The sequence below is a fragment of the Hypanus sabinus genome, chromosome 2 (genome assembly GCF_030144855.1).
Source record: "Hypanus sabinus isolate sHypSab1 chromosome 2, sHypSab1.hap1, whole genome shotgun sequence".
Classification (NCBI taxonomy): Eukaryota; Metazoa; Chordata; class Chondrichthyes; order Myliobatiformes; family Dasyatidae; genus Hypanus; species Hypanus sabinus.
The window spans coordinates 120,804,514-120,948,692 of record NC_082707.1 but is presented as its reverse complement, the minus strand read 5'-3'; the positions used below and the strand labels follow the sequence as shown (position 1 = coordinate 120,948,692).

Sequence of the window (144,179 nt, the reverse complement as noted above, 5' to 3'; positions counted from 1 at the left end):
TTGTCAGATAGTACATACCAAACCACACATTATTTCTGCTGAAACACATCCATGCATTGGCTAGACTTTATTATTCCAACGCTTTTGTGACCTGTTTCCCTTGTCCTCCCCTCTATAAATCTGAGGCTATTCTAATTTCATCTGCATCAACCCCTTCACAATGGCTTTGCTCCAGCCTCAGGCTAAGCAATGGCTCAACTCTCTTACACAATCACACCCTTCTGACGTCTGTAGTCCATTCTAGCCTATAACAGACTTGCCTTTGCTAGGACTAATATAACTTTCCCTGTCTATCTCTCTCACAGGAAGGCAGGAAAGTTACTGTATATCAGTCCCAGAAAAGATGACGAAGGTGGTGTTTGTCACCCTGGCCTTCATCGGTGAGGACGCTGTTTGGAAGAGTTGGGATGTTATGTTGCAGTTGTGCAAAATGTTGGTGAGACCACATTTGGATAATTGTGTACAGTTTTGTCTGTCCTGTGATAGGAAAGACATCAGAGAATGCAGAGAAGATTTATGAGGATGTTGCCAGAACTCAAGGCTTGAGTTGAAGGGAGAGCCTGGGCAAGCTGGGACTTGATTCATTGGCATCTGAGAGATTAAGTGGATTCCTTATCAAGGTGTATAAGACCACAAGGAGCATTGATGGGTGAATGCACTGTCTTATTCCCAGAGATGGGAATCTAAAACCAGAGGGTATAGCTATAAGATGCCAGCTGAAGGTTTAAAAAGGACCTGCGGAGCAACTTTCGAGAGTGGTGGGTGTATGGATTGAGCTCCAGAGGGGGTGGTTGAGGAAAGTCCAGTAACAAAAATTAAAAAGACATTTGGTTAAGTATGTGGATAGGACAGGTTAGAGGAATCCTTGCAACGGGTGTGGAAACACCAACGGCCTAAAACAGAAAACCTGCAGGGAATAGTGGATGAGTAAAGCACTCCCCCCCCACCACCATTAAGCATATCTGCACCAGGCGTTGTCGCAGGGGACAGCGTCTGCCGTTGGCAACCCCTAACACCTAGGTCAAGCCCTCTTCTCGCTGCTGTCGTTGGGAAGAAAGCTCAGGAGCCTCAGGACTCACACCGCCAGGTTCTGGAATAGTTACTACCCCTCAAACATCAGGCTGCTGAACCAAAGGGGATAACTTCACTTGCTCCATCACCAAAGTGCTCCCACAACATATGGACTCACTTTCAAGGACTCTTCATCTCATAATTATTATTATTTCTTTCTTTTGTATTTGTGCAGTTTGTTGTCTTTTGTGCATTGGTTGTATGCCCAGCTGGCGTGGTCTTTCTTTGATTCGATTATTCTATTCTGCATTATGCCTGCAAAGAAAGTGAACCTTGAGGTTGTATAGGCTCACACATATGTACTTTGATAATAATTTTACCCTGAAGGACACATGCACATGGGATCAGTTCGGTAGATACTGTGGTGGGCATGAGTGAGCTGAACTTGTTTCTATGCTGTTTGCCAGGGCTTCAAGTTATCCAAAATGGATGACGGAAGGTGACAATTGAAGATCCTTCTGAGGGTGTGTTATTAAGTTGGTGAACTGTACACTAGCTCAGACACTCACACATGGCTAGGGTTTGACCTGGTCCCCAGCCAGCGGGGGACGGTGGTGGACTCAGGGACATCATTGAGTCTTAGGTGTCAGATGACACTGGCCACCCAAGTTCTGCTTGGCTGGTACTAACTCTGAGCTCTGGGGACTTCTCCACGGCAGCAAGCAAAGCACAAGCACTGGCCGGTTTTCTAAGTATACTGACCACAGTCGCAGGGAACTGTAGGAATCTGCCTCAGGCGTGAGTGGGAACATGTGGCAAGATGTGTCCAATGTGTCTTGCATCCAACGAGTGACCACCTTCCTCGAGGCATCTGACCACAGTTATACAGGGCTGCACCTGGAGGGCTGTATGCAACCCTCATCTCCATAGCCAGAAAAACATCATATACCTGCAGAAGACAAAGGGCTGCACAATGGGACAGCTAGTAAAGCTGCTCTCTCACTACTTCAGCAACCTGGCTTCCGGTTGTCTGTGCAGAGTTTGCACATTCTTCCTGTGACAGCTGAGTTTCCTCCAGGTGCTCTGGGTTCTTCCCGTTTCCCAATGATACATAGGTTGGTTGGGTAATTAGCCCCAGAGCATAGCTGCGTGGTAAATTTGGGGGCAATTCATCCGAAGAGAGAACGACAAAAAGGGGATTAATGTAGGAGTAGTGTAAATGGGTGTTAGCTGGTCATCATGAACTTGACAAGCTGAAAGCTCTGTCTCTATGTTGTCAGACTTGATGACTTTCCATAATTCATCTGATTTGCTCCACGATAGTGCATTTGTCTTACAGGGAGAGACCGAGTATAATCAACCTCTATTCTCTCGTACTTCAAAGAATGAGAGTTGATCTAATTGAACCATACAGAACCCTGTTCCTTTTCCCCAACCCCTCCCCACCTTGCATTTCTGTCCAAGGTCTGACATTACATGGATGTCCCTATCAATTACTTCTTTCAGGCACAACGGTTAAGGAGGTTTTCAGTGAAGAGCCACCAAGCCTCCACAACAGCCAAAGCAAAGTTCAAAAGATGGGATGTCGATGTGCTCTCTCTAAACAGGCCCATCAATAGAGCTCTAGCTGAACGTTAAGAACTGGGCTCCAGGCAAATCAGTACAGACTTCTCTTCAACTGTTACTCCGTAATAGCTTAAAATACTGGGGACCCAAATAGTTAACCACAAATTAAGTTATGAATTGCTGACCTCTTCTTATAATGTTAGCACAATTTTTTAAATGTCACAGCAGACTGACGAGTTCATCTACTGAGGATATATGGATGACACTAAGGAATAATAAAGGTACAACCACACTAATGGGATTATATTATCGATCACTCAATAGTCAGTGATATTTAGAGGAGCAAATTTATAGAGAGATCACAGACTGTTGCAAGAAACATAAGGTTATGAGAGTAGATGATTTCAGCTTTCCACTTATTAACTGGAACTCCCCATGATGTAAAAGGGTTGGATGAGACAGAGTTTGTCAAATAGTTTCAAGGAAGTTTCCTTATTCAATATACTGTACAGAGGTCCCAACTAGAGAAGGTACAATACTGGATCTCCTATTAGGGAACGAGACAGAAAGGTGACAAAAGTGCGTGTAGAAGGGAAACACTTTAGATCCAGTGATCATAATTCCATTAGTTTCTAGATAATTATGGAGAAGGATAGGTTTGGTTCTCCAAATAGATTCTAAATTGGAGAAAGGCCAATTTTGGTGGCATCAGAATGTATCTGGCAAGTGTAGATTGCGGTAGATTATTTTCTGGCAATGGTATGCTTGGTAAGCGGGAGACTTTCAAAAATGAAATCTTGAGAGTACAGAGTTTGTATGTCCCTGTCAGAATAAAAGGCAAGGCTTACAGGTTTAAGGAACCTTGGTTTCTGAGAGATATTGAGACCTGGTTAAGAAGGAGAAGGTGGTGCTTAGCAGATATCAACAAAAGGAACAAATAAGTACTTGAGCAGCGTAAGAAATGAAAGAGAATATTTAGAGGGATATCAGGAGAGCTAGGCTAAAAGAAAACATGAGGTTGTTCTAGCAAACAAGGTGAAGGATAACCCCAAGGGTTTCTACAGATATTTTAAGAGCAAAAAGATAGCAAGGTACAAAATTGGTTGCACTTGAAAATCAGCAGGGTCATCTATGCATGGAGCCAAAAAAGCTGGGAGAGATTTTAAGTGTATTTTTCTGCATCTGTATTTACTAGGGAGACAAATACAAAGCCCATATCAGTGAAGCAAAATAGCTTTGAGGTCATTGACTGTATACAGATTATATAGAGGAGGAGGTACTTGGTGTCTTGAGATAATTTTAAGGTGGATAAATTCCCAGGGCCTGAAAAAGTGTTCCCTCAGAGATTTCAGGGTCCACTAGCAGAGAATGTAAAACATTCTTAGTCATGAGTGAGGTGCTGGAGGATTGGAGGATAACTAAGGTTGTTCCAATGTTATAGGCTGGTGAGTCTGATGTCAGTAGTGGGTAAACTGTTGGAAGGTGTTCTAAGGGACCAGATATACAAGTGTTTGAATAGACAAGGCCTGATTAGGGATAGTCAACATGCTACGTCATGCCTAACCAAACTTTTGAGTTTTTCGAGGAAGTTACCAGGAAAGTTGATGAAGACAGTGGATGTTGTCTACATGGACCTTAGCAAAGTATTTGACAAGGTCCCACGTGGGAGGTTGGCCAAGAAGATTCAGTCACTTGGTATTCAGGATGAGGTAATAAATTAGATTCAACATTGGCTTTGCAGAAGAAGCCAGAGAACAGTAGAAAATGGTTGTATTGCTGATTGGAAGCCTGCGAGTAGTGTGCTGTAGGGATCCAGTCTGAGTCTGTAGTTGTTTGTCATCTACATCAGCAATCTGGATGACAATGTGGTAAACTAGATCAGCATATTTGCAGATGACACCAAGATTGGGGGTGAAGTGGACAATGAGGAAGATTACCAGAGCTTGCAGCGGGATCTGGACCAACTGGAAAAATGGGCTGAAAATCAGCAGAATGGAACTTAATGCAGACAAATCTGAACGTGCACTTGAGAGGACAAGCCAGGGTAAGACCTACTCAGTGAACAGAAGGGCTCTGAGTGCGGTAGAACAAAGGAAGCTGGGAATACAGATCCATAATCCCTTGAAAGTGGCATCGCAGGTAGATAGCTGTAAAGAGAGCTTTTAGCACATTGGCCTTCATAAATTAAAATATTGAGTACAGGAGCTAGGATATTATGTTGAGGTCGAACAAGACATTAGTCTAATTTGGAGTATTGTGTGCAGTTGTGGTCATCCTACCTACAGTGAAGATATGGATAAGACTGAAAGAATTCTGAGAAAATTTACAAAGATGTCGCTGAGACTTGACAATCTGAGTTCTAGGGAAAGTTTGGATAGGTTAGGACTCAGTTCCCTGGAGCAAAGGAGAATGAGGGGAGATTTGATACAGCTATACAAAATTATGAGGGGTATGGGTCGAATAAATGCAAGCAGCCTTTTTCCACTGCGGTTGGGTGAGACTAGAACAAGAGGTCTTGGTTCAAGCACAAAAGTTGAAATATTAAAGAAGAACCTGAGGGGCAATTTCTTCACTCAGAAGGTGGTGAGAGTGTGGAATGAGTAGGAGTGGTGGATGAGGGTTGGGTTTTAACAGTTAAGAGAAGTCTGGATAGGCCCATCGATGGTACAAGTATGGAGGGATATAATCTAGATGCAAGTTGATGTGACTAGGCAAGAACTAAATGGACTGAAGGGCCTGTTTCTATGTTGTAGTTCTCTGTGACTCAATGACATGTTGCCACTTGTATAATATTTAAGTTTATTTCATAGAGTCATAGAAAAGAATAGCACAGAAATAGACCCTTCAGCCCATCTAGTCTATGTCGAGCCTTTGAATTTGCCAACTCACATCAACCTGCACCAGGACCATAGACCTCCAAAGACCTACCTTCCATGTACCTATCCAAACTTCTCTTAAACGCTGAAATCAAGCTTGCTTGTACCACTTGTATTGGCAGCTTGTTCCACATTCTCACAACCCTCTGAGTGAAGAAGTTTCCCTTCATATTCCCCTTAAACTTTTTCAACTTCTGCCCTTATCCCATGGCTCTAGTTATAGTCCCATCCAACCTCAGTGGAAAAAGCCTGCTTGCATTTACCCTATCTACACCCCTCAGTTTTGTATACCTCTATCAAATTAGGCCTCGTCAATATCTTATACAACTTCAACATAACATCCTGTACTCAATACTTTGATCTACGAAGGCCAACATGCCAGAAGATTTCTTTCTGACCCTACCCACCTGTGATAGTTTCAATGAGCTATGGACCTGATCCCTTTGCTTGACCACACTCCTCAGTGACCTACCACTCACTGTGTAAGACTGATTGGTCCTACCGAACTGCAACATCTCACACTTGTCTGCATTAACTTCTGTCAATTAAATTGATTGGTCTAAGCACTGTATTTTTCTCCAACATGTTAACGTAAGAAGATTCAAAGGCAGCAATTTTAAGGAGCTGAGCCACAACCAGGTCTCAGCATACACATTGTAATATCGCTCCACTTGGGATTCACAATCCTGGAGTAATGATCCAGAGAGCAAGAAGTAAAGAAAGTTGTTCATTAATTAAGTAAATCTGAAATACAGAACTGTATGATTATGGTTGATAGTGAATCTATCAGACAGGTTAAGGAATGGAAATCTTCTGACCATTGCTTGCCCAGATAACTTTTCATTTCAGACTCGCAGTAATGTGGCTGACTCTTAATTGGCCGGTGAAATGACCCAGCAAGCGATCAGTTGGTGGGCAAAAGGAAGGGGGTAATAAATACTGGGCTTTCTGGTGATGCAGCAATTAAAACAATGTGTCTGTGTTTGCACACATAGCATGGCATTGAGCTGCCTTCCACCTGTATCACAGCCTGTGACAGGGAACTGCATTGTCCCTGTGTCTTGCTGCATGGCGTAAGAGACAGAGATTTGAAACACAATTGTTTTACATTTACATACTTGCTCATTATTATACAATTCAAAGGTTCCAGGTTTGGTGAAAAGTGGTTTCAAGAATCTACTTCTGAGTCCTTGCTGTTTGGTGTCTTTCACAGACATTGCATTATGCAACTGTAATTAGATATGCTCAATCATTGTTATATTTCACATTGATTTAATTAAGTCAGAATCTTAGAGCAATGCTCCCACAACTTTCAAAGGCACTTCATCTCATGTTCTCAATCTTTATTGCTTACTTATTAATTATTATCATTATTATTATTTCTTCTTTTTGTATTTGTGGAGTTTGTTGCCTTCTGTGCTCAGGACAAATCCCCTTGTTGGGCGATCTTTCATTGATACCATTATGGTTATTACTCTATAGATCTACTGAGTATGCCCACAAGAAAATGAATCTCTGGGTTGTATATGGTGACGTACATGTACATTAATAATAAATTTACTTTGAATTTTGAACATGAAAATAAGTCCTTGGTCCCACTGAGTCTGCTTTGACTATTAAGAACAAAGAAGAGAAAATCTGCAGATTTGGAAATCCAAGCAACACACAAAATGCAGGAGGAACTCAGCAGGCCAGGCAGCTTCTATGGAAAAGAGTACAGTCAACGTTTCGGACTGAGGCCCTTCAGCAGGACTGGAGAAAAATAGATGACTTAAAAGGTGGGGGAAGGGGAGAGAGAAACAACAGCTGAGAGCTGAAACTGGGAGGGGGAGGGGTGAAGTAAAGAGCTGGGAGGTTGATTGGTAAAAGAGATGCAGGGCTGGAGAAGAGAGAATCTAATAGGAGAGGACAGAAGGTCATGGGAAAAAGTAAAGGGGGAGGAGCACCAGAGGGAGGCGATGGGAAGGCAAGGAGATAAGGTGAGGGAGGAAAAAGGGGGTCGGGAATGATGAAGGGGGAGGGTTATTACCAGGTTCGAGAAACTGATGTTCATGCCATCAGGTTGGAGGCTACCCAGGCAGAACATAAGGTGTTGTTCCTCCAAGCCGAGTGTGGCCTCATCGCGATATCAGAGGAGGCCATGGGTTGACATATCGGAATGGGAATGGGAAGTGGAATTAAAATGGGTGGCCATTGGGTGATCGCGCTTTTTCTGGTGGACAGAATGTAGGTGCTCGGTGCAAAGCGGTCTCCGAATCTCTGTCAGGTCTCACCGATGTACAGAAGGCCACACTGGGTGCACTGGGCACAGTATATGACCCCAACAGACTCATCAGTGAAGTGTCGCCGCACCTGGAAGGACTGTTTGGGGCCCTGAATGGTAGTGAGGGAGGAGGTGTAGCACTTGTTCCACTTGCACGGATAAGTCCCAGGAGGGAGATCAGTGGGGAGGGAGGAATAGACAAGTGAGTCATGTAGGGAGCAATCCCTGCAGAGAAAAGAAAGTGAGGGGTGGGGGAAGATGTACTTGTTGGGGGGATCCCGTTGAAGATGGCAGAATTTCCAGAGAATTATGTGCTGGACATGGAGGCTGATGGGGTGACAAGAGGACAAGAGGAACCCTATCCCTGGTAGGGTGGCCTGTAATATCACTGCACCCTTCCAGGGATGTGATATTAAATCTACTCCTCATCTTTTTTTTCCTCCAGTCCTGCTGAAGGGTCTCAGCCAAAATGTCAAATGTACTCTTTTCCATAGACGCGGCCTGGCCTGCTGAGTTCCTCCAGCATTTTGTGTCTGATTATTAAGCACCTATTTTCACTTTAGCCCACTTTATTTCCCCTCTAGATTCAAAGGTTCAAAGTACATTTATTATCAAAGAATGTATAAAATTATATAACCTTGAGATTTGTCTGCTTACAGGCAGTCACAAAGCAAAAAACCTGAAAGAACCCAATTAAGAAAAGAAAGGGCACCCCCAGTTTGCAGAGAAAGAGAGAAAAAAAATCACAAATCATGCAAACAATAGAAGCAAGCAACAACAACTGCATTCTGAAACCAAATGGAATCCAAATCCCTGGAGCAGCCCGGAGTAGGCCCAAAGCCCCAGTCTCAGTTCATCATACTTGTGAGGCAAATGGCTGCAAAACTCACAAGCACAAAGCACAGCAGCCGTGCAATCTCACAGCCTCAGCGCTGCAGGGAGAGGAGTAAATCACCTACTACTTTATCTATATGTTATGGGGAGTCCACTGTGCCTAACCTACCCTTCAACCACATGTCTTTAGAGCGTGAGAGGAAGCAGGAGCATGCACAGGTCACTGAGGGAACGTACAGACTCCTCGTAGATAGCACCTGAGGACAAGATTGAACCTGGGGTCACCAGCACTGTGAGCCTGCAGCACTTTTAGTGGAGTCCGTGTGCCAGCCATGATGTAATGGTCTGCTCAGGTTTATAAAGAATTATGGCAATACCTTCCTTACTATTTCTCCACTCTTTGCCCTATTACACTCTTGTTCCCATGAAGAACGAGGTCCTCACAGGAGTCTCCTATTCCTACTGACAGTGCGTCACCACTGAAGGTCTGGCAAGATCATAATCCTAAATCTGGAACCCATTGCCAGCCTACATTTTCCGCTGGCTACCTGTTGTTCCTTCTGGCAGTCTATGAGCCATACTAACTCTGTAATATATACCCACTAACTCCATATGTAGTAATGCATATCAACTAATTCTATAGGTAGTAATATACAGTATATATGTGACAGCTGCTGTCTTCCAAGTCCGCAGGGTCAAAGTGCTTTAGAGGGGTCACCTTGGATCACTGTTTTGACCTTTGGCGTATACTAGTTTGATTGATCCTACAAAGGGCTGAGATTACAGGTACATGCACTTGGCAGGCTTAAAGAAAATAGATAAACTTGTTAAAAGATGAAATGGAGTCTCCACCTTTTTTATATGTTCAGATATAACAGATAGGGCTGCAGTTTGTATGTTCAGTGTGGATCCAAAAGGCAGTGTCTAGACATCAATATCTGACCTCACTGCGCAAAGCAGGACGAGACAAATTACTGTAGTACATTTTGCTCCCATACAATAGGGTTAACACTGATCACTGAGAAAGCAGTGAGATTTTCCCAAAGTCTTATGCCAAAGAAAATAATTCAGTTTGTTTTCCATGTTGTAAGAAGCTAGCTGGGCCATTTCTATTTTCACTTGCTCTCTCTGTATGCAAGTTGCCTTTTGCAATATTTACTCGACCCGGCTCTCCTACTGAACGTAGCATTCTCTCAGCATGTAGTTGAAAAACACTTGGATCATATATTTGATTAATTTTGAACTAATAAAACAATTTAAAGTTCAAGTTTCAGACTATGATGATGAATTGGCTGGCACGGTAGCGTAGTGGTTAGCATAACACTATTGCAGCACTCGTGACCCGGGTTCAATTCTGGCCACTGGCTGTAAAGAGTTTGTACATTCTCCCCGTGACCTCTTGTGTTTCCTCCGGATGCTCCACTTTCCTCCCACATTCCAAGGCGTCTGAGCTAGAAGATTAATCAGCCACATGGGTGTAATTAGGCTGCACGGACCTGGTGGGCCATAAGGGTCTATTACCACAGTACAGGTGTCCTCCCTCCCTTTACAAAGGTAGAGCGTTCCTATGAAACCTTTCTTAAGCCAAAATGGCGCGAAGCGAAGAACCATTAATTTATATGGGAAACATTTTCATAAAAGCGAAAATCCTCTTTGTAATGTGAAAACTGGCTACTAATGTAGGTCTTTTGTAAAAGCGAAGTGACGTAAAGCGGACATTTGTAAAGCAAGGGACATCTGTGTGTCTTCAAAACTAAACTAAATTTAAACTAAACTAAATAAGCATATTAGTTGAAATTTACTCAGTGCTACATCATTAGGTACCTCCTGTACCTAGTAAAGTGGCCACAGAGTGTATGCCCATGGTCTTCTGCCGCTGTAGCCTCTTCAATGTTTGATGTGTGTCCGTTTAAAGATGTTCTTCTGCACACCACTGTTTTAACACGTGTTTATTTGAGTTATTGTTGCCTTCTTATCAGCTTGAACCAGCCTGGCCATTCTCCTCTGACCTCTCTCATTGACAGTGTTTACACCCACAAAACTGCTGCTTGCTGGATGTTTTGTTATTTGCACCATTCTCAGTAAACTCTGGACCAGGAGCTCCAAACCTGAGATACACAGACCCCTCGTTTAATGATAAGGCTCCATGGTGTAAAGATGTTTGGGAACCGCTCCTCCTGAGACTGTCTTGTATGAAGATCCCAGGAAATCAGCAGTTTTTGAGATACTCAAACCACCCCGTCTGGCACCAACAATCATTCCATGATCAAAGTCACTTGGATCACGTTTCTTCCCCATTCTGATGTTTGATCTGAACAAATGAACCTCTTGACCATGCCCATGTCCTTTTATGCATCAAGTTGCTGCCAGGTGACTGGCTGATTAGATATTTGCATTAACAAACAGGTGTACACCAAATAAATTGGTCTCTGAGTGACCATGACCTTGTCGTTGGGTTTGGAAGCTTGTACACCTCAATGACCGGGAGAGTTAGTTGGCTGGAGTCAGGGCTTTATGTTTTGGCTCTTGGTAGGGTCACCCATGCCAAACAGGTCAATGTGTAGAGGCTAGGCTAAGAGTGGTCCATCAGACCTCCAGATTCAGGGGTTCAGCTCAGGACTAACAACCTGACTGGTAAAACAAAATTGTTACAGAAACAGCACTGAAAAATCCTTCTACATCTGCGCGTGATGGTATTCCTGAGTCTCCACCTGGGACTTGCATGACCGACAGTAGTGAAAACTGAGTTACTGACATGCTGAAGAAAGCCCTGGACACCACCAGAGATGGAGGACCTTCAATGCTGCCCTTAACGGGCAGTCGAGAGTGTACATTTACTGATTTAGTGCCTCTCATCATTCAGAGAGACCAACTAATGTATCCCAAGCTGTAAACAGTGAACAATGAAGCATGCTACATCATTCACTGTGCTGGTTATAATTAATAGTCTAAAGGAAGTGGGCCTTGCAATGGAAACTATCCAAATGCAACAGGAAGAAAAGAACTTGTTGAAGTCATGATGCACCTCAATGATGAAGGTTGGGCCCTGTGGCCTACTGAGGGACTGCTCCTAAAGGAGGAAGGCTTGTTCTTCACTGAATTCAGGAGACTTGCGTTCAAGCTTCTTCCACACTTGTGGAATCATACGGCACAGAAATGGGTCCTTTCAGCTGCCCCTATTCATGCCATCCTATCAACACTAATTCCATTTACCTTCATCAGTCCTGTATCCCTTTTTATCTTTTCCATCCCTGTGTAAACACTTTTAAATATTACAACTGTAATCTGCAAATTCAATGTATAAAATAAACCTGTCCCTTTCTAGGCTAAAAAGATAATAAAGGAATAGATTGCCAAAGCAGTGAGCTGTGGGTAGAGATGATCTATAATGTGGGGGCAGATATAAACAGTTTCAGTGACTTACAGGATGCGGGGTTGAAATCCTGATATAAAATGAACAGGAAACCAAAACTTTGCAAGATCTCTATTTGTTCATCTATTTAACTTATTTGTTCATTCAGAATTTGTAGATACTTCTGACAAGACTAGAATCCAGTGCTAAGGTTCCTCAAAACTGCACAGCTGGAACAAAATCATAACATTGCCACAGACGGGTGCAGAGGCCAAGTCATTGAGTATATTTAAAGCAGAGGTTGATAGGTTCTTAATTAGTAAGGGCATCAGAAGTTATAGGGGGACTACGAGAGAATGGGGCTTGAGAGGAATAATAAATCTCCCATGATCAAACAGCAGAACAGACTGAACAGGCTGAATGGCTTAATTCTGTTCCTTTGTCTCATTGTCTTCTGGATTCACCCAATGTGAGAACTTGATCCCAGTGACACAAAGGAATAGCAATATATCCCAAACCAGTGGAGGCGGAGATGTTCCCATGGCCTAGGCACCCCGTCTGTTTGAATGGCAGATTTGGCAGTGGTGTAGAAGGCTTTGCACATTGCTGTAAACTGCACATACAGCTTCTGTTATCTAGCATGATCTAACCCTCGCTGCAGCTTCCAGTCCTCTCAGTATCAGGTACACCTCAACATGCTCTTGCTTTCTCAATGAACGAGGATTGACTTGAAGGTAATAGAACATCAAATATTATCGTACAGTACAGGCCCTTCATCTCCTGATGTTGTGCCAACCGATTCTAAAATCATTCTATCCCTTCTATCCCACATAACCCTGCATTTCTATCATCCATGTGCCTATTTAAGAGCACCTTAAATGTCCCTAAATATCTGCCTCTACACACACACCACTCTTTGTGTAAAAAAAAATTCCCCCTAACGTTCACCCTAATACTTTCCTCCAATCACCTTAAAATTATGCCCCCATATATGAGCCATTTCGGCTCTGGGGGAGAAAAAAGTCTGCGCACCTGATCAATGCCTCTCCTCATCTTGTACACCTCTTTCAAGTTTCCTTTCATTCTCCTTCGCTCCAAAAAGAAAAGCCCTAGCTCACTCAGCCTATTCTCAAAAGACATGCCCTCTAATCTAGGCTGCATCCTGGTAAATCTCCTCTGCACCTTTTCTAAAGCGTCAACATGCTTCCTGTAATGAAGTGACCAGAACTGAACACAATATTCCAAGTGTGGTCTAACCAGGGTTTTAAAGAGCTGCAACATTATCTCACGGCTCTTGAACTCAGTCCCCCGACTAATGAAGGCCAACACACTATACGCCTTCTTAACAACCCTATCAATTTGCGTGGCAACTTTGAGGGATTTATGGACATGGGCACCAAGATTCCTCTGTTCCTCCACATTGCTATAAACCCTGCAATTAACCCTAGATTCTACCTTCAAATTTGACCTTCCAAAGTGAACCACTTCATATTTTTCCAGGTTGAACTCCATCGGCCACTTCTCAGCCCAGCTCTGAATCCTGTCAATGTCCTGTTATAACTTACGGTAACCTTCTACACTATCTACAACTCTGCCAACCTGTTTCATCTGCAAACTTACTGACCCACCATTCCACTTCCTCATCCAAGTTATTTATGCACAAAAAGTGCAAAATCACCAACAGCGGTCCCAGAACAGATCCCTGGAGAACACCACTAGGGACGGACTTTGGGCAGAGTACTCTCCATTACAACAGCCCTGAGTGTACTCTGGGCAAGTCAATTCAGTATCCACAAAGCCAAGTTTCACTAGATTCCGTGCCTCCTGACTTCCTGAATGAGCCTACCATGGGGAATCTTATCAAAAGCCTTACAAAAACCCATATACACCACATTCATTGTTCTACCTTCATCAAAGTGCTTTGTTGCATCCTCGAGGAATTCAGTCAGGTTTGTGAGACATGCCATGCCTCTCGCAAAGCAATCCTGACTATCCACAATCATACTATGATTAGATGGAGCAGGGTTAGATTATAGTGGAATGCAGACAAACAGTTGCTAATGCTGTAAGGATTCTCAGTCCACCTGCTTTAAACAGTAGTGGTAGCTATGCAAATAAAAAGGGTGTTTCTATCAGCTCTTCAGTATCTCGGCGTTCTGCCAGATGCTTATGTCAGGGATTTTGCAAGCTCAGCTGGGCTGAGCACACTCTTGCTGTGGCCAGCCCCAATGCCTGGGTCAAACCTCTCTGATATGTCTGGTTTTATTCCTATTATCTTTCTACCAGCTACAATAATCAACATCAAATTCAGCCGACCTGGATCAGAACTAAGATTATTAATTTCCTGTATTAAAAATGTGCACAAGTTTGCAGCTACAAATGATACTACAAGTTTTTTTTTCAAAAGTGTTGCTTCCTCAGAAATATTTTTCAGACCACTTAAAGCTGAGCACAAATATAATTTCAGACTAGTTGTATTGCATAGGAACTTGGAGAAACAAGAAATTAATTTTTATTGAATATAATGCATTGAATTGCACAATTGTGCTGTCACTTTGCAAAAGTTCAACTAAGCTAAAAATGTTTTGTTGATGATTTTCATTTGTACTCAGTGTCTGAGGCTTCTCGCTTCAGTCTCTAACAATAATCAGCCAGCATCGATGGATTCCAGTTACCCTGATACTGTTTCTCCATGACCGTGCACTTCATGATTTTGTAGGCTTCAAGCATGTTGTCAACCAGCTGCACATTGTTTGGTGCTCTGTAGTTGCCAAAAAAGTTTTAAACAACATCTTTGAATGCCTGCTACGCGATTTTCTGTGGCCCCACTAGACTTGCTTCGAATTGCCTGTCATTGATGACCTGTTCAATTTGTGGTCCAACAAAAATGCCTTAATCTTGGCATCAGTTATTTTGACTTGAATTACGAATCGAAACAACATATTTAGGCAATTCCAAAAATGTTTTAGAAGTTTGACAGTTCATCCCTCGTGCCTCCCAATTTTCATCTATTATACTTGGTTCTTCCTTCCCTATCTGTATATAATGCACTGAGTTAAGTGAAAAGGGATTGAGTTCCCCATTCAGTGAAGAGCAGGATTGCATAGTAAAGGTAAGCAGGATTCTGTACTTCAGTGACTGTGTATCACTAGGTGTGTATGAACATGGTTGCATTCCTCACTGAGTGGTCAGCAGGATTATTGTCTTCAGTCAAAAGAAAATTTTGTCTTGCCTGACAGAATAGAGTTCTTTTCTGAGTGATAGTGAGCACGAGTGAGTTCCTTGCCACGTAGGGGTAAGTTTCTCACTGAAGAGTTTTGTTCTTCACTGAATGATGGTGAGGATATCAGTCCATAATCAGTAAAAATATTCCCTGATATGCTGACAGGATACCTCTTAGAGTTTTACGGAGTTACATGTATTCTTCCTCCCACTACGGTACCACCATGTCTGCACCCTGTGGAAAACAAGTGTGTGAATGAAAAAGTCATAGATGCTGCAATTATAATGAAACTTGAAGAAGCAAACACTGGAAATACTCAGTCGTTAGGCAGTATCTGCAGAAAGAGAAATAGTTAATGTTCCTCGATTCTTCATTGTAACTGGGAAAGGTAGAAAACAAGTTTGTCTTCAGTAAGTGGGAACATAGTGGGGGAATGGATAACATTAATGTTTAGTGAGAAACTGTTGAGTATTTCCTTTGTTCAGCCGCCCATCCTCAGTCTATTTTTTTTATTTTCCTTTCCCAATTTGACAAAGGGTTCAGGATAAATTTGTGATGGAGGAGTTTGATATGTTGGGTGAAACTACGACTATGTTGAGCTGATTGCTTGACTAAATGGTAGGACAGCTTGGTGGAGCAGACTCGATGGGCTGAATGGTCTAATTCTACTCCTATCTTTTATGATCTTAAGTGTCCAGTTGTTTGCACCTTCTTTCATGATCTATATAAAGAACTGGCAACAACTTACAGATAGCAATCTAACAAGAAGCCTAGTTAGTGAGAGACCATAATCACTGGTTCCCTGGCCCCCACCGCCTTATTTTCACCATGGATGTCCAGTCCCTATATACCTCCATCCCCCACCCGGACGGTCTCAAAGCTTTTTACTTCTTTTTGGATTCCAGACCTAACCAATTCCCCTCTACCACCACTCTCCTCCATCTAGCGGAATTAGTTCTTACTCTCAATAATTTCTCCTTTGGCTCCTCCCACTTCCTCCAAACCAAGGGTGTAGCCATGGGCACCTGTATGGGTCTGAGCTATGCCTGCCTTTTTGTTGGCTTTGTGGAACAGTCCATGTTCCAAATCTATACGGGTATCGGTCCCCCTCTTTTCCTTTGCTACATCAACGACTGCATTGGTGCTGCCTCCTGCATGCATACTGAGCTTGTCAACTTCATTAACTTTGCCTCCAACTTTCACCCTGCCCTCAAATTTACCCGGTCCATTTCCGACACCTCCCTCCCCTTTCTTGATCTTTCTGTCTCCATCTCTGGAGACGGCTTATCTACTGATATCTACTATAAGCCTGCAGACTCTCACAGCTACCTGGACTATTCCTCTTCCCACCCTGTCTCTTGCAAAAATGCTATCCGCTTCTCACAATTCCTCCGTCTCTGCCGCATCTGCTCTCAGGATGAAGCTTTTCATTCCAGGACGAAGGAGATGTCTTCCTTTTTTAAACAAAGGGGTTTCCCTTCTTCCACCATCAACTCTGCTCTCAAATGCATCTCTCCCATTTCCCGCATATCTGCCCTCAGCCCATCCACACGCCACCCAACTAGGGATGAGGTTCCCCTTGTCCTCATCTACCACCCCACCAGACTGCAGGTCCAACATATAATTTTCCATAACTTCCGCCACCTCCAACGGGATCCCACTACCGAGCACATCTTTCCCTCCCCACCTCTTTCTGCTTTCCGCAGGGATTGCTCCCTACGCGATTCCCTTGTCCACTCGTCCCCCCCATCCCTTCCCGCTGATCTCCCTCCTGGCACTTATCCTTGTAAGCAGAATAAGTGTTACACCTGCCCTTATACTTCCTCCCTCACCACCATTCAGGGCCCCAGACAGTCCTTCCAGGTGAGGCGACACTTCACCTGTGAGTCGGCTGGTGTGGTATACTGCGTCCGGTGTTCCTGGTGTGGCCTTTTATATATTGGTGAGACAAGACGCAGACTGGGAGACCGTTTCGCTGAACACCTACGCTCTGTCCGCCAGAGAAAGCAGGATCTCCCAGTGGCCACACGTTTTAATTCCATGTCCCATTCCCATTCTGATATGTCTATCCATGGCCTCCTCTACTGTCAAAATGAATCCAAACTCAGGTTGGAGGAACAACACCTTATATACCGGCTGGGCAGCCTCCAACCTGATGGCATGAACATTGACTTCTCTAACTTCCGTTAATGCCCCTCCTCCCCTTCTTACCCCATCCCTGACATATTTAGTTGTTTGTTTTTTTTCTCTCTCTCTCTCTGCCCATCACTCTGCCTGTTCTCCATCTCCCTCTGGTGCTCCCCCCAACTTTCTTTCTCCTGAGGCCTCCCGTCTCATGATCCTTTCCCTTCTCCAGCTCTGTATCACTTTCGCCAATCACCTTTCCAGCTCTTAGCTTCATTCCACCCCCCTCCAGTCTTCTATCATTTCGCGTTTCCCCCTCCCCCCGCTACTTTCAAATCTCTTACTATCTTTCCTTTCAGTTAGTCCTGACGAAGGGTCTCGGCCCGAAACGTCGACAGCGCTTCTCCTTATAGATGCTGCCTGGCCTACTGTGTTCCACCAGCATTTTGTGTGTTGTTGTTTGAATTTCCAGCATCTGCAGATTTCCTCGTGTTTGCACCATAATCACTGTCAACTTTGTGGGCTTGTAATGAGAACATAGATAAAAGCAAGCCATTCTGTACATCATGCCATTTGTTGAATTTTGGAATGGACCAATACAGCTTCATCTTGCTTTCCGTCGCAATCAATGGAACTTGGCACACTGGGGTCAGTAGAAAATATTGTAGGACATAACTGCATCCAGACATGAGAAAAATACTGATGACCTGCTCAAAGCTCCCAACAATGACTGGTACTTCAATCAGTAAAAGAAATTAAAGATTTTGCTTTCTGCCAATGTGGTCTGGGCAAATAAGAGTTCACATTGTAACATCCACCAACCATCAGGCTCTTGAACAAAAGGGGATAACTACACTCATTCTAGTTCTGGTGTCCCCACAACTGATGGTCTCACTTTAAGGACCTTACTTGTTACTTTATACTCTTTATTTATTGCTCTGTGTTTATATTTGCATTTGCACAGTTTGTTGTTCATTGATCCTGTTTACAGTGACTGATCTATAGATTTGCTAAGTATGCCCGCAGAAAAAGAATCTCAGGGTTCTATGTGGTGACGTGTATGTACTCTAATAATAAATTTTACTTTGAACTTCCTCACAGCAAGACCTCACAATCAAAGGTCAGCAAAGGCTTGTGATGAAGCTCAGGGTATCCCTTGACCTGGTCCACTGCCACACTGCCTTTCTTCTTTAAAGGACAAAGAAATAAACCTCGAGTTTGTAGATCATACAGCCAATCCAGCCAGAATGTTGAAGATATACCACCATTTTGCACTAAGCAAGCTTGCACCATGTGACTAAAAACTAAATAGTGATGCTTGGTGAGGAGCAAGAAGAATGTTCTAACTCTTCTTTGATATACAGCATGGGATATTTTATCTACCTGACAGGGCAGGCAGATTCTTAGATTAAAATCTGATCCAAAAAGATGCTGCTTTCTACATTGCAACGTCTCCTCAGTTTAAGATTTGGAATTTTCTAAGTGGTTACATTGGAAATCAATTTTAACAAGTGGCATATGACCAGAGGCATCAATAGGAAAACCATCAAACCAAGCTGTGTTTTAGCCTGAAGTCAATTTTTTTAATTAATAATTTTTTAAAGTTTATTACATCTGTTGACAGAGAAGTCAATATGTATTGCTGCCTTTCACTCTAAATACTACTACATTCAGAAGATAGAAATTGCACAGGTTCTAGTCACACAGAAAACTCAGTAACCTTGACTCCTAATGTTGTCCTAATTGGTTTTTAGCATATTACAGAAACTTTGTAATGACAGTATAGGTTGTACAATAAATCACAAAGCAATCATTTAAGCCACAGAAAATTACATACCAGCGCGGTGGCATTACATTAAGTGTATCCTGGACAGTTATTTCTTGGCAAATGTTGTGATTGTGTCAACACTTATTCTCACTTGTCCAGCTACATGTTAGATTTTCTTTCAGAGTATCTCTCTTTAAGTAATTCTCTCTTCTTAGCTTTTACTCCAACTTCCTGCTTCAACTTTAATACCCATTCCCTCTACTTCTTCATTCTGTCTATCTCATTCTTTCCTTCTCTATCCCCCCTCCCAGTTTGTTATTACATCTCTTTTTCCTAGCCCCCATTTTTATTTTCATTCTAATCTTTTCAAATTTCTCCCTCTTGCCCACAAATAGTCCCAGTCTCTTTCCCAGGATAGTAAAACCCAAAACTAGAGGGCATAGGTTTAAAGTGACAGAAGAAAGAGTTAAAGGGGACATGAGGGCATTTTTCCCCACTCACAAAGGGAGGTGGGCATATTGAACACTGCCAGAGAAAGTGGTAGAGGTGGGTACAATTGTGACGCTTAGAAAGCACTTAACAGGTTCATAGCTAGGAAGGCTTTAAAAGGTCCAGGTAAACTGGAGTAGCTCAGTAAGGTAACTTGGCTGGCATAAACGAGTTGGGCCAAAGTGCCTGTTTGTCATGCTCTATGAGGGAACGAAAAAGTGATGGAGGAGGTCGCAATGGGGAGTGAGACATGTAATGATGATCTAGAGGGCGATTTGGCACTCAGGAAACCAGGGAGACCAAGTGTTTATTAGCCTTTGCCAAATTTAATAGCAGGATGCATGCGATAAATTTAGATTTTCTTTCCCATTCGCAGTCTTTCTGATTGGAAGGTCTGCCTGAGATTGGTAAAGGCAAAGACTCTGGACAAGTGTAAGGAACATCTGGACAAACATCTGAATAGCCAAGGCATTACAGGCTGTGGATCAAGTGCTGGTAAATGGAATTAGTATAGATTGGGACTTGATGGGTGTAATAGATTGAGAAACTAGCTGGACAAGATGTGTAAAGGAGGAAGGGAAACCTAGAGTCTGGGAGACATCATTTGGGGAAAAAGAGAAAGGAGAATGCAACGAAAGATATCGTTATGGGAAGGGACATGGATCCATGGAGAACATGAGATTACTCTGGGAATTTGACCTTTTAGGCACAAACAAAACCATTAAGGTGTGTATCTCAAGCAGTAGTAAATCAAGGCAACGAGACTTGCTGTGTTGTCTAGAAGACATTTTGCCACTCATCCAAGAGGAATTCCTCAGTTCCAATCCATGGTGAGTAGTTTTCCAGTTAATAAACTTCTCATTATCTCTGCGACTCTTAACAACCCTCATGTGATTGCTATACCTTTAAACAACTCACAGAGTTTATATGCCAGAAACAGGGAACGTGAACAACAAAATGAGACAGGGAAGTTATGGTAGGGTACAGGAACCATGGTGTACAAAGGCTGTAATAAATCTAGTCAAGAAGAAAAGAAAAGCTTACAAAAGGTTCAGAGAGCTAGGTAATGTTAGAGATCTAGAAGATTAAAAGGCTAACAGGAAGGAGCTTAAAAAGGAAATTAGGAGAGCCAGAAGGGGCCATGAGAAGGCTTGGCAGGCAGGATTAAGGAAAACCCCAAGGCATTCTACAAGTATGTGAAGAGCAAGAGGATAAGACGTGAAAGAATAGGACCAATCAAGTGTGATAGTGGGAAAGTGTGTGTGGAACCAGAGTGAATAGCAGAGGTACTTAATGAATACTTCAGTATTCACTATGGAAAAGGATCTTGGTGATTGTAGTGCTGATTTGCAGCAGACTGAAAAGCTTGAGTATGTAGATATTAAGAGGATGTGCTGGAGCTTTTGGAAAGCATCAACTTGAATAAGTCACTGGGACCGAATGAGATGTATCCCAGGCTTCTGTGGGAGGCAAGAGAGAAGATTGCTGAGCCTCTAGCTATGATCTTTGGATCATCAATGAGGATGGGAGAGGTTCCAGAGGATTGGAGGGTTGCAGATATTGTTCCTTTATTCAAGAAAGGGAGTAGAGATAGCCCAGGAAATTGTAGACCAGTGAGTCTTACTTCAGTGATTGGTAAGTTGATGGAGAAGATCCTGAGAGGCAGGATTTATGAACATTTGGAGAGATATAATATGATTAGGAGTAGTCAGCATGATTTTGTCAAGGGCAGGTCGTGCCTTACGAGCCTGATTGAATTTTTTGAGGATGTGACTAAACACATTAAATGTCAGAGCAGTAGATGTCGTGTATATGGATTTCAGCAAGGCATTTGATAAGGTACCCCACGCAAGGCTTATTGAGAAAGTAAGAAGGCATGGGATCCAAGGGGACATTGCTTTGTGGATCCAGAACTGGCTTGCTCACAGAAGGCAAAAAGTGGTTGTAGACGGGTCATATTCTGCATGGAGGTCGGTGAACAGTGGTGTACCTCAGGGATCTGTTCTGGGATCCCTCCTCTTTGTGATTTTTATAAATGACCTAGATGAGGAAGTGGAGGGATGGATTAGTAGGTTTGCTGATGACACAAAGGTTGGGGGTGTTGTGGATAGTGTAGAGGACTGTCAAAGGTTACAGCAGGGCATTGATAGGATGCAAAACTGGGCTGAGAGTGGCAGATGGTTCAACCCAGGTAAGTGTGAAGTGGTTCATTTTGATAGGTCAAATGTGATGTCAGAATATAATATTAATGGTAAGACTCTTGGCAGTGTGAAGGATCAGAGGGATCTTGGGGCCTGAGTCCATAGGACACTCAAAGCAGCTGCGCAGGTTGACTCAGGTTAAGAAGGCGTATTGGTCTTCATTAATCGTGGAATTGAATTTAGGAGCTGGGAGACAATGTTGCATTTATATAAGACCCTGGTCAGACCCCACTTGGAGTACTGTGCTCAGTCCTGGTCGCCTCACTACAGAAAGGATGTGGAAACCGTAGAAAGGGTGCAGAGGAGATTCACAAGGATGTTGCCTGGATTGAGGAGCATGGCTTATGAGAACAGGTCGAGTGAACTTGGCCTTTTCTCCTTGGAGTGACGATGGATGAGAGGTGACCTGACTGAGGTGTACAAGATGATGAGAGGCATTGATCGTGCGGATAGTCAGAGGCTTTTTCCCAGAGCTGAAATGGTTGCCACAAGAGGACACAGGTTTAAGGTGCTGAGGAGTAGGTACAGAGGAGATGTCAGGGTTAATTTTTTTTACACAGAGAGTGGTGAGTGCATGGAATGGGCTGCTGGCAACAGTGGTGGAGACGGATACGATAGGGTCTTTTAAGAGACCTTTGGATAGGTACGTGGGGCTTAGAAAAATAGAGGGCTATGTGTAAGCCTAGTAATTTCTAAGGTAGGGACATGTTCGGCACAACTTTGTGGGCCGAAGGGCCTGTATTGTGCTGTAGGTTTTCTATTTTCTAAAACTACCCACCATGGATCAGAATGCTTGATATATAATTACCTGATGACTGGGAACCTTCAGAGACGCATTGAGGAGGGGAGGAGGGAGGGAGGGAGGGAGGGGTGTGGGTGCAATTGAGTTGATCACAGGTGAGGTTAATAAGTACAGTACCTTGATCTTTTCTTCTTGTGGCACAGACACTGGAAAAAAATGAACACCTTCCATGGATCAGCCCACTTTCATTTTTTGTGTTAAACTTGGAGATTAAACATCTTGGCAGATAGTTTAAAATGGGAATAATCCAGGATTGGATAGGATACAAAAAAAGTGATGTCGTCAGAACTGGAAGGATGAGAGGCTAGGTAGGTTGGGAATTTTCCCCTCACTGCAGCTCAGGAGTGACGATATGTGGTTTATAAAATCGTGCGGAGTACAGACAAGTTGAATAACCAGAGTGTTTTCCCTAGGGTCATCCAAAACTAGAAGACAGAGGATTAAAGTGAGAGAGGAAAGGTGTGAAAGAGTTCCGAAGGGCAAGTTTTTCTGCACAGAGGATGGTGCTGATATAAAATGAGCTGCCAGAGGTGGTGATCAAAAGACATTTGGACCCAGTAGGCCAAAGGACCACTTTATGTGCTGTATGATTCTCAGCCTCCTCACCAAAACTGTTTCTGGAGGGAGGTTAAAATTACTCCAGGCACACTTTATAATTTCAGTAAAGCTCTGGTGGAGTTTGTACAGTAATGCCCTCCACAGAACTATTTCTGGGAGCCAGGTACCTGAGTTGGGCATGCACATTAGATGGGTTACAAGGCATGGCCATCCCAATGAGTCATACACATGGAGAAGGCAGCAGCTGCATCTATACATCCCCAGGGAAACCCAGTACATTCCTACCCGGGAACCTTGGTGCCAAAGGCTGAATTGCATATTCAGGAGAAGCAGTCTTTCAATTATGGTGGAAGAAAGTGATGCCTCTTTTTCAAAAAAAAGCTAAACTGTATTACTTGCTAAAATAATTCCATCATAAAGACAGAAAAGTACAGAAAATATTTAGCAGGTGAAGAAAATCTGAAGGGAGAGAAATGATAGAGATAGACTCCTGAATTTACTAAAAGCACAAGTGAAGCATGACAACATAAAGATCTGGTCAGGGTATTATCAAAGAAACTAAGGTATTTTACTATTAACAGACTGTTTTGTCCCTCAACTATGAATAACTTGTTCACAATCTGCGCATCAGTCTACCTTCAAAAACGACTGATTTAGTAGAGGTGGTTCAAGGATGATTCTTGAATTTATTTACTTATTTAGAGATCCAGCATGGAAAAGACCCTCCCAGCAAAGTCCCCAAAAACCCACCGATTTAATCCTATTCAGATTGTTGGACAATTTACAATGACCAATTAACCTACTAACTGGTATGTCTTTGGACTGTGGGAGGAAACCCTCACGCACGCTGGAAGAAACGTAGAAACGTGTTTAGAGAGGATGCTAGAATTGAATTCCAATGCCCTCAGCTGTGCAAACCATTACAGTGCCACGGCAGTGAAATTCACTGAACAGAACACCTGATTAAAATGGGGAGATGTGTAAATGATATGTATTCAATTTAAACTGAAAGCTCAGCACATAAGGAACAAACACAACTTAAATATAAATAAATAATACAGATAGTGAAAGTAGTAAGAGCTTTTCCCAGTTTGTGCAATCAATATCCCAATGTATAATCTATTTAAAATAGCCTCAGGAATACTTGGTTAAGAATGGCATTAAAGGTTAATAGAACAAATCTTAGCAGTATTTGTTCTTTGGAATATGATGATCTATGCACTGCTGGACATGTTAAGGATACAGATAAGAGGTACCATTTGTAGAAAAACAAACAGTAACTCCTGTATATTATTCTTTCATGACCTGAAAATATCTAAGGGTCAACCAACAAATTTATTTCAAAATGAATTCCATTTATAATTCTTCACAAAGCACATTAACTAATTACCGTAGGATTAGTTTCTGGATGAATATTGGATAAAACAATGGGGAAGACACCACTGTTTTCCAGCTAGGATGGTTTGTGTCCAGCTGAGAGAGCCTTCACTTCAGTACTTACTGCTGTCCTACCTGCATTTAGCAGCCACCCATTTGCACCAGATAGTCATTTCTTCAAATTCCAGTACAAAAATTCTCACAGTAGTGCATAATTACAATTATCACTGAACCAATTAACCAACCTGTACCTAATCACAATTACCAGTGAACCAATTATTGCTTAGTTGTTGCTATAAACTCACTGTAGGGTTGATATTTTGTATTTTAATCATTACAGATAGAGTAAGACCATGTTTCTCTCAATTCAACTCATTAACTCCCTCCTGCCTGAAGTAAGACCTGGACCCACTGCAATTTACCTCAATGTAGCTGAGGTAGGACCTGGTCCCAAGACATGAACATCCCTTAAGAACAGAGATGAAGAGGAATTTCTTTAACCAGAGGGTGGTGAATCTGTGAAGTTAACGCCACAGATGGCTGTGGAGACTAAGTTATTGGGTATATTTAAAGCTGAAGTTGATAGGTTCTTGATTAGGAAGGGCAGCAAAGTTTAAGGGGAGAAGGCAGGAGACCGGGTTGAAAGGGATAATAAATCTCCCATGATGGAATAGCCGATTGGCCTGATACTGTTGCAATGGCTTCTGGGCTAGTTTATCTACTGCAGCAACAGGTCTGTGTTGGACACAATCTCACTGACTCTCCTCTCTGATGTGAAGTGCCTAGTAAACAACAAAATGTGTCAAGCTGCTGTTTATCAACTAAAGCTCAGCATTAATCCCATCATGCCCTCATGAGCCATCGCTAAGCTTCTAAACCTGGTTGTCTATATCTCCCTCTGCAATGGCTTTGTGATTGGGAGACTACAGCTGGTGTGGATTGGTGATAACATCTCCTCCTCACTGACAATCAACACAGGCGTACCTCAGAGATGAATACTTAGCCCACTGCTCTACTATCTCTACACTTATGTCTGTCTAGTTAAGCACAGCTCAAACACCATCTATAAGTTAATAGATAATTGGTAAAATCTCAGATGACAATGAGGAGGCATACAGCAGTGAGTCAGATCAGTTAGTTGAGTGGTGTCGCAATAATAACCACACACTCAGCATCAACGAGGACAAGGAATTGACTCTGGACTTCAGGATGGGAATGCTGGGAGAACACATACAGTTCTCTTTGAGGGTTTAGCGGTGGAAAGGACGATCCTGGGTGTTAACATCTCAGAGGACCTAATACAGGTGCAACACGTCGATGCAATCACAAAGAAGGCACACCACTTTGTGAGGAGTTTGAGGAGATTTGGTAAGTCACCAAAGACTCCTGCAAATCTCTACAGATATATGGTGGAGATTGCTTTACTGCCTGGCACAGAGGCTCCCATGCACAGGATTGCCAGTGGTTGCAGAGCTTTCATAGACTCAGCCAACCCTCCCCATCACTGAGGACACCTTCCAGAAGCTGGCATTCAGCAACAGGGACCCTCACCATCTGGGACATAATATCTTCCTTTTCCCACCACTGGGGAGGAGGCACAGGAGCCCGAAGACCCACACTCAAAGATTCAGAAACAGCTTTTTTCTGCTTCTGCCACTAGATTTCTGTATGGTCCATGAACATTAACTAATTATTCCTTTTATTGGCACTATTTATTTCTGGTTTATAGTAAATTTCCGTGTACTATAGGGCTGTTACAAAACAACAAATTTCACCTTATATAAAACAGTCATAAATAAACCTGATATTCTCTCAAAATGCGTCAATACCACTCATTCTTCCAATTTAAACAATGCATCCATGAGGTGTTTGAGAGGCTGGTATCGAGAATCCAGCCCACCAGAGACGGCTGGACGGACGCTAGATCGTGGGAGTTAGCAGTCTTCGGACATAAAAGCATCTGTTGATGTCTGACCCATGCGTCAATGCACTTCCCACTGGAAATACACGCCTTGTCCCAGAAATGCATGGTAAAATGGCGAAGTCCTCTGCAACCCCATCCCCAGCGAAATCCTACCACAAGCGGACCAGCTGTCAAAACTCTTCAACAGTTTGGAATGTCTGAGAATCTCTCTGACCTGCACGTATACTGAAAATTATTCGTACTCCTAAGTAATAAATGTTTCGAAAGGATTGTATTTTTATAAAGTTAAAAATGTCTTAAGTCGATTTCCTACAGAAATTACTTTATAACAAACAATTAAATATTTTAAGTTAACTCGGCATTTAAAAAAAATTATACGAAAAGTTTAGATAGTCGCTCAGTCCGTGCTGTGTAAAATAGGGCAGATCAGAAGTCAGATTTTCCCGCCAGCTCCTCTGTGAAACTTGCCGGAAACCGACACTCCCTCGCTTCACTCCACCATCCATTCCCAGCCGGAGTGACCTCACGGAGGGCCTCTCAGAAACGGACCGATTTCCTTGAGTCGCTCACAGAGCTGATTTGGTTTGTTAAATTGACCTTCCTTGCAAAAGGTGTGTTGTCACTGGTTTGACATTGTACCGGAAAGATTGTACTGCCGACAGTGCGGTGCTCCCTCAGTCCTGCATGAGACTGTCAGTCCAGGAGATGTGCTGAGGTAGTCAGGGCATGGTCAAGGAAAAACCACTGCTTGGTCAGTATTGCAATACTGGGTCGTCTCTGGCTACGCGAATACTGAGGCGGTCAGAGAAATTGTTGGAGAGATTGGGGTGGATGCAGTCAGTATCATCGTGGCTGCTTCAGGAATGAGGAACCAGGTTGTTACCAAGGGGCTAAAAATGGAGGAATACGGGTCTGGAGGGTTGCAGAGGAGAAGGAGATCAGGTCATTGAAGCGATTAAAGAGTGAAGTCGGCGAGATGGAAGTAAGATGCTATGGAGGAACGGCAAGGTGTTCAATTCAGGGTCAACTGGAAGGGGTTTAGCCCCTGTGACGGGAGTATGTTCATGGGATGCCGCGGTGTACCCATTCACTCCAGGGGTTCGGTACGTCAAACCAGTTCAGCTTGCATTACCGGACCACGTTTCCAGCCAGCGTGTTTTGTTTATTTGGGGGGGGGGGGGTAATAAGGGCCAAACCGTCATGTGCCACTTTTATCATGGTGATATCACGTACAAGTGACCTGATTATGCGAGGTGCGTCCCAAAGTGCCAAAACATGCGAAAGCCCCGTCTTGGCTTTTGTTACGTTTCTGCCCACTCTTCTGCTTACGTTTGCAGACGTTAACGTGAACAAATGTTTGCCCCGCGCAGCAAACAATGCACACTGGATAAAACAGGTGGAGACTGGTTCGCGCATTCACTGCATGTTCGGGTGGAAAGAGGGACAATCCGCTTTTTGGCCGTCTCCGGCAGTGGCGCAGTACTGCAAACAAACAGGCGAAGGGGTTGGGATGACTCGTCTAGCAGTTGAATGAAAGTGATGCTCTGTAAACAATCGCAAAGACCCTTCTAGGTAGAAGACTCTATTTTTTATTGTGAAGTAACGCTGTGCGTTTCCGGAGCCTTCCTATTTCTAACATCACTTTGATTTTACTTTTGTTTTCATTTTATTTTTAATCTCTAGGTCCTTGGCCGTTCCGATAAGGGACGTGTGGACGTGTGCGTGATTTGCAGAATGTTGCATTCCAGTTCGCGGCGGAGTCACGTTCCCGGAAGCGGAGCATGACATGTTTTTTTCGTCGATTGCCATTAAACTCCTCCAGCATCTGGAGTTAACGTCGTTGAAGGGGCGGGAGAGAAAGAATGCTCTCAAAATTGAACTGCGTAGTGCGCCGCGTCTCAGTTGTTTGTAAACTTCGATTCAAGGTATAGTTTCCAATCAAAGTGATCTATTTTCAGCTGATATCACCCATCCTCTTTCTGGAAGGGCAAAATGCGAAAGAAGTTAAAAGTCTAATCGGCCTGTCTTAATTCGATTGCTATACTCTCTTAAGTGGGAAGCTAATATTTATAAATGTTATCCGTGAACGATCGTTCCTCCCTAACTAACCAAAGAGGAAAGACCTGCCGTCTTCAATTCCTTTGGAAACAGATTGAGTATGTTGAAAGCCGATTCTTGAATATGATCGATCATTGCAATTGGGAAGCGATCCGACCGATATAGTGTATGCTGTCGGAGCTTACATTCATTCCAGGAAGAAGGGTAAGCTTTTAACTGGGGGCGGGGGTGGGACGAAGGTTAGCTGTCTTTGCAGACCTTGGCCGAATCCCCCACGCATTCATCGTGGGGTGCACTTTTCTGCGCACACCCCGTCCTCTCCCGAGTGTCTCCGCCTCCTTCATTATTTATCCATTACCGCGGACCATATGGCAACCGTTACTTTTACTTTTGTTATGCAAATTTAATTTTTCTTTTGCGCACGTAATATTACCCACCAAAAAAAAACAACATGGCGCAGGGGAAGCCGGAGCTAGGCTGAAAAGTTGCTGCCTATATTTTTTTCTGGGGGAGGGGGGAAGAAATAAAACGAGCATGCACACATAACACGGCGCTGGTTGGTGCGCGAGAAGCCCAGGTAAGTGTCAGGCTGTCAGTCACCGACTTGTCCGGGGATCTGGGCTCGGCGCGCGGTGCGCGGCGCGGACCGGACCTGCGAGGCTCGCGCTGCTACCATTACATGCACTGGCCTTAAAAAAAACACTTTTAAGTAGGTACCATATCCGCCACTCAGCGCGGGTGCAATGCAAGGAGGGGAGTTAACCTCACCTACAAAGTTCCCGGTTATTTTAAAGGCGAGAAAGGCAATTTTTAAGGGGGGGGGGAATGGGTGATGGAGAGTGATTGACGGGCCGCGGCAGTTGGCTCCAGGCTCAGGCCGGCTGGGTATCCCGGGAGCCCCGTGTTTACCTCAGGAGCGGCGGCCGCCACCGCAGTTGCCTTCGCAGGCCGGGAGGCGGACGCCTGCGGCTGGAGGCCGGCCCGCCGTCCGCTGTAGGAGTCCCAGCCCGGCACCGGAGGCCGGGGCTGCGGAAGGACAGCGAGACCGTTCCCTCTCACCCGCGGTGGCCGTGACCCCCGCCATCTTCTGAAACCCGGGGTAGAAGGAAGTGATAGGCTGAGGAGGGAAGGGAGATGAGGTAAAATAGTGGGGAGAAAACTCGGTGGAATGGAGATGAGACAATGAGCGATAGTTGGGACTGAGAGGCAGAAGGGGATATTGAAAAATCCAGAGAGAAATTAGGGAAGTGGCGCTCAGAAGGCAGGGAGGAGAGGATGTGAATTGGGAAGGAGTTATAGAAATAAATAAGACAATAATGAAGGGGAAGTGTTCGAAAGGTTGTATTGACTTTAAAGAAGTAGGAGAAGGATGAGGTGGAATTGCAGGTTACCAAAAAGAAATAGATGGGTAGCATAGTGAAGAAAACAAAAAAATTCATGAGCAACTTGAGGGAATTTCTGGAGAAAAGAGGGTATGAGTGCATGAGAGAGTGAGGGAAAGAAGGCATCCAGTACAATGGAGATTGTACTCAATACATTATAGAGCAGAGAAAACCAAAGTGCTCTAAAGGGATTGAAAAGGAAGAAGGGAATATGAGTAAAAAGGTGAGGGCGAATTGAGGGGAGAATATGTTGAATATGACAGAACAGGGGTGGAATACTATTGGAGAAAGGGGGAAGTGAATAAAGGAGAAGTGGAATTTGAAAATCAAGAGGTGATGAGAGGATGGAGTAAAGGAGAGGGTTAAGAGAAGAAAAATGAGTGATTTGGAGGTTGAAGGAAGAAAGTTGAAACCAAAGAGAAAGGGCAAGAGATTAAATGCTTGGAGCTAGTAAATGTAGGAGAGCTACAGTCAGGAAGATGGAATGAGAAGTGGAGTAGAGTAAGCTGGGAGAGATGATACAAAGTGTAAAGGGATTGGGGAATTAAAAAAATAGCAATAGGCTCAGAATAATTCAAAAATATCTGGAATACAAAAGGTACCAATTGGGGGAAGAAGTCCAATCTAGCCTAATTCTATTGTAATTGCCCAATATGTCACAACTCCTCAATTGCACATCCAAGTACTTTTTAAATAAAGGTAGAGAGGTTTTTGCCATCTCCTTTGTATGCAGTAGGTCCCAGACTCTTAACTGCTCTCTGGGTGGAGATTTACAAAAATCCTCTGTTTAAGCCACTTATAACTTTATATGCCTTATTGAAGTGTTCACTAAATTTCCACTTTTCTAAAGAGAACAATTATGGTTTATCCAATCTGTCCTTGTAGCTACCATTGTTGAGTCTTAGCAATCTCTTTGAACATTTTCCAGCACAATTACACCTTCCTTGTAATGAGATGAACTCTTTGCAGTGCTTGCTGTAACCTAATAATTCTAGAAACATAGAAAACCACACAATACAGGCCCTTCAGCCCAGAATGCAGTGCCAAACATGTACTTACTTTAGAAATTACCTAGGGTTACCCATAGCCCTCTACTTTTCTAAGCTCCAGGTGCCTATCCAAGTGTCTCTTAAAAGACCCTATTGTATCCGTTTCCAACCACTGTGACCAGCAGCCCATTCAACACACTCACCACTCTCTGCATATATAAAATAACTTACATCTGACATCTCTTCTGCACTGACTTCTAAGCACCTTAAAACAGTTCTCTCATGTTAGCCATTTCAGCCCTGGGGGAAAAAGCCTCTGACTATCCACATGATCAATGCCTCTCGTCATCTTCTACACCTCTATCAGGTCACCTCTCATCCTATGTCACTCCAAGGAATAAAGGCCTTGGTTCACTCAACCTATTCTCATAAGGCATGCTCACCAATCCAGGCAACATCCTTGTAAATCTCCTCTGCACCTTTTCTATAGTTTACACATCCTTCTTGTAGTGAGGTGACCAGAACTGAGCTCAGCACTCCCAAGTGGGGTCTGACCAGGGTCCTATATGATTTTAGTCTTCTGGTCAGCTAATAAAACCTCCTTCTTGACTTGTCTAACTTCCTTTAATGTGTTATACACTCAACCTGGTATCCAACCATTTATTGAATGCTTTGCCTTCCTTCTGTGGATTAAATTCTATTTTCCATCTTTCTGCCAACTGACCAAATCACCTTTATCTTTCATATTCACTGTCAGACACAACAGCTTTCTAGTATGTGGGCTTTACTGGCAGAGAGCAGTTTTGCATGTTTGCTTCCAAACAGATTTGCTGGACCATTTCTATGGGTCTGGAGTTGCACAGAAGCAATATAAAAATGGTTGACTGATTTCAGTTTATTAACTAAATCCACAGCTTCTGGAATGTGATTTGCAGTCTGGTCTGTGGATCGATAGACCACCCTCCGCCCCCCCCCCCCCCCCCGCCCCCGCCCTGGCAACTTAATCACTGCCGCCACCATACTTGTTCGAATCTACTGGAGTGGAATTGAAAGGGGAAAGGGAAATATAAGATCTAGTGAGATGGAAGGTAGATGAAGAAATGGAGTGGGCAGAAATAAACCAATTTGGGACTAGGGTTGCAGAAAAGGGAAAATGAAAGGAGCTAAGATGTGTGTGAGCCATTGATGGGAAGATGATCATTTGACTGTTTATTTAGTCAAAGACTTAAGTTGTAAATTTCCTTTTTTAATCCTCTAAATCTGTAAAGTTGCTTCAACGTGGATTATATGGAGCGGTACGGTAAATTGAGGGAGGGGTATTTAGTTCTAGGAGAGGATATTATGGTGGTAAAGAGGAAGGTTCCATGATGACAGGAATATAAGGGACAAAAATAATGTTGAAAAGACCTGGAGTATACAAGTATTTACTTGACCTAATTTGATGAAGCTGCAAGATTGTTGGGTGGAAATCAGAAGGGGATCGGGGATTGGAGAAGAGCATTTTTCTTTCTCCCATGTTTCTTGTAATTGGAAGCAAAGAAAGTTAATAGTATCTGAGGTGCTGAAACCAGGTCTAGCAGTGGCAAATCAAAGTGATAGCCTAATGCATATATTTACTGTTGCGATTATTGGCTTTGAGAAGATAGGCAATAGACTCTGTCACTTGATGTGGGTGGGAACATTAAAAAAGCAAGATGGGGTTGTTAGAGCCATGCTATAACTAAAAGATTTAAATGAGGAGTATGTTTATGCAAATTAAACTATTATGCATGTTTTGAGTGATTTTTAAGCTTGAAGCAGTGCGGAGGGTGAATTTTAAATACATTTGGAGAGGGAGCAACTTCTTCAGAGTTTAAAAAAATTAGTCGTGTGTAGAAGAGTGACTATCTAGTAAACAGGATTTGAATGGAATTTGTGGGTGTTTTAACAATCTGGCAATGTTGTAAATTTAAAAGGGACAGATATTTTTGAAGCCCAGAATATTGAAGGTAATGTTATGGAAGACCAGCAGCCGGGGAATTCAGCAGAACAATATAGGAAACCTGAGGATAGCAGAGAAATTAAAGTAGTGATGGAGAGGCACAAAAGTGGAAAGTGTACCATTTTGTTTTGCAGGCCTACTTTGCCATTCATTTGTGCATTGAAACTTCCTTCTATTTATTTGTTTTGGTTTTGCAAACCTTACTACGCATAGTTAGGGAAAAAAATCTACAATTTCCGTTCTGAAAATTCCATTTAATGTGAGTTAGTGGAGTGCAGGGTGAAAGACATCTTCTGGAATTGAGGGGGAAATATGAGTGAAGGAATGGTGTTCACTGCGAACTGTGAAGGCTTTTTAAAAAGTGAGCGTATTTCCTGTATTATAGAACAGGTGTAGGCGAGTAACAGGGAGGACTTCAGTAAAAATGATAGCTGAGAATGTTTAAAGCAGGAGGAATAATGACTATATGTGATAGTTTAAAATGCATTCAAGGTGCCCCAAGGGTTTGAAAGGAGAAACATATTCAATGGAGTTCCATAGTGGAATGCAATGGACTTCAATTTAAAATTATTTTAAATTTATCAGAATGTTTAGGGTGAGGAAGAAGGAAGATGTGCCTTTCTGTAAAAGGGTGGCAGAATCCAATTTGTAGCGTAGCAGTTAGAGTATCACCAGTGACCTGGATTCAATTTGCATACGTTATCTGTAAAGAGTTTGTATGTTCTTCCCGTAACCATGTGAGTTTCCAAAGATGTACGGGTTAGTAGGTTAATTGGTCACACAGGTGTAATTGAGAGGCATTGGTTTGTTGAACCAGAAGGATCCATTACTATGCTGTATCTCTAAGTAGTATCATGTAAACTGTCCACTGCTTTTTAATCATTTGCTCAGCTGGACATTGTGTGAAAGTAGCTCCAGTTTGAGCTGAAATTGTATAATGAACAAGTCAGTTTTAACATAACAGGAAGCTGAGAATTTGTTTTTTCTAGAAGTGGTGTTAACCTGTTCTCTACTTCCATACTTGCTGCTAGAAATCCTGAGATTAAACCACTTTGTGTGTATTTGGTGGCCTGGGACTGACTTTTCAAATCTCAGGTAATTAACATGAATGGAATCATGAATAAGGGCAGTGATTTAACCAGCATCTTTTAGAAAAGTGTGGGATCTGTAGCCTGAATCAGAAGAGAGCTGCTGCAGGATGTTTAATTTGCTTGAAGTGGTTTCTTATTCGGTACCAATGACAGGCTGACATTTTGAAGTAGTAGTAGTCTGGTGTACTGTGTGTTGGGGAAGATGATGTGATTCTGAGTTGGTTTCAGTGAGATCCTAATGTTAAAATGCTTTCCAAAAAAATGGGGTAAGCACTTTAATGCTCAGTGATGTGCAGCTCATCTAATATTTTAACTCTCCCATAATCAAAGCAATAAGGTTCATAGTTCACAAGATTTTAGGGTTGTGTGTATTGTGTAATCACTTGTGAATTACACTTTGTGAATTCTGTAAGATCATCCTTTTAATGTTTTTTCTTGCCTTAGATGCATGACCCATCACTTCAAGTATTGATCCATCTTTGGGGGTTTTTACTACTTTAATTTCATGTTGTCATCCTAGTGATAAAGAATGTTACAGTCTGATTCGATCTTTCCTCGGAAGAGTGGGCCCAGAGTTGTGATCAATTACAAAAAAAACTATATACAGTAATAAACCTTCAAAAGATCTGAATTGTTGACTGTTTTTCTTCCCTCAGATGCAGCCTGTCATGCTAAGTACTTCTAGCATTTTCTGTCTTGTTTCGATTTACCGCATCTGCAATTTTTATTTACACTTTTAATTCACATTTAGGTGATCAGGATTGCCAAATAACTAGCAGATTATTGGAGGTTTACTATAATTGACCTTGTTCCTAAGCCTGTAGCACATCAGGCCAATTGTGAGGCTTCACATATCTCAGCTTCCTCTTAACGCATACTGGATGAGAATGAAAACTAAAAGAAGATTGTAGACCATCTATAAATGTTCCACTGCACTTCCCTTGTGTAATCTGTGACAATTTGTAAACTTTATTGATCAGGACAAGACATTAATTGTGAGTGTTAAAGGTCAGTAATCAAGATAATATCAGTTGAAATTTTGGAAGTTGATAAGGGAGAATAAATTTGAAATGGACTGCTGCCACTTTATTTAGCATTGTAGGAGATTAGAATTAAGCACTGATTTCAGTTTAACTTGAATATTTGGCAGTAGATATTTTTACTGTGCACCTGTGAGGATTGCAGTGAGTGCCATGTTGCTGTTTGCTCCAAGTTTGCTGGATTTCCAGAACCATTGTCAGGCATTGTATTTGTTTGCATTTTACCCTTGTGTAGAATCTGCAGGATGTTTGTAGAATAGACAAAATGAATAATTTCCCCCAAGTGTAAAGCATATCCTGAAGCCTGTATAATCAGTTATAATCAATTAAAATCATTTGCAAAAGATACTGAAATCAAAATGTCCCTACAACAACTTCAACATGATTGCCTAGGGGCAAATGCTTAATGTTGTCTATCAGTCTGTTCTGTAATACTTGGTGCTATTTTACAATGAATAAATGTTTTTACATGCTACTGCTACAGAACAAAATAGAGATGATTAAAAGGAGACATTAGTTTTGAAGATGTCATCCACGTGCTGATGATGTGACCAACTTAATCATGGAATTCATTAGAAATTATGATGTGCTTGTTGAAAAATCAGTGGAAGGTACAACAAATAACAATCTGTTCCATTAGTGTGTGGAAGTTACAACCTAGAATCAGACCAGTTTTGTTGTCATCCTCTGGGACAATGTTTCTAATTGCACATCCCCTTTCTTCTTTTGTCCAATTACCTCCATTTCTGTTGGTCACATATAAATTATAAATACCAGTTTCATTTCAACTTTGATCACTTAATTCTGTTTTGTGTGAAGCCACAAAATTTCATGGTTAAACAAATGTGTTTCTCTTGCGATGAAACGAGAAAATTTTAAGAACTGAAATGTTTGTTTTTGTAGTGGGAAATAGAGGATATCTGAAAATACCATGCATCTGTGGAAAAAAGTAATGAAGGTTTGTGCTAAAAATTAAGATACAAAAGGTCTTCTGTTACTCCAATGTTTTTTGTTTGGAAATTGGGCTATCCAAATGAACAACTAAACTACTGTAGTTCAGGTGTCCATAAGAATGAGACTTGCTGTAGTGAGTAATAGGTCCTGATAAAGCATTTCTCCTTCAGCAAGATCACCGAAAGTAGACTAATGGCTCTTTCACTTGTTTTGTGCTATGCTGTCCTGCTCACATAATAATGGATGTTCTTGGAACATAATCAATGGGATGTTTTGTGTTTTTGGAATATCCTGAGGATGTGATTAGGGGTTTGCAAATGTAAGTTTAATTTTATGGCCCAACATGTTCTTTGCACCTTTTCTGATACAAAGTGAGTAAGATGAGGCAGGTTTCAGGTTTTGTCATTCAGCCAATTTCTGCTACCCTGTTGCTAAAATTTATTTTGACCCACCATCATAGAGATGCCAGAAGAACAAAATCAGTTGATTGACTCCAGTGACTTTTTTTTGGATGAAGTTATTGAAGTTTTGTCAAAGACTTCTATCCAACTTACTTTTACTCAACTGTCTCAGTCTTTTGCTTCAGCTGTGAGCTGAATTGGTTCTCATGAACACATGGTGATGCTGCAAGTATATCAGTTGAATAATCTGTTGGTGGCAGTTGTTTTTGTCTCAAAACATTGAATTGAATAATAACACTGCAAGATGTTTTTCTTGGCTGAATTCAAATTAAAAGGTTGTAAATTGAGAGAGGTATATTATATTACACAGTTTCAGGACAAAAACCATTTAAATAAGATACAGGAGAGTTGTTGGCACCAGTGGTGTGTACTCTAGAATGGTTTACACCTTCAAGACAGGAGAGCTGTTGAGCTGAGTTTAGAGATTTAAGTGTATTCTCAGATTCCAGCTGATTAATTATTTATACTTTATAAAGATATATGTACTGTAGTGATGTGTTGCTATGCATGCCATTATCCCTGCTAATTTAATTAATACAACATTATCCCACTTATTTTAGCTGACTGCTTATTTTTGTACTGAGAGTTTGTTGTGCTTTTACTTTGATTGGAGTTTGAGCAAGTTTTTAAGGATGGTTTGCAGCCTGATTCATATTGTGTGGATTTGATATCAGGTGAACTAAAGAGATTTACAAAGTTAATATGATGAATTATTCTTGAAGTGGTTGTCTATCTGGAGTTTAACTGTTATGCAGCACCATGCTATTGAGTGCATAGCTGCTAGGTGATGCATTACAGATTATGTTCTAAAGTACAAATATGTATGAGAGAGATGCTGAAAGTTTGATTTTTTTTGGAAAAAAGGTTGTCACATGTTTTGTTTTTAGTTATTGTTGCAACTTTCTGGTGACTTTTATGGTAATAGTTAGCTGTGAATTTTGCAGTTCATGTCATCTGGAGTTTATTTAGAGGTTGCTCAGAGTGCTAAAATAATACATTCCGGTTTATGTTATGGTTTGTGTTCAGTAAACACTAGATAGGTGTGTTGATTGCCATTCAAAGTTGACCTTTTTTGTCCTGACAAGCTGTCTTCCTGGCGAGGACAGAAAATATGTCAGATTCTGTTGCATCTATCTCAACTTTAAAACCCTTAACAATCAATGAAATATTTCGCTGTTTGGGATGATGGTATTCTACTTCACTGCAAATCTGTATGAGGCAAGAGTGCTACCTTCTGGGGTTTTCGAATGGCCAGACGGAGACAAGGCTAAAGTGAGAGGTGTATTGCCTGGTAAGCAATTCTTACTTACAGAATTTGTCCTGTTCTTTGAGATGTTATAAATTGTAGTCATTTTCTTTAAAACCTACTTTGTTTCCTTAAAAGAAACATGTAGGCATAGAGGGTGTCCCCGGATTACGAACGTCTGACTTACGAGCAACTGGTACTTGCAAGCAGCCTGTCATAAAGCCTATTATATTAAAAATTCATCAGCTCGAGGAAGGAGAACACCATCCACCATTTTAAGTCGGATCACGTTGCCGTTAATACTGTTGATTGTGTAACTTTGTATTTGGCTTAAATTTTTCTTAGCAAGATTCACCCTGACCTCCTTTTCCAGTCAGCACCGCCCCCACTTGTCCTATTTAATCTGTCTCAGTGTGGGAGGACTTCAGGACCCGGGGGAGTTCGGGACCCGCCACCCGTGGCTGCCGCTGAATCCTTAGTGTTTCTGTTCCGTTGACGGAAAACAATCACGATTGAAAATAAAGTGGAAATAATAAAGCAATTGGAAAGAGGTGAAAGGCCATCGGTCATTGGAACAGCATTAGGCTACAGTCAGTCAACGATTGGAACAATTTTAAAGGATAAAGTAAGAATAATGGAGCATGCGAAAGGCCCTGCCCCGATGAAAGCTACAATTATTACTAAGCAACGCAGTGGTTTAATTATTGAAATACATACGTTTCTGAAGTGTTATATGCATAGAAAGGAAAAATATATACTTTCTACTAAGACAAATGTTTGACTGACTGACACTAAGTAATACCAGATGTACCTGTTCCGAATTACATAGAACATAGAAATCTACAGCACATTACAGGCCCTTCGGCCCACAATGTTGTGTATGTACAAATCCGACTTAAAGACGGACTCGGGAATGGAACTCGTTCGTAACCCGGGAACACACTATAGTTTTAAAAACTATAGTTGTATTAGGATAACTAGAATTCCTGTCCAACCATTATTTGAGAGATGAGCTCTGTGATTGGTCTATGTAAAACTCCTTGTAGACTTGTAGCCGGTTAGTTTCTTTCTTAGTTTGAGTAGTGATCAAATTGGCATGATTGATGTACTGTTGTTTTGGTGTGGAAGCATTACATATACTTTGAAGTACTGAAAGTTTAAATCACAAGGTTTAAATTTTTCTTTTATTTTAGATACCTTACAGATGAGTGCATAAAGGAGAAACTTGAAGTTTTCTAGTACAAAGCTGATTGTTTTTCTTAGCTGAGTACATGTTTGCTTTCCCTTCAATGCTATGGCCATCCCCAGCTGGCAAGAACAGAAGAGAAACCCGTTCCTCAGGGTTTCATCCGTCAGTACTGCATTGTAATTGATTTCTAGGCATTATCTTAGCAGTGGTGGGAGTGAGGGAGGATCTGGTGGAACATGAAGCCACCTCCGGTAGCTTCATTATGATCAAGAACTGAGGTACCATAATCATATACCTGATGCTTGGTTTTCAAGCATACATGTGGGTTTGGTACTTTTATTTCCATTCTTGATTGCCATTTCACAGAGCAACTTACGGTGACATTTCAGATGGTAGCTAAGAGATGTGGACCTCAAGTTGTATATGTGCCATACTGGATTAAATATATATATATCTGTGTGTATATGCGGAGAGCAAGCTTGTAAATCTGTCGGGAGCTAAGCACGTTGGGAATGGTGAAGAACCACGGGAGAGGTGGGACAGGTGGCAGAGAAGGAGTGCCAGGGGCAAGGGGTGGTGTTGGTACAGACACACCCAGTCCTGAGACACCAGGCAAGGGCATTCAATTCCAAACAATTGGTTTGGAATTACAGAATGTCTGTCCCGTCCTTCTCACTCCCTCCCCTCTCCCTTCCCTTTTTCCCAACTATGATTCCCCTCTCCCTGCCCCCTTCCCACTCTTAGTCCACAACAGAGACCCATATCAGAATCACGTGCCATGAATTTTGTCTTACAGCAGTAGTACAGTGCAATACATATAAAATATATTTGTGTGTAAGAATTTTGTACAGTCTTGTATTTCCTTCCTTAAGGAAGGACATCAGTGGATCAAATAGGATTTTTTGACGGTCCAATAATTTTATTGTCACAATTGAAACAACAGATTTCAAAAAGTACCAGGATTTGTTGTTGAGGAACCTCGACATACAGTTCTGTGAATATGGTTTAGAAATTGGGATTAGACTGGGTGGCATTTCACAAACCTGTTGTAAAAATCCTCTGATTCTCTTGCTAATATTAAATACTAGATCCAGTAGAGGCTGTGAGACCAGCAGCAACTCAACTGCTGTCTGAAGATCTGTGCCCTACAACTTAACTGTTCTGACATACCTAAACACTGACACCAATCTGTCAATGTGTAACGTTTGCCCTGATGCATCCTGTCCACAAAAGATGCAAAAATCCAATCCATCTTATTACCACCTATTTGATTTATTCTTATTCGTCAGCAAACTGGTAGCACTGTCAACGACACTCTCTTCATTTGGGCACATCTCCCCATTAACTAGCTCAGTTGGGTTTTTACCAGAAATACTCAGTTCCAGATCCCATCACACCCTTGGTCCAAAAGGAGATTTCTTGAAGGTAGGTGAATGTGCCTGCTCTGAACATCAAGGCAGCATTTGTCAGAGTAGCATTAACATGCCCTGGTAAACTGAAATCAGTGGGCATCAAAGAAAATAATGCTCCCTCTAAGGGAAGGTGGTTAGAATTGTTGGGGGTCAAGACATGATTGCAGGGCTGCTCAGGATAGTGTTCTAAATCCATATAAATCCAGAGCTACTTCATCAGTAACTTTCCTTCCACCACTGAATCTAAGGTAAGGATATTCAGTGATTTGCACATTGATCAAGTTGTAACCCATCCTGTAATGTTTTAACATTCTTCCGGGGTTGATAAATGTCAGTAAGCATTTCTGTTATATGATCATCCCAGCATAGGAGAGTTTAACCTCTATCCTTGATGTTGAATATCCTGGGGTGGTTGCCATGATCTCAAAGCCCAACGGATCAATGGCAAATTCAGTGACCATAAGAACATGTCAGAGGCTGTGTATCATGCCTGAGTGACTCAACTCCTGACATCTTATGAGCATCCCACAATTTACAAGACACATCAGGATATAAATAGAAGCAGAATCAGATTTAATATTGTTTGCATATGTCATGAAATTTGTTAACTTTCCAGCAGTAGTACAATGAAATACTGATAAATATAGAGAAAAATGTTGTTGCATTTAGGATATATATGTCTATTAAGTAGTTAAAATAAGTCATGCAAAAAAACCCAGGAATAAATGATGCCATTTAAAACTCAGATGATAGAGGGGAAGAAGCTGTTCCTGAATCACGGAGTGTGTGCCTTCAGGCTTCTGTACCTTCTTCCCGATGGTAACAGTGTGAAGAGGGCATGTCCTTGGTGGTGGGGCTCCTTAATGATGTATGCTGCCTTCCTAAGGCACTGCTCCTTGAAAATGTTTTAGATACTGCGAGGCTGGTATGCATGATGGATCTGACTAATTTTACAAGTTTTTGCAACTTGATCTTGTGCATCAGCCCTCCCTACATCAGACAGTGAGGGAGCCAGTTGGAATACTCCTCATGGTACATTTGTAGAGGTTTCTGAGTGTTTTATTTGACAAACCAAATCTCAAACTCCTAATGAAATATAGCCAGTGTCTTGCCTTTATAGCTGCATCAATACGTTCTGTCTAGATTAGGTTCTCAGAGATATTGACACCCAGGAACTTGAAATTGCTCACTCTCTCCACTTCTGATCCTTCTATGAGGATTGGTTTGTGTTCCTTCATTTTGCCCTTCCTGAATTCTACAGCCAGTTCTTTGGTTTTGCTGACGATGAATGCAAGTTTGTTGCTGCAACACCACTCAACTAACTGGTGTATCTTGCTCCTGTGCACCCTTTCGTTATCATCTGAAATTCTGCCAACAGTAGTATCATCAGCAAATTTGTAGATAGCATTTGAGCTATGCCTAGCCACACAGTCATGGGTGTAGAGAGAGTAGAGCAGCGGGCTAAGCATAAAACCCTATGATACACTGCCGTTGATTGTCAGCAAGGTGAAGATGTTACTTCTGATCTGCACAGATTATGGTCTTCCGGTTATGAAGTTGAGGATCCAGTTGCAGAAGAAGGTACAGAGGCTTAGCTTCTGTGGCTTTTTGATCAGGAATACTCTGCATTTGCCTTGATGTGTATCACTTCATCAGTTCGAAAGAAGTTCATTGCCAACCAGGACAAAGCCTGCTTGCTTGTCATCCTTAACAGTCATTCCATCCTCCAGTTGTGCACAGTGGCTGCTGCATTTGCCATTTCAGTTGCTTGCTCAGGATATTACAATAACTTGCAACCTCTACTTTCAAGATTGATGTGCACAGTGGGTATATAGGAACACTACCTCCTGCAGGTTTCCATCGATGTCGCACATCAAACTGACTTGGAACTGTGTTGCTGGTGCTTCAGTATGGATTCCAAATCCTTAAACTCCTTCCGCAATGGTACTGTAGGAACACGTTGACAGAAAGAACTGCAGATGCTCAAGGTGACAGCTCACTGCCATCTTCTCAGTGGCACTTAAAGACTGTAGTTAAATGCTAATCTTGCCAGTGATATCTCGAACTCAGAAGAATAAATGGATTAAAAGAATTTACTTTGCTTTCTGTAAACTGATGTAAAATTCCCCAGATGCTTTAAGTGGGGTAAATGTATGTTTGCATCACAAATGCAACAGCAATATATGAGAGGTGTGAAAAATCAAAATAAAATGGCAAGTACTGAAAATATTCAGCAGGTTACTCAGTATCTGTGGAGTAAGAAAGGAGTTAATGTTTTGCATCTATTATCTTCATAATAGCCTACAGACAACATTAAAAATTATCTAAATGTTATTGCAGTTTGAAAGAGACACTAAAGGTTGCAGATGCTTGAATGTGGAGCAACAAAAAAGCTGCTGGAGGAGCTCAGTGGGTTCAACAACATCTGTGGGAGAAAAGGAATTGTTAAAAGTTTTAGGTCAAAACTCTGCATAGTTTATCCGAAGCGTTGATAATTCTTTTCCTCCCACAGTTACTGTTCAACCCGCTGAGTTCCTCCAGCAGTTTATTTGTTGCTGTAATTTGTGGGAGCATGCTTTTGCAAAGTTTTTGTTCCAAAACCACAATTTGATATTAAGCACTTTGGCTAACTCAAGGTCAGGAATCCCTGAACAAGTTCATCTTGTGTTCACTCTCACACAGGCACTGTCTCTTAGCTATTCTCCTTTTATTGCTCTCCATTCCTTCTATATTGGTAACTTTCATTCATTCTTGTTCTTTCTCATTATTTTCATGATTTCAGTTTGAGGTGCCAAAACATTTTGAGATTTTCTTTCTCATCAGTTTCTATAGTCAGTAAAAGAGAGATAGCAAGAGATTGCATGGAGGACTAGTCATCACCGTCCAAGTTCTATACCAGGTGTGGGTTAATTTGAGTATACTGAAATACTTGGAGAGTAGTGCATGAAAGAGTTAGTTCTTAAATAGGTAGTGAGAAGGTATTTGGGAGCACAGATTCCAGTTGTTGTTGATTTATCATTGAGACATTAATATCAGCTACAAAGTTAACAAACTGTATAGAATCTCAGTTTCTAAACATGTCTGCTTTATAAGTTGTGTGACTTGCCTGAATCCTTACTGGTTGGGTATTTCCTAGTTTCTGTGTGGTCCTCATGACCTGATGTAAGGTGGTCTGTTCCTAAAGGATGTGGGCTAGGTAAGTTAAAGCCACATTAGATGGGAGACTCCCTGGAGATGAGGTCATGTGATGTGGGGTGAGCTCATGCAAATACAGGCCAGCTCTGAATGGGGAGTTTGTGTGAGATCCAGTCTTTTTTCATGACCTTTCTTGCGTCTGTTCAGAGAGACTACTCTTTCTAAGTGGACCATGACATGCATATCCCTGCTTGTAAGACTGCCTAGGTTTTGTATAGCGTGACAAAGATGATCTGAATATTTAAGTAAACTTGTTTGGTGCATCTCTTTTATTTAATTCTTGAGTCTGCCTGACCTGATCGTAAAGTATGATTGTACAGATTGTCAATTTGAAGTGACACTGAAGACCATAATAATCCTTGGCTGAAATACTGTTACTAGCTATTTAAAATGAATTATTTTACAAAGGTAATTAACACACATTTTCCAAAGCATATCTGTGTCACTGTATTAAATGACGAGGTCAAGAAGATGAGGCATTGAGGAAGAGAGAAATGGCCTGGTTTCTGTGATTTGGCTTCAGTGCAGTTTCATTGTCATCTGTCACATAATTACTCAAACTGCACTCGTTTGCTACTCAGCATTCCTGAGATGGATTTTAATTAAAGCATAATAATTATGAACCAAACATTTATTCTGTTTGTCAAGCTGACTGGCTAACAAGTTCACTAATGGTGAATAGCAATGTATTGTCATCACATTGCTGCTCAGTTTATCATTATTGGGGAATGCTTTTTGTTAAGTCAAATAAATAGGAATCTGAATGGAATATGGTTGAAGCTGTAAGTCTGTTTGTTGACATATTATGAATGCTTCTCTAGCATGTGAGATAGTTTCATAGAAAATTATACTTTTTTCCCAGGGAGGGAATCATTTAGTGCCTTTAACAAACTTGGGACATTCCAACCCACTGCAAGTGGGTCAATTCTTTTCATAGTGTAGAAAATTACAGTAACTTTGCACACAGCAATGGTATGTTGGTTGAGAAATAAATATTGGCCAATGAACAGGTAGGTATCTTTTTTCCAGCTCAGAATAGAAAGTAGACCATTTAGCCTCTTGTGCTAGGGAAAAAGAGGCCCAATAATTTGTTGCTTGAATTATTCTATATCAAATTTTATAAGATTGCTGTTATAAAATACTTGCTGAGTGTGCTGAAAGGCAAGCTTGGATGATCTATTCAAATCTTAGGCCCCTAGGGCCAGGCATACAATTAAGAGGAATGTTACCTGAGGCAAAACAGAGAACTCCTAATGAGTAGGTTCTTCGTTTCCTTGAATATACATCATAGTCAGTTAACGCATTAGCAAAAACATAGTTTTTTCTTGAACCACAGTCCAGAAACCTGTGTTGTATTCTGACTTCATTTGCAGTTTTGCCTTGGGAGCAAAGCAAAGTGAGGGGAATTAATTACTTTAGGTTTTGACCTTGAGGCTAATTTGTTCAACGTGCACGAAATTGCTGTTATTGGAACTTCACAAGAAGTGCTTGAGAAATGAAATGAAAGGAGTGGACCAGGTTAGGAGTTAAATGTCTCAATGATACTCAATTTTGTGAGTAATATTTAATAGGGGGGGGGGATTTCCCTTGTTTGTTATAAAGGAGCTGTAGTTGAAAGTACAGCGGAAACTAGAAGTGCTTAAGTTATTTAAGTAGCGGGACAGATTAATAACTAAACATGTTTCAATAATGAGATGTATACATAAATGATGGTTTCTGAGTAGCTCTCTATGTTTTACATTTGGATCACAGTGTGAGGATCCAAAAAAGACAAAATACACAAGTATGTGAAAAATTATTAAAGAAAACTAGACTTGGTAATGAAAACATTGAAAGTACTAATGATTGTAAAACCTAATCTCATTCACTAAAATCTACTGTCCTTCTGCATGGCTTGTGTGTTATTCCATCAGAATATTCAGCACCCCCCCCCCACCCCCCCCCCCCCATGCTTATTCCACTGTGCATAATATCTTGGCAGATCTTTTACCTCAGTGCCAGTTTGCTGTACTAATCCCCCAGCCCACAATTCCCTTAACATCTAAACACTTATTGATCTGTACCTATATATTTGTTAATTGGGCCTCTCCCACAGTCATGAGATTTACAAAGATATATTACTGTTTGAGTAATCTAATTTCGTTTCATCTGTCTTTGTTTTAGAGTCATAGATAATAAAACATGGAAACAGGCCCTTTGGCCCAACTCATTCCTGTTAACTAATTTGCCTAATTCAGCAAGTCCAATTGACCCTCATTTGGCTCATATCTCTCTAAATCTTTTCTGTCAAGGTGCCCTTTAAACATCATAATTGTGCCTGGCTCCACCATTTCCTCGGGTAACTCATTCTCTGTGCGAGAAGAGTTTCCCCCCTTAAGTCTATTTTAACTACTCACCCTACTTTAAACATCTACCTTCAAACATTTGTTTCTCCTACCGTAAGGAGAACAGTGTGGCTGTTTGTCTTATTGACTTTATAAACCTCTAACACAACCTTTCAGTCTCCTATGCTCCAGGGGGGAAAAAGTCCCAAGTCCCAGTCTCTCCTTAAAATTTCAACTCTTCAGTCCCAGTAATGTACTCCTATCTCTTTGTACACTCTCTGCAGTTTGATGACATGCTTTCTATAGCATGGTGACCAGCCACCCTGATGCATCAGACATCCCAAAATATGTAGTTGGTTGGTTAACTGATCTCTAATTTGGTAGAATTCTGTTGGAAGTTGATGGGAATGCGGAATAAATGTTTAGGATTTGTATAAAATAGTGTAGGATGAGTTAAATGGATGCCTGATAGTTGGCAGGAACTTGGTTGGTTTAGCTGTGCTGTATGATGCCATGGACCTTAGATTTTCAAAATTTCCTGGCAATCAAAGTGTTTTCTGAAGTCTGGTGAAAAAGAGGCAAAATTGGCAGGTTAGATGAATAATATTAAGTACAAGAAAGTGATTGGACTTTTTGAGGATTCAGGAAGGTTTTGTCTGACAGCAAAGCTGATGTTGCAGTTCTGTAATTTAAAATACTAATAAGGCATTGGTTGATCAATTAATTTAGTAATGCTAGTGGTTCCCAGAATTGGGGCTGGAAGCACTAATATGGAAGTGTTTAAAAACTGCTTAGGAATAGTCAGTGCAGTGCAAGGTTAATTTTTATAAAAGGTTTTTATGTTGACCTGCTTATTGTGGCTTCAACCATTGTTAGTCATGTCATTAGCATCCAGACAGCATTTGAAATTAGGATTAAATTTTCTGGATTACTCAATTTTAATCAGGTGTGTCGTGGGTTGTGGGTGGAGAGATGTGGAAAAAATTGCCTTGCACATCCTCGTACCCAAATGTTTAATATCCCATAAAGTATTTTTGAAATGTAGTCACTGTAGTATTAAATGAAATGCTCATCACCCTTTAATGCCTTCTTGAGGGAGCAGAGAGACCTATCATCTTGATGGAAAGTGCAGTAGCGTAATTTACCGCATCAAAATGACATGTTAGATTACACTAAGCCTTTTGTAGAGCACTACAGCACAGATGTAGGCTCTTAGGCCGATCTAGTCCACACCGAAATACAGGTGGCCCCCGTTTTTTGAACTTTCGCTTTATGATAGCTCGCTGTTGTGAAAGACCTACATTAGTACCTGTTTTCGCTAACCAAAGAGGATTTTCGCTTTTACGAAAAAAAGCTTTATACATGTGTATACCCCAAGAAAGACTACCATGACCGTGAAGCCTTGTGCGTGCACAAGTTATGTGCGCACGCGTGTACATGCCTATTTTTTTCTCTCCAATCAATTTCAGCTCACTGTCTTCCCGATTTTGACAAGTGAAACTACACCATACATAAAATATTTCTACTTTATATAGGCTGTATAGTTATCATATCATTCCTGCTTTTACTATATGTTAGTGTTATTTTGGGTCTTGTGTGTTTATTTGGTTTGATTTAGTAGGTTATTTTTTGGATCCAGGAACGCTCAAAATTTTTTTCCCATATAAATTATGGTAGTTGCTTCTTCGCTTTATGACATTTCGGCTTACAAACGGTTTCATAGGAATGCTGTACCGTCGGTAAGCAGGGGAAACCTGTAATATTCTATCTAACCTGCACCCGGACCATAGCCTTCCATACCCCTCCCATCATGTACCTATCCAAATTTCTCTTAAATGTAATCGAACTTGCTGGTTGCTCATTCCACACTCTGACTGAAGAAGTTCCTCCTCATGTTCAGCTTAAACATTTCACCTTTCACCCTTAACTCATGACCTCTAGTTCTGGTCTCATCCAGTCTCAAAGGGAAAAAGCCTGCTTACATTTACCCTATCTAAACCCCATATGATTTTGTCTGCCGCTATCAAATCTACCCTCATTCTTCTCCACTTCAGGGAATAAAGTCCTAACCTATTCAGCCTTTCCCTGTAACTCAGTGCTTCAAGTCCCAGCAACATCCTTGAAATTTTTCTCTGTACTCTTTCAATCTTATTGACTATTTTCCTGTAGGTAAATGACCAGAACTGGACATAATAGTCCAAATTAAGCCTCACTAATGTCTTGTGCAACTTCAGCATCTCAACTCCTGTACTCAGGACTTTCATTTGTGAATGCCAATATGTGAAAGCTTTCAAGGAATTATCGAGTTGTATTCCCAAATCCCTCTGTTTTATCTCACACAGCAGTGCCCTACCATTCACTGAGTAAGTACTACCCTGGTCTGTCCTCCAAAGTGCAACACCTCACACTTGTCTGCATTAATTTCTTTCTGCTATTTTTCAACCCATTTTCTCAGCTGGTCCAAAGCCCACTTCAAACTTTGACAGCCTTCTTTGCTGTCTACTGCATCATGCCTTCATCTTGGAATCAACTGCAAATTTGCTGATACAATTTACCACAGTATCATCCAGATCATTCTATTCAGAGAGGCTTCAAGCACTCTTTGGCTTCTCCCACAAAGACAATGTCTAATCCAATTTACTATCTCTGAAACTTTTTGACTAATCTCCCATGTGGGACCTTGTTAAAGTTCCATTGCCTTTGCTTCATCAACTTTCCTGATAACTTCCTCAAAAACTAAGATTGGTTATACATAAATACTTAACTAGATGTTTGACTGGGAATGATATCTGTGAATCTTAGTGAGACAAGGGAAAATATTAGTGCTGCTCAGATTGTGTTGTTTTAAGATAAGAAAATATGTAGAATATTATAAGACAGAAATATGCCACTGATATCAAGTTCATATCCCATAACTCCCAAGTTTTTCCCCAATAGTCCTTTATACTTGAAGTTTTTTTTTTAAAAAATACACTCTGATTCAACAAATTTTCAATACCATACTGCATTAAAGTTGTTCTTATTGATGTGAACTATATTGCAAGGAGCGACCATTCCAGAATTATTTCACCAGCTGTAAGATATTTGGGAACATCCTAAAGTTGTAAAAGGCTTCTCAATGCTTCATTGTCTAGAATTTCTTATCAGAATCAGGTTTATTATCACCGGCCTGTGATGTGAAATTTGTTGACTTAGCAACAGTAGTTCAATGCAATACATAAGCCTAGCAGAGAGAGAAAAAAATAATAATAAATAAATAAGCAAGTCAATTACAAATATTGAATAGATTTTTAAAGATGTGCAAAAACAGAAATGCTGTATATTTTTGTAAAAAAAGTGAGTTAGTATCCAAAGATTCAATGTCCATTTAGGAATTGGATGGCAGAGGGAAAGAAGCTGTTCCTGAATAGCCACACTGTCATGTATATGTAGAGAGTAGAGCAGTGGGCTAAGCACACACCCCTGAGGTGCACCAGTGTCAGGTCATTTCTTAAACTCCTGCACAAAAGTATGACTTCTCCTTTACAATTATTATTCCTCATCCCTAGTTAAATAATTCTGTGGAAAGCTTTGCGTAAGTAGTTTCAGATTTAAGATTTTGGACTTCCCTTAGTATGACTTGCATCAGAGAGACTCTAAAGAACTTTGCCATTGGATATGAAACTAGTTGGGCAAAGTTCTAAGAGTGTACCTAACATGGAAGGTAAAGCTTGAAAGTTTTTAATAGCTGTGACTTATATTGCTGATCCTCATACTAAACAATGTCTGACTGTTTGGCCCAGTGGCTTCCGTTTACTATGAATGCCCATTAGTCACCTACACAGCAATTCCTGAAGTTAAGAGTGTAGAATGGAGTTAAAGGTATCTTGAAATAGGGATGAACAGTGTGCCAAGTTGAAACCTTTATTGGTTACATCCTAAAATAGTTTATTAAACTGGAATACCAGGGTGCAAATTAATCCATTTCATGGTCCCTTTAACTTGCAATCTATTGAAATTTCTCCACTTCTCACATAATTTTCATCACTTCATTATCAGCAGGTCTTTGGCTGCATAGGCATTGAATTCTGAATTATTTTAAACCTGTCCCTCTCTCTCTTCCAATTCTCTCCATAAAACTTGCCAAAACCTGACCAAAGTTTACATTGCTAACCAAAGCTTCCTGTAACTTGGTGTCTTATTTTAGTTGCTAACTTCATTGACAACTCTTTCACAAATTTAAAAGACTTAAAGAAGTGCATATTGTAATATGGTTCCAGTATCTAAATAAAAGATTCATTTTCTTCTGTGGGAAAAGAAACAGTTGAAGATGTTTCATTGGAACTGAAAAGTAGACTAGACCTTGTAAAGCAGCAGGGAAGGGAAGGAGGTCTCTAAGAGGGTGAAACCTAGTTAGTTAGTTAGTTAGTTAGTGAGTGAGCAGGTAGTGACAACATAGACAAAAGGACATGGAAGAATGTGGAAGTTGCAAAATGCAGAGTAGGAGGGTATGCCTGGCAGGTCAGGCTAGGGCTGTCGGGCACACCCAGAAAGAGAGAAAGCAGCAGGAGGAAACCTGTGTTAGTATATAACTAATACAGAAATACCAAGTTACCTGAAGTTGTAGAGTTCCACCATTGAGCCAGATGATTATAATGTGCCCAGACAGAAGATTCCTTCATTTTCAAGTAAGCTTGACCAGAATGACATCTTCATAATGTGCAGTGTGCTCCAGAAAACTAATGAAATACAAGTATTTAGACTGGAAGTATTTACTCTTGTCTAATATATTTTTTAAAAATTTGTTTGGCAGAGAGCTTTTTATTTTAATCATTGTTGTAGGCTACTTGGCAGCACTTCCTGCAGGCATCTCAATCAGTAAAGAACATTAAAAATGGGCTGCTCTGATAAATATTGAAAAGTGAGTAGCACTCTTATTTCTGTTGAAAGTTTATGGGTGTTCATTGCACTTGAGCTGGAGTTAAAGTGTACATTCAGAGCAGATTAAGGTGGGGGGGGGGGCTGCTGTTGGAGAAGCCATGTTTCTGAGGAGATGTCAAACTAAACATTTCATCCTCTTTCCACACTCACAAAAGACTTCACAGCACATTTCAAAGGGGTCAGGACAAATACTCAGTGTCCTGATCAATACTTCTCACAACACAATATATGCAATACCTGGAGAAGCCATTCCTTGTCACAAATAAGCACATTCCTTTCATTTAAACAAGTTCTTCATTAGCTGTAATTCATATGGGGATATGAGGCAACTGCTGAGATTTGTGTTGGATCCACCAGCTCTACCTCAAAACGTAGAGGATATGCTTCATGTGCAGTCAGATGGGTATTTTATAGGATGGTGATTCCTTCCACTGTTTACAGTGGTGTTCCATGTGCTTCCAATTCCCAGGAGTCAGTAGAGTGTTGTACTTTCAAGGACATTTTGAAAACATTCTTGAATCTTCTGTTCATTGAGTAATCTTTCCATGACACATTTGAATAGAATAGAAAGACTGCTTCAGGAGTGTGGTGTTCTCTGTCCATCTGAATGACATAGCTTGCTCAATAAACTGGGGGAAGACGCCAACCTTGATTGACTTCTGCCTCAAGTAGTTTGTTTAAGTTTATAGAGGCAGGTTTTCTTTATTTTTTGAGATACAGCATGGAATAGGCCCTTCCGGCCCTTGGTGCTGCACCACCCAGCAACCCCAAATTTAACCCTAATCAAGGAACAATTTATAACAATCATTTAACTTATCAACTGGTACATCTTTGGACTTTGGGAGGAAACCGGGACATCCAGACGAAACCCACGCATGATAGGGAAAATGTACAAACTCCTTACAAACAGCAGTGGGGTTACTGGAATTCTTCCAGCACTTTAGGATCCCTTCTGTGGTTAGTCCAACATCTGGAAGTATTGAGGAGAGCAAGGTCATTGCTGCCTGATAGAGAAGTTTGATATGAGATTTGAGTCCTATATCTTGGAATATGCTTGGTCAGCCAAAGACTATGTTGATGTACATAAAGGTGATGGTGTGTTTCATCCACGGATGTCTTGAAAAGTGGTGGATATGAGAAGTGGACCATGTTTTTCAGGGTCTCACCATGAACTTGAAGGTGGTATTGTACAATGATGGTGGTGCAGATTGGTTGTAGATCGTTGATTTTTGAGTGTAAGGGCTGTTATCCTTTTTATGTTTAATGAATGAGTCAAAGTTAACTTGGAGCACCCAAATGTGGGTATCATTTGCTGCTGTTGCTACCAAGTGTGAGGTAACCATGGTTCTAGAATGGAGACTACATGGGTTCAACATCTTATTTGCTCTGCTCTATTGGAAATCTTGTTGAGGTGTAACATTGCAGAAAGAAAGATTGAATCTTGCATGACTGCACCAAGATGATCTCTGTGGATCAGATTAGTTAGGTTAATGGATACAATGTTATCATTAAGTAAATGAATGAATTTCTGCAAGCAGCAGAATTTGAGGGTACTTTTCAGTCCTTTTGGGTTGCCAAAGTTAAAGATTTGGTAAATGTCAAAATAGGCATGTTACATCTCCTGGAGTTGTTCAGAGGTGAAAATCCTGTCTGCTGTGTGTCTATAGGATAAAATCCACACTGTAATTCCAGCAGTTATGCACTGGCCACTGGGCAGAGCTTTAACATCTTGCTGTTAAAGAATACACTTATAACTGGAGTGTCAGCTTGACAAGGTCAATACTCTGGAGCCAATTCCAAATAAGAGAGTATGTAAGTTACAGAGAAATATTACTCACTTTTCTATGCATAGTTGTATGTTCCATATTTTCCCAATAAATGCATGCAAAAAGACTCAGTATTACTTGGGCAGATATTAAATCCTGAACCAATATTGTTTTTCAAAAGAAACCACTCCAGGGACTATTTTACTAACCTTGTTATGGCAGTTGGAGAGTACCAATGTTTCTTGGTGTCACTTTCATGCTCCAAAGTACCCTCAAAAAATTTTTAATTATGTGCAACTATGCACTAATCAAAGCAAGATCTTGCTGTGATTTGAATGTGTCCTTGCACAGTTTGTTCTAAACTACCTCCAATTTCAAATGAAGCTTAGAGACGCGAGAGACTGCTGATGCTGGAATCTGAAGCATTAAAAGAGGGTCAGGCAGCGCTGTCTGTTTCTCTACACATGCTGGTTAGATAGCTGAAATCTTCTGTCTAATTTTGGGTACCTTACTGCTGGAAGAATGTCAATACTTTTGAAAAGATGCAGGGGAAACTTAACTGATTAATAAATGAGTTGTTATTTGGCAAAACTTTTTTTTAACAAAAGCAATGATTGTTCTCTCAAGTTTAACTGCTTGATGTTGAAGAATGAGGGATCTTGAGATGATAGCTCATGGAAGATAAATGTTGTGGCTTAAAAACCGAGTAAGTATTGAGTTATGCTCATTGGCAAAACATATTCTGAGTAGTTAAAAAGTGTAGTTTCATAAAGCAAGCTGATGTGATCTGGGAAAGACTGCCTGAAAGAATGTGATGTAAATGGGTTAAATAGAAATTTTCAAAAGGATTTGCATTTGATTCTAAAATAACTGGGAGTCAAGGCCAGGAATTGGATAGCAAAGGGGAGTGGATGGTCTTCTATACTGCTCAGTTTTATAATTCAGGAGTGCAGTGTTTGTTTTAAAACACTTGGGTTGTAGTTGGCAAGGTGGCTTTAATGATTGTGTTTGGTAGAAAATCAGTGCTAACATAAATTGTGTAAGGTAGCGCAAAAAAAATCACAGGCATGTGGCTTTGGAAGCCTTTTTTGAAGCTTTGACCATGTGGTTGTCATCATTGTTCATTTTCTGTCTATTACAAACTCGTTGAGAGCATTTCAACTCCAAGTGTTATCTATGTATACATATACAGACACTTGCACTCACGCACACACACAGACATGCACAAAACTTGTGATGTGCAGTTTCCAGATAGCATTTATAGTTAACTATCCCTTTTGGATGAGATAGGGATGGGGACAGGGTAGGAGGAGAGACCACTGTTCAGCTCACTGTGGCTGTACTTTGTGGGATCAGTGGTGTAGTGGTTAGGTTTCTGAACCAGTGATTTGGGGCAACAGATTAATAATAAAGAAAAATTTGAGGCACATAATGAAAGATACTGGTTTACTCTGCCCCAGAGTCTGTTCCCCATTCATTCAGTTTTCGTATGAGTGATTTGTATTTTAACTTCACCTGCCTGCCTTGGTTCTATAGCTCTAATAAAATAATTGTTTTGATCAATTTTGAATATTTTTCTGTAAAATAACCCCCCACCTATACCCTTCTGTGCGCAAAGTGTGTCTTGAGTATCCACTGAGAAACATTCCTTTAACTTGTATTATTTGTCTTGTTTCTGGGCTCTCCCCACCCCCTCCTCCATGAGGGAATTACAATTTCTCTCCATCCATTTTACCAAATCCTTTAATCATATAAAAACACCCTAAATTAGGTCACGCCTAACAAGTTTCATGTTGTTTTTCATGTTGTTTGGGAAGCAGTTATGTAAACTGCTCAGCTAAAGAATATGCCATAAATTAGACGTGTTCCCTAGTTATTCACACTGTCAATTAAGGGGATTTGCTGCTAGTTTATAGTATTGATACAGCTTACTTCCTCTTTGTAAGGAATATTTAAAACTTTGCACTTTATAAAAATAGTCCATTTTTTTCCCCCCTTAATGGTTTTGGTGAGTTGGTGATCTTTAATGATGTCTACCCAGCATTCATTTGAAGCCCCAGCCCCAGGCAAGCATCTATTACATCAGATATCACCAATTCTGTGGGGACTACCAGCAATCAGTTCAGCTCATGATTTAAAGTAAATTCTGTGTGTCTCCTGCTTGCCTTCACTGATTGTTGTTCAGAGGTGTGTGGTCTGTTTTCAATGAGTAAATCTGGTTAACGAAACCTTCCCAGTTATTAATCCATTGGATTGTATTTTTCTTTCTCCTTTATCTTTATCTACCTCCTTGATTGTTCCTTGTCTGTGCCCCACTATTACATCCCCCTCAAAGTGTTTAAGGTGGTTTATTTGAAGTTATTGCTAATATTGAGTGAGACATGATATCTCTTGTGCAATACACAGAATTCTGGAGGAACTCAGCGAGTCAGGCAGCATCTGTGGCGGGGAGTAAGCAGTCAGCATTTTGGGCTGAGACTTCCATCAGGACTGAAAAGAAATAGGGCAGAAGCCAGAAAAAGGATGTAGGAGGAATGAAAGAAGTACTAGCAGGTGATAGGTGAGGCAAAAGTGAGTGTGTTGGGGGGGGGGGGAATGAAGTAAGAAGCTAGGAGGGGATAAGCAGAAAAAGTAAAGGACTGAAGAAGGAATCTGATAGGAGAAGAGGGTAGACCATGGAAGAAGGGGAAGGAGGAGGGAAACCTGAAGGAAATAATGGGCAAGTGAGTAGAAGAGAAGGGGTGAAGAGGGTAATCAGAATAGGGAATGATAAAAGAGAGAAGAGAATAGAAATTACCAGAAGTTGGAGAAATTAATGTTTATGCCATCAGGTTGGAAGATGAAATATGAGGTGTTGTTCCTCTAATCTGAGTTTGGCCTTATTCTGGCAGTAAAGGAGACTGTTGATGGATGTGTCAAAATGGAATGTGAAGTCAATTTGAAATGGGGATCCTCCAGGAGATCCCATTTTTGCAGTTGAATGAGCCAAAATGTGTGATGAAGTGGTCCCCCTATCTACCGCGGGTCTGACCAATGTAGAGGAGGCTGTTCTGGGAGCACAGTCGGTGACCCTGAAAGCCTCACAAGTGAAATGTTGCTGCACCTGGAAGAACTGTTTGGGACCCTGAATGGTGGTGAAGGAGGTTGTATAGGTCAGGTATAGCATTTGTCACGATTGTAGGGATCATTGCCAGGAGGGAGATCAGTGGACAAAGGAGTCACATAGAGAGCAATCACTACAGGATCTGAGATATCTTGTGTCCATTCATAAACTTCATTTTTCAGTTTGTACAACAGTATTAACTACGTTGTATATCAATAAGTTTGGTACTGTGGTTCCAGAGATGGTGGGTTGTATTCCTACCATGGCTTCAGTTGTTTAAGGAAATTCAAAGGGCTGCCATTAGTAAATGTGTATATGTCTTAGATTTTTTTTGTAAAATCCTGTCTGCCTAAAAGAAGCATCCTGATCTGGCCTCACAAGGATCGTGGCTTTGCTGACTCTTAACTGTCACTAAGTTGCCAAGGAAACCATTCAGTCATATGAAGCTGTGAAGATGGGCCATAAATAACAGGCAATCTCAATAATGCTCATGCTATAGAATTGAATTATAACACTGGTGAAAGCAATTAACTTTGAAGTTAGAGATCTGGGAGGGGTGTAGAAATATTTCAATTAAGTACCAATTTGTTATTGTTCCTAACTCCCAGTTTCGAGTGACACATGTTACTGAAATCAGATGAGAGCTTATTTTATAGTGACCTACTCCAAACAGCTTTGTGAAGCTTTGGCTTAAAGATCCATGGCCCTCTCTAACACTCTGAGCCTTGCACATTTTGACAACCAAGGGTGAACGTAGTCCTTCAGGCAAGTCTGCAAAGCACATGTGACTTGTCTCATCTTATCACAATTTAAGCTGAAATCACTTTGCAGGAAATCCAGATAATTTTGGAGCCAAGCTTCACTTCAGCAAGGTTTCATATATGCCATTCACTGACTGCTATGTTTTAGGAAGAATAGTGAGTGTGATGTAAAGTAATTTCTCTGAATTGCTGGTCTGTGTGAGTAACTTGCACCCTTGTGATTTTTTTTAATATGCCCTATTTTTATATTGCACATTCCCCCACCCTAAAATAATGTCTCTGATGGCCCCCTTTTTAACAGAGTTTCCAGTAGTCCATTTCCTTTCAGCAGCCCCTCACCCAAGTTTACCTAAGTCAAGGCACTTTCCACTAAGCAGAAGCAGAGTTTATTTACTTAAGTAGACTAGAGCACTGTGCAGCCTTGATGAGGGGTGGGTATTGCTGTCTGGTAGGACTGATTTAAAACTGTTAAGATTCTTTCTGGTGCTGATACATGAGCATGGTGTCTCGGTGCGTTGGTTTGCTTTTGACATACTTAAGTCTCTGTTCTGCATTTCACAGGTCTAATTATGAAATGTCCTGCCTCTTGATGTCGTATGACATGAACTGCACTGATTGTAACGTGAGCAGCTTAAGCAGCACAGCCATGGGAAAGATGATGCTGGGGCACAATGGAGTCAGAAGCAGCAGAGAATATAAAGATAGGGCTGCTGATGGTGAGAGCAAACAGGAGTATCTTCCTAAGTACCGCAAAACGTATCCGCTCCGGAAACGCATTCATTGTCAGTCAGGCGATATCTCTTCCCTGGAAATTGCCAAGGATCTGGAAGGGATGTCGGTTGACGGAGCGAGTCCTACGCAGGCCATCACAGAACACTGGGATTACCAAGGCAGCCTTGACAGACTACGAGCAGAAGGGCCTAAGGAAGAGAGAACTGAGGACACTGGCAAGGAGAACGACCGGACAGCAGCTGTGGTGCCACGTGCTGCTGAGCCACGCCCTCGAAGGCTGGCCAGCTTGAATGCAGAGGCGGTCAACAACCTGCTGCTGGAACGCGAGGACTTCCCATCATCCAGCCGTCGATGCCGGAGGAGCACCAGCTGTAGCACGGAGTATACAGAGGGCAAGGCTGGGCATCCGGCCAAACGGCGGGTGGGAAGCCTGGGCAGCTCGTCAGATGGCGAGGTCTTCGCCAAGGCTGAGAACGGCACTGCTCTGGCCAGTGGCAGCTGCCCAAATGTATCAGCTGAATCGCCAGCCAAAAAGCGCATGGCCAGCCTCAATGCTGCTGCATTTCTCAAGTTGAGCAATGCCAAGGACAATTCTGCCACCCGCCGCAGCCGGGCCGATGGGGAGGGCAAGCCCGGAAGGAGGGTGCCCTGCTCACACTCACTGGCTGGGCAGCAGTGCATGCAAGCCAAGAGGAAGGACCCAAGGAGCAGCATCGCTGCTGGACCATCACCAGTTGCCAGCACTGTGGACTGCGAAAGGCCGCCAAGGAAGGAATCTGCCTTTTCGGGTGGCTTGTCCCGTACTGCAGACCTTCCCTGCCAATATGCAGACAAGGCCAAGCAATATTTACATCAATTCTCAATGCTTGTTGGAGATCAAGCCATGGTTCAGCCTAAGTGTCAGGCTATGGAGGGGAGCATGCCTTCAAGTGCTGACTTTACACAGCCGTTCCAGTCGCACTCGAAGTTGACTCTGCTGGATAATTTTGTGTCTGCTTCAGACCACTATGACCTGCTGCCTCCTGATGTCTGTCTTGCTTCCTCAGTGGATGACCTCTACTTACAGTATGATAGAAATGACCTATTGCCCATTGGATGCAACTCTCCACACAGCTGCTCCATGTGTTCAGCCAGTTTCTCCTGTTGTACCTTACCTGATGACGAAGGGACCCTACTCGTGTCACAGAGCACTGTACCCTCAGGTATCCCTTTCTCATGTGCTCCATGCAGGAACTCCCTTTGCTTTGTGGGAGATACAGCCTCTGTACAGTGTGTGGATGTCACTGGCTATGATCTTTGCCGAATGCTTCATCCATCACTGAGTACGGACATAGTCGGGAGGACTTTAAACTCAAGCCAAACAAACTCTCTACACAAACTAGGACAGAAAACAGGTAAGAAATCACCATGAGTAGAGCTTTTAAGATATCATCATGGACTGAGATGGTAGGTTTCCATTGGATGAATCTGAAATCTTTGAAAAGAAGTTTCAATTTTTCTCTGAATTTTGCTGTTTTGGTGCAGTAATTTTGAGGTATAAATGTTCAAGGTAGTCAGTTAATGAATCCAGGAATATTTGCATTTCTCTGAGAGCGATTTGTGGTACATAAAGGAGTTGAGATGTTATGTAGATGGGCTGAAGGACTTCTGCAGTAATCATGTTAAGGAGAGAAATAATATTCACTATAAGGTAACAAGCTGGGAGGAAGCTTTTGTGCAGTGAGTGATTTTGGTGTGAGTGGCCAGTCCCTTTTGAGTTTTGACTCTCACATGTGACCTATTTCTCTGATGCATTTTGGTCTTGCATCCAGCCAAGATGAAGACTGACTTCTCTACACCATCCTTGGCCACAGCCTCACACTCTACGTGATTTAACAATGTTGAACTGGATTTTATTCACTCATTGGAACTACACTTGGTTACCTTTCCAATGATGGCTGAACTTGAAATTCTAGCCCTTATGTTCAAGACTTTCATGACATCCCCCTTTACTACCTTCTTAATCCTTGCAATAATTCTGCTTCCTAGACTCGTAATTTTGGATTTCCCTCTTTAAAAAACTCTGTTCTTTTTATGTCCTCCCATAAAACTGACAAACTTCTAGTGACCTCTTTTGCAGTTGTATGGGTTAGCCTGACCATAACAGCTGTAAAATGTAATGATCTTTTCCTTATAATGAGGGTGGTACGATAGTGTAGTGGTTAACATAACACTTTACAGTACCAGTGACCCCAGTTCATTTCCCGCTGCTGTCCGTGAGGAGTTTGTATATTCTCCCCATGACCATGGGGATTTCCTCCAGTTGCTCCAGTTTCCTCCTAAAGATGTACCAATTGGTAGGTTAATTGTTCATTATAAATTGTCCTGTGATTTGGTTGGGGTGTTTAAAACTTTTGCATAGTACTATATTTTCAATGTGGAGCAGACAGCAAGTTTGTAAATTTGGTGGGAGCAAGGGATGTTGGGAATGGCGAGTCTGTGGGAAGGGTATGGGGAGGTAGCAGAGAAGGTTTGTCAGGGATGGGAATGAGTCTGGTGTGGGTGCAGATACACCCAGCTCTAAGACACAAAATCATTAAATTCCAAATGATTGGTTTATAGATCATTACTGAATGTCTTTTCTGGTGCTTCCCGCTCCCTCTCCTCTCCATTCTCCTTTTTCCAACTGTGATTCTCCTCTCCCTGCCTCCCTCCTGCTCTCAGTCCACAATAGAGACACATATCAGAATCCGGTTTGTCATCACTCACATTTGTTTTTGGGGCAGCAGTTCAGTGTAGTACATAAAATTACTCCAGTACTGTGCAAAAGTCTTGGGCAAATATTTATAGCTAGGGTACCTAAGACTTTTGCACAGTACTGTGTATGATGCTTTTGCATTGTTGTATCACATAGCATTTAGACCTCCTCTGGTATAACAGAGGTACGGTCTTGAGACTATGAAGAGAAACCAATGCAGGAGATTCTCTGGCTCTGACTAGATAGTTGCAATGGAGTCAGGCAGGTATGGTTTTTCCAATGTGGATGTTGCTGGGGATGCATAGTTGTTCATGTCAGTGAAAAGAAAAAGATAGCATTATATGTCATATGTACAATCAAAACAGTGAAATTTATCATTTGCGTCACATCAAGTCAGTGAGGATTGTGCTAGGGGGAAGTCTGCAAGTGTCACCATGTTTCCAACCCTGGCCTGAGCATTGGAAACTGAAACGCCTGGAAGAAACCCACATGGTCATGGGAAGAACGTACAAACTCCTTACAGTCACAGGAGTCAAAACCCAACTGGTGATCACTGGTGCTGCAAAGGGTTTCCGCTAACCACTATACTACTGTGCTGCCCCATTCAATCCTGCAAGCACATCTATATCATCCAACTGTACTCTTAATTACCTACATTGGTTTCATTACTTTCACCTTATCAAATACAAGATCCAATCCTATAATCTGTGTCCCTCCAATCTCTGCAGCCCTTTTTTTGCCAAGAAACACCCACATGGCTGATAGATGATCATGTCACAGGTTTTCTTAAAATCTATACTTCACCAAGCATTTAATAATAGCACAAGAGATTGCAGATGCTATAAATTTAGAGCACCTCAGCCAAGGGCCCAAAGAACGGTGAGAAGGAAAAATTTAGTTGCCAGGGTATCCCTGTGATCTGTTTTGATATTGAGCTGAGGCAAGTGCCTAACTGAACAGATTCATCTAAGGAGTTTTAGGAAAGATGGATTTGGGAATTTTTGTTGGAAAGTAAAGAGATGTTGGGGATAGATTGGTTGAATGTCATATCAGATGTAAAGCATTCTTTTTTTGGATAGAGTGGTGATAACAGATGATTTTAAGAAAGAGGTATTGTACTTGGGAAGCTAATGTGCGTGGTGCGTTTGGGAAAACAGAACAGAATAATTAGGTGGCCAGCATTTCATTGGGAATAGAGGTGTAAGAACATGCAGTTGGTATAGTAGATGAGCCCAGCTTGACAAGAAAGAGCAGAGACAGGATGCAGTTAGACAAAGATGCAATGTTTCGCCTAGCCAGGGCAAAGACTTTGAAATTTGTCTCATTAGTTCTGAGGAAGGGGTGGAAGTCTAAGATGCAGATAGTCACATTGTGCCAATGTCTACACACTCCCTGATCTTGTGAAGGAAAGAAGAAAAAGGAAGTTTTAAGCTGATGGTTTGCAGTTGGAGGGGAAAGGATGGAAAATCGGGGCATATCTTGGCAAACCAAGAGGATTTTGGTAATGTACTGCAAGGAGATGTGATGAAGTATATGTAGTCTACCATTTCTGTTCAGTTCTGCATTATTTAGCCTGAAGGGAGTAGAGATGAGAAAGATGTTGGAGATGCACCAAAAAGTGAGAGAGTAATGAGCATCAAAAACGGTAGTGATGTAATTCAGAGTTCTCTAATTGCAAATGGGGAGCCAAAGGCTGAATCTTGCTGCACAAACTAAAGTAATTTAGCCTGTGATGGTTCTTTTGAAAGAGCTGTCCACTATCCCCAACTCTTTTCATGGTTTTTAAGTGTTCCAGATTTTGATTAAAATTTAAAAATTTATTCAGATAATTTAATTGCTGAATACTGAACTAGTCCTTGTAAAAAAAAAGGTAGGTTAATGTCAGTGACAATTTTTCAGTAGGGTGGCAATTACTTACCAACTGTTCAAATGCATTAATATACTGTCTGTAGCAGTTCTGGCCTGATTTATTTATTTAGAGATACAATGCAAAATAGGCCCTCTCGGCCCACTAAGCTGTACTGCCCAGCAGCCCACCAATTTAACCTTAGCCTAATCATAGGACAATTTACAATGACCAATTGGATCCCATCAATCAGTGAATGTGTTACTATTATCTATTTGGGAATACCTTTTGGCTATGGTAATATTGTTAATTTGCTGGGAGAGAGCTCTTGACTCTTTCATGGGATTGGGAATGGGTGATGTGAAACTTCTTAGAATGGCACTGGTTTATGGCAGGAACTGGAAACATTCCTTCTCCATTCGTCAATTGCAAATTTAATGCTTGGAGAATTAATGATCTGAACCAATCTGCTTATGTGCCACTTGCTGGATTGTCGACCAAACTTCCAAAATCTGCTTTGAACAGATTTTGGAGGATCTGCCTTGGGTGTAGCAGCTATGGCACACTGTCAGCAGCACTGTTGTATCTGAGCCCGAATGCAAAGGATCCAAATTCTGCTTCAGGTATTTCAGGATGTTTTAAGTATGCTGGCACTCCTATTGCCTATGGATTCATTGCACTCTGGGAAATAGCAGCTGGAAGGCTGAGGCATTAAATCAAAGCATTGGTACCGAAAGAGCAAATTCAATTAAATGGCAATATTTCAAAGAAGAGTGAGGAACTTGAATCCTGGCCCATATTTTATCTTTGAAGTGAGATACCTATAACATAAACTGATCAGTTTTCAGTGGTGACAGTGTATTTTTAGAGCAGTCACCTAATGATGCTCTCTGGGACATCCTGAGGCAGTGGAAGGGAATGTACAGACGGTCTTCCCAAATCTTTGCTGGTATTGCAAGGATCCTAGGAGCCAAGCAGACAACTATTGACCACACTGTTGCTTCCTTTCTGCTAGTGCAAGCTGGACTGTTCAGTGAGTTTGCTTCTGGGCTCAGATGATAGTTGGGGGGAGAAAAAAGTTCATTCCAGTTTCTTCAATATTCTTGTGATGCACGACACTGAATACATCATTAAATTCCTTCCATCCATTTCAATCTTGCAAACAGTATTGGAGGCAACTCGCTCCTGCTGCGCGCTCTGTGTTTGAAACAAAAGAAAGAAGGTGCTGTAGGTTTTATGTCGCACCCTCTAAGGTGGGATATTTTGTGACAGTGAGTGGAACAACTGGAACTCGTATTGGAACCAGTGTTATAAGCAGAGAGGAAACATAGTGGTTAGCACAACCCTTTACAGTAGAGGCAACCCGGATTCAATTCCCGCTGCTGCCTGTAGAAGTTTGTACATTCTACCAGTGATCCTGTGTGTTTCCTTCCACAGTTCAAAGACAGACTGGTTGGTAGGTTAATTAGTCAGTGTAAATCATCCCATGATAAGTCCAGGGTTAAATCAAAGGATTGCTGGGCAGCATGGTTTGAACGGCTGGAAGGGCCTTTTCCATGCTGTATCTCAATAAATCAGAAACACTGAACAACACCCCACAGTCTGGCGTCCCAAGATTATTCCCTGTATCATTGCTAGTGAAGCTGGATAGATGACCAGTGAGGTGATCAAATTCCTGGCCATTAGGACTCACAGGACAAAGAGTAACAGAATAAAAAGTTCTTATGTCGAAAGAGGAAGTATTAAGTTTATTTCAAAAGAAAGCTGCAAGCCCTTCACAGGAGCCACGGATTTAGAGAAGGAAATCCAGAACTTGGAGCTGAAGGTACAAACTAACTGTGAAGGAAATGAGGGCATAAGCATAGATTCTCATTTGCAGTGTTAAATGTCACTGCCAAAGAAGAAATTGATAGCAAGCTAGAGAAGCCTTGTCACATACACACCAAAACTCCAGTGCTTTGAATCCGGATATTCAAACTTATTAAACTTGGTTTAATAATAATAGAAAATGATCATTCCACTTGTCCCTTTTTGAAATGTTTTGCCATATGTTGCTGTTCTGCACCAGTTTTAATCACAATGGGTTCTGCATGTATCAGTCATATTGTTGTCTGCTGTCTGTACCTACTGTTGTGAACTTCTAAAGTCTGCTTGGTCCTGAAAGTAATGTTAAACTGCAAGTTTGGAAGAAGTTAGCTTATTAGGATTTGGAATAATCCTCTGGTCTTTTGGCCTGCATGAAACTGAATCCCTCACCTACTGATAGGCGCACAAATGGATTTTAATTACATCAGCGCTACATGACCAAATTGAATGACCTGAGAGCTGCCCGCTGCTGTAAGAGGGCATTAATTTGGAAAGCGCTCTCAAAGCAATCCTTAATTTTATTCCACTGTCTAGCCTTGTGGAAGGAAAAAAAACAATTAGAAGTCGCAAAAGTCCCCTTTTAACAATGATGTGGTTAGAGTTGACATATAACAATGTCATGGTAATTCAAAGGGCATTTCACAGCATTGCAACAGGCTTAAAATTACGAATTACATCAGGAGGTTTACAGTTGCCTTCTCTGTAAGTGATTAATGTATTTTGGAAAGACATCTGACACATGCGTGCTGTACAAAAGTCTTGGGAGCATATATAATCTAGGGTGCATAAAACTTCAGCACGGTACTATATTTGTCCACATGGAGCGGAGAGTCAGTCTGTAAATGTAGAGATCAGAGAATGTTGGAAATGGTGAGCGTGGAACGCCTTGGGAGGTGGTGGAGGAAGAGTGCCAGGTGTGGGGATTGGCACAGGTGCAGACACACCCAGCCCTGAGACACCTGGCAAGGTCATTTGATTCCAAACAATTGATTTATTGATCATTACAGAATGGATCTCTGGTGCTTCCCACTCCCTATTCTCTGCCTTCCTCTTTTCCCAACCAATATTCCCCTCTACCTGCACCCCCCCACCCAACTCTGTCTGCAGTAGAGAGCCATATCAGAATCAGGTTTATCATCACTCACACAGGTCATGAAGTTAATTTTATTTTTTGCGGCAGCAGTACAGTGCAATACATAAAATTACAGTACTATACAAAAGTCCTGGGTACTCGAACTATATAAGTGCGTAAGACTTTTACGCAGTACTATATAGAAGTTCAAAATAAATTTATTATCAAAGTATGAGGATTAACAAACACCAATGTGTGGAAGAAGGCAAACTGTGCAAATAAAAAATACCAAGAATGTGAATTGTAGAAAGAATCCTTGAAAGTGAATCTGTAGATTGTGGAATCAGCTCAGAAAAGTGGTGAATAAAGTTGCCCACACTAGCTCAGGGGCCCGATGGTTGTAGGGTAATAACTGTTCCTGAACCTGGTGGTATGGGACATAAGGCTTCTATACTTCCTGCTCGATGGTAATACAGAGAAGAGGGCATGGCCTAGCTGATGGGGGTCTTTGATGGATGTTGCTTTATTGTGAGGTACCAGTGCAGCTTTATAATTGAGCAAAAAATGAACTGTTAGACAAACTCACCAGATCAGACAGCACTTTTAAAGGGAAATAGACATTGGCTGTCCATTTCCCTCTTCAAATGCTGCCTGACCGGCTGAGTTTATCCAGCAGCTTGTTTGCTCCACATTTCAACAATCTTCTTTGTCTCCAGTCTTTATACCTTATCTGTGCCACTCAATTATAATTATAATGCATGTGGGTATTTCACATCTTCAGTTGAATAACAGAATAAGAATAATTCATCACCATCAGTTTGTTGTCATTTATTTTTATGTTGAAATTAATCTGTTAGTGTTTAATCCTTTTCTCTTTTGCTTTATAGACAAGTATAAGTCCTTGGAGCCACTCTGTGTAACCACCCCAGTCACAGGTCATCTGGTGTCACCAGCAAATTCTCTCTCAGGCTGTCCTGTGCCTACTGCTCCTTCTGCTGCTGAGCCTGTACCCCAAATCCAGCGCCCTGGTTTGGACACACCAGCAACCACTAGGCCCCACACCTTATCTATGCTGAAGCTGACCCGAGAGTGTCCACAGAGTTCCAAACCTTCCAACAGCTCCAAGCCCAGTCTCCGTAATGCAGTTTATCAGCCTGCCCAGCAGAATAAAGCTGGCACAGGCCATACAGAAAGTAGGCAGCAGAGAATCAGCAGGAGACGAGCCACGAATGGCTGGCTGCCTGTAGGGGAGCCCTACGAGAAACCAGTTTATGTCGTGGTGAGTAGATTTTGAAGATGCTATTCTTAAAGATGAGATAATTTGCTCTTTGTGAAGCCAAAATAATGGAGGCTACAAGTTAACTTCAGCTCTTTAATATAACATTTAGTAGTGTGTAGAAGAGAGGACATGTTCATTTTTTCCCCTCAACAACAGCATCTAATTAATTTTAAAGTGCATTTAAAGAGTGGGAAGCAAATGTTGGTGGGGGAAGGAGTGGTGAGAACTGCAGACACTTTGTACAGAGAAGGTTTCCGTAATGTGTTATTCTTTTCGTCATCAGTTGTTGTCTAAGGGATTAGTATAGATCAGAGAAATGAGAATAGTTATCTTGTTCCCTTAAATCCTTATTGATGCTGAAGAGCAGTTCAAGGAAAAACTGGATTTTTGGAGGTGCTATCTTCCAGCTGAGATGTTAAGTTGAGGTTCCTTTCTGGGCATTGTTGGAAAAGGGGTTCTCTTCATCACTAGTTACCCCAACCAGGATCACAGGCAATTGCATCATTCAGTGGTGGTGTGTGAGAGGGAGCTTTTTCATACAAAAGGAGTGGAAAATATGGATTAGTCTTCGAGAAGATTGAGGCTGGGGGCCAATTGAGCACTCAAAACAGAGACTGAAAGTTTCTTATTAAGGTTATGGAACTAAAGGCAGTCACTGTAGCTAAGCTGTATATTAGCCTTGTCCTAATTAAACCTCAGAGCTGGTTTGAAGGACTAAGTGGCTTCTTCCTATTTCTTTGTTGTTAAAATGTGATTTGGCTGCAGCATAAGCCAGTGTAGAGCTTGTGGGAAATCATCTGTCCTTTGCCCGGAGGGGTGTCAGTAAGTACAGGCATAAGTTACAATGTTTGACTGTACCTCTGTAAGCAGAAGAGTTCTGTCTAGCACTGACTCTGCAGCTAACCACAGTGCACCAAACATGAAGCTTTGTACTCATTCTGCTGGTTTGTCATCCTATTGTTGCGCAGGTCAACCATGTGAAAGGGGGAGCATTGCACAGAATGTTAACACTATAAATTAAAAGCAGATCCAAACACTGAGAGGGTTTGCAATCTCATCTCTATTAAATACTTTTCATCCAAACTGAATGACACCATACATATTTCAACACTAAATGGTTCAGATAAATCTGCAGTTACACTCTGGTACTGCGATTATGCATTCTCAGTGATATTGTGGGACACTTGTTCAGTTACTCCAAAGGGATCATCCTTAAGTTTTGTATTTTAAGAGGAAAGAGGCCCAATAACTCCTCAGCTTTAATATCAATATTGCAACTTTAATATTGCAACTTCGTTTTGTTTCCCCAGTTTGTATTTATATATATATATATGTTAGGTAGCAGACACCTGTATTGATATTTATATTGCATGTCTTTTCCAAAATACACAGTTGATCATGCCTTTTAAATTGTAGAATAAGTACCTTTTCAGTTTCAAAAAATGATTCATAATATATGCAAAGAAAGAAACAGTGCAAAAATGGCATTCTTGGTCATTACATTCAGCAGTAAATGTTTAAAAAAGCAAACACAAACGGAACACCATTGATACATTGCTCTAGGTAATACTCCTTTCATTGTCAGAGAAGCTCCACCCCCACTCCCCGACTCAATCTCTCCAGTTGTTGTTGCAGAAGGACCCTAGACTGTGGTCCTTCCCCACACAGCCCCACACATTTGTTGCACCCAGCTTCAGTGTACCCTTCAGTAAGTACTCCTGCAGTCTGGACTGTGCCCTTCTTCAGCATTTCCTCACCTCTTGCATAGCTGGAAGACCAACAAATTTTGAGCAGATCTAAGTGTGTCTTTCATCCAGTCATTGACTTTCCAGCGGCAATTAATGTCTCTCATTGTGTGATTCTAAGAACAGCTCGTAGTTCAGAATCCTCTTTATGCCACTGCTGGAAAGGAACCGAAACACAGAACCTTGCATTCTTGTCCACACTCTTTGCGAATATTTAATCTACAAGAAGGTGTGCGACTACCTTTTTCCCACTGCAACCATCTTGAGGGCAGTATGCATTGGGAGTGATAGGTCATCTGTACAGAAAGCCTCTGACTAGTAGTGCCTTTCTCACTGCCAGCCAAGCAAGTCTTGGTGTTTGTTGGTCAGATCTGGCAATGGAGAATTCTTTTAGATGGTTAGGACCACTTGCACAGAGAACAAACACCTGTCCTGCGGTGTCTGTAGTACGCTCTGCACTGACCGCTACCTGTGATGTACACTTTCAGTCCATATACCATCTGGTACAGCCACACAAATGTAGTCATCAGGATGAGGGCAGCAATAGGTACATTTTTGCCCCCATTTTCTGGGGATTTGTGCATTGTGACCCAATAGTCTCGCTGTACCACGAACCCCGAGATAAACGGAAGACGTCCTGGGTGATTACCAAGACAGGATCACAAACGGGCCATGTCTGTGTGAAGCACAGCAGCCATGCAAAGATATCACACCTGATAACCAAGTTATTGACAGAGAACATAGTTTCCACAATCACAATTTTTTTACCTTTCTAATCCTAGTCAGTTATTGTTGCATGCCTCAGACCCTTTAGAATACACTCTCCAGTGCTTTCAGAGGGTCAGGCCTAACAGTGATTGGGCAAATCAGTTGTTGAAGAGTATGGTCTTTCTCTTTCTATGGTTGATACCGGCCACCTCCAATCCCAACTAGAATTGGTTGCAAACAGTTATCACTCTGCAAACTGATGGTGGATTCAACAGAAGATGGTGCTATCATCCACGTACAGGGAGGTTTTGGCCTGTGTGCCTCTACTGCCAAGCAGTTTCACCCCTCATGTACTCTCGTCCTTTTTGATGGATTCAGCAAGTAGCACACAAGTAAGTTGGAAGAGTGGACAACCCTGCCTGACTCCAGACTTGATGGGGAAAGCTATCAGTGTTCTACCCGTCGATTTGGACTTTACTATAGATATCTTTGCAGAATAGATCTATTTTCTTAGATTTGGGGCCCAAAACTGCTCTCAATACCCCAAATGCAGTCTGACCAATGCCTTATAAAGTCTCAAAATTGCATCCTTCCTTTTATATTCTAGTCCTCTTGAAATGAATGCTAACTTTGCATTTGCCTTCCTTACTACCGACTCAACCTGTAAGCTAAGCTCTAGGGAATCTTTGACTTACACTCCCAAGTCCCTTTGTCTGTCCACTTTCTGAATTTGCTCCCCATTTAGAAGGCAGTCTTCGCCTTTATTCCTTCTATCAAGGTGTTTGATCATAAGCTTCCATACACAATATTCTATCTGCTGTGTCATTGTACATTTTCAATAGATTTGTCAGGCAAGATTTTCCTTAAAGAAAACCATGCTGACTTCTGCCTATTTTATCATGTGCTTCCAAGTACTCCGAAGTTTCTATAACATCTTGTCAAGCGTTGAAGTCAGGCTAATTGGCCTATAATTTCATGCCTTTTGCATCCCTTCCATAAACATTTGCAGTTTTCCAGTCTTCAAGAACCATTCCAGAATCTAGTGATTCTTGAAAGATCATTACTAATGCTTCAACAGTCTCTCCAGCTATTTCTTTTTGAAACCTGAGGTGTAGTCTATCTGGTCCAGATGATTTATCTACCTTCAGACCTTTCAGCTTCCCAAGCATGTTCTCCTTAGTAATAACAACTACACTCACTTCTGTCCCCTGACACTCTCGAATTTCTCGCATACTATTGTGTCTTCCGTAGTGGAAATCATTTATTCAGTTTGTCCACCAATTCTTTGTCCCCGTTACTATCTTTCGGTGTAATTTTCCAGCAATCCAATATCCACTCTCGCCTCTCTTTTATTCTTCATATATCTGGGGGGGTGGGATTTTAGTATCCTCTTTTATATCACCTTCATATTTCTTCTTTTCACTCCTTTGCTTTTTTGGTTCATTCTGTTGCTTTTTAAAAGCTTCCTAATCCTCTAACTTCCCAATATTTTATACCACATTATATGCCGTCTTTTGCTTTTATACTGTCTTTGACTTCCCTTGTCACCCATGGTTGCCTCATCCTCCCTTTTAGAATGCTTCTTTGGGATGAACTGATCTTGCATTTTCTGAATTAATCCCAGAAATGCCAGCCATTGCTTCTGTCCCATTATCCTTGCAAGGGTCCTCTTCCAAGCAACTTTGGCCAGTTCTTCTCTTGTGTGTCTGTAATTCCCTCTACCCCACTGCAATACCAATGCACCTGAATTTTGCTTCTCTCTTTCAAATATTAATTCATCATATATGATTACTGCCTCCTAAGGGTTCCTTTACCTTAAGCTCTCTAATCAAATATTGTTCATAATGTGAAATCCCTCATGAGAATGCCCTATTTACATGCCTTTTTAAAAATCTCCCATTGTAATTTGTACCCCACATCCTGTCTACTATTCAAAAGTCTGTAATAACTCACATCAGTGTAATTTTACCCTTGCAGTTTGTTAACTCTATCCTCAAGAATTTTGTCTTCTGAGCCTATGTCACTTCCTAAGGAATTGATTTCATTTTATTTAGCCAACAGAGCCACCCCCTACCCCCTCTACCCAACTGCCTGTCCTTTCAATACAATGTGTATCCTTTGATGTTAAGCTCCCAGCTATGATTCCCTTTCGGCCACGATTCAGTGACGCCCACAGCATCATATCTGTCAATTTCTAACTGCAGTACAAGATTATCTGCCTTACTTCGCAGACAGTGTGCATTCAAATATAACGTCTTCAATCCTGTATTCACCACCTTTCTTTTCAATTTTGCCTCCATGTTACTGAAATTAAATTATTAATAAATTTCTAAATTTCCCATTTTACTCTGGAGATTTCAGTGACCTCTCCTGTACTCCTTCCCTTTTAATTTATCCATGAGTCATCCAGGCTGTTGAACCCAGCCTCCATCATTTAATTTAAAGCCCATAGCTGTTGAATTCCTTTTGTAATCCCCTCTGCATTGAAATTGATGGTGTTGCTGAACAGACGTGAGGTCATTCAGAACTATTACTTTTTGCATAATTCTACCTCGGGTGATAAGGATTGCTAACCTTTCTCTTTTCATGGAAGTTGTACACCACTGATTTACAGGATAAGAATATTGCCACTCTTTACCCTCGCTTGAACATAATGGTAAAGTGTGGCAGCCTTCTGGTAAAGGTTCTACTGTGCTATTGTTTAGGGTGCTTCATGAGAAGGAGGATGAGAGGAGACATGATAGAGGTGTACAAGATACTAAGAGGAATAGACAGAGTGGACAGCCAGCGCCTCTTCCCCAGGGCACCACTGCTCTGTACAAGAGGACATGGCTTTAAGGTAAGGAGAGGGAAGTTCAAGGGGGATATTAGAGGAAGGTTTTTCACTCAGGGTGGTTGGTGCGTGGAATGCACTGCCTGAGTCAATGGTGGAGGCAGATACACTAGTGAAGTTTAAGAGACTACTAGACAGGTATATGGAGGAACTTAGGGTGGGGGGGGTTATATGGAAGGCAGGGTTTGAGGGTTGGCACAACATTGTGGGCCGAAGGGCCTGTACTGTTCTTTGTTCTATGGTTTATACCCAGCATCAGTGAAATAATGTGCTATATTTCTAAGCCAATATTGCTCAACTTTCCATTTGGATCATAGAGGTGTTACATTTGGCCTCGTCTGGTAGAGGTCACAGTTTTAGGAGCTGCTCTGTAGTGAAGGATATGTTTTGAGATTTTTCAATTGAAAGCCAAAGGCAAATTTGTGACCAATTTGACTGCATGGAAATAAAAATATGTACCTTTTGATGAATGGATGCAAGAACTTGCAGTTGATTGTTGTATTTAGCAATCTCTTCAGAGTCTAGCTGTCAGTTTCTCAAACTGTTCATCACAAAAAAGTTGTCAGAGGCTCTGTACTTTTGTTAAGTAAATAAGCACAGAAATCGGATGGAATACAATTAGAAAAATGTGAGGTCATGCACTTTCTTTGTTTTATTTCTACCCAAAGTATTTTTTTTAATTGTTTGAGATTGAAGGCTTTTCATGTCCCAAAGGACCTGTTTATTCTTAGTATACAAGTCATTGAAGGCTGAGATGGAGAGTCAGCAAGCATTTAAGAGGCAAATGGGCTTTTATTGCAAGACAATTTGAGTACCAAGTGCCTTGCTGTTGTACAGGGTTCCAGTAAGATGACTTCTGAAATATTGCATGTAGGCCTATAATAGACAAAGTGCAGCATTGTTAGTTTGATTCCTGAAATGGCAGCTTTGTCGGACTGGGGTCATATTGCTTCAAATTTAGCAGAATGAGAGATGATCTCATTGAAATAAGCAAAATGATTAGAAGTCTGATAGGGTAAATCCATAGATGATGTTTGTCCTGACTAGAATATCTAGAAACAAGTGTCAAGGTACCAGCATAAGCAGTTTGCCATTCAAGACAGATGAAAAGGAATTTTTCCACCAAGAGGATGGAGAATATTAAGAATTTTCTATCTATGCGAGCTGAGGAGGTCCTTTTGACATTTAGTCAATAAACACATATGTATTTGTTGGCTTGCACAGTGCCCTGAAAAAGTATTCAGCCCCCAACTTTTTGTTCACATAGATGAGTATTACAACCAGGGATTTTGAAAAGTTTCACAGAGCATTTTTCTTAGAAGAGCCCCAAAATTATAAAGCATGAAAAACTAAAAATTCAAGAACTATAATGTTAGCAGTTTAAAAGTATTCATCCCCCTTTTCCCAATACTTAGTTGAACCACCTCTTGTGGCTATTAGAGCCAGTAGTCTTTTTGGATGAGTCTCTAATTGTTTTGCACAACATGATGGAGCAAGATTTGCCCATTCCTCCTGATAAAATTGATCAAGCAGTGCAATCCAGGATCTCTCTACATTTAACAGCATCCATCTTCCTACCAACCTGACAGGTCCCTGTGTAATATTAAGAAGTCAGCTTCTCGCAGGCCGCTTGTGACCCTGGCTATTTTTTTTAAAGGTCATAGCAGCTATGAGCTTGATAAAAAGAGTATAAATGCACAAATGCTTGCCCATACGATAAGCTGAGCAGGTGACAGTAGCCTTGGTGTGGGAAACATATTGTGCCTTGGGAGGGAATCGGAGAGGTGTGCTGCCAATTGTTTTGGGAGGAGGATGGCCCTGAGGAGGTTCTGTATATACAAAGCATTCTGAATAGGAGTTCCTGTGGAAGTGAGAAATGAAGTCATGAGGCTGAAGTCATGGGCGACTCCAAATGCATAGCAGGAGTCTGTAAAGTTGTTAGCCACTTTATTCAAAATACAAGCTCTGGTTAGGCCAAAGAGTTCCACTTTTTGGGCTGATACAGGGGGCTGCAAGGATGCAGACTCGAGCACAGCTGAGTCATTTACAACTGCATAGCCGCTGAAGCGACTGCCACACTCAGAGACAGAGGAACTACCGTCGACATAAAGGATTAAATTAAAAAGGAAAGCCTTATCTGAGCGATCGGGGTGGGGGGGGGGTAGTCAGAAAGTGGTTCTGCTTTAAACAGCCATGGGGTGGCTCGGTGAGATCCTCGGGTGGGCTTTCTAGAAAAATGGCGGGGTTGATGGTAGTACAGTGGGCAAAGGTGATATGTGGATTATTAAGGAGTGCTACCTCATATCCGTTCAATCTATCCTGGGTGAGGTTTGTTGGGAGGTCAAAAGCGCAGTTACAGTGTGTGAGGAATAAACAACTGTAGGCTGCTGCACAGTTATGTTGGAGGCTGCTGTTACGAGAGAGTAAATGGCTGGGAGCATCTGTGAACATGGTGGGAGACCCCTTGCCACTGGGTCTAAGCGGGTGAAGAAATATGCCACCCATCTTTTCCTATCTCCATGGGTCGGAGTAAGGACTGCTGTAGTGCAGTCTTCCAGGACAGTAACAAATAACTGGAAGAGGCGGTCATAGAGGGGACGTCCCAGGGCCGGAACACTGGCCAATGCCTGTTTAAAAGCATCCCTTTGTTCTTGTGTGAATTTGAAAGGTCCCACCATCTGGCTGGACGCCAGGGGTGAGAGGTGTTTAGTTAGGAGGGCAATGTTGGGTAACCACTGTCTGCAGAAGTTCACTAGGCCCAAGAAGACCCTCATACTCTTCGGTGTGTTTGGTCGTGGGGTGTTACTCATTCAGGGGTGAGCTTGTCTCTCATATGCACTCAATAGGGTGCCCAGGAATTTCACCTTACGTTGAGCACATTTTACCTTATGAGTTTTACTCCAGGAGTGGAGGGCATTAAGGAGCCTGTTATTTTCTTGTCTATTGGCGGGTTCAGAAGGGCTGGCTAGCAACAGGTGGTCTATGTATTGGACAATGGATGACCCCCCCACCCAGCAGCTGCAAGTCCTTAAGTTGGTTATGTAGGATTTGAGAGAAAATGGTTGGGGAGTGGACAAATCCTTGTGGAAGGCATGTCCAAGTGTATTGCTGGCCTTGGAAAGTAAAGGCAAACAAATACTGGGATTCAGGGGACAAGGGAATTGCAAAAAAAACGCATGCTGCTGGTCAATGATAGTGAAAATACTTGAGTCCACAGGGACATTACTAAGAATGGTGGTGGGGTTGGGGACGACGGGATGTAAAGGTTCAACTATTTCATTTATCGTTCGTAAATCTTGTACCAGGCGCCACTCTCTCTGTTCAGGTTTGGGGACGGGTAGAATAGGGGTGTTACAAAGTGATTGGCAAGGGACCAAGATGCCCTGTTTGCAAAAAGAGCCCACCAGGGAAGTGACACTGTCAACAGCATCCTTCCGAAGGGGGTATTGTGGAATGGAGGGCAGCTGTACCCACTGTTTCACCCGAATTTGCACTGGGGTCACAGAGGTTAGACCTACCTCAACCTTTGATGCGGCCCATAAGTCAGGGGCTGGCTCATCCGAGACGAGGTGGTGAGACTGGTGACGATGGACACAGCCTGTTACCGAAAAAGGGCTAAGGTAATAAGTCAAAATTCCATCTGATAACATCTGGGGAGTTCCGAGGAGGCTCGGGTCTGCCTGTTCCTACGGTCGGCAGGCTAGAAACCCTAACTCCTTTGGTTTGTGTCCCATAGCCACTGACAAGGTGATGTGGGGAGACACAAGACCCAACTGGCTCCATATCTCAGTAGGCACCTGAACTAATAATGCTGCTCCCTCCTTACCCTTCTGTAACCTAGTGCTGTGTCTCTCTGCACCCACTTCAGGGTCCTGATCGTCGCGTGGGGGATTTCCCCTCTTAACAACCAGTCTAAGGCAGGGTGTCCGAGACAGGCACTTTCAAACAATATTATCCACTGTACTTCAAAGTTTTGAGATCTCTAACCCCAGATACCTTAAGTGTGAGGACTAGAACCTCACCTTATTATACCTTAATTGTAAGGACTTGAACCTTAGCTTTTTAAAAATTAATTGTAAGGACTCGAACCTTACCTTCTTACACTTTAAGTTTGAGGACTTAAACCTCACCTTCTGAGTTACCATAGTACTCGGGTAGTTTAACTGTGGTTCTTCAGGAGCTTGTCAAAGGGTCACCCATCAGATGAAAGGGTCATCAAAGTGGTCAACTAATGAGAGGGATCGAGGCAAATCTTGCCTTGTGGGCCCATCCACCTCAGGTCGTTGCCACAGAATCGACCGACACTGTCTTTACGGATTTACCTTGTCTTGAGGTCCCATCTGGGGTGCTAAATTGTTTTAAACTTCTTTCGATCTACCCGATGCAAAGACACCACGTACTACAGTGAAAGTAACTTTAACTCTTTATTAGCAGGTTACTCGAGAGAACCCTCCTTAAGCTCTCTCTCTCTCCTACTCTGGTCAGCATCGTAATCCTCACACAGATACTTCAAAACCTCCCAAGATTTAGGATTACCCTGCTGGTCATATACACTAATCCCTTGTCTTCGGGCATTATGTTCCCAATTGTTGGTGTTTAATTCCTCGGCTGTCTTTCTCCATTTCGACATTAATAATTTCCACCTTTCTGCACACCTCCATTTCCACAGCGCTTCCTCTGCTTTGATACTGTTACCCAAATCCCAGCAGACATCTAGTGGCCATATCTCATTCCCTAGTTTTTTTTAATTTAATGATGCCGACGGTCTGCGGAAATCATTTTCATCTCCCAGGTTGTCTTTACAAAGTTTAAATGAAGGGCTATTAGACCCTGATTTATCAAGGGTCTGACCCATTTCAGAAAAGCAATCCCATAGTATGATGCTGCCTCCACCATACTTTACAGTAAGGATGGTGTCACCTGGCTGATGAGCAGTATTAGATTTGCATTACACATATTGCTTGGTGTTGAGGCCAAAAAGTTTCACTTTAGTCTCATCCAACCACAAGACCTTCTTCAATATCTTTACCGTATCTTCTAAGTCAGGGGTTGGCAACATTTTTGCCTCTGTGGGGCGGATTGTGTATTAATGAGCAGACGGTAGGCCAGATAAAGGCCATAAAAATGAAATATGGGAACATCTAGTTATGTATTGCCTCAAATTAATGAGTAATGCATGCTAGAAAATCATTTGTGCTTAAGGTTGCCTACCCCTGTTCTAAGTGAGGCTTTTCAAACTTTAAAAATGAGGATAATCGTCTTTCTTTAGCAGTACGTGTGCTACAAATCTAATACTGTGCATCAGCCAGGTGACACTATCCCTACTGTAAAGTATGGTGGAGGTAGCATCATGCTATGAGGATGTTTTTCAGCAGCAAGGGCTGGAAATCTGGTTGGGTTTGATGGGAAGGTGAATGCTGCTAAATTCAGAGAGATCCTGGATTAAAAACCTGCTGGTCTCTGCCAGAAACCATAAACTAGGGAAGAAGTTTGTGTTTCAGCAGGACAACGGCCCATAGCGCACTACCAGAGTAACCATGGAGTAGCTTCAAATGAAGAAAATTTATATCCTTGAGTGGCCTAATCAGAGTCCTGAACTTAACCCAATTTAAACAGTGCAGGTAAGAACTCAAGGCCCTTTTTTGGACCTTTGAGCCATGCTGCCCAGGAACCCCCAACAATGATTTAGCCCTAATGCAATCGCAGGACAATTTCCAATGACCATTGTAAATTGTGGGAGGAAACTGCAGCACCCAGGGAAAGTCAACGCATTCCACACGGAGAATGTACAGAGATTCTTACAAAGGATGCTGAGATTGAACTCTGAACTATGACATCCTGAGCTAGACTGCATCATGCTAACTGCTACTCTACCATGGCGCCTTGTGGAATATACCTAATATCAATCAAAACAGTAGAAGGTGCCACGGAGAGTTCCCACCTCACTGATCCACGGTTGTGAATTCCTCTAGACTCTGATTCCAGGCTTCACCACATCCTTGAACTAAACATAGCGAAAGGAAATGAATTTCAGGTGCTAGATGCCTTCTTTGTGAAGGCAGCATTTAACTGACTGTACATAAGGGAGTGCTAATAGAATTGAATGGGGTTAGAAGAGGGAATAGCTTTCACTAGTTTGAATCCTGCTTTTCACCAAGGAGAGTGGTTGAAAGTTAAAGAAATGTTGTGAACAGTCTTTACTGGAGTCACCAAGGCCAGCTACATGCTCTCACATTGTCCCACCTCCCCCCAATATCGATAATATTCAAGCATGTGCTGTCAGGTGTTGGTTCCTGCATGAATTTGTTTTTATTGATGCAAACAAGTGTCTGTTTCTTTAGTCATTCAGTGGCATTTCCAAATTAGCCTAAAGTAATTATCATAGAGTTTTCCTTTAATTTAAAAGGAATTAGACAAGCTACACAACAGGTCAGAGGCTGGTTGTTCTGCAACTCCTACCCCCCCACCTCATGACTTTTCCACCACTTAGGTAATCAGGGATGCATGGATAAGTACAGCTCCACCTACATGAAAACTACATAGATTCCAGGACGAAGCAACTATTTTGGTAGGCATTCCATGCATCCCACCACTTCCTGTGCAATGTACCTTTTTAAGATGCTCCCAAGCCATTTAAAATTTCATTTTGATAGCTGTTGTCATAGATCAACTGGATGGACAAAGGCAGAAGTGTCATTGGAGCCTACAAATGTCTTTTCGTGTCACAGCATCCTGACTTGGAAATATTTTGCTTCATTATCACTATGTCAAAATTCTGAAGCTTGGTCTCAGTTCTTTCAGAGTTTCAGTGGTTCAAGGTGAAAGTTCACCACCATCTCACCACCTTTGAGAAAGCTGGCACTTATATGCTTTAAATTAAAAGAGATTGTCTGTAATACCCACATCCCTTAACAAAACCAAAAAATAAATAATTGAATTCATTCTCAAATTGCCATGATTATATTTCATTTGGTGTTCTTTTGTTGAAAGACAGTTGCCCTAGTGATACACTTGGGAAATAGTACGCTGTCAGAAGCACATGCTCTCCCTTTATTTTTCAAGGGAAAAAAGTTGAAAATAGTGTTGAAATGTTAGTTGAGGTGATGTTGTATTTATGTTCTCCTCAGTGCATCTTTAACATTGTACAATGTCCTTCCAGTGGAGCGTTTTTTTTTAAAAAAGCACATAACTAAAGCCGGTTTATTAACAGGGCTTCATTCATTATGCACCAAGTCTTATTTTGTGGATGATCATGGTCTTACCGTGACCATGATTGTTCTTGGCAATTTTTTTTACAGAAGTGGTTTGCTATTACCTTCTGGGCAGTGTCCTTACAAGACTGGTGAGCCCAACCATTATCAATACTCTTCAGAGATTGTCTGCCTGGTGTCAGTGGTTGCAGAACTTCTGATATTCACCAGCTGCTCATACGACCATCCACCACCTGCTCCCATGGCTTCAAGTGACCCTGATCAGTAAACAGGTGCTGCACCTTGCCCAAAGATGACCTGCAGGCTAGCGGAGAGCAGGAGTGCTCCACATCTCCGTTGGTAGAGGTATATCTCCACTCCGCCACCCAAGTTAACAGAGCAGAAGTGAAAAAGGATGAAATAAGACTGGCAGCAAGCATAAAAGGGAATCCAAAAACATTCTGTTGGCAAGTGAAGAGGAGAAGGTTGTAAGAGGAGAGTTGCTGGGGCTAATCAGAGATCAATAAAGAAATCTTGCTGAGGCAGAAAGTGTGGCTAATATATTGAATGAGTATTTGCTCCGATCTTTGTCACGGAAGTTGTTACTCAAGCCTTGGGAAGGAAGAAGTGGTTAATTTTCTGAAAAGGTAGTGGTGAGGCACTTGGAGCAATAGGTCAAAATCAGCAGTCACTTGGACTAATAGATTGATCGGAGAAAGCCAGCATGATGTGGCAAACTAACCAGCAATAGAGTTTTTGATGTGTAAGAAATTTGATGAGACATAGTTATTTTATATATGGACTTCCAAAAGGCAGTCGAATGGCATCAGCAGAAATTGTTAAAACTTCCAGTTGTCACGTATTTCCAGCATTTTCTGTTTTCTGTTTTATTTCTCATTTCCACTATGAGTAGTTTTTTTTTATTATTTACAAACATGTCATCAATGTTGAAGGCAGTGGAAAGAAAGGTGTATCAATCCAGTTCTAGATGCCACCCTTTAGGACAGATGTGAAAGTATCAGAGATCTGTAGTAGTGATTTACCAAAATTGTTCCAGTGCTGAGGAGCTAGTTATTGTATGTTGATGCACTGAAGAAGTTGAATTGTTCTTTTCAACAGCAGAAGTTGTGAGGGATTCTTAGCCTACATTTTTCATGATTTTGAACATTAAGTAGAATGATTATTCCCAATAACCAGGGGAATGAGGCGTTTAACAGAAGAGCAATAAGTGAAATAAGGGAGGGGGAATATCTGAATTGTAAGTGTCTTTGAAGTGGAAGTGTATTTAAAGGGGAGTTTCCTCAACATCTTTAAAGAAAATTTACAGGACCACTGCTATGAGGGCAGTGGTGTGAAACTACATTCGGCCCTCCTTATCCGTGGGGGATTGGTTCCGGCATCCCCCATGGATACCAAAAAACGCAGATGCTCAAGTCTCTTATTTAATCTGTCTCAGTGCGGAGGTCTTTAGGACCCAGTGGAACCCTGGACCTTACTTAACCCGTATCAGTGCAGCTCTGAATCCGCAGGGTTTCTGTTCACGAAAATAATCATGATCGCGATTGGAAAATAAAGTGGAAGTAATAAAGCGATTGGAAAGAAGTGAAACTCCATTGGTCATCGGAAAAGCATTAGACTACAGTTGGTCAATGATTAGAACAATTTTAACGGAGCATTTGAAAGGCCCTGCCCCAGTGAAAGCTACAATTATTACTAAGCAACACAGTGGTTTAATTATTGAAATACATATGTTTCTTATGTGTTTTATAAGCATAGAAAGGTAAAAGATAAACTATATACTAAGACAAATGTTTTACTGAGGCTACATAATACCAAATGTACCTGTCCCGACTTCAAATCCAACTTAAAGACGGACTCAGGAATGGAACTCGTTCATAACCCGGGGACTGCTTGTACTTTTAAATCATCTCTAGATTACTTATAATATCTAATACAATGTAAATGCTATGTAAATAGTTGTTATACTGTATTGTTTAGGGGAAAATGACAGGAAAAAAATGGTGTGTACATGCTCAAACAACGAGTGCTGGAGAGAGAACTTCCGGGTTTTTCTGATCCGCAATTGGTTGGATCCATGGATGCGGAACCCGCGGATAAGGAGGGCTGACTGTACCTAGATTGTTACTTGAAGCCAGTATAGACTCAGTGGGCCAAATAGCCTTTATGATGCAATAAATCAGAACCAGCTTTATTATCACTGTCACATGTTGTAAAATATGTTTGGTAGCAGTACAGTGTAATGCATTAAAATGCCATTGTACAATAAGAAACACAAAAATAAATAATGCAAAATAATGAGGCAGTGTTCATGGGCCATTCAGACTTCTGAGGAGGGGAGAAAGCTGTTCTTAAAACATTGAGTGTGCTTCTTCAGGCTCTTTGCCTCCTGCCTAATGGTACTAATGAGAAGATGGCATGTACAGGATGGTGTGTCCTTAATGGCAGATGCTATCTCCTTGAGGCACCATCTTATGAGTATGTTCTCAGTGATGAGCAGGGCTGTGTCAATGATGGAACTGGCTGAGTGTTCAACCCTCTACAGCCTCTTGTGATCCTGTGCATTGGAGGCTCCAGATCTGGCAGTGATGCAACCAGAAGAATGCAGTACATGGTACATCTGTAGAAATTTCCTAGAGTCTTTGATGACATACCAAATCTCCTCAAAATCTTAATGAGATATAGTCATTGGTGTGCTGCCTTCATAATTGCATCAGTATGTTGGGCCCAGGATAGGTCCTCTGAGATGTTGATGCCCAAGAACATGAAGCTACTTACCCTTTCCACTACTGACCCCTTATGAGGACTGGTGGGTGTACTTCTGACTTCCCCTTCCTAAAGTCCACAATCAATTCCTTGATCTTACTGACATTGAGTGCAATGTTGTTGTAACATAACTCAACCAGTAATCTATTTCACTCCTCATCACTACCTGAAATTTGACCAGCAACAGTTGTGCCATTGGTAAATTTATAGGTGATGTTTGAGCTGTGCCAAGCCACATTATCATGTTTATAAAGAGTACAGCAGTGGGCAAAGCACACATCCTTGAGATTCAGCTACATTGATTGTCTAGTGAGGAGATGTTATTTCCAATCCGGACTGGCTGTGGTCTCCTAGTGAGAAAGTTAAAGATTCAGTTACAGACGGAGGTACAGAGCCCCAGGTTTTGAAGCTGGTTGATTAATAATGTGAGAGTGATGAAGTTGAATGCTGAGATGTTACCAATAAACAATTTGATGCAGGTACTGCTGTTGTCTGATAGTCCAAGGCTGAGTGGAGAGCCAGTGAGATTACATCTGTTGCAGCCCTGCAACAGGTTCAGGTCCTTGTTGGGAGTTAGTTCTAAACATGATGAAATCTCTCAAAGCACTTCATCACAGAATGTGCGAATGCTCCCCAGATAACAGTCATTGAGGTAGCTCACCCCGCTCATCTTAGGCACTGCTATGATTGAGCACAACTTCTGGAGATAAATAGTAATCTGTTTCCACAACAAGATTGCACTACAGCTTTGAGGTAATTGAGAAACTGATCTGCTCTGGTGTTTATGAAGGCAGAATGCTGCTTATCTAGCTGGAGAGCTTTTCTCCACGAGTTGCATTGTGAGAGCTTAAGTATGACGGCATGTTATTTTGACATCACAACAAAGTATTATCACAGAAAATCCTGGGAACACTCAGGATAGGTGATTTATGTGGAAGAAGAAACAGAGTTAAAGGTTTCAGTCTGAGACCACACTGTTCTCTGCAACTTAAACCCCTATTCTGTCCAACCTGAAATATTAGCTTTGTCTCTTTCATGAAATACTGTCCAACCTGCTGAGTGTTTCCAGCTTTTTCTGGTTTTTTTTTTATTTATAACATTAGGAGTAGCAGTCATTTAACCATGGAGTGATTATTCAAGCCACAATCTTCTGACTTGGAGATGATTGCAATAAGTTGAGTAATCAAGCCATACGTTTGTCATGTTTGGCTGATTCCTTGAAATACTGTATTTGTCCTTGGCACTCATCAGTCAAAAGAATAACAAGGTTGAGGCATGGTTAACATCTACTGTAGCACCATATCCAAAACTAGGACCATCTTTACAGAATAATAATTAGTATAAAATCCAGTGGGAAATTTGAGCCAAGTATCTTTAGTCACAAGGAAGAATTTGGGCATTGAAGCTTGGTGAAATAGTTGGGGTTGCAGGCCTTAAGCATGTCGAAGGGGAAGCTAGATAAATGCACAAGAGAGAAAAGAAAAGTTAATAGGTGAGTTAAGTTGTGTGGAGTAATAGAATGTCATGAATCTATTGGGCCCAAAGTGAATTAGCTGCACTTTCTAGTGTCTATTGTGGGGTGAGAACAAGATCTCTTTGCTTTAAGGCATTTCATAATATTGTCAAATAAGTGATTTTTATATGCTAACAAGTTTTGATATTAATATGAATAGAAGATTAAAGAAAGGGAAATCAATTGTGGAAAAAGAAACTAGTTGCTCATTAGTTGGTGGAATATTACTCGCATGATACCACCAGGCCAGTACTGGGTGCTTAGCCATTCACAAATTGCACTGGCTGGAATATAGCATTCACCTTAAGCAGCTTATATTACTTTGTGGACTAAGTGAGAAGGTGCTTCACCTTTCTTCCTGCTTCCATACACAGGAGAACACCTGCATTTCCACACAGGACTCCTGGTGTTGCCTGTGATGCATGAAAATACAGATGGTAATTGCATCAAAATTACAAGCAATGCTTGTAGGTCAGTGGAGTTGGAGCATTTCATCTTTGACCTGGAAAGTTAACTCTGTTTCTTGACCTACAAATGCAGCCTGGCCTGCAGAGTATTTCCAGCAATTTTTATATTTTAATTGTCTTTAAAAAGCAATGATCGTTAGGACTGCAGCTTGGTGGAACAAGAAAAAACATGGCAAGGGTCACCTGATTTACTTGAATTGTTAAAGACTTTTACAATTTAACTGTTGAATGTTCATTTAGAAATGTTAGTACAATCAAACAGCGATGGCAATGTTTCTCTGAACGTACCGTCATTACTTCTAATAAGCATACAAATTAAGAAGCCTTTGTGTTCTCAAAAGTTAGTGAGCAGCCTTAGATTTTGCCAAACCGACATTTCCTAAGAATCAAGAAATGTCCCAATTGGAATTATTCCAATCGCAAATCTTTTTTATTTAAGTTTCCTTTTTCTGTTCTGTGTAACTGAATTCAGAAATGTGTGCTTCTTATAAGTTGTGTTCTTTTGCAGTTTATCATTCAGCTGATTACTTCTGTTTTGCTGTTTCTTTGCAAGCTAAAGCATAATTTTTTTTATTTTTGGAGGTATAAGTTTGTATTTTCGACTAGATATTTGGCTAGAGTTTCTAATGTGATTTTATGCCTGAACCCTAAAGTTAAATAAAAAATTCTTATTTGAAGTCCATACTTGTCTGAAAGTGAGGTTATAGTCCATTTATTTCATCCTATCTGTTAATTATCGTCAGAGGCTTTTACTACTTGATATGTCTACTGAGATGCACACACCAAATCAGGTGTCATTTTGAAACTACTTCATTAGTTAATTGTAGCAGGAAGAATTTACTATAGTTCTCTGTGGTAAAACTGTTTATGATCTCAGATGTTTTTCATGCTTCATATTCGCTCATCATTTAGGAGGAAGCTCTTTATCTCATTAAGCCTGTTACAACACTCAGACCAATCCCAACAATTCCATTCCTTCAGTTACTTCCCAGTAATCTATTCTTTCATATGCTCATTAACCACCCCACCCCACCTCTGGCATTAAAGCTTCAGACATTTATGTGAATACACTAACAATTTAGGTTATGATTTGAGTGCATGAAGGAATTTGTTGCCTATCTGTACACTTGGCACCTTTGTGCATGCTGGTCTGCATTGTCTTCGGATCCAGAAATACCTCAAATTTAAGATCCTTGTACTAGTGATCATGTTTTCCATGGCTTTGGCCCTCCTCCCTCTATTCATCTTCAGACGTAATAACTCTTGAGTTCTCTGACCTCCATGGTTTCTGCCACCTGAGCCCAAACTCTAATTTCCTTTCTAAGCTGCTCCCAGAGACCATATTTTCACCAAATTTCATTGCATATGATGATGTATTTTAATGTTGCTCAAGTTGTGTGAATATTACTTCTGTAAAGTGCTCCGGGGAAGTTTTCAGGGGCATTTGAAGATGCACTATCAGTGCATCAGGTTGTCAAGGATCAGGTTAAAATTGCCTAGGATGTACCTTTGTAATTGTACAATCTGTCAACATCATTAGGGTGAATTTTGTAGGTAGAAGAGTACTTCACATAAATTGGTGCTTTAGTAGGAGACTATATAGGGACATTATGAATACCATGGTGTAGTGAGATTGAGAGAGTGCTATTCTGGATTAAGCTACTTGACTCTATAGAGGCCTGTTTCCTGTAAGCAAGCTTTGTACAGTTTGTACCCTGTACATTGATGAGAGAAATATGGAGATTATCTACATTGATAAGTTTTGGATATTTACCCTTAATAGACTGAATACCAGAAGAAGCATCATAATTTTATGTGCAGAGTTGTGCTAATACACACTGAGATTTGTATTACTTTTCAGGATAGGTACAGAAAGCTCTTTCAAAGCACCTTTCACAAGCAAGATACCGCAATCTTTAATGAAATGTGTTTGAATTGTAGCCACTATTTGAGTGTAAACAGCAAATTGCTGTGCAGTCCTGATTTAGACATTACAATCCTGTCCATATAATATGGAATCTCATATTTTTGCAAGAATATATTCTGTCTATTACCATAGGAAGAACTAGGCTCCTGTAAATTTTTATTAGTATTTGTTTGATAGGTCAAATGAATGTACTTGGTTTAACACTCCATGGAAAAGATATTAACTTCTGATATGTGGTATTTCCTCAGTAGCAAATTACATGCATCTGACCAGATTTTGTTTTACCAAGTCTGTGATCTGGACCTCAATCTGTCCCCTTCTGAATGACAAACAGAAAATCTGTAGTTGCTGAAAATCCAAGCAGTGCACACAAAATTCGGGAGGAACTCTACAGGCCAGGCAGCATCTAGGAAAAGAGTATAGATAACGTTTCAGGCCGAAGCCCTTTGGCAGGACTGGAGGGAAAAAAGCTGAGGAGTGGATTTAAAAGTTGGGGAGAGAGTAACACCAGGTGATAGATGAAACCTGAAAGGGGAGGGGATGAAGTATAGAGCTGGGAAGTAAATTGATAGAAGAGACAGAAGGCCATGGAAGAAAGAAAACGGGAAGAGCACCAGAGGGAGGGATGAGCGGATAGGAGTTGAATTAAGAGAGGGAAAAGGGGATGTGTCACATTCCGATATGTCTATCCATGGCTCCTCCACCTTTGGGATGAGGCTATACTTAGGTTGGAGGAACAGCGCCTTGTATTTCTTTTGGGTAGCCTCCAACCTGATGGCATGAACATCAGTTTCTCAAACTTCTTGTAATGCTCCCACCTCCCCTTCACAATTTTCCATCCCTTTTATCCCCTCTCATCTTATCCCCTTGCCTGCCTTCAACTCCCTTTGATGCTCTTCCCCTTTTTCTTTCTTCCATAGCCTTCTGTCTCTTTCACCAATTTACTTCCCAGTTCTTTACTTTATCCCCTCCCCCTCCAAGTTTTACCCATCACTTTGTGTTTCTCTCTCCTCCTCCTCCTCCTCCCACCTTTTAAATCTACTCCTCAACCTTTTTTCTCCAGTCCTGCCAAAGGGTCTCAGCCCGAAACATTGATTATACTCGTTTTCTGGATGCTGCCTGGTCTGGTAAGTTCCTCCAGCATTTTGTATGTGTTGCTCTCCTGAATGAGTCACTTGACCTTTCTCCTTGTCCATGCTGTTTCCAGTTGATTATCTGACCCTTTTTGCTCTCCAGGGTGAAGTGCAGCCCCTGCTTCGTAAGTGTTACTCAGCTGTTGAAAGGGATGGAGAAGTGGTCAAGGTTCGGGACACTGTTTTATTGAAGTCAGGACCTAGGAAGAAGTCAATTCCATATGTTGCCAAGGTTTCTGCACTCTGGGAGGACCCTACATCAGGTAAGTCAATTGATCCAATGTAAAAGCAAAGCAGGGCATGCAAGGAAACATCGTGCCTCTTACCCATAAGACTTAATAATCTGAACCATGTGAACCTTTCTAAATGTTAACATGAAGCATGAGTTCTCATTGTTTTCTTTTTTCATCCTCCATAACACTAGCATTAGCTAGCTGAGTCCCAGCTCTCATCAGGGTCATTTTCCACATGCTTATGTCTGCCGACCTTAATTGTTGCTGTTTGCAAAAGGCCATGATTTTAAAATGTTTGTGCTTGTGTTTAAATCCTTCCATGACCTTTCCCCTTTCTATCTATTAATCTTTCCCAGTCTTACAGTCCATCTCTGGCCTCCTGGTCATTCCTGCATTAATTGCTGCATCCTTTGGCCAGTAGAGGTGTAGCTGGAAGTCCTTTGCTAAAGCTCTCCACCTTGCCCAAAGGTATCCCTTACCAGTCTTTGGCCTCTCACATAGCTTAGTGTCCCAAATTATGGTATCGCTCCTGTGAAGCCCCAGTGGATGTGTTTCCATGCAAGGTGGTTGTTGTTCTTGGTGTAGTTGAATATCCTGTTTATTTAGGTATTCCAGAGAGAAAGAGAACGACAAAGTAGGAAGTAGAGAGATTGAAAAGGGTACAAATTCAGTGTAGTCACTGTTTAAAAGTAATATAATGGGAATAACGAATCACTTATGCTTCCCCTTGATGTAACTTGGTTTTCTGCATGACCCTTCTGCAGAACTCCTCAGTCCAATACTAGATCTTTCTGCTTGGCCATTCTAATAGCTAGAGGTTAGAAATGGATATCCTCTATAGTTGCTTCTGAAAGGTGCTGTTCCTGTAAGCATCTTTTGTGAGGGCTGCCACGTGGGGATATCCCTGTTATTCAGTCAGCAGTGTGTGGTTGGAATTTCATGCCATATCCAGTGTTCCTGTCAATAAGGAAATCCCCTTCAAAGCAGCATCAGCAAAGCATTAGCTAGGGGTGTCTTAAGAGCAGTTCGTATGTGCCCACCAGCATGTTTATTGCCTCTACAACTCAGCATTGTGCTGTTGATACCCAAGTGAGAACTCCCAAAGAGCAGACCCACTATTTAGTGTAAATTGTGTCCAGTTCCCGTGCCTGTCCTTTTCGCTAGTCCAGCTGTAGGTGTTGCGTTACTTGAAAAAGCGGCCTTCCACTTTTGTAAAGGGATTGAAGAGCTGAGAGCTCTTTAGTACTGCAGTTGTTTAGTGTCGGCTGGGAGATTGTGAAGGGACATTTATTGCTTGGGAGGGTTATTGTGCTCAATAAGATGTCAAGGGAGTTGCGCAAGGCAGATGGCCTGTGAAATACCATAGTGATTGATGTTTGGTGGCAGCCAGCAAAAAGGAAATGGGACCACCCCTTTCTGTGCTCTGAGTACCGTGCAGAAGCTTGCTATGGGAATGCTGTCACTCCATTGCTCAGCAAATTTATCGTCTGTCTGACTTTCAAATCTTCAGTCAGATTACCAGTAGTTTCTACTGCCAAATGCAGGACACTGGGAAACCACTTCACCTTGGCTTGATCCATTTCTAAAGGCTTGGCATTAGAATTCAAATCCTTAGATTCAGCCCTTCATTTCTTCCCTGTATTGTCACTGGCAGTCTTCACAGTAAGCAATAATGTAAGACTGCAGGAGCAGACTAGGGATTCTAGTCTCTTGCTTTAGTAAAAAGGTAAGGTCTTTACTCTAGCAAAGATTATTATAATGTAGGAGGATACCACTCAGTCCATAATGTCTGTGCCAGCTATTTGAGAAGAAGGAAGTATCCAGTTACTTTTACTTTTCTGCTCTTGGTCTGTGGCCCATTAACATTATTATTTTTAAATGAGTACCTAATTCCCCTTTTTTTTAAGCTTTCTATCCAGTCTATTTCTGCCATTCTTTCAGGACAACATTCCATTTCATCATAGCTCACTGTGCTTTTTAAAAAAAAAAGTCTCTTTCTGCCCCACTAAACTTTATCCAAGATTGCCAAATCCAGATCTAACCTCCCCTGGGCTATGCTCAGATGGCTAGCAAATCTGCAGTTCTTCCATAATTTGAGACTTTGTCATAAATATTTCACACATCTGCCACTTGTGATGTTAAGTGGTACTTTCTGCTGTTCAATTGGTAACATTAAGCACTCATTACAGAAGGCTTTGTAAATCTCCCTAGCTGTGTCTCACTGCTCAGAAAGAGGAGCTGCTGGACCCAGCCTTTACACAGAATTACTTGGAATTTACAGCACAGAATTAGGTCATCCTTTGCACTTTGTTGATACTCGCACAAACCTCATCTTACACTCAATGTCATCCCTTATTCTTTCATGCTGATCTGAATTCCTCTCAATCGTTTCTTCTGCTAATACATTCCAATTTAAATCATACTCTGGTAACACAGAAGGAAAATTTGCATTTAATTTGGCTTTCCTTGGGTCCTTCTGAGGATGTTGTGAAATACAGCCAGTGAAATACATGTGAAGTGTCATTATCCCTTATGATATTCTACACTTTGTAGTCTGTTGAATGTGGTTTCAGCCTACACTGAAAAGTTCTTGTCTAATTTTAAGGACTTTTATTGACATCCTGATTGTTAAGAGAATCGAACCCAGAATATTAAGTCTTCCTTACTGGATCAGAGACCTTTAATTTTCTTGGCTCTCTGAGCTGCTTAAAAGGGTCTCTAGATGGGTAGCTTTGCAAGGAGGCAGTTTGGAACCAAGTGCTTGTCCTTCACATGATTTGAGTTTGTAAATCTAAACTTTTCAGTCATTTGTGATGAGGCTGCTGTGAACAGCATTTCTAATGTTTTTGTCCCATGTCCGTGTTTCTAGATCTGCTGATGCTGGGGCTAGTGCTGTGTAACCAGTAGTGTTAGCTCCTTTGTGATGTTGGAGAAATGAATTCCTGTTTTCCTAATCTGCTTAGTGTGCTGGCAGATGATCTTAGACTGTGGCAGCTGAGGAATTCTTCAGAATTCATGGGATGATTGTTCTTCAGTTCCAAGCCTGATCTTTTTCTTTACCAACCTTCACACGAGGGGAATAACTGGCTACCCAGTCTTTTCTCCTTCCTATTCACTTTTACTTTCAATCTAATGATCCAGAGTCTCTATGGAAGAGGAATTTTCAGCAGTTTATTTAGAAGTGATTCTTGTATATTGTTGTTTGAAACATTGTCAGTACTTGCATTAAGTCTTGCTGGTGTTGAGGGCTCTGTTATCATTTTGATGCATTTCATACTAAACCAAAAGGAAGACATAGTTTTTAAAACTTAATCATTTTAGTTATTTGCCATCTCTAAAGGGATCCTATCACTAAACATATCTTTACCTCCTCCACTTTCCTCAGGGATCAGTCCTCCCATGATTCCCTTGTCCATTTGTCTCTCCCCACTAATCTCCCTCTGGCACCTCCCTACAAGCGGCCTAAGGGCAACACCTGCAAATACACCACCTCCCTCACCTCTGTAAAGAGCCCAAGGCAGCCCTTCCAGGTGAGACAGCACTTCACCTGCAAATCTTCTGGGATCGTCTGTTGTGTCCAGTGCTCCTAATGCAGCCTCCTGTACATTGGTGAGACCTGTCATAAATTATAACCGCTTCATCAAGCACCTCTGCACCATCCACCACAAGTGGGACTTGCCAGTGGCCAAACATATTAATTCTGATTCTCATTCCCGTTCTGATGTGTCTTGTGCTAAGATGAGGTCACCCTGAGGGTGGAGGAGCAACACCTTATATTGTTCTGGGTAGCTGCCAGCCTGATGGCATGAATATTGATTTCTCATTCCGGTAAGCAAATCCCCCTCTATTCCCCACTCTGACCTTTTACCTCTTCTTACTTACCTATTACTTCCCCTGGGTTCCCTCCTCCTTAGCTTTCTCACCCATCTGGCTTCACCTATCACCTTTTTCCCTCTTTCCCCTCCCCCTCCTTTTCCAGAAGAATGGTTTTGGCCCAAAACATCAACTATCTATTCATTTACGTAGGTGCTGCCTGGCCTGCTGATTTCGTCCAGTGCTTTATCTTGCCATAAATTTTAACAATCATTTGAGAGTTAATTCTCTTTCTGGTTGACTGAACCAGTGGTACAATCTTTCTAGAGACTAGAGTGGGACCAGGTAATTAAAACATCCTCGTGTATAAGTCAGGCACCAAGTGCTAATCACACCTGTTTAATTTTAGTCAAATGTTAGTCTTGTCTGCTTGTAGCACGTGGGCTTTGTTCAGCCCTGTGCCCTTGCTGCTGTGAGAAATTCTCTGTAGTACTGGCTCAAATTCAATGGTTGTGAAACGTGTGATACAAACACTGCTGTTTCAGGGGAAGCCAGTCTAATGTGGAATGGCTGCAGGCTGAGAGAAATTCACAGAGCAGGAGTCAGTGTGGTCCTGTCTCAAAATGTTTGGGGTGCTTCTTCAGTGTTGCTCAGTTAATAAAAGTATCGTAGATGCATAGCCACCAGTGTGGTGAGCACATCAGCCATTTCACAAGTTCCCAGAAAAGCCAGTGCAATGACCTGATAATCTCCCTTATTGATGTTGGTTGAAGAGTGAAAACTGGCTGGGATACCAGTGAGAGAGCTCCCTGTCTGTTTGGTGAATCGACAGAGCAGAGGCACTTTAAAAGTTGCAGTGCAATCATTCTGCTGTGGATTAACAACCTAAGTCTTTGGAGTAAAGACACAAAACAAGAGCAGCAGTCTACCACAAGTCCCTCAAGCCTGTTTTGCCATTAAATAAGGTAATGGCTTATCTGTATTTAACTCTACTGGGAAACTACTAAATATCAAATATTCGGATGAAAGTTCCCAAAGAAGTTTTTGACTCCATCTTTAGACATGTATGGTTTGTTCGTCTGATATAGTGTCTTGGATAAACAAAAGAAAAGACAATATTGTTGCAACATGTGTTCAAGTTTGTCATTCAACCATACATGCATACTGATGAATACAGCCAAACGAAAGCGTTACTCCAAGGTGCAAAACGCATTGCCAACAGACATACACAGCACAGGCACACATAGCACATGTAAGACAGCAGTAAAATGCAGTCATACAAGAAAATTAGTCTTGAGTCCCCCCAGTCCATGAATGTTGTAACAGTGTGTAGTGGAACACAATACTGCTTGTCTGCAGCCGAGTAAGTACTGTGGGCCAGCACATGGTCCAGCATGGACACCATGCCATGCTACCTCCGGCACTCTGGTGGAAAGGCACTTCACCCTGGGCCGCTACAAATGTGCGCCACCACAGTCTGATGCCTAGTCCTTACGACAACCAAGGATTGTTTGCCAATAAACCAATGAATTGTATTTGAAGCATTCTGCATCACCAATGTCCAAGAGGGTCCTGCGGTAACAAGACAAGTGATGAAGATGATCACTCGCTGTTGGATTGCAATGTCCAGCAGGTTCTTATGATCATAAAAATACATTTAAATAAAAGACAATAGCACCTTCGTTGACCCTGTAGATGCCACTATGTCCAAGCATGCTTCCATCTTACCAGAAGTGGAGTGTGTGTGCGTGTATGTGCTGATTTTACAATCATTTTAGTTTCCATGAGTTTATATATGCACCTGCTTCTGAATATTTGTCAGCAAGGAAACTCATGATATCAATCACAGGTGCACTGATGTTCTTATGACAGAACATTGAATAGCCCGTTCACACAAGTCTGGCGCAGGTAGTAGATTTGGATCAAACTGAATCCTATGTAATTAATATAATTCATAATCTATCAAGTAGTTACAGATAATTGATGCATCTGTCACAGAACTTGGATTGGATTACAAGTGGATGCTGACCACGTGATAAAAGCTGATGAAAGGATGGTGTAGCGCAAAACATGAACTGAATAAGAAATGGTGGGTGGAGCAGATCTCTACCACAAATGAAATGGTACATCACCAGACTGCATTATGTAACAGCATTCCAAGATCACAAGGCATGTCCCATGCAAAGATGTATACGTTGTGCATTTTATTCTCAGGAGATCTCCATCTAATCCTGGGTGGAGCTAAGTAGCAATTTGTCATTTTTGTTGAATACACAATTGTTTTGTATCTTGAGTTCCCATTGTGGTAGTTTGGTGAGTGAATGAGGTATTAAATTCTGAGTGATCCCCTGCTGATCATTTTATAGAACTCAGCAGTTCCGTCAATAATCAATAGAACTATGGGCCATCCGTCTAAATGTGGGCTTACCAAATGGTGGTGCTTACTACTCATTTTCTATTCTCAAAAATGCATTAGCCACATCTGAATTCCCAGTGGCCACTACCATCGGGATTTGTTCTTCCCTGCTTTCATTCCAGCCATACCTTTTTAAAGTAGCAGTGGCCCTGTGGCTTGTGTAAGGATTGAACTGTAAACCTTTATGATCTAGATAGTTTAAAAAGAACGCTGTATAGCAGTTTCATTAGTAAACTGCTTTAAACTTGCAACAAATCTAGTTCCTATTTCCTTTGTGTGAAGGAGATCAGCCATTTCTGAGATATCCAAACTACTCTGTATGGTACCAATAATCATTCTGTGGTCAAAGTCACTTAGATAACATTTCTACCCCATCCTAATGTTTGGTCTGAACATCTTAACCATGTCTGCATGCATTTATGCATTGAGTTGCTGCCGGGTGATTGGCTGATTAGATATTTATATTTATGAGCAGGTGTACCTAATAAAGTGGCCATTGAGTGCATATTTCTAGCAGCAGTCAGTAGATCAGCTGGGAATTTGCAGTTCTAGTCTTTGTTTTAATAAAATATGTAGAATGTCAGTTATTACGTGCAGAGATCAAGTAAAATTATGAATTGCAGATGCAGTTTGGTGTACTGATTTATGAAATGCAGCTACACATGTGGTGAGTGATGTTACATCTGGGTAACAGTCCCTGCCTTAATATCAACATACATTTGACCTTCCTCTCCATGTGGATTTACATATTGCTAGATTTGCCACCAAAATTATGGAGTACAGACATTTTGTGAAAGGTTACATGGGGAACTGCATGCATAGAGCACTCTCCACTGTTTTAAATGCAAAAATAATTTCAAATCTTGTGATTGAAGTGGATGTACTTTCTTCGATTTGAGATTGATTAGTTATCTGGTTTTCTATATTTTTGAATGTAGTTGTCGTGGATAAAGCTGGAATTTTCCGCACAGCTGAATTGTCTCAATGAGATAGTAGGGGTCTTTGTTGAAACTTGTAGAGGCTAGAGGTTTGACACAACAGAATGGCTTCTCAAGTCACTTTAGAATGAAGCTTAAAAACTAGACTGGACTGAAGCAACAATGGCAAAAATGTCAAATTTCTCTCAGTAAATGATAATTGTGAGACCATTTGAGTTTTGAGAGTTTGATAGCTTTTCAATAATTGAGTTCATATTCCCCAATTCATATTGTGGGATTTGGACTAAGTTCTCTAGACAACTCGAGCAGCAAACCTACCGTAGTCAGCGCAGCAGCTCTTGTGCAACAAGCCCAATATAGTTGTTTGCAGGGATGTTTATCAAATCCCTAGAGGTACCTGACGTTGCCAAGTCTATTGTACAAGTTTGAGTGGTTATTGTAGCTTTCACCTGAGTTTGCGCTCACTAAAGTGTTACTTTCTTCTTGTAGGGGAACTCATGATGAGCCTTTACTGGTACTACAGGCCTGAGCACATCCAGGGAGGCAGAAATCCCAGCATTCACTGTGAGGTGAGCATCACCATCCTTCCCTACAAAATTAGGCACTCCTTTCTACATCCTCTCCCTTAGCCTCTTGCTCTGTGCCTTTGACCCTATTCTGGTCTTTTCTCCTTATTCTATCTCTTGCTCTTTGCCTTTTGCAATATTAGCATCTCTCACTAGCATCAGTCTTGTGCCTTGATATGTGGTAGTGTGACTTCTTGAACTTCATTGTGCTTTTGTCTTAGCTTTTTTTAGGTGGTTATTGCTTTTTGTTTTATTGCAGTTACTTTCGATGTATAATGAAACGGTGACTGAGTGAAGTCAGAGGAAGAACGGGTCTTTCCTTGTCCTGTACCACATATAGCATGGAGGTTAACATACTAATGAATTAGAAAGTATTATAGGCCATTAACTGTAACCATTTTTGAATACAGCAGGGTTAAGAGCAAATGAGCAATGAATGGCAGGTTTATCTAGTTTAGGTGCTGCTTTTCCTGGGACCTGAGAGAGCCACTTTTCCTCTGGTGAAAGTAGGCTGAAACAAAGCGAAATCCAATATACGCCAATTCACTACTGAAATCCTGATTTTCACATAAGGTAGTGGAGCAGGTACGGATGACAGGATGACCCCTCTCTAATGAAGGAGGTGTAAGGCACTCTTCCCTCCACTAGCCTGTAGGTCACCTTTGGACAAGGTGTAGCACCTGCCTAGGTCTCAGTCATGATCAAGGGAAGCCATTGGAGCAAGTGGTAGATGGTCACATGAGCAGCTGGTGCATAATCACAAATTCTGGTTATGTGACAGTGATACCAGGCAGACAAATCTCTAAATAGAGTATTGATAATGGCTGGGGTCACCCATCTTGTAAATACACTACCCAGAAGAAGGCAATAGCAAGCCACTTCTGTAGAGATATTTGCCATGAACAGTCATGTTCAGAAGACCATGATCACCCCTGCCATATAGCACAGCACATAATGATGATGAGTAAAGCAGATCGTGGGACAGAACACAACAAACTGAGAAAAACAGTAACTCTCTCCCAACTCATTGTGCTCATGGTAGTCAGGTGCAATTAGGGACAAAGCCAATCCTGATTCAGGGTCCTGACCTGAAACCATTTCAACAGTTCCTTCTCCACTACAACCTCATCACCATTAATATTGTTTGACCAGCTGAGTTCCTCTAGTAGTTTGTTGCTCAGATTCCAATATTTGCATTTGTTTGTCTGGAGAATAAATGTCTTTAAAAAGAAAATTGAAATAGAAGTAGATTTGGGGCATTTGACCCCTTGTTACCCCTTTCCTGTGCAATTTCCATGCCCTCGATAACCTTAAATCAAATATCTGTCAACCCCTGCCTCGAATGTTCTCAGCAACCAAGCTTACACAGTCTTTTGTAGGGAACTCCAAAGGAATTAACAGGCAGGATAGACAAAGGAGAGTCTGTGGATGGTGTTTGCTTAGATTTTCAGAAGGCCTTTGACAAGAGGCTACTTAACAAGATAAGAATCCATGGTATTACAGGAAGATAGTACTAGGCATGCCCTTGTCTCACTGTTACCATCAGGTAGGAGGTACAGAAGCCTGAAGGCACACACTCAGCGATTCAGGATCAGCTTCTTCCCCTCTGCCATCCGATTCCTAAATGAACATTGAATCTTCGGACACTACCTCATTTTTTTAAATATACAGTATTTCTATTTTTGCATGTTTTAAAAATCTATTCAATATACATATACTGTAATTGTTTTACTTACTATTATTTTTATTTTATGTATTTTTTCTCTCTGCTAGATTATGTATTGCATTGAACTGCTGCTGCTAAGTTAACAAATTTCACATCACTTGCCAGTGATAATAAACCTGATTCTGAGCATGAAGAGAAGATTGGATGACTAGCAGGAGGCAAAGGGTGGGAATAAAGGACACCTTTTTTTGGTTGGCTGCCAATGACTGGTGGTGTTCTGCAGGGATCGGTTTTGAAACCGCTTCTTTTCACATAATATGTCAACAAATTAGATGGAATTGATGGCTTTATGGCCATGTTTACAGATGATACAAAGATATCTGGAGGGACATGTAGTGTTGAAGCAAGAGTCTACAGGAGGATTTAGATTGGGAGAATAGGCTAAGTGGTAGAAGGAATATAGTGCAGGGAGGTGTATGGTCATGCATGTTGGCAGAAAGAATAAAGGCATAGAGTATTTTCTAAACGGGGAGAAACCTCAAAAATCAGAGATGGAAAGTGACTTGGGACTCCTCGTGCAGGATTCCCTAAAAGTTCATTTGCAGATTGAATCGATGGTGAGGAAGGCAAATGCAATGTTGGCATTCATTTTGAGAGGACTAGAATATAACAGCAAAGATGTAATGCTGTAACTTTATAAGGCATTGGTCAGACCATACTTGGAGTAGTGTGAGCAGTTTTGGGCCCCTTATCTAGGAAAGGATGTTCTGACATTGGAGAGGGTCCAGAGGAGGTTCATGAAAATTATTCTGGGATTGAAAGGGTTAACATTTGAAGAACATTTGATGGCTCTAGCCTGATCTTATTGAGTTTAGAAGAATGGGGGGGGGGGGGAGACTTCACTGAAGTCTAAAATATTGAAAGGCCTGGATAGAGTGGATGTGGAGAGAATATGTCCTATAATGGGTGAGTCTAAGACCAGAAGGCACAGCCTCGGAACAGAGGAACTTCTATTTAGAACAGCGATGGAATTTCTAAAATGAAATGGCCTAATTCTACTCCTATGTCTTACGGCCTAAACTTTAAGCCCCTCTATCAGTTTTGAATGGTAAACCCCTTATTTTGATACTGACCCATACCTCTAGATCTCCCAGCTGGAGAAACATCTACCCCGTCATGCCATTTCAGAATTTCATACATTTCATTGAGCCATCTCTTTCATTAGTCTTTCAAATTTGTAATGGATCCTTGATCTTTTTTTTCACACAGTGAGTCCACTCCTAAAGAGCTTTGAATGTACTTTTTTTTTACTAGCAAAAATGGGCTCTGCCCTTGCATGACAAATAAAACTAGATCTTATTTACTCAAAGTACCAATTCTGAGCAGGCCTAGCTCCCTTTTTACTACAAGGGAGAAATTTCATTGTTGCTGGTAAGTGCACTATTACTCCTTTGTTGCTCGGTTAGCCAAGGAACCACAAGTTCCTTTGAAATTGTGATGACATCTTGTCTGAGCTGACTGAGACTGAATACATCAGGTTTATTAATTTGTCTCCATCCCCACCAGAATGAAATCTTTGCTTCTCGGCACCAAGATGAGAACAGTGTCGCCTGCATTGAAGAAAAATGTTACGTGCTGACTTTCTCTGAGTACTGTAGGTGAGTGACACTGGGCTTTCCAGTTCTATGGCCAATGGGAAAGGCAGGGTGGTTCAAAAAGGTACTCAGAGTGGATCCTTAAACGTAAAGTAGTAGCTAATAAATGGGATTTGAGAGACACCATTCCTTAATGACTGGAATAGGGGACTGAGTATCTCACAACTGGATTAAGTCAATATATACATGTATTGAAAAGAAAGTTGGGTGAAATCATAGAGGATAAAAGAAACATGGAAAGAGGTGGATGATCAGTCCCAAGAAGATAACCAGATAGGAACCAAAATGGAGTGGGTGGTTAGATGGGTATCTTGTGTGTATTTTTTCTTTGCTTTTGCACTGCCCTTGGCCACACTTTTACATGAGAAGTAGGTCACTCCACCTCTTGAGCATGATGCACTCTCAGCTATATCAAGACTGATTTAACTTCATATCCCTGTTTGCATTGACCAACAAAAAACATAACGTCCTGAAGGGTCCAATTGTTTCCCATTTTAGAGATGCTGAGGGAAAAGATTATATCAATTTTCCCTTCTTCATATGGAAAAGGTCTTCCTGGTTTTGCTTCTGAATAATACAGTGAACAAATTTTTTTTCTCCCACAAATTCTGCATATTGGAAATATTCGCTAAATATATATCTTTCTTGCTGTTTGTTGTTCTAAAAAAACTGGGATAGATCTTCCATCCTCAATTTTAAGCCCAGCAACATTCTGATGAATCTATATTGTACTCACTCCAACATCAATGTATCTTCTTGAGCCATGGTGTTCAGAATTGAATGCAGTAGCCAGCTGGGACCTGACCAAGGCTGGCATAACAATCATCTGAGATGCATTGAATGAAAATTGTTAATTGTCTGCAAAGTTGCTTGCAATTGGGGCTTTGAGGTACACAGGTAGGCTCTGATATAAGATGCAGGAGATTCTGCAGGTGCTGGAAATCTTGAGTAACACACAAAATGCTGGAGGAACTCTGAAGGTCAGATAGCATCTATGGAGGGGAATAAACCATCGGCATTTTGGGCTTAAGAAGGGTGAAGCCCCAAGTGTTAGCATTTTTTCCCCTCCTTAGATACTGCCTCCAGCATTTTGTGTATGTTGGTCTTGCACAAAATATTACTGGTGTAGAGTCCTTGAGGACTTGTCATTCTCATTCATCTTCTCATCTTGGCTTTCCACAGATTCTGTGCCTTGGCAAAATGGCGAGAGGAAGGGTTTCCTGATCAGAGGCTAGTAGTACCACCCTCTGAAGAGTATTCTACACCTTCACACCGCAAGGTCCCAGAAAACACAGATCCTGATCTGGTGTTCATTTGCAGGCACGTTTATGACTTTCGTCATGGCCGAACTCTGAAAAACCCACAATAGTTATGGCACTTCCCAGATTCCAAGAGACCTCAGGTGTAAAAAACTGAGCACGCAGCAACAGAAAGAAACCAGAATGAATGGATTTTGACTGGAGATGTAATTCCACAAAGCCTTCCTGATGGACAACTGATACTCTTACCTTTGCCTTATGTACATAGATTAGATGAATTTTTATGACCTGCTCAATTGACTGGATACCAAAGGACAGTGACCGACCTGAAGACTGGCTCCTGAGAAATGGTGCTAGTTTCTGCACTAACCAATTCAACTGTCATCACAACACTCGAGTCACTTTTCTCATCCTTATCCTTCATCACCACTAACAACGGGTCCCATTTCCCAAAAGATTGCTGATGCATTTCACAGTTTCTATCCATTAAACGCAGCGACAAGAGATATTGCACTTGTATTCCAAACCAATTTATTTCTCAAATGACCTTTGCCCAATTTCCAAGCTGGCCATCAGTGAATGCCAGCACTAAAATGTTTACGTCTGAATTCGGATATCATTCCAAATTCTTTCTCTTTTTTTTCTTTATTTTTAATTATTATTTCAAAGAAAATTGCTTATTGGAATTAAATTTCAAAAATGTATTGACTTTTGAGGAAGAAAAATTAATATATGATTTAAGTTTGATAGCTATGTTTGAAGAGACCTTTTTAAAAAAAATAGTTCTTTCTCTACTGATGTTCTGATGTTTTCACTTGAAAGGTTTAATAATGTTTGAAGTGTTAGGCCCATGGTCAATAGAATTAAAGATGTTTCTTGAGGAACTATAGTTTCTTAGTTTTTTTGGCCTTTAAAAGGAGTAGCCTATGCATTCGTTATGCTCTTCACTAATACTTCTGCCATTATTCAGTGCCATGAGTTCTTACTGAGATTTGCCAGAAACCCAAGCTTCTGGTCATCTGATTTAAAATGGACATCATCCTCCCAACAGATTCCAGCTAACCTGACATCAGCTTAGTGTCACCAGCGACCTGGCTCAGTTTTAAGGCTCCAAGGAAATAGTCAATATTATTCTTTAAAGAGCCATTCGCAATATCTTGAATCACTTTGTAGACATTAAAAATACTACTTCAAATAAAAGGCAGAAGATGCTTGGTATGACAGACAATGTCTGTGCTAAGAGAAATAAAGGTAATGTCTTGGGTGGACCTGGAAATGCTGGTTTTAAAAATTGATGAAAGATTAGCAATTAAATGAAGGCAAAAGGGAATAAATGGTACTGGGATCACAGTGCTAGCTAAATGGATAAGCAATAAGATAGAGGTTAGAGATATTAAATTCATTGTCACAGCAACTGTCTTGGAAATAGAGCAATCTAGAAGACTCTGGAGCACCTTATTGAAAACTGAAGTAGTGTTTCACAGGAGCCTGAAACACAAGACAGGGAAAGGATGTGAAGTTACAGTGACCAAAAGAGCTGGATTATGCTTGTGGACTGAACAGTAATAATTCACAAAACAATCAGTCCATGTTTGATTTCCTCAGGATAGAGGTATTGTGAATAAGTAAATTGAAAGTTGTGAAATTAAATTCCTATTCTGCACAAAGGGGGGAACATAGTAGCCTTGGACTACAGAAAAGATGGGAAATAAAAGAGCAAGTATTTGGTACACATACTACTTGTACAGAAAGAAAGGGAAATTGCTAGCAATGTAGTTGTACCACAGGTGGCAAAGGAAGTGGAGTGGTGTGGAAGGTTCTTCAGAAAAAGTATAAGGAATCAAAAGTGTGAGGAATGGGAGTGAAAATTAGATCATGGGTTCACACAGGATGTAGAGGCTTGTAAGGAAGAAGGCGTCAATAAAAGAAACCCTATGATGTATCTAACACGGAATACAAGATGTGAGCAATTTAAATGCAATGAATTGAGAGTTCTTTGCATGCAGGAGCAGCATCAATTGAGGAAAGGACCATCAGAAGTACTAATGGTGTAGTAAGAACATGCAAAGAAGCAAGGTGTTGAATCTTCACTGGAAGTAGGGTTAAAAACAAGAACCTATGGGGTTAACTCTTGCGCTTTCAATTAATATGCAGGTGTATCTCAGAAAAGAACATAGCAAAAAGGAGGAATCAGGCAAAGGGAAGGAAACATGGAAATAAAAGCAAAGTTGACATCTTTAAATTGGGAGGGCAGGAGACAGCAGCGGGAGTCTTTTCATACTGTGTAGGGAGGGAAAAGTAGAGAAAAGGACTGGACTACAGATAGGAAAGAAATGTTCTACATGCCACAGAGAACTGTTTAAGTCCCTACTAGTTGGTGGTGAAGGAGCGACTGTAGCAGCTCCTGAGATTAAAGAAGATTTGCCAGGGATCAAAGTGGGTGGGCGAAAGACATGAGCATACCTGCAAGTCAAGAAGAGAATGGTCCCTGTGTAAAGTAGAAAGAGAAGTGGGGGAGGGGCAGTGAGGAGATGTGGCCAGTAGTGGGATCCTGTTGCTTAGTATGCTAGTTGTGGAAACCATTTGGGTGCTAGGTCAAGACTAGGGGGAAATCCATCTCTTTTCTGTCTGGGGAGGGGTGGTGAGAACAGAACTGCAAGATATGGAGGTAATGTACATTCAGTGGCCACTTTATTAGGTATAGGACTGGAATCCAGTGTGGTCTTCTGCTGCTGTAGCCCATCCACTTCAAGGTTTGATGTGTAAAATGTGGTTATTTGAGTCACCCTCGCCTTCCTTTGAGCTTGAACCAGTGTGGCCGTTCTTGTCCATACTACACCAACCGCCGCCACTGGGCTATAAGCGTGCAGGAGCAGTGTGTGCTCAAGGGGACACACGCTGTCTCGGCTGAGGCTCGAACTAACACCCTTCAGATCGCCAGCCCAAAGCCTTAACCACTTGGCCATGTGCCAACATTATCCTCTGGCCACTCTCATTAATAAGGCTTTTTTGCCCACAGAATAATGGATGTTTTTGTTTTTTGCACCTTTCTCTGTAAATTCTAGAGACTTGTGTGTGAAAATCCCATGAGATCAACAGTTTTTGAGATGCTCAGACAATTCCATCTGGCATCGACAATCATTCTGCAGTCAAAGTCACTTGGATCACATTTCTTACCCTTTCTGATGTTTGGTCTGAACAACAACGGAACCTTTTGACTATGTCTGCATGCTTTTGTGCATTGAGTTGCTGCCACATGATTGGCTGATTAGATGTTTGCATTAACGAACAGCTGTACCTGATAAAGTGGTCACTGAATGTAAATAAGAGCTTTGTCAATGATGGAAGAAGGGGAGCCATGCTTCCTGAAGAACCCAAGAGGAAAACCTCATCTTGAGAACAGATGCAACTAATAGAGAAATTGAGAGTAGGGAATAGTTTCCTTACAAGTAGGAGGAAGTATAGTTGAAGTAGGTGTGGATTCCATTAGTTTATGATAGATATTGGTGAATAGTTTGTTTCCTGAGAGACAGGTCCAGAAAAGGAAGTCTAAAATGGTCCAGGTGATTTTGGGCAGGGAGTAAGTTGATGACAAAGGTAATAAAATTGAGTTCTGCGGAAGCACAGTTATAGCAGAGAAAAAATTGGGGAGGGCTACTAGAGTAGATTTGAAGACTGTTGAACATAGTCAACGAAAAGACAGGCACTGCTGGAGCCCACGTGAGTGTCCATTACTAACCTTTGATAGCCAGATGGTGAAGATGAGGTGATTGGAAGCGGAGAATTGACAGTAATCAAAATAATGGAAAGCTTTGTTGTCCAGGATATAGATAGGAAGAAACTGGGTAAAGGGAGATAGAATAGTTGAGGTATAAGGAGATGCATTTGGTTGGGCAAGAGCTGGCAGAAGCAATAGGTCTACCAGCGCAATCCTTTTTGTGGATTTTGAAAGAAGGGAGCTATGGTCAGGTTGGAGACAGTGGATGGATCATGTTCTGATGCATTGAGATCTGTAAATGTCCAGGAGACAGTGAACATGTTCATGGAATCTTGGTTTCTAGAAGTCAGTGTGCCAGACTACAACAGCTCCCCTCTCTTATCTGCAGGTTGGGATTGGTGTGAACTGGGTAAGCTTGGAAATGGGTGAGGGAAGTGGGGGAGTTACAGCCATGTCATGTCTGCAATTAAAGCTGAAAAAGACAAAAGGCCAGAAGGGTTGTCCAAATGGAAGGGATGTGCTTGAGGCATTAGAGAAGGTCATCATTGGGGGTGGGGGTGTGAGGAAGAGGGGAATGATTTCCTGATAAATGAGCATGGAGGTGAAGGTAGCAGAAGAGTTCAGCATCATCTTGGGACTGAAACCCATTGAGGTGCAGGCACAAATGTACGAAAGTGAATTTGTAAGTTCAGTTTCAGGGTTAAGTAAATGGGTGGATGTGGAGCTGAAGCTAATCATTGCAACTGGGGAATTTATATCTGGGTCATTAAATGCAACTCTTAACATGAAGCTTGCATCTGTGTGGTAACTGAATGAGGCAGTCATCACATAATGACACAGACAACCCATGTACAGTAGTTCACTGATATATTTTAGGGACAGAAACATCTCATCCTTAACTAGTTAGATTCAAGAATTGCAGTTGATGAAATGTTCTACCTAACCACTATGGAGACAGTTTAGGGGTGGGTAGTAAATGTCAAAGTCATGAATTTAAAATATTTTCTAAAAAGTTCTTGTGTTAACATCTTGTGAAAGATGGCACCTCCAACCATGCAGGTCCATTTTAGTCTGCAGTGAGGGATGATCCGAGTTTTTGCTCAAATGTTTGGAATGGGCTTTCAACCCACAACCTTGCAGTTGCAAGGTTTCCCACTCAACCGTTCAGAAGCAAAATAACATGAGAAACACTGGAAAAAGACAAATCAGACTACATTCAAAATGGAAAAAAGGTAGGTTGGTGTTTGTTTTTGATGCCCTTTTGTTAGAATTGGGTAACCAATAAATATGCAGGGGGTGTGGTGAGTGAACGTTATATAATAGTGAGCAGAATGATGTAGAATTACACTTGGGTACAGCATTTATCATTGGATTTACAAAATGTTTTGTTCACAGAGCTTGGTTAAATATTAGATTCAGATATATCACATGTACATCGAAACAGAAATGCATCATTTGCATTAACCAGCAAACCTAAAGGTGTTGTAGGAGCAGCCTGCAAGTGTCACCACACATTCCAATGGCAAATAACATGCCCAGTATGCTCAGCAGAACAATACAGAACAGAACAAGCAATGAAATGACAACAGCAAATCAAACCCTTTTCCTCGGTCATATCCATGCAGGCAGTCCTCAAACCACAGGACAGTCTGTACCACCGATAGACTCACCGACAGTAGGCTTCTGACTTCTCTAGTGGCTTCGGCCATTGGATATCAGCTTCTGAACTTCCAATCGGGTATCGGGCTTTGATTTTTCAATAACTGATAACGGGTCACTAACTCCAGACCATGAACACTGGACTTGCTGACTCACTTTCCTGGCTCTCGTGTCCCATGCTCACAGACAAACGATCTCAGGGCCCACTGATCCGGGGGTCTCGCTGACCTAGTGGGCCACCAGTACTCCTTGTCCTCATCCACAGCACTAACCAGCTCGACATTCACAGATGTTCTTCATCACCACATTGGCCATGTGGCGTGGACTGCAGATGTCTTTTGTCCCATGTCCGCATTGCTGTCCTTTAACCATGAGTGGAAGCCTAGATTTTCGACACCCATTCTTGTAACTGTCCTTTGAGAACAGAGTGAAGGCCTGGATTTGGGATGACGTTGGCTCCATTGCACATCGCTGGTCTTTGAGCATGGAGTGAAGGTCTATACTCCAGCCTGACCTCTAACTCCTCCATATCCCTGTCCCTAAACTCTAACCTGGTCCCTAGCTTCCCCATCTGCCCTCAAAATCATCACAACTAAATCTGGGCCACAACCTTGATGAAAACCACAGATTGATGCCACCTTGGGATGGCTTAAGTGGTGCTTCAGAGGAAATACGCTGGCATCTATCAAAAAATCATATAAGATGTTTGAAATGGAGATACTGAGAAAGGGAAGAGTAGAGTCAGAATGGAACCACGTGGAGGTTGAATATAGGTTCTATCCAAATGCAGAGAGGAATACAAATGCAGTCATTGCTGCACCTAAAAGAGCTGGTAAGTATTGAATAGGACTGAAACAAAGATTCCAATTACTATATAGAAAGGTATGAGTTCAAGCTACACAAGTCCCTTTGATCTGGAAAAAGTGATTGGAGTTGAAGGTGAAAGTTGTTTAATGCGAAAACAAGTTCAGCCAAGTCTGAGTGTTGGTGAAGGGAACAGTCTGAACCTTACTGGAGAAAGATGCAGAGGTCTCTTGGACTACCTTGGTGTGGGATGGATGTGCAGAGGGATTGTTGTACGCCCATGGTAAAGTGATCTGGTAGGGACCAAGGAATTGTCTGCTGTCAAAGGTAGAAAAAGGCATCGGAGGTATATAAGTGTTGGAAAGGAATGGATCAAGAGAGAAAGGATAGATTTGAGGCATAATGAAATAATTGCACTGTGGCAAGAGCAAGCTAATACCATAGGCCTGACTGCAGTCCTACGACTGTATATGGACAGAAGCTTGAATGATGATCTAGGAGCGTTCTTGAGTAGGGGTATAGCCAGTTCTCTTACTACCATACTTGTTCATCTGGTTGCACATGTTCTACAACTCCAATCATTTTTTTCCAGATGAAAGGCATAGTTATAGGGGCTTGCATGAGCCCAAGCTACCTCTTTTGTAGGAAACAAAGTAGTCTTTGTTTCATTTTACCCATTCTATTACCAAGCTGGCGTATAAACAGCATCCCCACCACTGAAACTCCCCCTAACCAACAGCTGCCTTTCCCTTTACTTAATTCTACACTTTGGTTTCTTCCTCATTCCCTAATTTTGAGCTTTCTTCTCTGCTCCATTACAAGGGCTTTGATGCTTGCAAGCATGAGAACCTTGTAGACCTGGTTATCTCTGCCTGTCTGTTGAGATCCCCTTCACTGCCACTTCTCAGCTTCCCTGGATCAAGATAGAAAAACCTCAATCCCTTCCTGCACCCTTGCTGCCCAGAGGAATTTTCCCAGCCTTTAATGTGCCATGAGTTGAAGCACCCTTTCTCTACAGCTGGTTTTTGGTTGACTGGGTTTTGTCCTCTCAATGGGATTTTCCTTTTGCACAGGAAGCTGCTCCCTCCCCAACTAATCTATTCATCTATACATTTCCTGACAATTTCCTTTATAACCACAGCAGATGTGACATCTGTTTTTTTGCATGTTTGTTGTCCAGAGGTCTTAACCCCCCCCCCCCCCCCACAATGGAAGGTGCATTTGTATGTATCCTGCTTTTAATTAAGTGCATGCTACTCATTGCCTGACATAAGGTAAAATCCAAGGTTACCTGTCTGTTAGATCACTCCTAGTGCCTTGTCAATCCATCTCCCTTATTCCCATTCCTAATATATTTCAATTACTTCCTAATCAAGCCAAACTTTGCAGACTTTAGGAGCAGTATTACATTTCCTCAACAACATATAGCCTTGAGGTGCTGCCTGTTGAGTGCTCCATTTTGGATCCATACCAGCACCTTTCTGATGACTCCATTGCCTGAGTAATATTACCCAGAACACGCGGTCCCTCGGTAATGATCAGGTCTTATTTTTGCAGATGTTCACATGTCAATTTTGTTTGTCATGGGGAAAATTTGCAAAGAATCACTTGATACAGTAACCATGCCTCCACAGTACAATAATGAATGGCATCAAAAGCACAGAAGACTGGTAAGAAAGAACAGTGAGCAAAAATGGAAAGAGGGGAAACTAGTTTTGCTATGTGTAGGAACAAATGTATGTACATATAAGTTTTAAATGTAATAGTATTTATGAAAGCTCGCTCATACGCACAGCTGTCTATAAATTTTACATACATAAACCAAGGATGGTCTGTAGTTTTTCACTCCTAACCAAGAACCTCTCTCCATGCCTTGTCTCTCTGACAGGAAGCTTTTTATTAAAATGACACTAGTGCTGGCAAAATGAATTTGCGAAGCCACTTGAAAGTGTGACACTCTTTCTGGTGAAAATACTCCCACAATGTTTTTGGGTGTGACTTCCAAGATTTCCAAGCAGCAGCAAAGGTTTAGTGATACATATCCAAATTGTGAGTTGTGTGCTTTGGATGATGAACCTCCTTCAGCGGACAGCCTAGCAAGCCACTAAGAGCTTGAGGTGCTGTCTAACAAGGCTTGGTAAGTTACTGTGGTAGATCTTGAAGATAAACCATGTTTTACCTTTGGCATTTGCCCTCTTCCCCCATTCACTTAAGTCAATCTTTTCTTATTTCTGTTTCCTTTTGAATAGTTGTCCATTTATTGAGCTGTGTATTTTCAGCACCTTTTTTTATTTGATATTGTGTCATAACGGTCTTTGATCCCTTAGCTGCTTTTGTAATGAAATGGAATATAGTAACTGGTATGTGCAAAGTGGTCCCACAGTCAGCTACATGAACATGACTAGATTCCTTTATTGTTGGTATGTGTAATTCAGGAATAAATATTGGTTGGGGAGGGCAGGGAATCGACCACCATTTAGAAGTGCTCCCTTTCGCCTGTAATAATTATTGCCTTCTTGAGACTTGGCCAACCTCCCTTTATATCTGGCTATCCAGCTGTTAGAGACCACCCAGTCAAAAACCTGCTTCCTCCTGTGATACTTTCTCCCAGCATTCCCTGATCAATTATATTCCAATTAACAAAGCCCATTGGGGTTTTGTCAGAGACTGGGAGCTTGGTAATTAATTGACATAAAGATCTCATCTCTCCCAGATTCTACGTAAAGAGGCTCCTCGCAAACTGAAGTGTACTGCCTGAAAGTGATTGAAACAACAGTAGCTTTAAGAAAAGAAATGGTTAATTATTTGGAAAGGAAAATTTGCATTACTACAGGGAAGGAGCAAGGAAGTAAAACTGACAAAGTCTCTTTCAAAGAATATGCATAAATCTGTTTATCCTAATGAACTTAAGTACCATAAGATTCAATGAACTGAAGTTTTCATCTGTAGTTTTAGCATAGATTGCTGGCGGTCTAAACCCCTTGAATATTTAACAACACAAAAGCTAGAACAGGCAAACTCTTTCTGGCCCCTGAAGTGATATGGCTGATCCACTTTCCCACATTATCTTGAAATACTTGAACATTCATCATATTCTGACTCATTATCAATCTGTCATACTGAACTCTTGGGTAGACAGAGAGAATTCCAGCATACTTTGAATGAAAGAATGTCCCAAATAGTTAATCTTCAGTCACTAATTTTTAGTTTAGGACACACTGGAAAAAGGAAAATAAGTGTCTAAATATAAAACAAGCCCAGACCTTTAAAATTAGTGTGTGACAATGAAATTATCTCTCATTCTCCTAAGCTCCAGTAAATATAGACCCAATTCTCTTCATAGGACACACCGCCAACTGCAACCCTGAAATCAACTTCTGCTGTTTTCTCTGTAAGGCCCTCTACTCTGCCCCAGCTGAACAGACCAAAACTGAATGCAGTGCTCCAAGTACAGCCTCACAGAGGCTTCAAATAACCGTTTTGAGATCTGTTTCTTTTTCAACTTACATGCTTGGAAAATCACATTTCCAGTCTTTTAATGTTCCTAATTGTTCATTGCATCTGCACGTTAAATTTCTGTGATTTATGCACATAGGCATTTAGGTCCCTCTGAATAGCAGGCAACATTTCCCCAGTCTATCTTTTTTTTAAAGTAACCTGTATTTCTCCATATTATATTCCCATGGACACTTCATCACCTTACCTGTCTATATTCCCATGTAGCCTCTCTGCACCTTCTTCACATCTCATTTTCCCACCTCTGTAGGCTTAGATGGCATATGCTTAATCCCTCATCTGCATCATTGAACTAAGTCCTAAGCACTGATTGTGTAGTACCCCACATAATACACTCTACCAGTCTCTTGCCCCCCCCCCAAAAAATCCACTTATTCAAAATCTCTTCATTAATCTGTTATTCAAGCTGTGCTGATGCTGTGCCCACAATGTTTTGATTCAATTTCTTAGAACTTGGACCATAAGATATAGGAGCAGAATTAGGCCATTTGGCCCATCAAGTCTGTTCTGCCATTCAATCATGGCTGATCCTTTTTTTTCCCTCCTCAGTCCCACTCCCTGGCCTTCTCCCCATAACCTCTACTGCCATGTCCAATCAAGAAGCTATCACTCTGCCTTAAATACACTCAATGATCTGGCCTTCACAGTTACCTATGAATACAACAAATAACACAATTCACCACCCTCTGGCTAAAGAAATTTCTCCACATCTCTGTTTTAAATGGATGCCTCTCTATCTTTCAAGAAGGAGCTAGATAGATATCTGATGGATAGGGGAATCAAGGGATATTGGGACAAGGCAGGGACCTGGGTATTGATAGTGAATGATCAGCCATGATCTCAGAATGGCGGTGCAGACTCGAGGGGCCGAATGGTCTACTTCTGCACCTATTGTCTATTGTATCCTGAGGCTGTGCCTTCTTGTCCTAGACTCCCCCACCATGAGAAACATCCTTTCCCCATCTATTCTGTCTCAGCCTTTCAAAATTCGAAAGGTATCAATGAGGTCCCACCCTCATCCTTCTAAATTCCAGTAAGTACAAACCCAGCGCCATCAAATGTTCCCCGTGTGATAACCCTTTCATTCCTGGAATCATCCTTGTGAACCCCCTCTGAACCCTCTCCAATTCCAGTATATCTTTTCTTAGAAGCCCAAAACTGTTCACAATACTCAGGTGATGCCTCACCAGTGCCTTACAAAGCTTTAGCATCACATCCTTGCTCTAGTATTCTAGACCTCTTGAAATAAATACTATCATTGCATTTGCCTTCTTCACCAACTCTACCTGCAAGTTAAACTTTAGCTTGTTCTGCATAAGGACTCCCAACTCCTTTTGGATTTTCTCCCCATTTAGAAAGTAGTCTTCACATCAATTTCTACTATCAAATTGCATGGCCATGCATTTTGCAACATTGTATTTCATTTGCCACTTTCTTGCCCATTCTCCTAATCTGTACAAGTCCTTCTACATCCTACCTGTTTCCTCGACACTACCTGCCCCTCCACCAATCTTCATATCATCTGCAAACTTGGTAACAAAGCCATCTATTCCATCATTTACATAATTGATAGCATTAAAAAAAATGGTCCCAACACCGACCCCTATGGAACACCACTAGTCACTGGGAATCAGCCAGAAAAGAGTCCTTGTATTCCCACACGCTGCCTCCTACCAATTAGCCAATGTTCTAACCATGCCAGTAACTTTCCTGTGATGCCTCATATGTGGCACCTTGTCAAAAGCCTTCTGAAAGTCCAAATATGCAACATCTACTGCATCCCCTTTATCTATCCTAGTTGTAATCTTCTCAAAGAATTCCAACAGGTTCATCACTAGACAGTAGATTACTACAGCACAGTACAGGCCCTTTGGCCCTCGATGTTGTGCTGACCCATATATTCCTTAAAACAAAGTACTAAACCCACACTATTCCGTAACCCTCTATTATTCTTTCATCCATGTGCCTGTCCAAGAGGCTCTTAAATACCCCTAATGTTTTAGCCTCCACCATCATCTCTGGCAAGTCATTCCAGGCACCCTCAACCCTCTGTGTAAATAAACTTAACCCTGATGTCTCCCCTAAACTTCCCTCCCTTAACATTGTACATATGCCCATTGGTGTTTGCTATTCGTGCCCAGGTAAACAGGTACTGACTATCCACCCTATCTATGCCTCTCATAATCTTGTAGACCTCTATCAAGTCCCATCTCATTCTTCTGCGCTCCAAAGAGAAAAGTCTCAGCTCTGCTAACCTTGCCTCATAAGACTTGTTTCCCAATCCAGGCAACATCCTGGTAAATCTCCTCTGCACCCTCTCCATAGCTTCCACACCCACACCCTTCCTATAATGAGGTGACCAGAACTGAACACAATACTCTGTGTGGTCCTACCAGAGATTTGTAGAGTTGCAACATGACCTCTCTACTCTTGAACTCAATCCCCCTGTTAATGAAGCCTAGCAACCCATAGGTCTTCTTAACTACCCTATCAACCTGTGCAGCGACCTTGAGGGATATATGGATTTGAACCCCAAGGTCCCTCTGTTCATCCACACTCCAGGGTGACTGACCATTAACCCTGTACTCAGCCTTCTGGTTTTTCCTTCCAAAATGCATTACCTCACACTTACCTGGATTGTACTCCATCTGCCACTTTTATGTCCAACTCTGCATGCTGTCTATATCTTCTTGTAACCTTCGACAACCTACAGCTCCATCCACAACTCCTCCAATCTTCGTGTCATCCGCAAACGTACTCACCCTTCCTTCCACCTCTTCATCCAGGTCATTTATAAAAATTACAAAGAGCAGGGGTCCCAGGACAGATCCTTGTGGCATTACACTAGTCACTAACCTCCAGGCAGAATACTTTCCTTCCATTACTACCCACTGCTTTCTTCCTGTAAGCCAATTTTTAATCTAAACAGCCAAGGTTCTACTGATCCCATGCCTCATGACTTTCTGGATGAGTCTCTTGTGGGGGACCTTGTCAAATGCCTTGCTAAAATCCATGTAGACCACATCTACTGCCCTACCCTCATCAATTTCTTGAGTTATGTCTTCAAAAAGCTCAATTAGGCTCATGAGGCACGACCTTCCCTTCACAAAGCTATGTTGACTATCCTTGAGTAGACTGTACTTCTCCAAATGCTCGAAGATCCTATCTTTAAGAATCCTTTCCAATAGTTTGCAGACCACCGATGTAAGACTCACCAGTCTATAGTTCCCAGGATTCTCCCTATTACCTTTTTTAAACAAGGGAACTACATTTGCCATTCTCTAATTCTCTGGCACCTCCCCTGCAGCCAAAGAGGATTCAAAGATCATAGCTACTGCTCCTGCGATCTCTTCTCTCACTTCCCACAGCAACCTGTGTCCTATCACATATCAGACAAGATTTTCCCTTAAGAAAACCATAATAACTTTGTCCTATCTTGTCCTGTGTCATCAAGTACTTGTAACCTCACCCTTAACAATTGACTCCAACATCTTCCCAACCACTGAGGTCAGGCTAACTGGTCTATAATTTCCTATCTGTTGCCTTCCTCCTCCCTTAAAAAGTGGAGTGACATTTGCAATTTCCAGTCCTCTGGCACCATGCCAGAGTCCAATAATTTTTGAAAGATCATTACTGATTCCTCCCCCATCTCTACTGCTAGCTCTTTCAGAACCCTAAGGTCCGGCTGACTTATGTACCCTTAGGTCTTCCAGTTTTTTGAGCACCTTCTGCTGATCTGATGCCATTCTTTACCAGCAGAAACACACCATCCCCTCTGCTGATTTTACAAAAATATAAATATACTACAGTCCCCATCTGGTAATTAGAACTTCAAATAACTCGAAAAAATTTATCTGATGCTTCTAATGTTGACTCTGCTGAAGTGTATTACAATATTTCCCTTTTTCTGTCTCCACATGTTTTAACGTTTTCCCTGGCAGTAATGTCATGTTTTCTATTAAAGTAATTTTCTGTCCAACAATTTTCAATGGAGCTAAGGTTACCAGTCCTCCCCACATGGTCCTGAACTGCAGAAAGATTTATCTCTCAGGTTTCCAGGAGAGAGAAATCTTTATACTGGTTGCATTTCTGTGAGCTGTGGACAGTGTAGGGTGAATGCTGGAAAGTTTAGTGTTGAAGGTTAGATGGCAGTAGAGATTTGTTTGTTTAGTTGGAGATGTGTTCCACAGGCCTTCCAGCCACACCGACACCCATGTGATCAGTTAACCTACTAACCCCTACATCTTTGGAATGTTGCAGGAAAGCATAGGAGATTCTGAGAAATTAAATAACGTATAAACAGTATTTACAATACCACATTGCATAAATAGGAAGAGTATCTAAAGAAGCATTAAAGCTGTTTTATCATGCAAAGAGGAAGATCTTTCGCTTCATCAGTCCCTTTGCTTCATTAACATAATGACCTAAATTTGGAAATACAAGCATCATTTCAAAGTTTGCCAAGTAATAACAAAACTCTTAGCTTATTAAGTGTGAAAAATACCCATGGTATTTTCCATGGTAAAACTCATGGTTTTCAGAAAAGGCATGGGACAGCTAACATTCAACACAGCAGAGTAAATTTAGCTGGGAAGATGAGCAACAACACTATAAACCAAATGGTAAAATGTTAAAAAGAGGTATAGGACATGACCTGAAGTGTTCATTCCCAAATCTTTGAAGGTGGAAGGTTGATGAAAGGTGCATGGAATTATTGGTGTTGTTAACAGAGGTATAGAATGTAAAAGCAAAGCAATTCTGCTGAACTTTAGATTCGAGCTGGGTGTTGTGTCCATTTCTGGGGACAACCCTGTAGGAAGCATCTGGAAGTCTTTGACAAAGTGCAGAGAGCGTTGTCTGGAATTGGCAAGAGATAAAAGGCTTCAGTAAGCCTTTATGACTCAAATGAGGGGATATAGCCTGAAGATACAGGGAGCAGATTTAGGATGGAGATGAGGAGGAACTGCTTTTCCTAGAGAATGGTGAATCTGTGGAATTCTCTACCCAATGAAGCAGTGGAGGCTACCTCAGCAAATATATTTAAGACAATGTTGGATAGATTTTTGCAGAGTAGGGGAATTAAGGGTTACGTGGAAAAGGCTGGTGGGTGGAGATGAGTCCGTGGCCAGATCAGCCATGATCTTACTGAATGGCGGAGCAGGCTCGATGGGCCAGATGGCCTACTCCTGCTCCTATTTCTTATGTTCTTATATAAGCACGGAAATTATAGAAGGGGAACAGCTAAAAGGGAGAAAGCATTCAATAATCTGAATTAAGGTTATTATATAAAATGCAATTTTCTTATTTTAAAATAATATGAATAAAATCAAATACTTTCAGTGGCCACTTCATTAGATACATCTTTTACTTAATAAAGTGGCCACTGAGTGTTTGTGGTCTGCTGCTGAAGCCCATCGATGTGTCGTGTGTTCGGAGACATTCTGCAGCACATCGCCGTTGTAACGTGTGGTTATTTGAGTTACTATCACCTTCCTGTCAGCTTGAATCAGTCTGAAAATTGTGTTCTATCCTCCCTCATTGATGAGGGTTTTTCAACCACAGAACTGCCCCTCACTGGATGTGCTTTGCTTTTTTTTTGCATCTTTCTCTGTAAACTCTAGGGACTGTTGTGTGGAAAAATCCCAGGACGTCAGCAGTTTCTGAGATACTCAAACCACCCCATCTGGCACTAGCAATCGTTCTTCAGTCAAGGTCACTTCTTCCCCATGTTAATCTTTACTCTAAATAACAACTGAATCACTTGACCATGTCTGTATACTTTTGTGCATTGATCAGATAATAGCATTAATGGGGTGTACCTAATAAAGTGACCATTGCATGTATATTACAACTATGAAAATAAAGGTAAACAAAGGGCCACAAAGAATGGTGGAAGGAAGTGGTTCCTCTGGCTTCCCAGTACCTCATCTAACCATTGTAAGCACTGTGTTTGCATTATCTCATAATCCTTTGCATTTGAGATACTTGCTGGATTGGAACAGGAATTCTGTCCCCACGCTGTGACCCTGTCCGCATGTAAACTGTTCCATGACACACTCCCTCAGATGTTGTCTCCAGGTGACAATCTTCACTGCACATAACAGAGCAACACTGAAGGTCCTGAGTGAAAGAAAATTGTTTCGGGACAACTGTTGGAGAGCCAGGAATTCATATTCCAGGGACTGCTTGTCCCAAGGTTCCGGTCTGTTCAGCACTCTGCACAATGGCAGAACTTGTGAGTAAAATAGAGAGCCTGACTGCTCCTGAAATATTTCTTTCCATTCAGAACAACCCCAGTTGTTTCCAACACTGCTGATTTCTGGACAAGGTATTAATCCGAGGCACTCGGGTGAAAGGAAAGGGTGGCCTGGGAAAGGCTCTAACCATTGACTTAAAGGGCAAGGAAGCGGTTTAGTGGAAGGAAGGCCAGAGCTTTTTCTAGTCATTTGAGGACTTCGTGCCAGTGGGGGTTGGGAATACAGACAGAAGCAGACGAGGTTAAAAGCAGGCTATGATTTTGCCTCAATGTACAAACACTCAGGTAAGTGGGGAATTGTTTTTGTTTTTTGTCCATTTTGCATCTCCAGTTTCACTCATAACTTCAAGAAAGGAGGTGAGGGGTTGAGACTGTGAAAAGTAGGGGAAAGCCAAGTGTGTGCAAGGGTAGTTAATTGTCAGATTTCATTCTCTGTACTGGAGACACTGACAGTGCAGGTGCAGGAACCTGGAGCTAAAGCAAACCCACTGGAGGAACTCAGCAGGGCAGGCAGCATCTGTGGAGAGTAATGGTCAGCTGAAGTCTTGGGTCAAGACCCTTCATCCAGACTGAAAGAGAGAGCAGAGGTGACCAGTATGAAATGGTGAATGGAAGGGTAAGCATTTGGTTGATCCAGGTTTGGGGAGAGATGGGCAGAAGGGGGTGGGAACATCAGCCTGGATAGGTGGAGGCAACTAAGGGTGGCAGATGATTAAATCTGGTAGGAAAGGAATGTAGAGCATGGACCCAAACGAGGGAAATGGGTGAGTGGAGGAAGGGACTGACCACGGGTGGGTTGGATAGATAAGGAAAAGGGGAAAAAAGGATAGTTCCATCAGAGTTCCTTGAGCAGTCTTCCTTTTTTTTAAACAAAGGGGCTTCCCTTCCTCCACCATCAACTCTGCTCTCAAACACATCTCTCCCATCTCCCACACAATCTGCTCTCACCCCATCCACACGCCACCCCACTCAGGATAGGGTTCCCCTTGTCCTCACCTACCACCCCACCAGCCCCCGGGTCCAACATATAATTCTCCGTAACTTCCACCACCTCCAACAGGATCCCACCACCAAGCACATCTTTCCTTTTCCCCCCTTTTCTGCTTTCCGCAGGGATCTCTCCCTACGTGACTCCTTTGTCCATTTGTCCCCCCCCATCCCTTCCCACTGATCTCCCTCCTGGCACTTATCCTTGCAAACGGAACAAGTGCTACACCTGCCCTTACACTTCCTCCCTCTACACCATTCAGGGCCCCAGACAGTCCTCCCAGGTGAGGCGACACCAGTCGGCTGGTGTGGTATACTGTGTCCGGTGCTCCTGGTGTGGCCTTTTATATATTGGTGAGACAAGACGCAGACTGGGAGACCGTTTCGCTGAGCACCTATGCTCTGTCCGCCAGAGAAAGCAGGATCTCCCAGTGGCCACACATTTTAATTCCACATCCCATTCCCATTCTGATATGTCTATCCATGGCCTCCTCTACTGTTGAGATGAAGCCACACTTAGGTTGGAGGAACAACACCTTATATTCCATCTGGGTAGCCTCCAACCAGATGGCATGAACATTGCTTTCTCTAACTTACATTAATGCCCCTCCTCCCCTTCTTACCCCATCCCTGACATATTTAGTTGTTTGTTTTTTTTTTCTCTCTCTCTCTGCCCATCACTCTGCCTGTTCTCCATCTCCCTCTGGTGCTCCCCTCCCCCTTTCTTTCTCCCGAGGCCTCCCGTCCCATGATCCTTTCCCTTCTCCAGCTCTGTATCACTTTTGCCATTCACCCTTCTGGCTCTCAGCTTCACCCCACCCCCTCCAGTCTTCTCCTGTCATTTTGGATTTCCCCCTCCTCCTCCTACTTTCAAATCTCTTACTATCTTTCCTTTCGGTTTGTCCTGACGAAGGGTCTCGGCCCGAAACGTCGACAGTGCTTCTCCCTATAGATGCTGCCTGGCCTGCTGTGCTCCACCAGCATTTTGTGTGTGTTGCTTGAATTTCCAGCATCTGCAGATTTCCTTGTGTTTGCGTCCTCTAGCAGTTTGTTGTTTTGTTCTGTAATGGCTTCTTTCTGTCTGGTGAAGCCTTATTGTGAGAGGGTGTTCCAGGGTATAGACCCAGTGATGACGAAAGGACAGTGGCATATTTACATTGAGTGAATGGTGTGTCCAGCCCGTCCAGGCAAATCACCAGTGCAGGAATGGGGAGCTTCAGCAACAGCAGTGCAGCCATGGTGCAGAGGTGGGAATGAGTATTAGCACTTAGTCAGAATCATACAGCACTACAGCACAGAAACAGGCCCTTTGGCCCATCTAGTCTATGCCAAAATAAGCTTCTACCTAGTCCCATCAACCTGAACCATAACCCCTCACATCCCTCCCATCCATGTACTCTTAAATGACTGAAATCTTTTCTTCTCTGCTGAAATCAAATGACTCTGAAATCAAACTTGCTTGTACCATTTCTGTGGGCAGCTTGTGCCACGTTCTCACTTCCCTCTGAGTGAAGAGGTTCCCTCTTGTGTTCCCCTTAAATATTTCACCTTTCACTCTTAACCCAGGACCCTTAGTTCTAGTCTCACCCAGTCTCGGTGGAAAAAGCCTGCTTGGCATTCACCCTAACTATACCCCTCATAATTTTGTATACCTGTATCAAATCCCCCCTCATTCTGTGCTCCAGGGAATAAGATCCTGTTCCCTATAGCTCAGATTCTCAAATCCTGGCAACATCCTAGCAGATTTTCTCTGCACTAGTTCAAGCTTGTTGGTCTTTTTCCTGGAGACAGGTGACCATTAAAGTGCATGATACTCCAAATTAGCCTGCACAAACATCACCAATGTCTTTCAACTGAGTAAGTGGGGAGTACACTGTCACAGGTCATGAAGTGTGCAACTGGAGTGCAAGCTTCAAGCTTTTCAGAGGAACAGAATGCCTGGCCTTTGTGACTAGTACAGACCAACTGAATTTCTCCCAGTGGTAGCTGGGGATGGCTGTGGTAGTGGCTGTATGTTCAGCAGGTGTTGGCAAAGGGGTCTCAGCGGGTTGCAGTGGGTGAATGGTGAAACCATGTTCACTAGGAAATATAGGAAGAAGCATTGTCGACGTTTCGGGCTGAGACCCTTCATCAGGACGTCCTGACGAAGGGTCTCGGCCCAAAACGTCGACAGTGCTTCTCCCTATAGATGCTACCTGGCCTGCTGCGTTCCACCAGCATTTTGTGTGTGATGCTTGAATTTCCAGCATCTGCAGATTTCCTCGTGTTCGCCAGTAAATAACAGCAGGACAAAATAAGAAGAATCCCATCTGTTTCTGAGGAAGTCTTGCCTGGATCAAAATGTAGTTTGCTGGGTGAGCGTATCTCTGCCCTGTCCCATTTCTTGTCCCGAGGTTGGTGGTGGTGAATCATGACAGAGACAGCATCTGCCTGCTTATGAACAAAGCTGGCAGAATCCTGTGATTGCATAGGGTCCTGACTCGTCTCTCCTGCTCTCCTGTTGGTTTGCAATGTTGGACTCCTCTCACGGCGGAAGTTCCACCTACAGAACCAACATGGTTATTCCTGGACATTTCAAGGTACGATCCTACCGCCCAGCTTTCTGGAAGCCTACAGATGGCACAGAGAGATGCTGTTGGGAATCAAATCCCCGTGGCTCATTATAAAGCAGTCCATGGAAAGAGGCAAAATGAAAATGGGGTCTTTGGCTGGCAAAGGCCACACTGATCCGATATTACAACAAACCTGTTCTATCCTCCCACAACTCCATCAACTTCCCACAGAGTCCACCACTCACCCAACGAGGAAGGCGTGTGTAGGCCACTTCAGCTACTAAACCACACATCTTGGTGATATGGGGTGAAATTAGACCACCTGCAAACTTTGCACAGACAGACAGACACAGCAGCTGAGCTGGGATTATTCCCAGTGCTATGAGACAGCAGCTGTACAAGCTGAGCCACTCTGCCCAGTCCCATTCCCTACCTCTCTCACTGCAACCCTAGAACCTACCCACTTCCCTTCTGATGCCCCAGTAGACTGTGGTCACCCCCCCCCCCCCCCGTCCCCCGCACACTACAGGTTGAGAGGTCTCGATCATAGTCACTGTTTCTTTTCCCCATTACTTTGAATCTAAGTTGTTACATCATGTTCCAAGTGGAGCAGCTTCTCCACACTTCTGGACAGCCAGTGTTTGTGGGGCTGCATTCACCTTCGGCTCAGTGAAAGTGGGGCGTTTTGTATGCCTTCTCTTCCCACCCACTGAGCCACGGCAGTCGGAGCTGGGCAGCACTCAGCATCCTGGCTTGCGGAGATTGGCATCCACCCTTGCCATGCCTGCTCATGCTCCTGTTTCCAGCATCCTCTCCCACACACAGTCTTTGTTCCTTATGAACAGCTCAGGTTACAAACGATTCTTGGGAATGGAACCCTTTTGTAACCTAAGGACAGCAGCAGCAGCAGCAGATCAGAATCAACTGTGACCTTTTCCCTCTCCGTCCGATCTACACGTTTGTACTTGAGAGCAGCTTTATTCGAAGGCAATCACCTCCAGCTTCTCCGCTCCAATCACTTGGCTGAAGACCTCACCCCAGGAAACATTCCTGTAACTCTTTGTGCAATAATCATCTAATTTCCCAGCCTCTCCAAATGGACAAATTACCTTAGTTGTGCTCTAATTCGTTGATATTTCTGTTTCTCAAGCTGTGTGTGATGATGCTGCTAGTGTTATGTTGTTCTGAGCATACATGTGTATGTTCAAGATTGTTTAATGTCACTTCCAGTAACAGAGAATGAAATAATAGTTGCTCTGGATTTGAAGCAGCATCAAGAACACATTAAGATCAAGAACACAATAAATATGAATATATAAGAAAGCTTGCATACATAAGTAGATTGTATGACCATAAAGTGACATTAGGCACAGAAGTTCCTGTACATAAGGTGGCTCTGACAGGAAATGATGAAGTAGTGGTGGAAGGGTGTGGGTTTAATGGGTGGAGGTGTTGACCAGCTTTGCTGTTTGGGGAAAGTGACTGGTTTTGAGTCTGGTGTTCCTGGCGTGGATGCTGCATAGCCTCCTCCCCGATGGGAGTGGGACAAGCAGCCCATGAGCAGGGTGGGTGGGATCCTTCATGATGTTACTGGACCTTTTAACTTTTGACGGTAAATTTGACTTTGATCAGCTTTAGTGAAGTTCACCATAACACACTCACTCACTCACTCAGTCACAAATCCCAGGACCACATTCACTTTGCTAACTGCTCTGTCAGCTTGCCCTGTCTCATTCAAGAATTTTTACACACATTGACCCAGGACCTCTGGTCCTTGTGCCTTTAGAACTTGGCCATTTAATTGGCATTGTCTCTGCAAACTATCTCCCTTCGTGCATCTGGGTACTAACCTTCATCTGCCATTGGTCTATCCATTCTAATAGACCATATACTCTTGAGGTCTGTTACTACCCCTCTTGCTGTTAACCACCCCTCCAAGTTGGAGCAGTGCACAACCCTACGCAAATGATTCACATGTTAGAAAAAGGGCACTGCTCCTGAGAAAAGTTACTGCTTCCATTCCTGCAGATGAAAAGCTTTTCAAAGTGTGGTGAACTACATATACCTGTCTGGACATGCCCCCCCCCCCCCCGCTGACTGCTCCTGTGGCTCCTCCCACAGACCCCGGTATAAAGGCGATTGGAGGCACTGCTCCTCCCTCAGTCTCCAGGATGTTGTGTGGTGGTCACTTGCTGCTTGTGCTTTCTTCCAGCCAATAAAAGCCTAACTTAACTCAAGTCTCCGAGAGTTATTGATGGTGCATCACAAAGGTTCATTTATTATCAAAGTATGCAACTCTGAAATTCTTCAATTCTCCGCGTAGCCATGAAACCAAGAAAGAAAAGAAAGGGAGCTCGATCATCAACCCCCAAATCCTAACTCCTCACAAAAATACCGAACAAAAACAGAACAGGAGCATTAATCCTCAAATCCCTCCACCCACACAAAACAAAATGAGCAAAACAAATCAGGCACATTGACCCCCAGATCCCTCCTCCCACAGGAAAAAGCAAACTGGATCAGGCACATCGACCCTCAATCCCTCTTCCCACACAAAAGAAACCCGAGAGGATCAGGCAGGAAAACACAGAATATAAAAGCTATAAGACTGGGAAAAAAAAAGTTTATTGTCACAACCAACCCTGCACCACCATCATCATCCATGAAGGTTTGTTTAACTATCAAGTTCAAATAGTTACTTTAAAAATAAATCATTTTTATGTTTTTCCCTTTTGGAGTTCTTTGTGGAAGAGTTGTGGGGATTAATTTGTAATCCATGGGGAACTGACCACCAGGGAAGGAATGATCATGGCCACTCAGTCCATCCAATGAGTGAGTAACACATGCACATTTTGGGAGGAGCTCAATACATCATGCAGTTTCTGTCAAAGAAATTTAACAGTCTACATTTCAAGCTGAAATCAATCCTGATGAAGGGTCTCTGTCAGAAATGTTGACTGTTTATATCCCTCCATAGATCTGCCTTATCTGATTTCCAGCATCTGCAGAATTTCTCGTGTCCTCTGATGCATTCATGACTGTCTAGCGCCCGTCTCCCACTGACACAGCCTGATAAAGACAGCTCACTCACCCACTTATTAGACTGAATGTCCGTCAACTCCGTCACCAAAGAGTTGGAGGCTTGGGAGCAGAGTTTCACAGCAGCTGGGTTGCCATGGTCAGAATCAGGTTTATTATCACCGGCATGTGTCGTGAAATTTAACTTAGCAGCAGCAGTTCAATGCAATACATCATACAGAAGAAGAAAAAAATAGTAATAATTCAATCAATCAGTTACATTGAATAGATTAAAAATCATGCAAAACAGAAATAATATGTTATAAAAGTAAAGCAGTGTTCATAGGTTCAATGTCCATTTAGGAATTGGATAGTGGAAAGGAAGAAGCTGTTCCTGAATCACTGAGTGTGTGGCTTCAGGCTTCTGTATCTCCTACCTGATGGTAACAGTGAGAAAAGTGCATGTCCTGGGTGCTAGAGGTCCTTAATAATGGACATTGCCTTTCTGGACACCACTCCTTGAAGATGTCCTGGGCACTTTGTAGGCTAGTACCCAAGATGGAGCCAACTAAATCTACGACTCTCTGCAGCTTCTTTCAGTCCTGTGCACTAACCCACCCTCCATACCAGACAGTGATGCAACCTGTCAGCATGATCTCCGTGGTACATCTATTGAAGTTTTGTTGATGTATCAAATGTCTTCAAACTCCTAATGAAGTATAGTCTCCTTCTTAATAGCTGCATCAATATGTTGGGACCAGGCTAGGTCCTCAGAGATCTTGACACCCAGGAACTTGAAGCTGCTCACTCTCTCCACTTCTGATCCCTCTGTGAGAATTGGTATGTGTTCCTTCTTCTTACCCTTCCTGAAGTCCACAATCAGCTCTTTTGTCTTACTGATGTTGAGTGCCAGATGTTGCTGTGACACCACTCCACTAGTTGGCATATCTCACTCCTGTACGCCCTCTCATCTCCATATGAGATTCCCCCAACAATGGTTGTATCGTCAACAAATTTATAGATGGTATTTGAGCTATGCCTAACCACACAGTCATGGGTGTAGAGAGAATAGAGCAGTGGGCTAAGCACACACCCCTGAGGTGCACCAGTGTTGATCGTCAACAAGGAGGAGATGTTATCACCAATCCGCACAGATTGTGGTCTTCCAGTTAGGAAGTTGAGAAACTAATTACAGAGGGAGGCACAGAGGTGCAGGTTCTGTAACTTCTCAATCAGGATTGTGGGAATGATGGTATTAAATGCTGAGTTGCAGTCAATGAACAGCATCCTGACATGGGTGTTTGTGTTGTCCGGGTGGTCTAAGACTGTGTGGAGAGCAATTGAGATTGCATCTGTTGTTGACCTATTGTGGCGATAGGCAAACTGCGGTGGTAGCATAGCAGTTAACGAGACACTATTAAAGCTCAAGGCATCGGAGTTAAGAGTTCAATTTTTGGCACCGTCTGTAAGGACGTTGTACGTTCTTCCTGTGACTTTGCGTTTCCTCTGAATGCTTCAGTTTCCTCCTACAGTCCAAAGACATACCAGTTAGTAGGTTAATTGCAATTGTAAATTGTCCTGTGATTAGGCTAGGGTTTAATAGGTGGTATGTTTCATTGGGCCAGAGGCAACTGCTCCAGGCTGTATCTCTTAAAAAATAAACAAACAAACTTGTTTTAATTACAGTTCGCGGCAGGGTTTGGATCCTGGCCTGGTCTTGTCTGATTTTGGGTGAAGGGGACCAGTCTAGGTACAAAAGGCCAAGCTTGGCACAAGGATGAACATGGCTCCGTGGATAGAACTCTCACTCGGATCCTGGCTGAAAGCAGCCCATCCACTCCAGAGCACACGAAAACTTCTGGCACAGCAGGAAGTCATTGTGCCTAAGGAAGTCCAGGCAAACTCTTCATTACAGCAGTAGAAAGTGCATCATCGTTAGAAGTGCCAGCTCTCAAATATAACATTGTCTTTAAGTCACACAGCACAGAGAAAGGCCCTTCAGCCCAACTCACCCACACTGACCACAGTGCCTAACCAAGCCTGTCTTTGGCCAAACCCCCATTGTACCATCCCACTCTTTGCCTGTGAAATGTGCCATGCAGCTCTTTTGAAGAGTTAGGGAGCTCGGCAGGCAACTATTTCATACACGAGGTGGCTAGCTCATTATTTAGAGGGATTTGCCATTCCTGAAATAGCTGCCATACTTTTTTGGATTACAACAGGGATAGGAGGTCTGTTGTAAAGTAGGAAAGCTGACAGAGTCCCGTCCGTTTGGGGAATATTTGAGTGTGGCACCCTACGGCCCTGCAAGGAGGTGTGTAAGCACAAGTTCCTTCACAGGAGAACAACGAACGAGACACAAGCAAACGAGGGGTGGTGCTTAACAGAGCAGGAAGCCGCTGAGGGGCTGCGCAGTCCACCTGTCCTGGGCTCTGCTGCCACCTGCTGGCTGCCCTGCCCAGGAAATAGCAGCAGCACCACAACTGAAAGGAGCCCAAGGAGTCAGACTCAGGTTTACTAGCTCCGAGACACGTCGTGAAATCTGTTTTGCGGCAGCAGTACATTACAACTACTAAAGGTACAGAAAATAAGGAATGCACAATAATAAGTAGTAAGGTGGTGTTTATGGAGAGTTCAGAATTCTTATGGTGGAGGGGAATTGATGGTGAAGCTCTTCCTTAAGTTGTTCAGTCTGGGTCTTCAGGTTCTTGTATCTGCACGTCAATGGTAGTAATGTGGACATCAACTTCTTAATATCATCCATGTGATCCATTGGCCTCGGGTCACATCAACAATACTTACGTCAGGCTGTTCATAGCTCAGCCTTTAACTCGATCATTCCTACTGCTCGGATCAACAAGCTCCAAACTCTGGACCTCCGCACTTCCCTCTGCAACTGGATCCTCAACTCCCTCACCAGGAGGACAGGTCAGTGTGGATCGGGAATAACATCTCTCCTTCTGTGATAATCAACTCCGGTGTAGATCAAGGATGTGTGTTTAGCCCACTGCCCTACTCTCTCTCTGCACCCATGACTGTGTGACTAGGCACAGTTCAGCTGCCATCTGTAACTTTGCTGATGACAGAACTATTGATGGCAGAATCTCAGATGGTGAAGAGGAGGTGTACAGGAGTGAGATAGATCAGCTGGTTGAGTGGTGTCACAGCGACAACCTCATACTCAACGTCAGTAAGACCAAGACACAATAGTAGGCAGCCGTCGATCCCAGGGGATGATGGGTTTCCTCCTCTGGTGGACCGTGTCCTCTCCGGGGTGCAAGCCTGGGCGGGAAGATGTTTCATGACATTCCTCTCCCATCTCACAGATTAACATTGCCTCCAATGTTTCCCTACCATTCTCCTTCCGATCTACCTCTGCTCCTCCCACGTTTAATTCGTTCCTTATATCCCCTCCAGCTGATACCCGCACCCAATTTTTTTCCTCCTTGGTTTCATTCACTTGCTACCCCTCAAATTTCACCCACAACATCCCTCCCCCATTTGGTTCCATCTGCTCTCCACCCCTCAAGATTCAAGATTGTTTAATGTCATTTCCAGAACACGAGTGTTAAGGAGAGCAAAATAATTGTTACTCCGGATCTGATACAGCATGAAAAAACCCCACAAAACATGAAGGACACAATAAATATCATTACATCAGATAACTTGTATTCAGAGACTGATTGTATCTTCATAAAGTGACGCTTGGCACAGGAGTGTCTGTATATAAAGTGAGTAACAGGAAATGATAGCGTAGTGCTAGGGGTGTCGAGGTGTTTGGTTAGTGGGTGGAGGTGTTGACCAGCTTTGCTGTTTGGGGAAAGTGACTGTTTTTGAGTCTGGTGGTCCTGGCGTGGATGCCGCATAGCCTCCTCCCCGACGGGAGTGGGACAAGCAGTCCGTGAGCAGGGTGGGTGGGATCCTTCACGAAGTTGCTGCAGAGAGTAGTTTGTTCTCCAAGGTCGGTGGGACAACAGTGTTGAATGTCAAACTGAGATCCTTGTTTTCTAGGTTTGGCAGGGCCGGGTGCATGACTGATGCTATGGCATCTATCGTAGAGCTGCTCTGCTGGTAAACATACTGCTGAGTGTCCAACATGGCAGGAATGGAGTTTTCGATGTGCGCCATCATCAGCCGTTCAAAGCTTCACGATGATTGTGTCAGTGCTATTGGGTGATGGCCGTTTAGTTCTGAAGGTGTAGGGATGATGGTGGCTGATTTGAAGCATGTGAGGACGGCAACCTGGATGAGTAAATCATTGAAGATATCCATGAGATAGAGTGCACACTGTGAGTGTGGTTTGGCACGGCCAAACCCCTTACAGAGTCTGTCACGTGTCTGGTGCTGTTACACACAGTGGCTGCTCACCTGGGAAAGGGACAGCTTTCACAGCCAGCTTGCGATTCCTGCTTTGAAGATGCATAAAGGTTTTTTAGAGCTTCAGGGAGGGGAGGTGTCTCTGGTACAGTCAGCACTGTTTTCCCTTGCGTAGTCACTGATGCCCAGGGTTTGCTATTGGACAAGTTGTGCTTAAGCAGACTTTGCCCTCCTGATGCCTAAGATGAGGCTTCTCCTGTCTGCTCTGAGAGCTGTGCTGACACCAGACTTGAAGGCAGTGTTACGGGCCTTTAATATAAAACTCACCTCTGCGTTCAGCCAGGGCTTCTGGCTGGGCTGAGAGGTGATGACCGTTCCTGAGATGCCAACATCGTCTACACACTTACTGATGTAGCTGGAGACAGACGAGGCATATTCCTCGAGGTCTGAGTCTTCTCCGTGACACCTGCCAGTCAGTCCACTCAAAGCAGTGCTGAAGCATGGAGGTTGTGTTATTAGGCCACACAGTGATGGTCCTCTTGACTGGTTTCTCCACTTCCAGCAGTGGTCGGTATGCTGACATTAACATCGTGGAGATGTGGCCAGAGGGGCTAAGATGAGGGTGTGGGGTGGCTTTGTAATTACCATGTCTGTTTGTATAACAATGAGTCAGTCTGCTTGTTCCCCTGGTGGTCATGATGATGTATTGGTGGAATCTGGGTAAAATGTCCTGTAGGTTAACATGATTGAAGTCTCCTGCAAATATGAAGGGACTTTCCAGATGCTTGTTTTCCAGGAGCTGTTGATACTCCCAGTGTGTCCTTGGTGTTTGCTCTCAGGGTGGGTAGGGGAGGAAAGATGTGAACAGCAGTAATGAACACAATGAACTCCCTGCTCAGCAAATGTGGCCACATTTGATTGTGAAATGTTCAACTACCCCAGAACAGTGACTGCTAATGACAGGCGAGTTTGTGCACCAGCCTTTGTTAATGTTCACCCTGATTCCACCCTCCTTTGGATTTCCCCAGCATGGAGTTTCAGTCTGTGTGGAACATCCCATCAAGTTGAAATGCTGGGTCGGGCATGATGTCGTTCAAAGGTTCAAAGGTCCAATTTAATGTCAGAGAAATGTATACAATATACACCCTGAAGTGCTTTTTCTTTGCAACCATGCATGAAAACAGAGAAGTGGCCCAAAGAATGAACGGCAGTTAAACGTGAGAACCCCAAAGTACCCCCCAGCTCCCCTCCCTCCCGCACTTAAGCGACAGTGAACAACAATCCCCCCTCCCCCCTCCGGCCACTGAGCACTCAAGCGTGAGCAAAGCAATAGCAAAAACACAGACTTGCAGTTACCCCAAAGATTTCGTGTTTCACCAGGAATTCAACATACCACAGGTTCCCTCTCCCTCTCCCTCTCAACTTCCACTTAATGCCCTTCCTCCCCTTCTTATCCCATCCCTTATTTATTCATTCATTTATTTATTTATTATTTTTTCCCTTTTTTTCACTCTGTCTCTTTTTTCTCTCTGTCCCTCTCACAATCACTCCTTGCCTGCTCTCCATCTCCCTCTGGTGCTCCCCCCCTCCCCCTTTCTTTCTCCCGAGGCCTCCCGTCCCATGATCCTTTCCCTTCTCCAGCTCTGTATCACTTTTGCCTATCACCTTTCCAGCTCTCAGCTTCACCCCACCCCCTCCAGTCTTCTCCTATCATTTCGGATCTCCGCCTACCCCTCCCACTTTCGAATCTCTTACTATCTTTTCTTTCAGTTAGTCCTGATGAAGGTTCTCAGCCTGAAATGTCGATTGTACTTCTCCCTATAGATGCTGCCTTGCCTGCTGTGTTCCACCAGCATTTTGTGTGTGTTGCTTGAATCTCCAGCATCTGCAGATTTCCTCGTGTTTGAGTTCCTCCAGTGGATTGTTCACTCTTGATTCCGGTGACTGCACTCCCCTGTGTCTCTAAGTTCATGAGTTTCCTCTGGTCTGCCATTACAAGTTTACTCAACTTCTTCAAAGGCCCTGGGATCTGCTTTGCTCTGTTCCCTGCCACAGGTCTGGGCTCACTGTTTCTCTCTGATCTGTATTTGCCTCAGGTCACCAGCCTTAGTTAATGCAAAATCCATCTATGTGTTCCCATTCCGGAGGAGGGCATCAGGAGGGAGCAACCAGGTAGCCAAGCACTTCCTGGAACATTGAGCTGGGAGTCACAGGAAGATTTGCCAAAATGACCAAGGACAAGTGGAAAGTCCAAACCTACAAAACTAAAGATTCAAAGCTTCAATTACTATCAAAGAATACACCTCTGAAGTTCTTCTTCTCCATGAAACCAAGGAAGAAAAGAATAGCAGCACGATGATCAACCCCCAAATCCCTTTTCACCCCACAGAAAAATAAACAAAGTCACATCAACTCCCCCTCCCCTGCACACAAAAAATGAGGAAGATCACGTGAAAAGCACAGAATATACTGGACAACAAATTTTTTCAAAAGTGTTGCTTCCTCAGTTTTTTTTTGTTTATGACAGACTGCTTGAAGCTGAACACAAATATAACTTCAGACTACTTGTATCACGTAGGAGATTGGAGAAACAGCAGATTAACTTTTATTGAATATAATGTGTTTAATTGCATTATGGTGCTGATGCTTTACAATACAGTAGTTCAACTAAGTTAAAAATATTTTGTTAATGATTTTCATTTGTACTCAGTGTTTGAGGCTTCTCGCTTCAGTGTCCAACAATGATTCGCCAGCATCGATGGATTCCAGTTTCCCTGATACTGTTTCTCCATGACCACAATGTCCTGGTGAAACCTTTCACCGTGCTCGTCACTGACAGCACCAAGATTTGCAGGGAAGAAGTCTAAATGGGAATGCAGAAAATGAATCTTTAGTGAAATGTTGCATTTCATGGTTTTATATGCTTGAAGCATGCTTTCAACCAGCTGCATGTAGTTTGGTGCTCTGTAGATGCCAAGAAAAATTTCAACAACTTCTTTGAATGCCTTCCATGTGATTTTCTCCATTCCCACTAGAAATTCTTCAAACTGTCTGTCATTGATAACCTGTTTGATTTGTGGAACAACAAAAATGCTTTCCTTAATCTTGCCATCAGTTATTCTGGGAAGCATCTGTCTCAAACTTCAGAATCCTTCACAGAAGTTTTTGTGCCTGGTGATAGCAAATTCCATCCTTCCAGTCCTGAACCCAATAAATATTACTAAAACCTGTCCTGCCGTGCAGCAGCATGGCCAAGCATGCCTGGACAAGATAGGAAACTCTCCAGCTTACATTGTGGGCAACATTTTAATTGACTTGAAATATGAATTGAAATAATAAACATAAGTGATTTCAAAAAATGGTGTGTGAGGGAAATTTCATGGTGATTTTCATGATCGGTAGCCCAAAATTCATAAGATACACCTAAAGGTATTCAGGAAGCAAAATCTTTGTTGTCCAGTGATATATCAAAAACATAAGGCTGGAAAAAAAGTCTATATTCCAAGTCCATATCCATATCCATATCCACAACACAGAAAACCTGGGTAACATTCTCCGGACACAGCAACAGCCTCTCTCCTTTCCGGCAGCAAAGCAATCAAGAACCAGTCTCCCCTCTCTGCTAGCAGAGTGATCCCCCCAGTGATCAAAAGGCAGTCTCCCCTCTCCAATAGCAGAGTGATCCCCCCAGTGATCAAAAGGCAGTCTCCCCTCTCCAATAGCAGAGTGATCCCCCCAGTGATCAAAAGGCAGTCTCCCCTCTCCAATAGCAGAGTGATCCCCCCAGTGATCAAAAGGCAGTCTCCCCTCTCCAATAGCAGAGTGATCCCACCAGTGATCAAAAGGCAGTCTCCCCTCTCCAATAGCAGAGTGATCCCACCAGTGATCAAAAGGCAGTCTCCCCTCTCCAATAGCAGAGTGATCCCACCAGCGATCAAAAACCAGTCTCCCCTCTCCAATAGCAGAGTGATCCCCCCAGTGATCAAAAGGCAGTCTCCCCTCTCCAATAGCAGAGTGATCCCACCAGTGATCAAAAGGCAGTCTCCCCTCTCCAATAGCAGAGTGATCCCACCAGTGATCAAAAGGCAGTCTCCCCTCTCCAATAGCAGAGTGATCCCCCCAGTGATCAAAAGGCAGTCTCCCCTCTCCAATAGCAGAGTGATCCCCCCAGTGATCAAAAGGCAGTCTCCCCTCTCCAATAGCAGAGTGATCCCACCAGTGATCAAAAGGCAGTCTCCCCTCTCCAATAGCAGAGTGATCCCACCAGCGATCAAAAACCAGTCTCCCCTCTCCAATAGCAGAGTGATCCCACCAGCGATCAAAATGCATTCTCCCCTCTCCAATAGCAGAGTGATCCCACCAGCGATCAAAAACCAGTCTCCCCTCTCCAATAGCAGAGTGATCCCACCAGCGATCAAAAGGCATTCTCCCCTCTCCAATAGCAGAGTGATCCCACCAGCGATCAAAAACCAGTCTCCCCTCTCCAATAGCAGAGTGATCCCACCAGCGATCAAAAACCAGTCTCCCCTCTCCAATAGCAGAGTGATCCCACCAGCGATCAAAAGGCAGTCTCCCCTCTCCAATAGCAGAGTGATCCCACCAGTGATCAAAAGGCAGTCTCCTCTCTCCAATAGCAGAGTGATCCCACCAGCGATCAAAAACCAGTCTCCCCTCTCCAATAGCAGAGCGATCCCACCAGCGATCAAAAACCAGTCTCCCCTCTCCAATAGCAGAGTGATCCCACCAGTGATCAAAAGGCAGTCTCCCCTCTCCAATAGCAGTGATCCTACCAGTGATCAAAAGGCAGTCTCCCCTCTCCAATAGCAGAGTGATCCCACCAGCGATCAAAAACCAGTCTCCCCTCTCCAGTAACAGAGTGATCCCACCAACGATCAAAAACCAGTCTCCCCTCTCCAATAGCAGAGTGATCCCACCAACGATCAAAAACCAGTCTCCCCTCTCCAATAGCAGAGTGATCCTACCAACGATCAAAAACCAGTCTCCTCTCTCTAATTGCAGAGTGATCCCACCAGTGATCTAAAGGCAGTCTCCCCTCTCCAATAGCAGAGTGATCCTACCAGTGATCAAAAGGCAGTCTCCCCTCTCCAATAGCAGTGATCCCACCAGTGATCAAAAGGCAGTCTCCCCTCTCCAATAGCAGAGCGATCCCACCAGCGATCAAAAACCAGTCTCCCCTCTCCAATAGCAGAGCGATCCTACCAACGATCAAAAACCAGTCTCCTCTCTCCAATAGCAGAGTGATCCTACCAACGATCAAAAACCAGTCTCCCCTCTCCAATAGCAGAGCGATCCTACCAACGATCAAAAACCAGTCTCCTCTCTCCAGTAACAGAGCGATCCTACCAACGATCAAAAACCAGTCTCCCCTCTCCAGTAGCAGAGTGATCCCACCAGCGATCAAAAGGCAGTCTCCCCTCTCCAATAGCAGAGCAATCCCACCAGCGATCAAAAGGCAGTCTCCTCTCTCCAATAGCAGAGCAATCCCACCAGCGATCAAAAGGCAGTCTCCCCTCTCCAATAGCAGAGTGATCCCACCAGCGATCAAAAGGCATTCTCCCCTCTCCAATAGCAGAGTGATCCCACCAGTGATCAAAAGGCAGTCTCCTCTCTCCAATAGCAGAGTGATCCCACCAGTGATCAAAAGGCAGTCTCCCCTCTCCAATAGCAGAGTGATCCCACCAGCGATCAAAAACCAGTCTCCCCTCTCCAGTAACAGAGTGATCCCACCAGCGATCAAAAACCAGTCTCCCCTCTCCAATAGCAGAGTGATCCCACCAGCGATCAAAAGGCAGTCTCCCCTCTCCAATAGCAGAGTGATCCCACCAGTGATCAAAAGGCAGTCTCCTCTCTCCAATAGCAGAGTGATCCCACCAGCGATCAAAAACCAGTCTCCCCTCTCCAATAGCAGAGTGATCCCACCAGTGATCAAAAACCAGTCTCCTCTCTCCAATAGCAGAGTGATCCCACCAGCGATCAAAAGGCAGTCTCCTCTCTCCAATAGCAGAGTGATCCCACCAGCGATCAAAAACCAGTCTCCCCTCTCCAGTAACAGAGCGATCCCACCAGCGATCAAAAACCAGTCTCCCCTCTCCAATAGCAGAGTGATCCCACCAGCGATCAAAAGGCAGTCTCCTCTCTCCAATAGCAGAGTGATCCCACCAGCGATCAAAAGGCAGTCTCCTCTCTCCAATAGCAGAGTGATCCCACCAGTGATCAAAAGGCAGTCTCCTCTCTCCAATAGCAGAGTGATCCCACCAGCGATCAAAAACCAGTCTCCCCTCTCCAATAGCAGAGTGATCCCACCAGCGATCAAAAGGCAGTCTCCTCTCTCCAATAGCAGAGTGATCCCACCAGCGATCAAAAACCAGTCTCCCCTCTCCAATAGCAGAGTGATCCCACCAGTGATCAAAAGGCAGTCTCCCCTCTCCAGTAACAGAGTGATCCCACCAGTGATCAAAAGGCAGTCTCCTCTCTCCAATAGCAGAGTGATCCCACCAGCGATAAAAAACCAGTCTCCCCTCTCCAGTAACAGAGTGATCCCACCAACGATCAAAAACCAGTCTCCCCTCTCCAATAGCAGAGTGATCCCACCAGTGATCAAAAGGCAGTCTCCCCTCTCCAATAGCAGAGTGATCCCACCAGCGATCAAAAGGCAGTCTCCCCTCTCCAATAGCAGAGTGATCCCACCAGTGATCAAAAGGCAGTCTCCCCTCTCCAATAGCAGAGTGATCCCACTAGTGATCAAAAGGCAGTCTCCCCTCTCCAATAGCAGAGTGATCCCACCAGCGATCAAAAGGCAGTCTCCCCTCTCCAATAGCAGAGTGATCCCACCAGTGATCAAAAGGCAGTCTCCCCTCTCCAATAGCAGAGTGATCCCACCAGCGATCAAAAACCAGTCTCCCCTCTCCAGTAACAGAGTGATCCCACCAACGATCAAAAACCAGTCTCCCCTCTCCAATAGCAGAGTGATCCCACCAGCGATCAAAAACCAGTCTCCTCTCTCCAGTAACAGAGTGATCCCACCAACGATCAAAAACCAGTCTCCTCTCTCCAATAGCAGAGCGATCCCACCAGCGATCCAAAGGCAGACAGCCAGTGCTCACCATCTACATTTGCCTTGATGTTTCAATCTCTTGTCACTTTAATCGATGAACAATGGAAGCTTTAATTGGCGAAATTGAGTCGAACATCAGTCCCATAGCCTTCTTCCTATGAGGGTTCGGGACACTGCCTCTGCCTCCCGGAATCCTCTCGGAGACTGCAAAGCTCTGCAGCACCCAAACGATCTCTAAACGGCAAATCACAGGCTCCAACAATTCCAGAATCACTATCAAAATGAAAAACAAATGTAAAAGCCATGTAAGAAATGAAATATATGGTTTCATGATGAATCCAGAAGATGTCAACCATGGGAGCATTTTAAGCAGGCGCCATCTTGACTGGAAAAACTACAGTAACTAGGCCAGACATTCAGTCAGGTTAGTGATACTATTGAGAGAATATGTGTAACTGAGAGTGTGCAAGTCCATTTAACGGCGATGGACACAATAAACACAAGAAATTCTGCAGATGCTGGAAATCCAGAGCAACCCACACAAAATGCCCTAGCGTCTCTGGAAAGGAATAAAGAGACGACTTTTCAGGCCAACGTCCTTCCTCGGGGCTGGAGAGGAAGGGAGAAGAAGCCAGAATAAGAAGGTGGGGGAGGGGAAGGAGCATAAACTGGAAAGTGATAGGTGAAGCCAGATGAGGGGAAAGATGGGGGCTGGGGGGAGGAGGTGAGAAGCTGGGAGGTGATAGGTGCAAAAGGTAAAAGGCTGAAGAAGAATGAATCTGATTGGAAAGGAGAGTATATCATGCAAGAAAGTGGAGGAGGGGAGAGATGGATTCATTGGTGGGAGCAGATGAAGGGTTCGCAATCGGAAACTTTGACAGTACATTTCCCTCTGCTGATGCTGCCTGGCCTGCTGAATTCCTCCAGCACTTTACTGCTCCAGATTCAAGCATCTGCAGTCTTTTTAATATCAAAAATGATGGAGTCTAGTGCAAGGAGCCTTTGTGTTGGCTATACCAGGCTTGAACGCATCCCTCAGTACATGTTCCTGCAGCCTGGAACATGCCAGTCCGCTGCATTCCCACACAGAGATATCCCCACACTGTGAGCCCAGATATCCCCACACTGTGAGCCCAGTATCCCCACACTGTGAGCCCAGATATCCCCACACTGTGAGCCCAGATATCACTACACTGTGAGCCCAGATATCCCCACACTGTGAGCCCAGATATCACTACACTGTGAGCCCAGATATCCCCACACTGTGAGCCCAGATATCACTACACTGTGAGCCCAGATATCCCCACACTGTGAGCCCAGTATCCCCACACTGTGAGCCCAGTATCCCCACACTGTGAGCCCAGATATCACTACACTGTGAGCCCAGATATCCCCACACTGTGAGCCCAGGTATCCCCACACTGTGAGCCCAGATATCCCCACACTGTGAGCCCAGATATCCCCACACTGTGAGCCCAGATATCCCTACACCGTGAGCCCAGATATCGCCACACTGTGAGCCCAGATATCCCTACACTGTGAGCCCAGATATCCCCACACTGTGAGCCCAGATATCCCTACACTGTGAGCCCAGATATCCCTTCACTGTGAGCCCAGATAGCCCCACACTGTGAGCCCAGATATCCCTACACTGTGAGCCCAGATATCCCTTCACTGTGAGCCCAGATATCCCCACACTGTGAGCCCAGATATCCCTACACTGTGAGCCCAGATATCCCCACACTGTGAGCCCAGATATCCCTACACTGTGAGCCCAGTATCCCCACACTATGAGCCCAGATATCCCCACACTGTGAGCCCAGATATCCCTACACTGTGAGCCGATATCCCCACACTGTGAGCCCAGATATCCCTACACTGTGAGCCCAGATATCCCTACACTGAGCCCAGATATCCCTTCACTGTGAGCCCAGATATCCCCACACTGTGAGCCCAGATATCCCTACACTGTGAGCCCAGATATCCCTACAATGTGAGCCCAGATATCCCTACACTGTGAGCCCAGATATCCCCACACTGTGAGCCCAGATATCACTACACTGTGAGCCCAGATATCCCCACACTGTGAGCCCAGATATCACTGCACTATGAGCCCAGATATCCCCACACTGTGAGCCCAGTATCCCCACACTGTGAGCCCAGTATCCCCACACTGTGAGCCCAGATATCACTACACTGTGAGCCCAGATATCCCCACACTGTGAGCCCAGGTATCCCCACACTGTGAGCCCAGATATCCCCACACTGTGAGCCCAGATATCCCCACACTGTGAGCCCAGATATCACTACACTGTGAGCCCAGATATCCCCACACTGTGAGCCCAGATATCACTACACTGTGAGCCCAGATATCCCTACACTGTGAGCCCAGATATCCACACACTGTGAGCCCAGATATCACTACACTGTGAGCCCAGATATCCCCACACTGTGAGCCCAGATATCCCCACACTGTGAGCCCAGTATCCCCACACTATGAGCCCAGATATCCCCACACTGTGAGCCCAGATATCCCTACACTGTGAGCCCAGATATCCCTACACTGTGAGCCCAGATATCCCCACACTGTGAGCCCAGATATCACTACACTGTGAGCCCAGATATCCCCACACTGTGAGCCCAGATATCACTACACTGTGAGCCCAGTATCCCCACACTGTGAGCCCAGATATCCCCACACTGTGAGCCCAGATATCCCTACACTGTGAGCCCAGATATCCCCACACTGTGAGCCCAGATATCCCTTCACTGTGAGCCCAGATATCCCCACACTGTGAGCCCAGATATCCCTACACCGTGAGCCCAGATATCGCCACACTGTGAGCCCAGATATCCCTACACTGTGAGCCCAGATATCCCCACACTGTGAGCCCAGATATCCCTACACTGTGAGCCCAGATATCCCTTCACTGTGAGCCCAGATAGCCCCACACTGTGAGCCCAGATATCCCTACACTGTGAGCCCAGATATCCCTTCACTGTGAGCCCAGATATCCCCACACTGTGAGCCCAGATATCCCTACACTGTGAGCCCAGATATCCCCACACTGTGAGCCCAGATATCCCTACACTGTGAGCCCAGTATCCCCACACTATGAGCCCAGATATCCCCACACTGTGAGCCCAGATATCCCTACACTGTGAGCCGATATCCCCACACTGTGAGCCCAGATATCCCTACACTGTGAGCCCAGATATCCCTACACTGAGCCCAGATATCCCTTCACTGTGAGCCCAGATATCCCCACACTGTGAGCCCAGATATCCCTACACTGTGAGCCCAGATATCCCTACAATGTGAGCCCAGATATCCCTACACTGTGAGCCCAGATATCCCCACACTGTGAGCCCAGATATCCCCACACTGTGAGCCCAGATATCCCTACACTGAGCCCAGATATCCCCACACTGTGAGCCCAGATATCCCTACACTGTGAGCCCAGATATCCTCACACTGTGAGCCCAGATATCCCTACACTGTGAGCCCAGATATCCCTACACTGTGAGCCCAGATATCCCCACACTGTGAGCCCAGATATCCCCACACTGTGAGCCCAGATATCCCTACACTGAGCCCAGATATCCCCACACTGTGAGCCCAGATATCCCTACACTGTGAGCCCAGATATCCCCACACTGTGAGCCCAGATATCCCCACACTGTGAGCCCAGATATCCCCACACTGTGAGCCCAGATATCCCCACACTGTGAGCCCAGATATCCCTACACTGTGAGCCCAGATATCCCCACACTGTGAGCCCAGATATCACTACACTGTGAGCCCAGATATCCCCACATTGTGAGCCCAGATATCACTACACTGTGAGCCCAGTATCCCCACACTGTGAGCCCAGATATCCCCACACTGTGAGCCCAGATATCCCCACACTGTGAGCCCAGATATCCCTTCACTGTGAGCCCAGATATCCCTTCACTGTGAGCCCAGATATCCCCACACTGTGAGCCCAGATATCCCCACACTGTGAGCCCAGATATCCCTTCACTGTGAGCCCAGATATCCCTACACTGTGAGCCCAGATATCCCCACACTGTGAGCCCAGATATCCCCACACTGTGAGCCCAGATATCCTCACACTGTGAGCCCAGTATCCCCACACTGTGCCCAGATATCCCCACACTGTGCCCAGATATCCCTATACTGTGAGCCCAGATATCCCTACACCGTGAGCCCAGATATCCCTACACCGTGAGCCCAGATATCCCCACACTGTGAGCCCAGATATCCCCACACTGTGAGCCCAGATATCCCTACACCGTGAGCCCAGATATCCCTACACCGTGAGCCCAGATATCCCCACACTGTGAGCCCAGATATCCCTACACTGTGAGCCCAGATATCCCCACACTGTGAGCCCAGATATCCCTACACTGTGAGCCCAGATATCCCTACACAGAGCCCAGATATCCCCACACTGTGAGCCCAGATATCCCCACACTGTGAGCCCAGATATCCCTTCACTGTGAGCCCAGATAGCCCCACACTGTGAGCCCAGATAGCCCCACACTGTGAGCACAGATATCCCTACACCGTGAGCACAGATATCCCTACACCGTGAGCCCAGATATCCCCACACTGTGAGCCCAGATATCCCCACACTGTGAGCCCAGATATCCCCACACTGTGAGCCCAGATATCCCCACACTGTGAGCCCAGATATCCCTACACTGTGAGCCCAGATATCCCCACACTGTGAGCCCAGATATCCCCACACTGTGAGCCCAGATATCCCTACACCGTGAGCCCAGATATCCCCACACCGTGAGCCCAGATATCCCCACACTGTGAGCCCAGATATCCCCACACTGTGAGCCCAGATATCCCCACACTGTGAGCCCAGATATCCCTACACCGTGAGCCCAGATATCCCTACACTGTGGGCCCAGATATCCCTACACTGAGCCCAGATATCCCTACACCGTGAGCCCAGATATCCCCACACTGTGAGCCCAGATATCCCCACACTGTGAGCCCAGATATCCCTACACTGTGAGCCCAGATATCCCTACACCGTGAGCCCAGATATCCCCACACTGTGAGCCCAGATATCCCCACACTGTGAGCCCAGATATCCCCACACTGTGAGCCCAGATATCCCTTCACTGTGAGCCCAGATATCCCTTCACTGTGAGCCCAGATATCCCCACACTGTGAGCCCAGATATCCCCACACTGTGAGCCCAGATATCCCTTCACTGTGAGCCCAGATATCCCTTCACTGTGAGCCCAGATATCCCCACACTGTGAGCCCAGATATCCCCACACTGTGAGCCCAGATATCCCTTCACTGTGAGCCCAGATATCCCTTCACTGTGAGCCCAGATATCCCTACACTGAGCCCAGATATCACTACACCGTGAGCCCAGATATCCCTACACTGTGAGCCCAGATATCCCCACACTGTGAGCCCAGATATCCCTACACTGTGAGCCCAGATATCCCCACACTGTGAGCCCAGTATCCCCACACTGTGCCCAGATATCCCTACACTGTGAGCCCAGATATCCCTACACTGAGCCCAGATATCCCCACACTGTGAGCCCAGATATCCCTACACTGTGAGCCCAGATATCCCCACACTGTGAGCCCAGATATCCCTACACTGTGAGCCCAGATATCCCTACACTGTGAGCCCAGATAGCCCCACACTGTGAGCCCAGATATCCCTACACTGTGAGCCCAGATATCCCTACACTGTGAGCCCAGATATCCCCACACTGTGAGCCCAGATATCCCCACACTGTGAGCCCAGATATCCCCACACTGTGAGCCCAGTATCCCGACACTGTGCCCAGATATCCCTACACTGTGAGCCCAGATATCCCTACACTGAGCCCAGATATCCCTACACTGTGAGCCCAGATATCCCTACACTGTGAGCCCAGATATCCCCACACTGTGAGCCCAGATATCCCTACACTGTGAGCCCAGATATCCCTACACTGTGAGCCCAGATATCCCCACACTGTGAGCCCAGATATCCCCACACTGTGAGCCCAGATATCCTCACACTGTGAGCCCAGTATCCCCACACTGTGAGCCCAGACCCTGGAGCAGTCTGGAGCCTGGAACATGCCAGTCCGCTGCATTCCCACACAGAGATATCCCCACACTGTGAGCCCAGACCCTGGAGCAGTCTGGAGCCTGGAACATGCCAGTCCGCTGCATTCCCACACAGAGATATCCCCATACTGTGAGCCCAGACCCTGGAGCAGTCTGGAGCCTGGAACATGCCAGTCCGCTGCATTCCCACACAGAGATATCCCCAGACTGTGAGACAAGACCCTGGAGCAGTCTGCCTTATTTGGAGAGTTACACTCAAAACACATTACTTTCAAAGTGACCAGCAGTAGCCCGCGCACTTTGCTTTCCAGTTGGTCAAACAAAGGGAAGTTTCTATACAGGCCACAGCAGGGGTATAACTAGCCCCTGATCGGCAAGGCAAGGGTGTGATCATTTTCCTGGTGCTGAGCAGTGCAGTACCTTACAGTCGGCAGTGAAGCCGGTGATGACCACAGCCGGTGAAGACCACAGCCAGTGAAGACCACAGCCGGTGAAGGCCACAGCCGGTGATGACCACAGTCGGTGAAGGCCACAGCCGCTGAAGACCACAGCCGGTGAAGACAACAGCCGGTGATGACCACAGCCGGTGAAGGCCACAGCCGGTGATGACCACAGTCGGTGATGACCACAGCCGGTGATGACCACAGCCGGTGAAGGCCACAGCCGGTGATGACCACAGTCGGTGATGACCACAGCCAGTGATGACCACAGCCGGTGAAGGCCACAGTCGGTGAAGGCCACAGTCGGTGATGACCACAGCCGGTGAAGGCCACAGCCGGTGATGACCACAGCCGGTGAAGACCACAGCCGGTGAAGGCCACAGCCGGTGAAGACCACAGCCGGTGAAGACCACAGCCAGTGATGGCCACAGCCGGTGATGACCACAGCCGGTGAAGACCACAGCCGATGAAGACCACAGCCGGTGATGACCACAGTCGGTGATGACCACAGCCGGTGATGACCACAGCCGGTGATGACCACAGTCGGTGATGACCACAGCCGGTGATGACCACAGCCGGTGAAGGCCACAGTCGGTGAAGGCCACAGTCGGTGATGACCACAGCCGGTGAAGGCCACAGCCGGTGATGACCACAGCCGGTGAAGACCACAGCCGGTGAAGGCCACAGCCGGTGAAGACCACAGCCGGTGATGACCACAGCCGTTGATGGCCACAGTCAGTGCTGACCACAGTCGGTGAAGACCACAGCCAGTGATGGCCACAGCCGGTGATGACCACAGCTGGTGAAGACCACAGCCGGTGAAGACCACAGCCGGTGAAGACCACAGCCGTTGATGGCCACAGTCGGTGCTGACCACAGTCGGTGAAGACCACAGCCAGTGATGGCCACAGCCGGTGATGACCACAGCCGGTGAAGACCACAGCCGATGAAGACCACAGCCGGTGATGACCACAGCCGGTGATGGCCACATCCAGTGGAGACCAGAGCCGGTGATGCCCACAGCCGGTGATGACCACAGCCGGTGATGGCCACACCCGGTGAAGACCACAGTCGGTGAAGGCCACAGCCGGTGAAGACCACAGTCGGTGAAGGCCACAGCCGCTGAAGACCACAGCCGGTGAAGACCACAGCCGGTGATGACCACACCCGGTGAAGGCCACAGCCGGTGATGACCACAGCCGGTGATGACCGCAGCCGGTGATGACCACAGTCGGTGATGACCGCAGCCGGTGAAGGCCACAGCCGGTGAAGACCACAGTCGGTGAAGGCCACAGCCGCTGAAGACCACAGCCGGTGAAGACCACAGCCGGTGATGACCACACCCGGTGAAGACCACCGCCGGTGAAGACCGCAGCCGGTGAAGACCGCAGCCGGTGAAGGCCACAGCCGGTGAAGGCCAAAGCCAGTGATGGCCACATCCGGTGATGCCCACAGCCGGTGATGCCCACAGCCGGTGATGACCACAGCCAGTGAAGGCCACAGCCGGTGATGACCACAGCCGGTGAAGACCGCAGCCGGTGAAGACCACAGCCGGTGAAGGCCACAGCCGGTGAAGGCCACAGTCGGTGATGACCACAGCCGGTGATGACCACAGCCGGTGAAGACCACAGACGGTGAAGGCCACAGCCGGTGAAGACCACAGCCGGTGATGACCACAGCCGGTGAAAACCACAGCTGGTGAAGGCCACAGCCGGTGATGACCACAGCCGGTGATGACCGCAGCCGGTGATGACCACAGTCGGTGATGACCGCAGTCGGTGAAGGCCACAGCCGGTGATGACCACAGCCGGTGATGACCGCAGCCGGTGATGACCACAGTCGGTGATGACCGCAGTCGGTGAAGGCCACAGCCGGTGAAGAGCACAGCCAGTGAAGGCCACCGTCGGTGGCCACAGCCGGTGATGACCACAGCCGGTGATGGCCACAGCCAGTGAAGGCCACAGCCGGTGATGACCACACCCGGTGAAGACCACCGCTGGTGATGGCCACAGCCAGTGAAGGCCACAGCCGGTGATGGCCACAGCCGGTGAAGGCCACACCCGGTGAAGACCACCGCCGGTGAAGGCCACAGCCGGTGAAGACCGCAGCCGGTGAAGACCACAGCCGGTGAAGGCCACAGCCGGTGAAGGCCACAGTCGGTGATGACCGCAGTCGGTGAAGGCCACAGCCGGTGAAGAGCACAGCCAGTGAAGGCCACCGTCGGTGGCCACAGCCGGTGATGACCACAGCTGGTGATGGCCACAGCCAGTGAAGGCCACAGCAGGTGATGACCACACCCGGTGAAGACCACCGCTGGTGATGGCCACAGCCAGTGAAGGCCACAGCCGGTGATGGCCACAGCCGGTGAAGGCCACACCCGGTGAAGACCACCGCCGGTGAAGGCCACAGCCGGTGAAGACCGCAGCCGGTGAAGACCACAGCCGGTGAAGGCCACAGCCGGTGAAGGCCACAGTCGGTGATGACCACAGTCAGTGAAGACCACGGCCGGTGATGACCACAGCCGGTGAAGACCACAGACGGTGAAGGCCACAGCCGGTGAAGACCACAGCTGGTGATGACCACAGCCGGTGAAAACCACAGCCGGTGAAGGCCACAGCCGGTGATGACCACAGCCGGTGAAGACCACAGCCGGTGTTGGCCACAGCCGATGAAGACCACAGCCAGTGATGACCACAGCCGGTGATGACCGCAGCCGGTGATGACCGCAGCCGGTGTTGGCCGCAGCCGGTGTTGACCACAGCCGGTGAAGGCCACAGCCGATGATGACCACAGTCGGTGATGACCACAGTCGATGAAGACCACAGTCGGTGAAGACCACAGCCGGTGAAGGCCACAGTCAGTGAAGACCACAGCCGGTGAAGACCACAGCCGGTGATGACCACAGCCGGTGAAGACCACAGTCGGTGATGACCACAGCCGGTGATGACCACAGCCGGTTAAGGCCACAGCCGGTGAAGGCCACAGCCGGTGATGGCCACAGCCGGTGATGACCACAGCCGGTGAAGGCCACAGCCGGTGAAGGCCACAGCCGGTGATGACCACAGTCGGTGATGACCACAGCCGGTGATGACCACAGCCGGTGATGACCACAGCCGGTGAAGGCCACAGTCGGTGATGACCACAGCCGGTGATGACCACAGCCGGCGAAGGCCACAGCCAGTGATGACAACAGCCGGTGATGGCCACAGCTGGTGAATGCCACAGCCGGTGAAGACCACAGCTGGTGATGACAACAGCTGGTGATGGCCACAGCCGGTGAATGCCACAGCCGGTGATGACCACAGCCGGTGATGACCACAGCCGGTGAATGCCACAGCCGGTGAAGACCACAGCCAGTGATGACAACAGCCGGTGATGGCCACAGCCGGTGAATGCCACAGCCGGTGAAGACCACAGCTGGTGATGACAACAGCCGGTGATGGCCACAGCCGGTGAATGCCACAGCCGGTGATGACCACAGCCGGTGATGACCACAGCCGGTGAATGCCACAGCCGGTGAAGACCACAGCCAGTGATGACCACAGCCGATGAAGGCCACAGCCGGTGATGACTACAGCCGGTGATGACCACAGCTGGTGAATGCCACAGCCGGTGAATGCCACAGCCGGTGAAGACCACAGCCAGTGATGACCACAGCTGGTGAAGACCACAGCTGGTGATGACTACAGCCGGTGATGACCACAGCTGGTGAATGCCACAGCCGGTGAAGACCAGCTTGCCTGCGCTCAGCGTTCCAGCTGAGTAGCAAAAATGGAATCGACATCTCCTAAGGCAGGGGATCCCCTTTGTGAGGAGCAGAAAACTCCGGAAAGGTGCCTGTGATCAGCCCTAAACATGGGACTTCAGACAGATAGCCAGTGCCTATGTTAGGTGCTGCGATGTATGAATAAACACAAGGGATCCTGGAACTCCAGAGTAACACACACAATGCTGCAGGACCTCAGCAACTATGAAACAGAGTAAAGAGTCGATGTTTTGGGCCAAAAACATTGGCTCTTTATTCCTTTCCATTGATGCTGCCTGACCTGCTGAGTTCCTGCAGCATTTTCTGCATGTGAATAAAGTTGCATTTTTATTGGGATGAGACCGGTATCATTTTGTTTCTCTCAAGTATAAAGAACCTGAGTAAAATTCATGTAAAAGGGTGTAGTTTGAGGTGATCAGAAAACCTGGAACCACACCAGTTCAGTCACCAACAGTGCAAGGTTCAATCGCTCATTCCTCCCGCAGGGAAGCTGTCCGGCCAGCAGAGGGCTCTGCAGGCTGTGGACACGGTTAGGAGTCCTGTGCCCAGCTTCTCCTCCCTCACAGCTCTGCCTTGAACTGATGAGGGCAAAGCATGATCAGACACTGACAGCGACAGATAGGAGATGAATCTGTGCAGCCTTTATCTCCTGGCCAGATTGGCTTTATCAAATGTTCCTCTGGCTCCTGCTAATAAAAAGAATAAAACACAGATGTCCGCAGAAGTTTAGTAACAGAGGAAGTGAGTTATGTGTTCATGTGGGTATCATTGTGTACTGTCTGTGCCTTTTGTAGAAGGAAGATTAAGGGGGATTAATTGAATTTAAAATGGAAAGAGGAGTGTATAGGTACTGCATACAACAGAGAGCAAGATAGCTTAGGAAAGCCCATTTGCCAACCATGATGTCAATCTAAAACAGTGCCACCTGCCTGTAAATAGTCTATATCACTATCCCCTGCTTGCTCATGTGTCTGTTTAAATACCTCTTAAATGTTTTCTTATCTGCTTCCACCACCATCCCTGGCAGCCTGTTCCAAACACCTCTTCCACTCCCTATCTGGGGAAAAAATACTCGCTCCATAACTCTCCTTTAAACTTTCCCCTTGCTCACCATAAACTTTGCCCTCTTGTATTTGACATTTCCACACCAGGGAAGGACTCTACCTGTCCTATCTGTGTCTCATAGTTTTATAAACTTCTCTCAGGTCACCTCTCAGTCTCTGATGCTGCAGAGAAAACTATCCAAGTCTGCCCAACCTTTCCTTTTGGCTAATACTCTCTAATCTAGGCAACCTCCTAGTGAACCTTCCCTAAGCCTACTAGGTCCTTCCAGTAGTGCCGCCACCAGAGC

General features: G+C 43.4%; 1 protein-coding gene across 4 annotated transcripts; it reads left to right on the top strand.

Annotated features, from left to right (window-relative positions):
- Positions 1-27,783: 27,783 nt before the first annotated feature.
- Positions 27,784-99,750, top strand: bahd1 (bromo adjacent homology domain containing 1). 4 transcript variants are annotated; one of them, XM_059953672.1, is made up of 8 exons: positions 27,784-27,940; positions 28,052-28,293; positions 56,802-58,366; positions 65,381-65,772; positions 86,176-86,335; positions 93,962-94,041; positions 97,271-97,362; positions 98,542-99,750. In XM_059953672.1, exons 3-8 carry the CDS (start codon positions 56,815-56,817, stop codon positions 98,726-98,728), a joined length of 2,463 nt encoding a protein of 820 aa, XP_059809655.1. In that variant the 5' UTR covers positions 27,784-27,940; positions 28,052-28,293; positions 56,802-56,814; the 3' UTR covers positions 98,729-99,750. The 4 variants fall into 4 exon arrangements, with proteins under 4 accessions (XP_059809655.1, XP_059809673.1, XP_059809663.1 ...); XM_059953690.1 differs by lacking the exons at positions 27,784-27,940; positions 28,052-28,293 and adding an exon at positions 28,305-28,630; XM_059953680.1 differs by lacking the exons at positions 27,784-27,940; positions 28,052-28,293 and adding an exon at positions 28,847-29,003.
- Positions 99,751-144,179: the final 44,429 nt, after the last annotated feature.

What these genes read in the sequence shown, in the direction of transcription:
- bahd1 (XM_059953672.1), top strand. Translation starts at nt 56,815, where the DNA reads ATGTCCTGCCTCTTGATGTCGTATGACATGAACTGCACTGATTGTAAC. An exon ending in CAAACTAGGACAGAAAACAG is followed by an intron (nt 58,367 to 65,380) that starts GTAAGAAATCAC and finishes TTTGCTTTATAG; the next exon opens with ACAAGTATAAGTCCTTGGAG. An exon ending in CTGGGAGGACCCTACATCAG is followed by an intron (nt 86,336 to 93,961) that starts GTAAGTCAATTG and finishes TTCTTCTTGTAG; the next exon opens with GGGAACTCATGATGAGCCTT.